General features: G+C 45.1%; 7 protein-coding genes across 9 annotated transcripts; 3 read left to right on the top strand and 4 right to left on the bottom strand.

Moving 5' to 3' along the window:
• Positions 1 to 16,125: 16,125 nt before the first annotated feature.
• Positions 16,126 to 19,459, top strand: LOC144099015 (transmembrane protein 14C). The gene is made up of 4 exons (XM_077632006.1): positions 16,126 to 16,341; positions 16,425 to 16,526; positions 18,713 to 18,800; positions 19,280 to 19,459. The coding sequence occupies exons 1-4, from the start codon at positions 16,266 to 16,268 to the stop codon at positions 19,362 to 19,364; spliced, it is 351 nt and encodes a 116-aa protein (XP_077488132.1). The 5' UTR covers positions 16,126 to 16,265; the 3' UTR covers positions 19,365 to 19,459.
• A 3,221-nt stretch (positions 19,460 to 22,680) lies between these two features.
• Positions 22,681 to 36,733, bottom strand: Papst2 (adenosine 3'-phospho 5'-phosphosulfate transporter 2). The gene is made up of 8 exons (XM_077632005.1): positions 36,407 to 36,733; positions 36,210 to 36,331; positions 35,960 to 36,114; positions 34,221 to 34,328; positions 31,170 to 31,267; positions 28,539 to 28,631; positions 26,966 to 27,147; positions 22,681 to 23,003 (listed from the first exon to the last, which is right to left on the bottom strand). The coding sequence occupies exons 1-8, from the start codon at positions 36,584 to 36,586 to the stop codon at positions 22,892 to 22,894; spliced, it is 1,050 nt and encodes a 349-aa protein (XP_077488131.1). The 5' UTR covers positions 36,587 to 36,733; the 3' UTR covers positions 22,681 to 22,891.
• A 4,158-nt stretch (positions 36,734 to 40,891) lies between these two features.
• Positions 40,892 to 54,968, bottom strand: LOC144099012 (protein arginine N-methyltransferase 6-like). The gene is made up of 13 exons (XM_077632004.1): positions 54,668 to 54,968; positions 54,532 to 54,579; positions 54,323 to 54,456; positions 54,210 to 54,251; positions 54,027 to 54,127; positions 53,866 to 53,913; positions 53,534 to 53,602; positions 52,739 to 52,812; positions 50,008 to 50,090; positions 49,774 to 49,883; positions 47,703 to 47,812; positions 45,924 to 46,031; positions 40,892 to 43,567 (listed from the first exon to the last, which is right to left on the bottom strand). Exons 1-13 carry the CDS (start codon positions 54,739 to 54,741, stop codon positions 43,483 to 43,485), a joined length of 1,086 nt encoding a protein of 361 aa, XP_077488130.1. The 5' UTR covers positions 54,742 to 54,968; the 3' UTR covers positions 40,892 to 43,482.
• Positions 54,969 to 55,160: 192 nt separating this feature from the next.
• LOC144099011 (pre-mRNA-splicing factor ISY1 homolog) lies at positions 55,161 to 72,439 on the top strand. The gene is made up of 9 exons (XM_077632003.1): positions 55,161 to 55,341; positions 55,477 to 55,499; positions 55,578 to 55,744; positions 56,250 to 56,362; positions 56,941 to 57,002; positions 57,632 to 57,687; positions 59,765 to 60,012; positions 61,910 to 62,002; positions 72,260 to 72,439. Exons 1-9 carry the CDS (start codon positions 55,339 to 55,341, stop codon positions 72,368 to 72,370), a joined length of 876 nt encoding a protein of 291 aa, XP_077488129.1. The 5' UTR covers positions 55,161 to 55,338; the 3' UTR covers positions 72,371 to 72,439.
• SerRS-m (Seryl-tRNA synthetase, mitochondrial) lies at positions 72,383 to 75,523 on the bottom strand. Its single transcript, XM_077632000.1, has 2 exons — positions 74,199 to 75,523; positions 72,383 to 73,908 (listed from the first exon to the last, which is right to left on the bottom strand). The coding sequence occupies exons 1-2, from the start codon at positions 74,979 to 74,981 to the stop codon at positions 73,387 to 73,389; spliced, it is 1,305 nt and encodes a 434-aa protein (XP_077488126.1). The 5' UTR covers positions 74,982 to 75,523; the 3' UTR covers positions 72,383 to 73,386.
• A 200-nt stretch (positions 75,524 to 75,723) lies between these two features.
• Positions 75,724 to 95,216, top strand: LOC144099010 (uncharacterized). Of its 2 annotated transcripts, none has more exons than XM_077632002.1 (6): positions 75,724 to 76,396; positions 77,854 to 77,978; positions 85,300 to 85,383; positions 90,139 to 90,483; positions 92,011 to 92,100; positions 93,346 to 95,216. In XM_077632002.1, the coding sequence occupies exons 1-6, from the start codon at positions 76,201 to 76,203 to the stop codon at positions 93,502 to 93,504; spliced, it is 999 nt and encodes a 332-aa protein (XP_077488128.1). In that variant the 5' UTR covers positions 75,724 to 76,200; the 3' UTR covers positions 93,505 to 95,216. The 2 variants fall into 2 exon arrangements, with proteins under 2 accessions (XP_077488128.1, XP_077488127.1); XM_077632001.1 differs by having other exon boundaries at positions 85,258 to 85,383.
• Positions 95,217 to 98,354: 3,138 nt separating this feature from the next.
• On the bottom strand, positions 98,355 to 109,441 carry LOC144099007 (uncharacterized). Of its 2 annotated transcripts, XM_077631998.1 has the most exons (5): positions 109,185 to 109,441; positions 107,338 to 107,485; positions 106,206 to 106,280; positions 104,622 to 104,755; positions 98,355 to 102,283 (listed from the first exon to the last, which is right to left on the bottom strand). In XM_077631998.1, exons 1-5 carry the CDS (start codon positions 109,243 to 109,245, stop codon positions 102,015 to 102,017), a joined length of 687 nt encoding a protein of 228 aa, XP_077488124.1. In that variant the 5' UTR covers positions 109,246 to 109,441; the 3' UTR covers positions 98,355 to 102,014. The 2 variants fall into 2 exon arrangements, with proteins under 2 accessions (XP_077488124.1, XP_077488125.1); XM_077631999.1 differs by lacking the exon at positions 106,206 to 106,280 and having other exon boundaries at positions 109,185 to 109,433.
• Between the last annotated feature and the right edge of the window lie 8,781 nt (positions 109,442 to 118,222).

Raw genomic sequence — 118,222 nt, 5'->3', positions numbered from 1 at the left:
CCCTTTTTTATCTCTTGGAATTCCTCAGAAAACAAATCGAAAACATAATCAAAGAAGCTATGAGTTCCAGCAAAGGCAATTTTCAGAACAATGATGAAACAAGAAAGCGTGAAAATCTGGGGCTGAAACTTTTTCTCACTCTTCATCGCTTCAAGGAACTTTCCCGTCAGTGGGATCCCCTCCTCAAACTGATCCGCAGCATCGGCAACCGAAGGACGGAAACTGAACGCGGATCATTCGTATGCTAGGCAGATCAGTCCTCATGTCCATACGACACCGTACGCTTTGGCCTCAAGAAAGGACAGCTCGCCCACTTGCACGTGCTCTACAGCAAGATTCTACGTGCCATTACACGCCTATCCAGACGCATGGTGCTCCACCACCTGGCATATCTTAACGAATGGAACGTCTGTTAGACGTCATCTTTCACACCATGGCCACATAGGAGAACGTCGCGAGTACACCATGCAAGGGCAACGTGCACAATTATGCAACACACAGCTGACCTTTTTCTAGACATTCCACCACCACCCTCTCTTTACCAGTCTCCATGCGATCCATTCTTAAGAAATCAGACAACAAACACCCATACGCTTGAAACACGATCCCGCTGAGCATCGTCTCGGCCGCTCCCGAAGAATATCAAATCTCAAAAATCAAACGTCACCAGACACCTGCGCTGTGGGTGTTCATGTATGGCGTATCTTCGAAAGAGCATACTAACTAGATCACGCCACCGGTACAGAAAGCACCACTGCCAGACTGCACGCTCTGGTGTGGGCAATGACAGATGCTCAGAAACTCAAAAATGGTGGCGAATTCGATCCTTCCCACCTTCCCCCTCCCCTCCCCCACAAAAAAAAACAAATGACAATATGCAATGACTCCACAGAAGCGCTCCGTCAACGCACCAGCCTGCAAAAGAATTACGGGCTTGCCCACGCTGGCCACCGTCTCCTAAAGTGCATACGAAATTCACTGTACACCCTGACGTGTACATATAGAATGTTGCACAGGACACGTGCACGGAGCCCATAGGAATCAGCTCGTTTACAAACCGTCGCGCGGTGCTGCATTAAAAATGAGGGGGGGGGGGGGGGGGCAAGAGGGGGGAAGCCTAGGGCTCCCAATAAATGATAGCAGGAAGTGCAGGGTATAAGGTAAAAGTGTAACGTTAAACTACCACCGGCTAAGCCGGCCGTGGATTAATCAAAGGAATAAAATAGAAGGAAAGGAGAGGGACAAGGGGATGGGAGTGTGTGTGTGTGTGGGGGGGGGGGGGGGGGGAGGACGGGTAGGGGCGGAAAGGTAGGGTGAAAGGAAACGATAACGCGCTGATACGAAGTACTGGGAGAACTGGGGTAACTTCTTTTTTCCTCTAACCATGTGTAAGCCCTTTTAAGTAATTACGTCAGTGTCGGAATATACCTGAGAACTTCCTTCGGAGATGTTGATCACTGCTGGTTGTATGGTTTTAAATTTATGGATTACGAATGCCTCTCTATTTTCTAACCCTTGCAGATTTGAAGCCTAACTGCCGCGGTGGTTCAGTGGTTAGGGCGCTCGGCTAGTGATCCGGAGTACCCGGTGTCGAACCCGACCGCGGCGGCAGCGTTTCGATGAAGGCGAAACGCAAAGGCGCACATGTGCTGTGCGATGTCAGTGCACGATAAAGCTCCCCAGGTTGTCGAAATTATTCCGTAGTCCTCCATAACGGCACCTCTTTCTTTCTTAGTCCCTCCTTTGTCCCTTCCCTTACGGCGCGGTTCAGGTGTCAGCCGAGATGTGAGACAGATACTGCGCCATTTCGTTTTCCCCAAACAACCAATTTTCCGGAGAATGAATAGTTTCAGTTTGTTTGTTTTTTCAAGCGATGTTTATTGCCTCAGGGCATAAAGGTTATGAAATGAGAGATGAGTAAGATGCTTAAATAAATGAAAAAAGGTGGGGCTGATCTAATGAAATCAAGAAGTGAACGATGATATGGACCCTGAGGCAATATAGGAATCCGGATTGTCCGGTGAGAGACCCACCGCCGCCAGGTGCCGAATTCCCGTCGGCTTCAGCGCCGGGCAGTCCCACAACAGGTGGTGGATATCTGCCTCACAGTCTCTGATCTTGCAGACTGGACACCCGGGGCGGGGATATAAATCTTTGAAATGCGGCCACATGCGTATCACAGCTGGAGTTAGGGCAACCCCGACCCGTATCCTCCGAAGCGCCACCTCCTCTGCACGGGTAAGACCACGGGGGAGGATTACCGCACACGGAGGGATTAGAGCACGTGTGTGGCGCCGGAGGTGTTCCTTTCTTGTTAAAAGGAGGGTGGTGTCATCCACAGTGAGGACTCGAGGCAAATACGAGGTTGGGGCCGAAAGGCGGGTCGCAGAATCTGCGCGGCTTTGTGCGCTCAGGAAGTCACGCGGGACCCACTCAATACGGATTTGCTGCGGGATGCGTGCCGCTAGACGATGGATGTATTGGCAGATTTCTGGGGTGCGACTGACTCGTAGTAGGCGTGCGACGTGAAGGGCGTCGGTGCGAATGACAATGCGGACCGTAGATAACATGGGAACGGCGGCCACAGAGCAAAGTGCATCTTGAACCGCAAGCATCTCCGCACAGAAGGAGGTTCTGAGAGGCGAAACCTTGACGTTTTGTTCAGAGCAGTCTTGCAAGAACAGTAAACTGCCGTTGTTTCGCAGGCCTGGATGCTTGCCTCAACGTAAATAAAGATGGAGCCATGCGGCAGATTGGCGTCTTGCTCTGTAATTCGGTCGCGAAACGACTATGCCGCGCGGGTAGATGATGGCCGACGTAGATCAGTTGGTTTGTTGTCGCTTAGCTGCACAAAACGCCAGGGAGGAAGAACTGGCGGGGGCAGCTGTAGAATGGAGTGTGATGAAGCATATGCCCTGAGTGCACACGTTGTGTGTGTAAGGTTTGACTTTAGGCGGCGAGCATCGCGTCGTTGCTGCACCAGCTCATCTAGTGTATTCAGCTGGGCATGTTCTTGGAGCGCCACGATCGGGGTAATGCGGGGAAGCCAAGTGATGACCCTCATTGCCTCTCGAATAACAGCTTTTAGGCGTTCCCATTGAGCCCTCGTCAAATGCTGGAAATTGGCTTGGTAAACGAGGCGCAGTTGCACAACCACCCGCACCAACTGTCGTGCAACATGAGAGCGGGCTCCGCCTGTTTTAGGAGCAATGCGTCTAATCAGACCCACCGCTTGAATTGCTTGCTTTTTAGCCCGAGAAAGGCAAGCAGTACCTGTTCCTGACTCGTGTATTGTCAAGCCCAAAATTTTTACCGTCGAACTTTCTTGAATTGGAGTTCCGGATAGATGGAGACGAATTGGTGTTGCAGCCAGTTTACGGCGCCTCCAGCGGTTGGCAACTGATACGAACGTGGTTTTTCTCACTGAAAGCTGAAGGCTAATTGAAGAAGCAAAAGTCGACGTAATATCTATGGCTGATTGTAGGGCTGCTGTTTGAGTCATCAGGTCGTTGTGAGTGCTCCACACCGTTATCTCATCAGCATACAATAAGAACTTAATCTCGGAGACATCATGTAAGCGCCAAGCAAGGGGGATAAAAGCAATATTAAATAATGTTGCCGATAACACCGATCCCTGGGGAACGCCACGAAGAGGCACAAATGATCCGACGACGTCACCACTGAGGCGTATGGCAAAGTGTCGGCGTTCAAGGAAGGATTTAACGAAATTGCTCACTCTAACGGGGAAATGCAGCATGTCAAGCGATTCCAGGATGACAGCATGACTGATATTATCGTACACCTTTTCAATGCCCATGGCCAGTACAGTACGTACATTGTGGCTGTGAGTTGAGGCCAGAACTGCTGACGCCAAGACAGCCAGTCCATCTTCTGTACCTATGGACGTACGAAAGCCAATTTGGGCGGGATGGTAGAAACCATGGCGCTCAAGCCACCCCCACCGTCTTGTGGCAAGCATTTTTTCGGTAAGCTTGCATAATGTTGGCGTAAGTGATATAGACAGGAAATTTCCGAGGTCTGTCGGCGGCTTCCCCGGCTTTGGTATGGGGATCACAATAGCCGATTTCCAGGTTTCTGGTACGACGCGTTCTATCCATACCTTGTTAATGGTGGCGAGGAGTTGAGGCAGTACAGCGGAACTTAAGTTCTTGTAAACCTCGTACGGAATGGAGTCCGGACCGGGCGCAACTCGGGCATTGAAAATGGGCTTGCAATTCCCTCCTTATCGACATATGCTGGAATGGCAGCCAAGGGGGCTCCTATGACCCTTGGAGGCAACACATCATACTTGGGGGAAAAACTTCCGCGCTGCTCTCTGGCGAAATCATCCGGAGCTAAGTTACCTGCGAAGCATGCCGTGGCTGCTGCGTCAGGACGACGGGAGAGAGAGATAAAACATTTATTATTTCATTGAAGTGTTCTACGAGTCAGGTAGGCGGACTCCTCAGTTCAGGACTCCGGTGGCTTGGGCGGATGCCTGGACCAGTCTGATGATGCGACACTGGTCCTCAAGACCATTGCTGGTCTGGGCTTCCTCCCACTGCTCGTATGATGTCTGTAATGTTTTTAGATGAGGCGGTTTTTGGGGACAATTCCAGGAAATGTGAAACAGCGTAGGCTTATCGCCGCACCATGGACAGAAGGGGCGGTATTTGGAAAGCTGTACAAGTACAGGTCAGGGAAGGTATTCGTTTGTATTCGCCTCCAAAATGTGGCTTCTTCTGTGGTGAGTTTAATATGGGGAGGGGGATATATTCGACGATCTAATCTAAGCATCTCTAGCCGTTCCCCATAGTTTTATGGTAGAGGGGTGAGGTACGGGAAAGGATCCGCTCGGTTTGTTAGCTCACGAGCTAGATCGTTTGCCGCCTCGTTGCCTTCAAGACCTGAATGGCCCGGGGTCCAAGTAATGTTATGGGGGCGTTGAAGTGTAGGTGAGAGGCCCGACGATATGAGTAGAGCCGCTGTCATTTTTGGGACTCTCCCTGTAATATAATATTGACAGGCTCGCTTCGAGTCAGTTATTATGTGAGCTGATTTGTCCGCCAGATCACAATGCCTTATGGCAAGGGCGATGGCGGAGGCTTCCGCCGCGGCAGGATCCTCAGCCCGGAGTGAAACACTCGTCAGTAGTTGAAAATTGTGGACAAGGGCGACTGCAACAAAGATGCTCGGTTCATGTACGCCGCCACGTCTACATAGACTGCTTTGTGATCTGACCCTAGACGCCGGCGTAGATGAGTGACCCTAGCCTCCCGTCTGCCTTTGTGGATTTCTGGATGCATATGTTTTGGGAGCGGAGCCATCGAGATCTGTCTTTTTATGTTTGCAGGTAGGGAAGTGTGTCGCCAGAGCTCTTGTACATCTCGTGGTGTACCAATGCGCTGAAAAATGGAACCATGTTCCATTGCACGAAACGTTCGCCAGACAGCAGCATTCGATGACTTTGTCGAGAACTGCGCACACCACACATGCCACTGCCGTCGCGAGAGATCGCGTTCACATCTGCAAGCCTTGGCAGTAAGGTAATTCAGCCATGTCCGTGCTTGCGCAGAAGTCGAGTCTCGGGAAGCTGTCATCTCCGCTTGTCGGCGAGCAGCCCACAGTTTAAGCAGACCCACATCCGGCGCCGGGCGATTCACGTCCGTCCAGGTGACAGCAGTAGCCTTATCAGCGTAGTTTGTATGCAGTCCACAAGTAGCGTCGATGATTGCAGAGAGAGATCTTCGACGGTGGTGCGAACCGTGTCCCTCTTGATCACAGAACACTTACGGCGTAATCGGCAGGCCCTTGATGGATGGAGGCCGATGATGATAGGATGGTGGTCACTACCCCAGCAGTCTGGCTCCAGGTGCCACGAGGGAGTGCCGGGTCCTGACCACCACGTAAGGTCCGGAGCACATGTTGGACTGCGAGCATGGCGCACAGTCCGTGTTGCTGAATCCGAATGGTTGAGTAAAACAAACAGCGCATCCGCTAATGCGTAACCGGATGAGGGGCGTTAAAGTCACCACCGACTAAAATAGGCCACCCTGCGTGTTGTCGTCGTAGGGTTAATAACCACCCCGGATTAATGCAGGAGGGAGCTCCACCGGCGCGTCTTACATAGTATGACGCGACCACAACAGTTGCTTTGGGAAGCTTCACAGCCACTGCGACTACCTCTTGATATGAGGTGCACCAGTTTTCTAGAGAGAGGCGAACTTGAGGAAAACGCGCATCAACGTACACCGCCGCCTTTCCCGGAGGGGCGGCAGTATGCACACGACGGTCGTTCATTGAAGGATACATGTATCCATTAAAGCCCGGAATGGATGGCAAGGCATTGGTCTCCTGCAGTAGCAGGGCCCACACCTGGAGCTTGTTTATGCGATGTCGAGATCTGAGCTCTCCCAGCTTTGTGGAGAAGCCTCTGCAGTTCCATTGGAGCACACCACGACAACGTGTACTCGCCATTTTCGATTAGGCTTCCAAGCGTTGTAATTCAACTGATGTCAGGTTAGATAACTGGTTTACCATAAATCGGAGGAGGGATGTTGTTGAGTTATCCTGCAGTGCCGCAGAAGAACTGGTAAAGTCTGCGAAAACTGCATGAGGGCTCGACGTAGTCGAAGGCGCTGAAGCGTTGATTGGCGTGGAGTGGGATTCCATTGGGTGTCTACGGCGAGCAAGCAGTTCAAGCTTAGAGACTTCGGCTAAAAGGCGTCCAATTGTGTCGTCAACATCTGCCATATCCTCACGCAGAGGTTCCAGTATGCTATGCTTTTGTGTACCTTGAAGGCGACAGCGATACTTGCGCACTTTATCACTGTACGACTGTTGGGCAGGGATTGCAGGTGGATTGGGCTCAGAAAGCTCCGGCCAGTCGTCTTCATCCCACTGGAGAGCCGCAAACCTGTTGGATGTCTGTATCGGGGCTCTGTCTTCATTCGGAGGCACTTGCTTACGGATTCCACGCCGAACCTTCTCAGTTGCTTTCTGTTTTGTTGGGCAAGTTGGAGAGGTGATCTCGTGGCCGTCAGTCTTGCAAAGACCGCACCTGTAAGACGGTATGCCTTGTGGCCGAGCTTCTTCTTTAATTGGAAAAGGGCATGATCGGCGCATGCGGCCAGGTCTGAAACAGCTGTAGCAATAAACAGCACTCGGTTTGTAAGGGCGAGGCCGCAGAATACAGCCATAGTAGTAAAGTCGTTCTGGAAGTGTTGGTGGGCCTTGCAGTGTGACGATGCACGAGCGCCCCTTTCCCATATACCGCGCTTGGATGACACGGTGAGTTGGACAGTACAACTCACGCTGGAGGGCCGTCTGGTCTTCGGCAACGTTGACGGTGTAAACAACACAACGTTGAAGGTCCTAACCTTCTACTAGGTACACTTGGACCGGCACCGAGATCTCGCTTGTAATCGATATGTACTTGAGCGTTTGCAGACGCTCGACAGCAGCAAAAGTCGGGAGCCACACAGCGATGGTATTAGATTTCGTTCTAGCCGTGAAGCCACGAAAACCTTTGGTCCCAAGACGCTCGTCCAGGTTCGCCTGAAGAATCCTGTTCGGAATGTCTGTCAGGCTTTTGGCTGCCAGAGCTTTAAGGGCCACTTTATACGATACCGATCCCGATGTCGGCACAGCAACCTGGTTGGCATACGCTGGGCAGGAACGCTTGCCTTGTGAGCTGCAGTTGGCAGAAGACGAATCCTGTGCAGTGTCCCCTGATGGCAGCTTTTGAGAACTGCGGGAAGCCGATGGCACGGATGGAGGTGCTGAAGACAGGTCCATTGGAGAGCTCTCCTCCACACGCTGCACGGTTGAAACACCACCCAGCAGTGGAGGCTGGGCAGCCATTGCCGAGTTCCGCCCAGAGGGCAGATCGCTCACGGGCTGAGGTGCATTTGGAGAAGGCGGGATGTGCGCTGCCGCTGATGGACCGGGAGCAGGAACCAGGAGCTGGGACCCAGGGTCAGCTGTCAAAAGAGGTGTTGCTGAAGCCGTCGTGAACGACGCCGGCGAAGCCACCTCTGCCAGCGCGTCACCGGTGGCCCTAGGCCTAGCCTCGGAGCCCAGTCCAGCTGCCGGGATGACTGAAGGACATTTGCTGACTGCCACCCAGTCAGACGGCGCATCAGCTTCGGGAGCTTCCTCGAATGGTGTGAAATCAATTCTCTTGATATTTCAATTTCAATTTATTTCCCATGTATACATGGTGAGGGTCGAGGGCAAAAAGCCAGAATTTGTGGCTTGACATGCCCCTCGGCCCCTACATTGCAGGGCAGCAGGCAACATACATACACAAAACTCACCAGAAAAGACAATGAGGAAATGAAGCGTACACAAAAAAATGATAACAAAAAAGCAACAGAAAAACATACTGCCCAGAAAAACACGTCATTGATTATTCAAATCAGGCCAACCCATTATGCAACGAAATAGATAAGATAAGAGATAAGAGGAACGTATTTACGCGGATGGCGAGATTTTTCACTGGAGCGATGTGCAGCCACCTTAGCAGGGACACTTCGTCTTCTTCGAATAGTTTCAGTTCATTGAAGTTACGACCATGGTTATTAAATTATAATAAATAAATAAATAATCGTTTTTGGGGAAAGGAAATGGCGCAGTATCTGTCTTATATATCGTTCGACACCTGAACCGCGCCGTAAAGGAGGGAGTGAAAGAAGAAATGAAGAAAGAGGTGCCTTAGTGTAGGGCTCCGGAATAATTCCGACCACCTGGTGACATTTAACGTGCACTGACATCGCACAGCACACGGGCGCCTTAGCGTTTTGCCTCCATAAAAACGCAGCCGCCGCGGTCGGGTTCGAACCCGGGAACTCAGGATCAGTAGCCGAGCGTTCTAACCACTGAGACACCGCGGCGGGTGTGATTAAATTGCTCCGTAATTCTTCTTTATTGCTCCGAAAATTTTTTGGACGTTCTTTCATGTGTAAGCACTGTGGCCATTTAGTCTCTCGCTCACTGACTGTAAGGATTCTCCGATATATTGCTTCTCACAGGAGGAGCATTTAAGCATGTAGATAACATTAGACCACGCGCAGCTACAGGTATTCTTTATATCGATGGTGAACATTATAGTGAGTAACAATATATCGGAGAAAGATAACAATCAGTGATCGCGAGGATAAATGGCCCCAACACTGACACAGGAAAGAACGTCCGAAAGGAAGTTTCCGAACTTCTTAATCAACGTGCTCATAATTTCGATAAACTTAAACAATCCATTCTCCAATCAAGCTTCAAATCTGCAAAAGATAGAAAATACAGAGAGGCACATGTCCAGCAATTTCGAGCAAAATTTTTGAAAATTGGAGAATTGTAAGATGCTTGTAATATTGAAGGTAATGGTCCATTCTTCTGATATGTAGCCAATTTTTTCTTTTAAAGTGTTTTTATCAGTCGCATCAAACATGTAAAACTCCCATAGAAAACTAATGGGGAACGTTTTTGACGGTAGCAAGAACGTTAATAGAAAATAAATTCAAGACTGCCGTAGGGTGATCTGCAGATATGTTGATTGTTATAGTGAAATCTTACATTATATGAAAAAAATTGCGTTCACAAACGCTTTTGTCCAGAATTGCTGAGTATGTTCCCAGTACACAAATTAAAAACAAACAATAAGCAGGGACCAACATATCGAAAGAAAATTTAGAATTTCTCAGCTGCATAAAAACATTCCCGAGATTGAAACAATGAGCCTATAGGCCTTTCTACGGCACCTTCCCAGGAAGACCATGCAAACAATAATAATTAAAACGACAGTCTGATGCTGCTTTTCGTGTCTGCAGCCACGAAGTAGGCGAGACGGACAACGTTACTTTTCTGGGCGTAATATATCCGCGCAGCGCCCGGGAGGTTGTAGCAGGCAACCATTTCTGAGACGTCCTCTACAACAGCTGACTGGCGCTCATTGCCGCGGTGATATACGCCGCCAGACTACCAGCTCGAATATTTGTATGGATGGTACCAAAGATGCTAGTACTGTGTGCAGTGAACGTGTAATTTCATGTATGCTCACGCAATCTTGTTTTGTTGGCGATGGCAATCAGTGCATTACTGTTCTGACATCGTTTGGCAAAGCTCTGCAATGCACATAGGTTCGGAGGCGACAAAAATGCAGTAAGATGAGATCAACTGAAACACAGGATATTAATTTAAAAAAGCTTGGGGGCCTTCTTAATCAAATCCTTAAAGAATAAAATGCGAGAGCAGTTAGTCGAATGTTCTTAATGCCTACTGAGTGTCTATTGTTCTTGCGATTCTCCCGCCAAAGCTCCGATTGGAACCGGTTCGATTGCCCCTATACGGCATGCTTGAGCCATCATCACTCGAGTACCTTCCATTGGGTTATACTGATCGGACCCGCTAATCCACCTTAGTCAATTTTGTCGGGCGGGCCGACTTGCAAAATTGTAGGGGTCCTCAGATTTTCAAACTTGGCGGTGCCCGTATGATTGATCTACTGGTGGTCACGCAGTGTTGATGACGTCACCAACCTCTCAATCGCATTCATTGGTCGCGGGGAGCCTTCATGCCCATACTGGCACAGTGGTGCAGCGGTTAAGCGATATGCCACTGTCCTGGCAGGTGGCAGTTTCAAACGCAGCCACCGCGCCGATGGGGCTTGCCGGACGCAGGTTGCTCTTCCTGAGCTCACGTAAGGCTCACGCGCAGTGCCACGGAGGGTAAAGGTCAACTGCACTGAATCTGGCCACGGTGGGCAGTTTTCCCACAATCCGGTGGGCTTGTTGTGACGGCGTCACAATGTCACGTGACCTCTCTCGACCAAACAGGGAATATCATGGGGAATTTAAAATATCGTGGTTCTCTCTGACTGACTGAGGACCCTGATGAGTGCATCAGGGAATTGGCTATTATGAGAATTTCTTTACAGAGAAACGATTTTTTTTTTTTTGTGAGACGGCAGCCTAAGTACTTCGCATTGATACATATATTCGTTCCACCCAATTGGATTTCAGTTGAATTTCAGGATCGGGACATGTGCTTGTTTTCTCAGGCAAGTTCGTAAATGGATAACTTTTGATGTTCCACAGTAGCACACAGGGCGAGATCCGACAAGTGCGCTCAAGAGCTTAGATGCAGGAAGACAGACAATTCTGGGTAACCAACTCGCTGCGGGGAAAACGAAATCATTTCAATGCATTACGACCAAAAACTTACAAATAATTCAACCGCTTTGAAGCGGTACGAAGCACAGCCAAGAGGTGAAAAGATTGACATGAAACTTCTGATCAAGTATAGCATGGGCATTCATTTTATTCTGCATGTTAAGCCTTAAATCGTACAACCAACGTTCCGCTAGCTTGATGATTTTAGAGGATGTTACACTGCAGGCCCATCTTCATGATTAGGTTTTCTGAAGAGTCCGAATACGAAACTATTCGGCAGTTGACATTTAAAAAAAATCAATCTGCATCCGGCGTGCACACCATGATCGAGATAAATCGCATGCATTAAAACTCAATTTCTTATACCACGCGCTAGCTAAGCTATGGCGCAAGAAATTAACGCTGTCGTTAGAGAATACTTAGAAACCTTATGTCGGACGGTTCACTATGTTGTTGCCATTCTTGTTGCTGGGCTGGACAAGCATCGATCATACTCGACAGCTCTTTCCTTCGGAGGCCTGCAGACCAAAATGAGCCCGTCCAAGCGATTGCTAAATTCGCTCTTGCTACGAAACACAAAATTTAAAATTCTGCTTGCATTGCGTATTTAGAAATGGCTTCAAACCTCAGAGGTCTTTATGAACTGCCACTCACGTAAAAAGGCAGGAAAGGCGAAGAAATCAGCATGAATGCTCAGCGCTCTTTCATCCCTGTTTGTAAATTCAGTTTTCTCCGACATTTAGTGAGAGGAGACAAAATGGCTGCGGTGCACGTCGAAAGAATCAACTGGAATGTTTTGATAACCGTTAGAATGCGATTTTTAGGGCACACTTTATTTTTCCTGGATTTCATGAGACAAGCGAAAAAGGCGGAACTCCCAGACTTCTCGCTCTTGCTTGTGGCATTAAAGTCACTGTGTGTGACTTTACCATCATCAGCGCCCCTACCGATGAAAGCACCTAGTTTAAATGTCATGTGGTCCATTTCCTCGAGAACCCCATGTCCGTCATAAAGTCGGTGGAAACGCCGTCCATAAATCACTAGTAAAAAAACAGTATTGACGATTTGACCCTCATTTGCAAATGCGTTATATGGGCCATAGCCATCTTCCGCCCCTGTGAAGCCCTGTCCGGTTATGGAGAACTCTGTTGAGAAGTTTTGGGGGACGTGTCACAATGGCATGTTGCAATATGCCTACAATGTCCGAAGACCACACATCTCCACCGTATTTTTCCATGTCCAACTGCGGCTGACAATGCTCAGGTCTAAACGGCACAAACACTGTTTTGTGATCGCTAAGGTTATTTGACAAACAGGAAACACCTTGGACTAAAGACGTTTTCTGAAAGGCTGCACTTAGTATACATGTTTTCCGATCAGTCGTAACCGTGCTTGGCGGGGTTGTTAAAGCGAAGCAACAGTTGTTTTCCGACCGTTATTTTCAGTGTTCCCTCCCGGCAGCATCACAGTCACCCGCTCTCCCTCGAAACTCCCGACCACGCCATCGCTCCCGTCTCCGCTTCCGCCACTTCATCGAGCTCTCTGGCCCCGCCCATTGCTACAACCAATGAACGATGAATGACCCTCTGTATCGCTCACGCTCCCGCCTTTCATCGGGCTCGTTCACTAGACGGGTGACCTAAAGAGAAGTTTATTAATCGGACTGACCGCAGAAACTGCTGTCCCTCAAAGAAGGGAGGAACACAGCAAACACATACATCGTCTCTCGTCGCCTGGGAGGCCTATGTAGCAACATTCATCACCGGCAGCGGCGCAGTGCAAGACGAAACAGAGCCGCTGCTCGCCGCCGTCTGCGTACGCTCGGAACGCGCGCCGTGACTACGGCTAAACGAGCAAGTTTTCGGTGTTCCCTCCTGGCAAAAATCGCAGTCAGTCGCTGTCCTGTTTTCGCCGTGCTCATGTCTGTTCACCTCGCACTGTTCCGATAATATAATTTCATGTTGCAGAACTGCGTTTTACTCGTATTTTTAATTGCATCACATAATCATGACCCCGGCTGCATCCACACATCTGTTTAACAGCGGCGCAAAGAGCACGTGAAGCCAGCGCAAAGCATGCGCGAAGCAAGCGCAGTAGCGCGCCACCATACATGCTGCGCCGCCGCGTCACGTGACCCTCTACGCCTCCACCAATCAGCGCAAGCGCGCACGCCTCTCCTCCCCGCTCCGCTCCTACTCTTTGTACCCCTCTCCCGCCCAAAATCTGCTGCTTATCAGGCTTCATCCCGACACGGATGCTTTTTTCGCTATCCACTTATATTTACTGCTATCGTACAAAAAAAAATGGCGGTGGTTTAGCTTTGATAAACCTGGAGTGACGCGATAGCTACAGCTGGCCGAGTGGAACTTGGTCACGTGACCAACCACGTGATAAACCATGTGATCAGCCACGGCGCCATGCCGTCGGCAGTTGACCATCCACGTGACAGCGTGGCGGCGCCGCCACGCTGAAGGCTCGAAACGCTACCGTAATGTAGCTATCGCCACAAAATTACGGACTCTTACCTCAATGCTACAGTGAGTGAATGACAACGCTACTTTTCTCGCGAAATGATTGACGAAAGACGACGCAATGCATAACGGGTTTGGGCCCCTCAGCGGCAGCTCAGTGGACATGACGTTCGGCTGCTGAGTGAAAGCCACGGGATCGAATCCCAACCGTGGCGAGAGCATTTCGCTGTCAAAAGACCCTCCGTGTTAACCATCTCCACTGTAATTAACTGCATATAACTTTCTGGCCTTAGCTTTGCAAAAGATGCAAACAAGGTTTAAATATATTTATCACATGTGAGTGCGTTTTGCCCAACTGCTAGCGTGAAAAAAATTGATTGGGGATTCTTTAGATGTTCATTATGAGGCGATAGGGACATCGGCTTGACATAGAAGGAGCAAAGTGTGGACATGCAGAGACATTCTCTGTACATTAAGTATTGCAAGAGGTACAGCATTTGTCAAAAATGTACACCTCAAGGAGTTTGCTTCTCTGTAACGCCCCTGAAAGTCATTAGCTTGGCATGGCTAAGTACATGAGCCTGTCTCACCTTCTAAAGATTTGCAACACCGGCTATCCACAAACAGCTACACAACACAGTTTAGAAGCAATACCTTTGGGCTATATATTTTTTGACAAAGACTGTATATTCTATGAATATCTCCTGGATGTAAAATTGTTGTCTGGGGGCTGTCCTGTGTGTTCGCGCTTCTTTTTTCAGGAAAAGGAAGGAGTAGGTGAGTATTACAATACTTAGAAATAAGCAAACCATAAAGCTTCGGGGTACTTATTTCGTCCGTGGTCACATATTTGCACGCGTTATAAAGCGTAAATAAGTAGCTGCAACGTGCCTGCTTCATTTCAAGGATGAGCACCCGCGTGTAAAGCATATTTGTGCAAACCCAGCCGCCACGGTGGGGTAGTGGCTCTGGCGTGCGGCAGCTGACCACGAAGTCACGGGTTGGAATCCCGGCCACAGTGGTCGCATTTCAGTGGAGGCTGAATGCAAAAGACACACCTGTGCTGATCGATGTCAGCGTACGTTAACGAACACAATAGTCGAAATGAAGGCTGGGGTAGCACGCGTGCGCGGCCACTGGTCATTTATCCCAATGTCTGCACGATCTCTGTGGCCCCTCCGCTTATGATAGAGAAAAAAGTTCTAGCTCCATCCTTAGCAAGAGAACTGCATTTAACCACTGGAGCCAAAAACCGCTCTGAAGCACCGAAATTACCGTTTCATTTAAACGCTGCAGGAGAGGCCCTTTTTGGTGCAGCAGTTTTGAATTTTTGATGCAAAACACTGCGCGCAAGCAGTCAAGTCGAATTGATAATTAGTAACTGGTTTTTGGGGAAAGGAAATGGCGCAGTATCTAGATGTCTTGTACATCGTTGGACACCTCACCTCACCTATAAGCAAACGTATAAGTGATAAATGTGCTTTATTTTTTATTAAGAGTGACGATTCTGCCGCTACTAAAGTTAAGAGGAGCGCCGGTTTTGTTGACAGTACTAGTTCCCGTCCTGACAAGAAGATGGCGCCACTAGGCTGGGCGTTTCGTTGTGAGTCTTGGGTTTTGGGGGAAAGGAAATGGCGCAGTATCTGTCTCATATGTCGTTGGACACCTGAACCGCGCCGTAAGGGAAGGGATAAAGGAGGGAGTGAAAGAAGAAAGGAAGAAAGAGGTGTCGTAGTAGAGGGCTCCGGAATAATTTCGACCACCTGGGGATCTTTAACGTGCACTGACATCGCACAGCACACGGGCGCCTTAGCATTTTTCCTCCATAAAAACGCAGCCGCCGCGGTCGGGATCAAACCCGGCAGTCAAGTCGAACAAATTCATATTTTATGCGCTCCGTTTCTTTGCTCATTCCATTCGTGCAATAATTATTGTGTGCAACAACGCGCGCCGTTAAAAACTAAATACATTTCTCTTTCTAAGGAGCTAAAACTTTTTTGTCTATCAAACCCAGAGTGGTCACGTGAACACTATAAATGGCCAATGACCGCGCAAGTGTAAGAGCACCGCCGTAATCCGGAGAACTCCACTACGAAGACTCTTTCTTCCTCCTTTGACCTCCTCATTCATTCTTTCTCTGTTTCTCGTTGTCCACCCAGTGGAAGACTGTCACTGTGACTTTCCTTTTTCTTTCCTCATAACTATTTATTATTTATTATACTAGCAGGCCACTTCGCTTGCGTGTACCGCGTGTAGCCTTGGCGTAGCAGACGACACGCTCGGTCGAAAACAAAACTCGACAAGGCACTGACCGAGTTCTCACAAGTATTCTGGCAGTGCTGCAAAGCTAAGCTATATCATTCAAAAATAAAACAATAATAATGTACTACTGTAATAGTTATATGCGTAAAAGTTTTGTAAAGTTGTAAACAAAAGAAATATATAGTTATGTTTTGGGTTTTGCGACCTGCATCCAAGACGAGGTCAATCCACTTACTGTTTTCGATAACAAGTGGGTACGGTGGCTTGAAGTGGGCGTGTGTCAAGTGCGGACGCGACGTGGGCCTTTCAAAATTTGCGCTTGTATTGCGTTTTGCGAGTCAAAAATCGCTCTACACGAGAAGCAGACATGCAGGCTGACGTGTGGGCATTTGGATACGGGTTCGTTGTGGCACTAGGAGGTGTCATAGGCTTCTTGAAAGCTGGTGAGCATGCCAACGAATGCATGCCAGCAAGGCGTCCTTCCTCCGTTTGGCTGACATTTTATGCACTGGTTTGTTCGCTGCAGGTAGCATCGTATCCTTGATGGCGGGCTTGGTCTTTGGCGGTCTGGCACTGATAGGAGCGTACCAGACGTCACAAGACCCCCACAACTACTACTTATCCCTCGGCAAGTACCATCGATCTTGATCGAGAAGTAACACTTCTGCGTGTTTACTTGACAGCGATCTTCTTATCAGTGTAAAATGCGACCAGTGTGGCTGAGTAATGACTAGTGATGGGACCAGTACATTGCAGCTGAAACGGAAAACGAAAACATTTGCCTAGTGCATTCAACCCTTTCCTTAAAGCCTGCATCCGCCGCGATAGATAAGCCGTTTGGCCACTTTGCTAGCTTCGCGGGTTCGATCCTGGCTATATTTCGATGGAGGTGAAAAGCAAAAATGCCCAAGCTTCTGAGCATCTCAAACAGGCGTAGGTGGCCGATTTTAATCTGGTGTCCACCGTAACTATACCGTAACTATACCGTAACTACGGCGCGCTCCACTGCTCACGTCACTGCCTTGGCGCGTAACAATCCATTAGCCAGATTTGTACCACAGCAACATCCAATGCTCTCACCCCAGGAGCGGACCTCAAATCTTCCGTGTTTTTCCTGGCTAGCTCGAGAGCAAGCTGTAGCATCAGAATTTACTGCGAGTTTCTTGCATGATATGGTGGCACTTACGGTTTTCGTACCAAAACGCCATACCAAAACATACCAGTACCAAAACGGCCACGTACCATTACTGCAGTGCTATTACTGCCACGGGCATGCAGGTGGCAGTAATGCGGTTTCTCGCTAGCCACCTCGTCCGAGCCGTGGAAAAATTAGTGAAGCGGTGCCCCGTCTTTATTAATTCGTGCCAGAAGTTGGCGACATACTGGGGCGTTGTGATCACCCGCCCAGCACAATACAATTCACAAAGCTGCTCGCCATGGCAGTTTTCGTTCCAAATGGCGCAGCCACATTGTGAAGGTGAAGTTTAGCTTGCTTAGTAGTGCGACTGCAATGTCGGGCAGCATGACCTGCTGTAGTTCCAAGTCTGAGCAGGAGATTTAAATTTCCAAAATTTTAATTATTCAGTGCCCTACAGTCTTGAACATTATTTGTCCATTCATATGCACTCCATGGAAACTTAGCATTTGTTTTAAAGGGGAAAAAAATGACCAAGGGTAAAAAAGTAACGCATTCATGACTGATGAATATTGAACATGTGACGAAACAAGTTCACTTGGCTTTAGAAATGTTTTTACCGCACCAAAAAGCTACTGTTGACAACAAAGCTTGCGTGTCAAGAGGAACAGAGCAGAATAAAATCAGTAAGCATTTAAGGCTCCCAGAATCATAGCCCCATTTATGACCATGCATTTCTCAAGCATGGCAGCACCATCAAATTCCAAACCGATTTATTCGAAGAAAGAAAACAGAGCATTGAAGGCATGAGATTTTTTTTTAATTAAGGGTGGAGATTTTGGTTTTATAATTTGCAATATAATTAGCTATGTACACATTCATTATTCAGTGTCTTGGTGCAGTCAAGAAGGCACCTAACTTGTGGTGGAAAGAAAGAACATGTGCCAGTAGGGAGTAATTTCTGAAATTCACAGCATTGGTAAACACAATTTCTTTGCACTACATTACCATGGTTGAATTTTAGGCCATGAAGATGACCCACTAGGGATGGGTCTTTGATTAGTTAGCAGAAGAATGCATTCCAAATGTTGTTTACAACATAGAATAGTCAATCTTTGCAACGGAATCCAACACATTATATTCTAATACACTGTCTCATAACTTGTTTGCAGTAGAATGGAAGCTACAAGTTTGATACGTTGACTTCCAGGCCTATGTGGTTAGCTTGAAAATACATAAGAACTGCGCACTCCCAGAAACTCTTGCCTCGTGCTCGTAGCCTTCACTGCACCATCAAGTTACATGATGAAGTATACTTCTGTGTATTCTTGTGTGGGCTGCTTGTAATCTTTGCAGTGCTGTGTGAATGGTACATTTTTGTACAAGCTTTCCCACAAGCTTGGCTAAATGATATGCAGTGTATATTTTTAGTCGGTTGAGGAAACACTTTTAAATATTCCTAGTAATACTGTGCACATAATCTAGAACAATGAAAAATATTCCACTCACTTGGATTTAGCTAAGTGGAAACTGGTGGTTCAGTTTTGGCTTTGTTTTTGTTTGAAAGAGTGGAATTTAGCACCGTCTTACATGTCTGCTTACACATGCAGTTGTTTACACTCAGCTGTGAACTTGTCGACTTCCTAGAGAGAAAGTATTTTCTTCCTCTCCGCTTGCAGCTGTGTCTGGACTGCTTGCTGGTTTGATGGGCTACAGATTTGCGAAGTCATCAAAGATAATGCCAGCAGGACTGGTTGCAATCTTGAGGTCAGTGTTTTTTCATCTGTTGGTGTCTCTACAGCCTCAAAGGCCTGCGTGACCTAACTTGTGCTTGGCACAAATTCTCCAATATGGGCTATGCGCAACAGTTACTTTGCGTCTTTATCAAATTTGTTGCTAAAGCTCGTAGACTGCTCGGGCTGAAAAGGGCAGACCAAAATGCTCATGGCATTTAAAGAGTCCAGCTTCTAGCACTATATGCTTTCTTTGGCCATCCTAAGGTAGACTTTTGAAAGTAGAAGTGCATGGTTTAATGTGTATTAAATTGTCTTAATATGTGCTGCATTAATTTGTCTCAGACTACGAGAAGGGCCAGGTTTAAGCTACAAGGAATGGCTGGAAAAAAATATCCGTACCAGTTTGTAGTAGAGGCTGACAAACTCTGCATAAAAGATTTCTTTCTTATTCTTCTTGTGGACTGCAGTGATCAGTGACACCACCTACAGCATATTTTTTTCTTATTCCAGCATTGCTATGTGCTGCAGAATACTCTGCAGAGCCTTTTTGACTACTTCACCTGCACCATCACCAGCAGCAGCAGGCAAGCAGTGATGCTGGTATTCATTCTTGATGAAGAGGGAACAATATCAGAAAGACTGAACAAAAGCAGTGTTTTGTACAAAATAAATCTGAAACAGCATGCCTCACTCGGCGAGTGCTTTGGTGTCTTATGGTTGGTGTGACACTTTTGCCCAACAGCGAAGTTTGACTTTTAACACCAAATTTTTCGTTGTGTGCTTTGTCGTTTGGAATGGTGCCAAAAAAATTAGTTTACATAAATTACTGTGCAAAGTTTGCATATGCCTGCTAAATAATTTGTAATTGAACTTCACGTTTTGGTTTCAACAGTCAAACAGTGATACTAATTACATCAAGATTAACATCAAAAGGTTTTAATTCGCTCCTAGTTTTACAACAGGCAGCCTCAAGAGCAAGAAGCACAATGAATGAATACGCAGTCATAATACTGCTGTTTTTGTGCGGCTCATAAGAGCCGAATTGTTTCGTCATAGCCACTGTGCAACTGTTGAAACCAAAATAACGCGAGAAGAAAATTGTAAATTACCGAGCATATGTGAATTTCATGTGACGACTTTGATGGAGGCAAAATGTAAAAACGTCTGTGCTGTGCAATGTCAGTACACATAACTGCATTACACGCAAGAAAAAGCTACCTGTGGTAGGTAAGTGTGGTCACCATTTCTTCAATGTGTGCTCAGAAGGAACTGAAAAGCAAATTCCACCAGTAATCTCTTCTTGTATTAAAACTTGCCCACTAGAGTAGACACTATGAACCAGAGCTTCAGCAGCAGAAAAATTTTGCCTGCTTCGAAGAAAGGCGTGTCCTTTACAGTGCGTCAAAAACAACCCAGGAAACCACGCCTTCTGTTGTAAATTAGATCGCATGGTGGAAACCATTAAAATAGTCGCTCTTGCTGTCGACACACGAGTAAACATTGCACTTCATGCAAGTGTATGTGGATTTCCGCGTGCACACGCTCATTTCGCAATGTTATGAAACATTTGTTTTTTGCAGTTAAAGTGACTGCATCATAACACATATATGTTGGTGCAGAGTCTGCCTTTCTCAACAGCTTTCGCTCTGCGAGCCCAACATCCATATGAAGGTCGATGGAAGGAGAGCGTTTCTACTTGGATGAGTCCCACTGACACTATAAAACTTGTTTGGCCGCATTGTGCAGCTCGATGAGGTGCCTGTTCAGGAGCCAGGAATTACAAGAACTGTTGGGTACAAAGTGACAGGCTTGCACCACTTCAGTGTCTTCAAATGCATCGTGTATAGCAAAGGGAGCATGTTGCACATGTACACACTGCCCATGTTAGTGTAGCTGGCAATGAGGGCTAGGCAATAAGACTTCAACATGACTTCTGTTTCTCCTGTCAAAACCTCTTTACCTTCACAAGACTGTTGGCATCGTGGGGGTTGGATCCCATTATAAGTAGTCTGTTGCCATGCCGTTTGCAGACCATGATGCCATGCCTGTTCACTTTATTTTACGTGATCCTGTGCTCTGATTTCAGCTCTTTTTCTGATTTGAGAGGGCATTTCCTAGTCCTACCTTTGCACAGCTTGCACGTTGCATGCAGTCCCTTCCTTTTGAGGTAAGCCAAAAGCTGCAGTGAAGCATGCGGTAAAGCAAAGTAACCGTCGAAAAAGTTGAGTGTGCCGTGAGGAACATCTCCGGCGAGATGCTTCACAACATTGCCAGATTTACCAGTTGTCAAGGTGCATCTGCTCATCACAAGCTTTTCTCACAGGATTCAAACAGGTGCATGCAGCTGCACTGGCCAGCTCTGACCAACACCTTGTAGCCCCGCTTGGTTGCCTTCTTAGCTGTGCAGACTTTCAAGGGGTGCCAAACCTTGAATAGAATGATCTGCTTGTTTACACTCTGACAAGTGCCTGGCTCTGCCAAGCTGCTGAAGTTGTCACCGAGCTTGTTTATGATGGGCTGTACTTTCTGCAGTCTAATGCCCTTCGTCACTGCTTTGCTTCTCCGTGGCAGTATCATTCAAGTGGGGAACAAACATCTCTTCCCATCTACTCAGAGCAGTAATGCCAGCCACTGTGTTTTGTCCGGCGACGGAAGACCAGTACCAGCACCCATATCACACATATTACAACTTGTAAAGAAGCGCAAAAAAGCCAACCATGGGCATCAGAGAGAGATTACAATCATTCTTGCCCTATTTTTTCTGTTATCCATAGTTGTCTTTTACATACTCTTCTACAAATGTTATTGTAGCAGGAGTCTCACGTTTGCTAAAACACTGCATCTGCACCTGTATTTCATGTGGCGAAAGCAGTTTGCTGACGAACTAGATACGCACCCTTTGTCAAAGCATGCCTATTCTAAATTGGATGGTAAGGTCAAAGGTAAATGTAATGGTAGCTTGAACAACGGTAAAGTGCAGCTCAAGTTAGATTTTGCATTAAAGGGGCTCTGAAAGGGGCTCTCAGCAAAGGTGCAGAATTCCTGGCATGCTAAAGAACACCGCTTCACGAATATCCTCCAGCAAGAATTTTTTTTTAATGCGTTTTGTAGAAGCTAAGTTATCTGTAGTTAAAATTTGAATTGCAGTGTCTTCATGCCTTTGCCTCTCCTCTGATCATTTTTTGCAGGCACAGAGGTCAGCACTATTCCACCAGACCCACTGCTGATGCACATGGGAATTCCCCAGGAGGCAAAGATTTCTGACCCACCGGAGTGACGCCGCTGATTGGCTGCGGCCATTGTAGCTGCGCGACGCTTCAGAAAATCTAAGCAATAGCCATCTCTGAACCGAACGACACAGGAGGGCACGAGCATGAAAAGTTGCCAGAAAGGGCTCGCCAACTTTCACGTGCGAATGTGGGTTCGCTGCTGCATGTAGAAGCGTATTATTTGGCTCAGGTGTTCACGACAAGAGAACATAGTGACTGAGTAAATTGATGTACTCTCGTAAAAAGATGTTTCAGAGCCCCTCTAAGATAAACTGCGAGGTGACAAGTCTGCAGAGAGGGTCCAGACTACCAATACTGCCTGCTTGCATGCAACTTTTCATTACATCAAGCTTTGAAACCTGCAGTGCACAGTGGCTTTTGCAACTGCTAAATGAATTCTGATGTGTTTAGGGGAATCCCAAAAGGATGAGACTTCAGTAAAGGGACTAATTGCGAACTAGCTGCATTCTTGCCACTGTAATTTGTTACTATCTGCACCGAGGTGGACGCTAATGAGTTATGACTGCCTTTACTGTCTCTATGAATTATCCTCTTGCACTGAATCACTGGCACTACTGCTTACTAGGTAAAGCATTAATTTGAAGTGAGCTGGAAACTGTTGCTTTTCTACAAGACTAGAAATACAAAAATCAACAGTTTATTTGTAAAGAAATACTATTCAGAAAATCAAATAGTTGTCTTATGCAGGCTAAAAACTTCAACTGTTCCACAAGTTTGCAGTTGTAAAAGTAGGCAAACATGAGTTCCTTATCAAACTCGCCATTCACCACAACTAGACAATTCACACTACTTTGACTAGATTCGCCATCTCCAAACTACCACAGGCCCGTGGTCATAACTGTGCCTCTCTGATTGTGAGTGGCAATCGCTGCTGCCTTGCAAGCTTCTTGCTGTAGGCATGAAGGAAGACCCCCAGAAGCACCATGGCACCTGACCAGATGTACCTGTTTCAAGAAAAGAGAAAGCGGAGAGGTTTCTAACAAATGCTCGGCTTCTGCGTTTATTTTAAACAGCCATTATCATGAACACCTGCAAGCTAAGAGTAAAATGGTCTGACGTGCATCAGACAGAGAAAAATGCTATACAAAAAACTCATTTGTTACACGAGTGCAACCACTTCAAAATGCATGACAGTTTATGTACTTCCCCAGTTCAATTCACTTTAGCCCTCACATGCACATCAACAGAACTGCCAAAATTACTCAATGGCTGAGGTGGTCTGCTGCTGAACACGATGTTGTGGAATTAAATCCCAGTTATGGTGGCTGCATTTCAGTAGGGACGAAATGCAAAGATGCCCATGCGCCATGCGATGCCAGTGCATGTTAATGAATTTCAGGTTCTTGAAATTAATTCAGTGCCATTCTACTATGGCACCTGTCATAATCCACACACCTCTTTTGAACATTAACCCTCACATAACATGCATATAATGAACAGTACAATATGCAGACCGCACCAGTTTCCCAAGCAACTATGATGCAGCCTTCTCAAAATTGGCCAAAGCTTTCCTTTACCTGGAAAAAAAAATTATCTGCCACAAGAACACGGCTCATCAGCACTCTCTCCCTAGTGAGTCATCTGCACTTAATAGTGCTCATAACGGCTTCACTATTTCTTCTTGACTAATGCCATTATGTGGGAAGGCAATAGAAGAGCTCAAATATGCACAACATAATGAGTATGCAAGCGGTGCAGTCTTGCTCTGCAATTCTGCAGGTGAAAACAAGGCTTGTGTTCAATTCATCAAGTGACTGGTCTACTGACCACACTTCATTCCATTTTTTTTTCTGCGGCCCATGTACTGTGGATATCAGTACACTTTAAAGAACCCCAGGTGCTCGAAATTTCCGGAGCCCTCCATTACGGCGTCCCACATAGCCTAAGACACTTTTGGACGTTAAACCCCCCATAAACCAAACTTCACTTCAACCAAGTGGCATTAGGTGTACACAGAAATACCACGTGGAACTGTATCAGAATTGAACTTTACAAATATTACCTGAGGGTTTAGCTCAAAGGCAAAAAACATTTGATACATTTATGTACTGCCCAGGTGACATAACTATCAACATGGCATTATCAGACCACTCATATCAGTTTGTACATATTAGACTGTTGCTGCCACGGTACCACCAACTAGAATTTAGCTTGGACCCTAAATCTCAAGCCCAGCAAGAGGAACAAGTGAAGAAATGAGTACAGTCACGGACAGAAGTTCTTTGGATGCAGATTCACGGGGAAAAAATTTTACTTGTGTTGTCTCGCTAGGCAGCTCACTCGTATTCGTTCCAGTGGATAGAGCACACATATCTCTTCATGCCTGTATGCTTTTAATTGACTGGCTTTGCCTGACCATGCAGAAATAAAAGCTTTTGCGTGAATCTGCATCCCGCAAAATTTTGTCCATTCAAGATCACATCCATAGCAAGAGAAAGGCCTCTCCCATTTACCTCCAACTAAAGGAGCAGACACGAAAATATCAGGTTTCGTGCTTTTTTGGTGATAACTGTGGGCAGGACAAAGCAATGCTAGAACTGCACGAGTTATAACGGCATGTTTTCTCGCCTTGACTTTTGATTTCGGTTTCATGGGCTGTGAAGTAGACATAGTGCCCATAAAGAACCATTGGGAAGGAAAGCACATGTGCTGAAGCGTGCTTGGCCAGAGCATGACCAAGAACGTGGCTTCGGCGCTATCATCCTCGCCTGCTCGCTCCCACTGTAGAGAACCAGCATTGGAGTTTTGGAGCATTGGAGCATTGGAGTCGCTGAGCCATGACACACAGCCTTGTGAACAGGGAAAAAGATACTTTGCAGTGCTTTTACGACATCAGTCTCTGAGCATTTCTGGAGGTATGAGTGCCTGTGTTTTGCCGAAGCTGCATACAGTGTGCGGCTACGTAATGGGGCCGACGCGGCCGAGTAGGAAGCACAAAAATAAGAAACACTGTAAGTCAGTTGCCTATCTCTCGGTGTTCAAAATGTGGTCATGCTTTTGGTGTAACCCAAGTGGTTGTTGGCAAGAGTTTTTGGTTGCACAGCAGAACTGCAGTGCTGCTTCAGCAGCAAACTCAAGCAAACTCACAAAACACATGCACAAATGCCCGAAGAGGCGCTTGCAGGGTCTCGGGGCTCTTTGAACATACTACTTCTGAAAATCACCTTGAGGCTCGTAATATATAGGTTAGTGGATTGAGACACCACTTGCGGAATTCAGACGTACTGCCTCAAGCTGTTCAAAGGAGTTGTATAGCTGAAAACAGCTTGTTCCTTTGCTCATAGGAGGTGCAGTCATATACTAGACTCCAAAAATTGGTCATTGGTTCTGGTCAGTTCAGAGCTTTATAACTAACTGATGGAGTCATTGTTCCTTGCCTTCCAGGAGCCTAATACTAAATCACACTGCCAGGGTCTATGTCACGCTGCTGTAGATAGCAAATTTCTCATGGTGGGTCTACTGATTTTTCAAACTTCAACAAAATATCCTTTACACCTGATTCATAACTAATGCGCAGTGGAAGTGATGTCTGCATACCCAGGAGCTGTGCTACAGGCCTAGCACGATGTCGAAATTTTGGTGTTCCTACTCCTGTAACCCTGGCCTACGTTAACTGCTGCTACCTTATCCCTGCAAACTTCCTAATTTCACCTCTCGACCCACCTTTTGCCACCCCTAGCCACATTTGCCTTCCTTTGGAATCCATTCCATTGTCCTTGAAGACCATCAGTTACCTGTCCGTCACATCACATGCCTTGTCCGTGCCTATTTTATGCGATAGCATAAGGCGCTCGTTGTGGTGAAAAGCCGCTATTACGGTGTCTCGTGTCGCACTCGGTCGGGGTGTGACATAAAAGAACAGAATTGGCCGCGAGCGGGATTCAAACCCACTATGGCGCGAACAGATAAGTTTCCCTGGCCGCTGCAATAGACCACTACGCCATCGCTGCAGTCTAACACCATGTGTGTTAAACTGCCAGTCTCTCACGCTGTGTTTTGGATGTCGTCTTTATCACCTTCCATCAATGCATATGTCAATCCAAAAAGATTATGGGGGTGCTTGCACATATGAGCCGAAATTTGATTGCGTGGCCGCTTCACTGACAACAAAAAAAAAAATGCACGCAATGAATCACATGGAATGGTGGGAGATTTGGAAAAAAAAATTAAATTATCATTGTTGTGCATTAACTCTATGCTATCAAACTGTCGCATGTAATCAGTAAAGTGTTTCCTAAATCTTTTTCTCTTGATTTCCAGCATGATGTCATAAACTGGAGTTTGTTGCACAAACTTTACAGATATGTTCTAGTATAAATTTATTTAAAAGGGCTCTAATAAGTTGCGGTATATCTGGGATGTTAAAGCACACCACTTCACGAATATTGTCCAGCAAGAATTGTTTTAATGCACTTTGTAGAAGATGAGTTATCTGTAGTCAAAATTTGAATTTCAGCGTCTTCGCGCCTTTCCATCTCCTCTCGTCACTTTTTGCATGCCGAAAGGTAGGCACTCCTCTGCCAGCCCCGCCGCCGTAAGAGGAGCTTCCTGACCCGCCGGAGCTATGCTGCTTATTGGCCGCAGCCATGCTAACTGCCTGGCGTCTGGAAGCATCTAACCAATAGCCATCCCTCAATGAAGGAGGGTGCAAGCATGAAAAAGTCGCCGGAAAGGGCTCGCCAATTTTCGCGCGCGATTGTGGGTCCTCTGCTACGTGTATAAGTGTGTTATTTGGCTCAGGTTTTCATGACAACACAATGCAGTGATTGAAGGAGTTTATATGCTCTACTCGGAAGGTGTTTCAGAGCCCCTTTAAGAGTGGACATTTAATCATGCAACAAGACCACAGAATATGCCGTGCCTTCAGATTCACGAGAAGAAAGCTTATGTGGGGGGCAAAACTTACTGAAATGAGAACGGTTTGGTGAACACCAGAAATGAGAGGATGATAGAGATGGCCTTTCGGCAGGTGGTCACGACCACAGCTATGAATGCGTCGGAGATGCCAATGAGTGTGAGGACCATCTGGACGCCCAGGTAGCCCAGGAATGAAAACACGGCGCCGTAGCCATAAGTCTTCTCTGGATTCTGTTGAGCAGGAAAATGAGCGTATAAATACAGGTAGAGTTGCAAAACTCAATAAAATGTAAAACTCAAAATACAGGTCAGCCTGTTGGCTTGAGCTAATAATGCCCAACAAAACTGAACTTAGCCATGACTAATAAACATTACAAAGAGCAACTTTGGAGTGCTTTGAATGAAAGAGTGTTCCAATAACTTCAAATATATATAAGGAGCACAGTTAACTGGTTCGCACTATACATCTTAAAGAAATGTGCCAACAAACCTAATACAAAGGTGAAGGACAATGTAGTTTGTGTTTATTTACTACAACCATTATTCTATCAACTGTACAAGCTTTCGCAGCTGTTCATTAAGTAGTGTAACTATACTACAGTGGTATTGTTATGTGCTCTAATGTCCTGATGTTCCACAGCCTAACTCTGGCTGACTTCATGTTTCAAACAATCCAGCAAATATTTTTATCGCAAAAAATTTTCAAGTTTTTGCAAATTATAATGTAATGAGCTTAACATCTTTCACTGCACTTCCAATCACTACCCCCCACAATAAGCCATTTTGCTGTAAAAGTTCATCAATGTAACCTGTGGAACTTTTAGAGATACATTATGCCTGCTCACTGTGTACTGCTTACCTGCAAGCAGAGTATTGTACTCCTATATACATACAGCAGAAGCTTGGTAATTCGAATTAGCTTAATTTAACTGCCGGTTTATTTGAACCTATGCTTTGGTCCTATTGACATCAATTGTATTAAAAATGCTACTCCTAATGTTGCAGCTCCACATATGAAAAAAATTTTCAGTTCCCTTTTAATTCAAATTATTGAGAGCCTACTACATTTCGTTCAGGCTATTAATATACTTTCATACGAGCACTTTCAGAACTTCAAAGACTAAAGCTTTTTATAATCATTTTGAACAATCACTGCCCTTCAACAAGTGTCAGCCTTGGCGAGGAAACACCAAGGCTGAAGGAAATGCCAACAGGTCATCCCTGCACCATGAAACAGTATGAAATTGCTCCATGCATGCCAGCCAGTCCGGCCATGTGTTCTGTGATTGGCGGATAACGGCCAAGAAACACCTGTCACCACATGACAGCCATATATATCGGTCTTCACTGTACATGGTGAGAGACGGTCAATAAGAATAAAATGGCCTGCAGGATTAAGATGCCGCCGTCCTGCACATCAGTCCCTGCCTCTTGCGAAGGACTTACTACATCGTCAGCCTTTCATTGTTTAAAGGAAAGAGGGTGCATCATGAAACAGGCTGTAATAGTACCACATGCACCAGCCAGTCTAGCTATGTGTTCTATGATTGCCAGAGCGTGGCCAATGAACACCAGTTGTTACATGACAGCCACGCGTGCCAGTCTCATCACTGTACACCCACCTTGGCGCAAAACTCCACAGCTGGAACCAGCTGCTGTGTCAGAGCCAAGATTAGCAATAGAAACACCGAACCGATAGAGTATGAGAACATCATCTGAAATAAAAATCAGCCATGCACACATTTAAAAACTGTTCTGCTACCTTGATGAATTTCTTGCCCAGAGCACTTAATATTTCCTTATTTTTGAATGAGACTATTCTAGGGAATGAAAGCAAATATCAAGGCTTAAAGAAACGATGGATGCATCAAAGGAAAGAAAACAGCACATTAGTTCATTATGGTGCACTAGATACACAACTGCCTTTTTTATCACTGTTTCAAATTGCTTCAACCATCACCACTGAAGTCAGCTCATTGTTTAAATCATGCTAAATACACTGAAAAGATCAGCAGTGAATCTTATGGTAGGCATGCCACTGAGGACTAAAAAAAACAAAGGAAACCAAAGGGGAGACTTAGCATGATGGTGTTCACGTCAGTTTTGCTCAACACATGATGTGCGTAGTCCTTGGAGCCTTAATCTTATGGTAGTATCAAGAACAGATGTAGATATCTCTATCTGAATCACGGTCATCAGAGGAAAAAAAAAAAGTTGATGTGCTTTCAAAATGAGTCCAATGATGTTTGGTGACGCCATTTTTACAATCAGATTGTTCACTCTAAACAGAGGTTACAGGCCATTCATGGAGTGAAAAGGTAAGTCTGCGCAGAAATTGGCAGAGAAAACTGTGATCTAAGCAGATGATGAACCTGTCTTGATGAAAACACCCAAGTGGCAAGTGGCCCAGAAAAGCTAGGCTCGACGGACGCTTTAGTGCTGGTACCATAGGAACAGTGCAGTTGTCCAAACCAATCATGAGGCTCAGTAAAGTTTACCAGATGCCCCACCAAACCCGTGTCGTCATTTCTGCAGATCAACTAGATGAATGGAGTATATAGACGCCCACAAGGAGGTGTATTTGCATATTTAATATATGCTGACACCTCTACAATGCTCAAGGACAATTATTATTTTAGCAACACAGTATTCACAGCAAATCAATATGAAATGAATAATTAAATTACAACCAACGTTTCAGTTTGTGAAGAATTTTGGAACATTTAAACAGCACGAGATATGTCCTGTTCTGGTCGGGTCAAATTAATAGCAGAGCTGAACCACCTGCACTACTTGACGCTGCATGCATATTCTCAGTCTCATAACCTGTTAGCGGCAGACTGGAAGTTAATAACATGAGACCACAGCTTTGAGCCCTGCGTGGTTAGCTTGCGATCACGCAAGAATAGCACATTTGTGGAAGCTGCGGCCTTGCACTTGTAGCTCCCACTCCACTGTGACCAAGTTGCGTGAAAGAGTAGACCTCTACCATCAAATGCGTACTCATCTGCCATATCCCTGCCGTGTGCATGCCATATTGCAGGCTGCCACTTTTATGCATAGACCAACATGCATCAACACAAAATCCAAATAAAAACTAGCCCAGCCAGCTACTATACTGGCACTTTCCGGCACCAATCTTTTGCTCCCAACCTTCTGCGAGTATGTGCATGTTAGCGTAACTTTTGTTTCCCATCATACATAAAGTGCCATTTTTGGCTGGTTAAGCTTACTTTAAATGAAATGAGAACATACCATATCAGCACATCATCCTAAAGACCATGAAGGAACTGCATGCTTCACATGCAGAATGTGACTACAGCAACTGTAGCAACTTGAAGTCTGTTCAAACACGCAAATACACATTCGGCACTCTTCGCAGTTATCAAATTTCTACTACGCTTATGCTGTTAACACTCAGTTTCCTTTTTTCTTCTCATTTGTCTCAGGTGTCAAAAAATCCACAGGCTATCATAAGATGCGATGCGACAAATCAGCGCTAGCGGTATTGGTTGTTCATTTTGCCTTTACAATGATCGCTTCCTCATTCATCTTTGAATTATATTTTGCCATCACGTATTCGTTCCACTGCTGCCTGGGCTTCTAGTGGGTGGAGGCATCTGAGGCGGGGGTGATGGAAGTGTGTGGATGGGTGGTGGGTAGGGAGGGCCTTTTAGAGGGTGGAGGTGGGTGACTGGTGGTGCGTAAAGCTTCTTTAGGATGAAAGTGGGTTGGTTGGTTGGTGGCGGGTGATAACTTGTAAACAATGAAGATGGGAGGAGGCCTTCTAAGTGGAGGTGGGTTGATGGCGAAGCTTTGGCAGGATGAAGGTGGGTTGCTTGGTGGTAGGGGGAGGAGGGTGGAGATGGACTAAGGGCAAATGGGGGCTGGTAGTGGGTGGAGGCCTCTTGGAGGATGGCAGCGGCATCCCACAACTGATGGACAAATTTTGTGAAAAATGAGGGTAGTAATGCTAACACATTAAAAATTGTAAAGCACAGTGTACAATTTAAGGAAATAAGTGTTAGGAGACTGGCATAGCCTGTTTCACAGAGAAACATTCGGAGTATAATAATAAAATATATGCATAGTACAGTTCACAATGCATGCATGAAATTAAAGCAAATATCTGTGCAGACCCTGAAAAAAGCAAGTCATTCTGGGCAAGAAAAGCATCCACACATTCGCTTCAGCTATCCCCAGTACACAGGCCAGGACCCCAAAAAAACTGGCAGACTCCTTCATAAACTTACAATTTCAGAGTTTGGAGTAGCATAGGTGGCCATTGCCTGCTCTTGCACATTGCCAACAATGGCATCAAAGAGTAGGGCTACTGAGATCAGTACAACACCTGCAACAAAATTAAGCAAAAAAGTCACATTAGCAACTCACCAGATTCAACTTCCACCTACAGCGGGCACTCTCCCCAAGTATTTTACTTACAATGCTGTCACATTTCAAAGCTAGGTGCTTTCATCAAAACAATACAGCTATTCCCAGAACTTAGAAAATTTGGTGATCTTATGAACTTTTTTACTGTGAAACGTGTATGAAGCTTCACTTAGAGTAAATTCCCAAAACCTTCCTTGTCTTTACAATAGGCTTATTTTCCAGGTTTCAAGAAGAAAGCATGATACCCTCATATTCTCAACTAAATCTCCCTATTTTGTGCACAAGGGCAATTGACCAATAGCCTGATGAAACGCTGTGAAATGACATGGGCTCTAAATGAGGCGTTGCATACATTGGATAAACATAGCACTTCGTGAGGTTGTTGCAGGCAAGATTTTTAACAAAGCATCTCTGCCTTGGCAAGGGAAATAATAAGGAATTTTATTACTCATGAATTTAACCAAACTTTCACTGTAGGTTCTGCTTTCTGTCCTGATCATCTCTGCCAAAATAAATACATAGAAAGGTTGAATTCTGTTCACAAACCAGTTTTGAGTTTGCCTGTTTTCATGACCTCAGTTCAGCAATGTGTGTGAGCAGCATTGCATTCACTAGATCACATATGCTGTCTGCTGTTATACTCGCTTCCCGTTTGCTATATAAAAATTGCTAAGCTTATACTTCGTCATTTAACACATTGCACGAATGAGATTGCTGCATGCCGTAGCTGATGTAAACATTCAGTACACATATGGGGAGTCTACTCGTAATGTCTGTGATATGTCATTGCTGCACCATGTGAAAGAGCACATTCAGTCATGCAGCTGAAGTTGAGTTTTGATTTGCTGTTTTTATGAATACATCAAAACAGAATAAAAAGACTCGAAGGGCTATGCAGCCATTATCAACTCAAAATGCTCAAGAAGCACCTGGAGTTGCCAAAACACCCCTCACAAGTAACAAAACTGATTAGCACAACTTGCACTGGGTGCATGCTAGGAAAAGAAATGTGACGGCCGTGGCCATGCAGTGTGGTAGACAGGAGTGCTGACTCTGCTGGTAAGGGAGAATCAATAGTGCTTCATTCGTGGAAGCTTGGTGGTGCATCCAATAGATGACGCTGCCTTGCCCTTGTGTTCATGAGGTTCCAAGCTGTTTCTCTCGCTTCTGCACGCGTGCACATGCATATTTTGCTGTCGCATCGTGCTGGCTCAGTGGGATCTGTACACTTTGCATTTCGCTCTGACTCACGCACTTTAGAGCAGTGAAGGCCGACCAAGACTCTTTCTGTGCTTTGTGTTAGACCAAAGCTCACACGGAGGAAGCTTCGCGCTTTCAGCATGGAGTAAAGTTCTCTCAGTAGGAGATTAAAGAATGACTTGCAAGCATCATACGCTGCCACAGCTTACAACAGTTTTCCGCAGTTGGAATCACCATGTGGTTAGGACGCTGAAGGAGTCAACCTCGTGCAGTATCACAATGGCAGATCAAGGCTTCACATTGCAAAGTCAATTTCACTTGTCTAAATGCACTCTGTTTTTGAGAGAGGGTTCAAAATCTCACTTGTACTGGGAAATACCATACTGTTCAGCCAGTGCAATGCAAGCACCGTTCCTAGGTCCTGAACCTAAGTGCTCGCCGCTGGTTTGTATATATGACCACTTTGAAATACTGGAAAAGTGCCTTCCCAAAGTGAGCATGTTTCTCAGCAACCAGCGATACATTTCCTTTGTAATTAAGTGCTCTATGAGCAGCCTCACACTCTATATGTTTTTGTTACTTCTCGCTCCTTCTTTGGAATGTTCTGGTTCCCCATTTCAAGAAGATTCGGGTCAGATAGCAGCCAAGGGCGGGGGACCTTTTCTTTCCCTCAGGATCTGCTGCCAGGAACAAAATAACTTGCTTCATCTCTACGCAGCCCCAGCACTGAAACATCAATGTGCAGAAAGTGCTTCTCGCTTTATGCCTTATCTGCATACCATCTGTCTCGTGTGGTGCGCCGTGTGTGCGCCCTCATTGTGTCATCTTCACGGAGATACACAGATGGCACACCAAATGACACAGGTGGTATGCAGACAACACGGCAAAAAGCAAGAAGCGCTTGCACAAAGCCAGCTGCAGGGTTTGTGCAGTAGTGCTTTCATCCAAGTGAAAGTCCTATCTTAAAGAGAAAAAAAAAGCTTGTGTATACATATTCATAACTACGAATCCGTTTATGCTAGCATACAATGCTCTTCACCGACTGGTGGCCCCAGGATTTCATTTCACGGCGCCATCGACAGGTAGTGCATCGACGAAGTCTTGCCAGCAAGGAGGATAGTGAAAGAGGGTAAGCGTGCACAAAGCTGTGTTGATGAGCGAAGTTGGAGAAGAAGAAGAGAGCACAACGCTGAGCGCAGAGCATTGGCGTTGCATTATCGCACCTGCAAATGCATTGCGGTGCGCCAAAGTTGGCGCTCCTGTGGGCACAGTATATAATCTGGAACCATATAAATGTGTACGTAAATGTTGCCACAATGCTTGGTGTATGTTGTGTTTTAATATTTGAGGAACTTTTCTTTTTTGCCCAATCCACGAAGAGAAGCCTTGAAAAGCTATAAAACATTGTAGCAACTCACTTGGATTGATAGCGTAGCTATATAAAACCACGGTGCAGCAGATTCACTTTAATACGCATTTTGACAAGCAGTAATAATAAAGACAGCAGCGACATGAGATTTCACAGCCCAGAGCAGTGACTACTGCCCACCATTAGCAGATAGCCAAAGAGTTTCCTGTATGCACACCAAAAAAATCTACAAGCGGTGCCGCAGAAGTTCAATGCGTGACTTTCACCTTTGTCATACTACACACACTCTGTGACATGCTGGCAGGTATTCTGGTGTGATGTACAAATGGAGCTGAACACTTGCCTGTAATGGAGAATGATGGTGAGATCTTAGTGTCAGTCAAGATGAATGCAGCCAGTCCAATGCTCATGAGCATAGCAGCAAGCAGGTCGAGACAAGTATATTTTTTCCCTAGAAAAAAAAAATTGAACATGTGACTTTATGTGAAACTGTTCTAAAGTTTTGAGAAAGTACATTGTAAAATTATAACTTTTCAGCATATGATTCAATACTCGAATTACACTTCCTTTCCTTGTGTTGATGCGTGGACCAGTATGGAAGACCATGTTAACTGCAGAATGTTAAGCAAGGGGGAAACAGCGCAATGCTAGGAATTAGCGTTAGCCTACCATGTGACTATACAGAGTTCAGAGCTCGAAATCTAGCTCGTTCAGATTAGCAACAAAAATGCACAAATATTGAGGCGCGAGCGCATGAGAGGCACAGATACACAATCGCAGACAAAGCACACCCCTTCTTGCCTGCTTGGACAACTTTATATCCCCTTCGCATGTGGTGTCCATATACAAGGACATGACCTGGCCCCTAACAAATCTCGCCTATACACAGTTAAGGGGTGCAATGCCCACATACGTGGATGCAAAAAATGTGCTCGGGTCTGAAAAATCTTGCGTAAAATGGTATCAGGTCAAGCGTGTGAAGTAAACCAAGAAATTCACTTCTTTTTAAGTGGATGGCTCCATGTTTCACAGTAGCTCTGGTACGGCTCTGATGAGCGCCAATTTTCATTTGCTTGCTTTGCAAGCATAAAATCTTTAACTAAAATGTGTTTATTTGTTTACATAACGACCCATTGTGACAAGAATGTGAAAAGAAGTACAACTGAGACCTTGAATATAATGTAGAGTGATGATGTGGATATATGAGGACCCATGAGGGACTGCATAATTAGTTATTGAGGAAGGCTGGAATTTTTCTGTGAAATATCTAGGCATGCTAGTTATTAAAATCTGAAATTGCGACAATTTTTCCCCCATTGGCTTATCATTCGTACATGTAGGTGGCATCAAACATTCTATAAAATAATAAAATACATTTTAAATCGAACTAAAAAAATTCTGAATATATATAGCACAAAATTCTGAATTAGATGTTCACAGCTCATCTAGCTCTGCACAAAGTAGAATGTGGGAATTTTTCCTCAGGAACGTATATATGATGGTGGAGAAATGCAGGAGTGCATACCGTATCATTCAATTCTCTAGCATTATTGTAGGAAGTGTCTGCTATTTAAACACTTTATGTCTTGAGTGAGTTATTTGCCTCTGATCAGTGTGCCAAGCACGCCTATGACACGTGAAATGTGAGCTGCAGAACACAGAAAGCGGTCTTGCATCTATATGAAACTTGCCCGAGCATGCACTTTCTGGTACTTCGGCACAACCAAAACCCTGCCACAGTAATGTAACTTCCTTTGTTCTTCCATGAGCTAAATGAAACGTGAAAGCGGCAATACAAAGCAAAGTTAGCAACAGTACCGATTTGCAACATGCGGCAATCACCAACGCCACCATTCCTTTATTTTTGCGTTTTATCTTTAATGTCCCTATGATATTTTTGGTAGAAATTCCATAGCAGACACGGAATCGACATAGCACGTATAAGGAGCAGAAGACGCGAGTTGGGGAAAGGGTTAGTAGTTTCGGTTTCGGTTGGATTCAAGTACACGCAATTAAGGCAAGCGTCGATTGTCTCTCGCGGCGCGCGAGGCGCACCCAACTGAGCGTAGGATCACGGATTACCTTGGATGAATATGCCACCCACCAGCACCGGGATTAGTTTGCAGCACTTAAATAGAACCTGGGTCGGGTAGTTTAGGTAACCCAGGGATGCGTTAGAGAGGCCGATGGTGCCCACAGTCAGCACCGACAGAAAGAGGTGGGTTCGCATCGGTGCTCTGAAAACGGTGAAGGCAGGCCTGTGAATGAAACGCGGCGCCCAAGCGAGATAAAGTGGCGCAACACACGCCAACTGGCGTTGTTCTATACTCACGTGCGGCCGCTCTCCATCCGCAGCTTTCGTTCCACGAAGGCGAACACGCTGCACAACACAAACTGGATGAACGTAAGGTAGAAGCCGTACGGCTTGAATCCTTGGACGTGAAATATGAGCTCCTGCGAAACAGAGAAACAGCACGCAGCGATTTGTCACCGTGGTGGTCCGAGGCTCACTCATCAGCATAACCATACCTGAGTGTAGCCGTACGGAAGGAACACCAACATTACTCCCACTGTACAAATCACAAACTGAATGAAAGTCGAGAAAGAGTCGAGGCTTATGCAGCATAGAATGATGCGGTTGCGGAGCAGCTTCCTATTGCCGCCTTCTCGCGATGCAAAGACGACCGGCGCCATTTTACGGTCCACCATCAACGCGGCGGAAATGTGCCGCGCTTCGGAGCAGGAACGGCCGCTTTACGCCAGCGCTGCTGTTTACCAGTGCGCGACTCAACAGCTATCAAATTATGCACACGCAGCAGCCGACACCGGCAGCTCCGGCAGCGTCGCGGGTGGCTTTGACTAGGCTTTGACTTCACGCAGGAATTCCAAGGTAACTTTCGTGACATGTGACCTGGAGGAATGCGCGCGTTATTTGAATGGAGCGGTGGTTCTGCAAATTAGCTTTGGGCAGTCATGAGCTAAGAACGGTGACGATCGATTCTCTACGGCGGCAGCGGAGGAGCGGCGAAAAGTTATCTGCTTCTGCGCAGCTTCTTCCGTTTTAACAATAGCTACACTCAAGTTCGGTACTTTATCAACACGGCCACTTTTTCTGCACCTTGCGAAACATTTGCGAAACAAAAAAAAATGGCTTCGGTTCAACCCGGCTGGGCCTAGTATGCAGAGCGGAAGCTCGATTAAGCATGGTCAGACACGGTTTGCTGAGGCTTAACGTTTCCGTCTACGGTACACAGCCGAAGCACTGGTTTCAGCGCGCGACTCCTCCATAGCCATCTGCGAACGTCAACAAACGCTTCGTGGTTTATATCTTAGATAAACAGCGAATCACGTGGTTCAGCGCTACTTCGATGAGAGTGTTGAATCGCCTTGTTCAACCCAGTTGCGAAGGCGAGCGAACGCCGCCGGCTCTGCGAGCCGCTGCTGCGCCAAGTCACATGGTATGACGTCACAGTCACACCCCCGCTCCGCCGCTTGAAGGTCATTCTTCGGAGCGACATGACCTTGAGGTTTTACATGGAAGTAGAACTTCCGCTCTAGAGAGCAGTAGTTGGAAACAATGGGTCACAGTCAGGAGCGTCCTGTAAAGAAACTCTGACTCCGCTAACCAGTCACAACAGTAAACGAAACTATAGCTTTTTAATGTTTGACTATATCAAACAAGCCAGAGGCATCAAAAGTTTTCAGCTTTTAATTTCGTCTCGTAGACAGCTTATTCTTTAGATACGACAAACTTTAACAGACTACGTCTTTGTGGTGAAAGAAGTCTGCGTGGTGGTCCTGAATGCGGGCACAGATAATTAGGCGTGCACCTCCGTTTGCCTGCGATTATACCGCTTACAATTTTTCACCCCTTCTTGGCCACTTCAGATGCAAAATAGGGAACTACATCTTGTGCATTTCAATAGTTTTTAAGCATCAAATGCTTTTAACCCACTTTGCCGGGGCTCCGCGGCTGGAACAGAAAGAGAACACGGAGGCGAACCTAAACGAACTTTGACAAAGTTCCCGTCACCCCATCGTGCCTGTTTACAACATTCACCCACGGGAGCTACGCACGCATAAATAGCGCCTCTAACTTGTTACGCCGGTCATTGCGAATGCACTAGTGGCGCAGCTGATCGCAGCGTCGGACTGAAAATGTAGATAAGAGCGCTGCGGCACGGTAGCCCAAGCGATTGCTGCCACTGAAGGGTATCTATAGTAGGATACAACTTAAAAAAAAACAGCAGTTGTTAACAATGGGCCACGGTGCACGGCGTACTGTATCACTCCGCTAGCCAGTCACAAAAGTAAACAAATTCAGCTGTTTAATGTTTGAGTTTATTAAACAAGCCAGGTATCAAATTCTAGAGCTTATAACCTTTTTTCTCGTGATTAGCTCCTTGTATAGGTGACGAGAGAAGTTTTAACAACGGACTACTTTTTTGTCAAGGAGGAATTCTGTGCGGCGGTCCTGATTGTGGGCGGAGCTTCACTGCAGACTTAAGTTGTACCCGACTATAGCTGTTGAAGACTGTGGGGGAAATAGACGCTTCACAGCAATTAAGCCTGGCCAAGCGATTGCTGCAGTATATAACACCCTGTATGAGAACAGGACATCTGAGCAATTCTTCACAAGCAAAACCTCAAATCTTAGCTGTTTTCCAGTAAAGCCCCCTCCGTGACGCTCACGCTCTTTGCACCAGAAACTCTTTTCAGATTACTAGACTATCTGAAGCCTTTTCTTGGGCCGCAAATTTATTTCCCCTGTACATCGTTTGACTTTGGGACCCTCGCCTCTATACTTTACATGTTATAATAATTCTGGAACCAATAAACCCCGACTGATTTGAAAAACCACCAGTACTCACCGACAGGGTAGAAACGTGGAGGCTAAAGAAAAGGGTTCAGCTCAAGTTAAGGACAATGCAGCGAGCTATGGGAAGAAAAATGATAGGTGTAACGTTAAAAGACCGGAAGCGGGCAGAGTTGGTGAGGGAACAAATGCGGGTTAACGACATCCTAGTCGAAATCAAGAGGAAGAAATGGGCTTGAGCGGGGCATGTAATTTCAAAGGCAAGATAACTGCTGGTCCCTAAGGGTAATGGAGTGGAGTCCAAGAGAGGGCAAGCGTAGCAGGGGGCGGCAGAAAGCTAGGTGGGGGAACGAGATTAAGAAGTTTGTGGGCATACGGTGGGTGTGTCTGGCAAAGGACAGGGTTAATTGGAGAGACATGGGAGAGGCCTTTGCCCTGCAGTGGGGCGGTCAGGCTGATGATGATGATTTGAAAAAAAAAAAAAATATATATAGACGGTGGTGATGCTTAGCATACACCGTAATCTTGAAATAAAATACTTGCAGAGCAAAGCTCAAGCCAACGTCCTTGCTGTCGCCTAGGGCTGCTTTAAACAAACCAGTGTTTCATTCATACCTGCTAACCCTCAGAGTTGTCTAAATTTTTTTCTTGTTAAGGAACTACCCAAACCTTAATTTCCCAGACAACACAAATGCCCCAAGGTCATTCTCAAATGGTACAAACATAAGCATTCTAAACAGAGCGTCCTCGGGACATTTTCAGTGCATCATGGCATAAAGTCCTCAATGGTTGTCCTGTCTGTATGCTGCTGGACAATGCAAGGATGAAAATTTCTCAGACGTCCTAAAAATGTCCTCTCGCAGGACAATATTGTGGCACTTCACTAAAATCAAGCCTGCTTTTTCTTGCACACTGGGCTCTATAACATAAAACTGCATGTTTGAGTAAAAGGAATTTGCATGCAATAACAATATAAAGGGAATAATTCGGACCCAAAAATTGATATGTCTTCAGGATACATCTTAAAATACACTTGATGTTTGACCAGGACTTATCCACTGTGGTTTCTGGTGGAGTTCGACTTGGATTTTTGGCCTACAGTTTCAGGTGAATTGCCATTGAGGTGGTAATATGAATACCCAGAGAGAGCAATAGCCATTGCTGAATGAAAAGACTCCACAAACAACAATCCATGGGAATTGACAAAGATGGTGATCAAACCAGTCAGTCTTGCCAAGCGTGGCCAAACTTTTGTGAAATTAGTTTTTGTCAGAATCCAACAAAAATTTAAAAAATGTTTAAAAAATTAAAGCTGTTTCACAATTTTTGTATATGCTGCCCACAACAGGCAAGCAAATAATGTATTTTCTGCATCAAATAGTCATGTCCTGAAAACAGACCAAGAAGGTCGTCTGGGGCAGGTGTGAAGATTTTCTGCGGATGTACTGCACAACAGAACCAGGACCGCCTGTACAACAGGAACATGTGACAACTTGCTGTGGATCAGCATAGGACATCTTCAGGACGTGTGTCCTCAGAAATAGATTCTAAGGATGTGCTGAGTATGTAGTTTGTGTTGTCTGGGTGGTGGTAAATGGCGCAAGCTTTTGGTTTCCAAGTGTCTGAGCATTGCGATAAATGTTGTTTTGGTTACGTGTATGTGCACCTTTCCAACGTTTAAATGGATAGTGCACAAAAAATTTGCCACAGATTTCTGTCCCAAATGATAGCTGTGGCACTGACAATGTCCAAAATAACACCCTTAACAAAAACATACCCAAATGAGCAGCAATTATTCCAAAGAATACTTCTCAAACCGCTGCCTGTGAAAGCTTCAACAATACAGAAAGTTGCAACATCAACCCTTAAAAAAATGCACTGAAAATATACCTGGGCAATGAAAATTTTGAAATTTGTTTCAATTATCGCGAGTCCACCGTAGTTCGTTTTTTTCAACAAAGCACAGCTTTTAATCCTTTACACAACTGGTAGCATGGCCATACAAGTCAAAAGAGCCCCTTGCCAAAAGAGCTTCAGTCATGTTCTGGTAAAAATCCTGCATATCTCGTCGGGCTTACATTCTAGAAATACTGAAGAAATAAGCAACTCTCTTTTCTTTTTCATTACTAAAAATATATTTTCTTTAACAGAACGATAACCTTTTTGAATATGACAGTGAACAAATGAGACTATGTATGCACAATAAACAGAAAATTCACATTTATTCCAAACTTGTTCATGCGCAATTGATAAAAATGCTTCCAACTACCCTGCTTTTGAGCAATGACATAAAAGTGTTCCAATCGTAATTCAAGTTCATTCTATTCCAAAAACACAAACTCACCACTTTGGTCACAATTTCTACTTAAATGCATGCAGGTGAGGTTCTGCTACTTTACGGTATCACAAAAGAACTTTTACACAGCAAGTGAGAGAGAGGAAGTGGAGAGCTTGTGGAAAGTTGTTGACAACACCTGTGCCACCTGCACAATAACAAACGACGATACCCACATTTTTCTAAACAATGGACAACCATTCAAACAGCACAGACAAGCTGGTGATATTGCTAGCACAGGACAAAATTTTCAAACTTTTCTCGTTTACTACCAATACACGGCCACTTACCCAGGTGCTAATAAAATATCTGCAATGGTTAGCAAGGCAGTAGCTGACACTATGAGCTCCTTTACCCTTCCATTCTCACTGGCAAATTATGAGCAAACACAGTAGGCTTTCACAAAACAAGGCAAACATAATCATCAAAACAAGGCAAACATAACCATAAAGGAATTCAATCTAAGCAACACTTATAAAAAAGCTGGGATGAAACTACATTATCTGAGAAATGCAAAGAACCTGCAATGAAGCACTCGAATCATTCAGTTCAAGCCATTACTTTATTTAGAGGAGTTGTCCATTTGAACGGTCACACAGCAAGATCTATGTACCATCAGCATGAAATGAAACGCAAACACGATAATCTGTACAAGAACACAAGACAAAAATGTTAGCTGATGGGGAAGAAATACAGGTAGGGTCCATGAACACTTCCATGCAGCAGTCCTTGCACCATCGAAGTGAAAACCAAGTGCACTATATAGTCGGATAGAACTCTAGAACGAAGCAGCTTTTCCTCGTTTAGGGGCCTCTTCCAGCCAATGGCGTTAGCCGATTCTCATGGCCCTGCTAGCGTGACAATGCAGGCAGCGGCACGAATATGCACAGAGGGGACTATCCCCAATCAAGGAGGGAGGGGAGTATCCCCTTTCATCTGCCACTCCTTGCCACGACACTAGCAGGGTCGTGAGAATCGGACGACACCATTGGCTAGACGGGGGTCCTTTGACGATGATAAGCTGCTTCGTTCTTGAGCTGTAACCCACTATAGTAATATTCAGTTTCCCTCAACTACTCTTTTCGTTTTGCTGTTCCCGTTTCAGTTGTCGTCTCCATTTCACTCAACACTGACGGTACACTCCAAGATTTTCAACAGATGGGTATTCCCAAAGAGAAGACAGCATGATAAACACAAGCAGAAAAAATATTCACAAGATTCACTGCTTCTGTGGCAGTGCTGATGAGACAAGGTGTCTGCCCTCAGCAACTATGGCACATTTTAAAAATTAAATAACATCTTGCACTTCTGAAAATACTGTTTCACTTGCAAAGATCTAATGGCGCAAGAGCGGCTGCAGCTGCATTTTGCATCAGCTGTTTCATTCAAGCTCTAGGTGCAAGCCAAACTGATAACTCAAGGTTGCCACAAGAATGAAGTACGCACTCTCTACATCCACGATAAGGTGGCTTTAGATGCTTTTATCTTCTCGCCACTGGACAAGTATGAATAAGGACTACCAGCTTCAACAATAATCACAACAACACATCTGTGCTCAAATCCACTAGTTAGCTAGAGTTATCCCAGTCTTCACTACCTGAGAATGTGTTCGACAATGTGGTTTCGTCGTCAATGCCTTATCACGGCGCCAAGAGAGAACTGGCGACAATAGGTGTGTGTGCGCATACTTGACACATGACATTGCTATCATATTCCCCGAAGAACGCAGTCACTGTTGCGACATTGTAACAATGAGCGGTTGCAAGTACCAAAAGTTCTGTTTTCTATGCTTGTGGTCAATGCATAACCATTTATAAAGCCGTTTATGTTGAGCAGACAGCAGGGACTATGACGTGAGTTCCAAAGTGCAAGCGTCATGTGCACAGGATACCTGCACTGAAACATGTCCAGCAAGAAAATGCATGCAGTTGCCAATTTCACCACTTTATGTGTTGATACAGCACTGGTTGACTGAATGAACACCATTCACATGAATCCGTTAAAGATTTGGGTGATAAAAAAAACACAAGATGTAACTGGATGAAAAAAACAAAAGCAATAAAGTCGCAGTGCACTGTCTGTTGCGCTTGATGATAATATCTGCAACAAGTATGCCTTTAACGGAGTTGTGTTTGAAACTGTGTCAGCATATCCATCCCCTGTCCCTTGAGTGTACGCACGTCAGACAAGAATCAGTGCACAGAATTTTGCTGACAAAAATTCACCCGTGAAATTTTGTGGACAAGAAACGTGCTGACACGGCCATTAAGGGCATACTTGCCTCCACAAATGCAATTTCAACAGCAAAAGGAAAAAAAAGTATTATGAGATGAGAGCTGAATGTTTATTTGTACAACCGGGAGGTCGACTTTTACCACTGTACATGCCATGTCAAATAAATAGGCACGGTGAAAGAGCTCTGGAAAAAGCTGATTGAATTAAAAATGCCGCCATTCATGGGCCACAGTCATTCATTCGATACACCTGCTTCCGGGGCTGTCTGCCGTCCACTGTGAAGGCCAGCTCCACATCTAACATTCTGCACAAGGAACAATGACATCAGTGAGTCTCAAACAATGCTTCAGCTCATCAAAATGGCATGCCAATGCAAGCAGAAAGGCAATGCCCTGCAACAGCTCTGACAACACTGTGCACAAATTCAATTAAAAGAGTAATTACTCATCATCATCCACCTGAGCACAGCCTTTCGGCTACAAAGGACAGCCACACAGCTTCCTCAAAAACTTTGCAGCCAAAAAAAAAAAAAAAATGTCCAGTGGTGCAGATTTTTCAGGGCAGTCACTCTATTTGCTTAGCTAACCAGGACACCTAGCAATTGGCAGGTCGAGGCCAAACTGATCAACAATTCAAAGTGAGAACAGTGTTAGTCCACTATGGAGTCACCTAAAATGGGGTAGACTTCTAATTAATATTTGCATTCTTTACTGAAGGCTACTCCACCTTGAGGGGTTCTTTTAAATACATTTGACTCTAAAGAAACTCACTGCTGAAATCACTCCTCAAGCACATCATAAAATTTCAACGATGTTCCTAGCATTCAACGATAAAATGTTTCAAGGCCTTGTTAAAGAAAGGAGACTGACGGCACTGCCCAATGTGTCTCTTCGAAGTTTTGTACTAGCAAGAGAATTATACGGCTTTATTTGAGAAAAGAAAAGAGACCATGTCCGAAGGTGTATCTAGCTGCTGTTCAGTACTTAAAACAAAAAAGCCCATACTTAGCACAGTGTTACGCCACAATGAAGAAAATAGCACAACACCCGTTGGCTGTACCAACACAGTATGTGCATATTAAATGAGGGTCTTAAAATTTTTTTTTCTTATTTGTTAACATATCTTGCTGAAACTTAGCATGCAGGTATATCATAGGATGCGGATTCTGAATATGCATCAAGATTTCAAATATCTCACCAGGAAGGAAATTTACGGCAAATCAACATATCCTAATTAGGTCATTTCTTACGGGCCTTAATACTAATTTATCAGTTAAAGAAAGCTTTTTAAGAATAAGTAGACATTTGTAAGGACCCACAGCACATCCTAAAGCTAATAAAATGGCTATAAATTCATTTTGTTGGTCATAAATGAATAACAAAGTTGGAAAGAAAAAGCGATGTGGCAGTAATTATCCCACACTTGGCCTAACTGCTAATCTATCAAGTTTAAAGGAAAAAGGGAAGCTTTAGGATATGCGGTGGACCTTTGGAAATGTCTACATATTCTTAAAAAAGCTTTTTTTAACTGAGAAGTTATCATAAAGGACCGTAAGAAATGACCTAAATGAGATGTTATTTTGCTATAAATTACTTTCCAGGTGAGATACTTGAAATATAAATGCGTATTTGAAATCAGCATTCTATGATACATGTGCGTGCCAAGTTTCAACAGGTTATGTTAACAAATAAAAAACAAGTTTTTAAGACCCTCATCTCCCCTTAGGCAAGTTTTTCTGATTGAATATTCCAACAGCTTAATGTTGATGTGTTATGAACTTTTCAATAGTACAACTACAATGCCCTAAGGTAGAGAAGTTGTTAGAGCTCAAATATAGAAATCCACAACGGCACTGACTACTTTTCGTGGTACAGTTACACCTGTCAGACATAGTGCCATCTGATGTAAAATCTGGTTCTCAAAAAAAAAAAAGAAAAACACAAACACACTAGATTTTGCTCGCCTTGTAGGCTAAGAAAATAACACTTTAGAACTGAATGTCAACAAAAAGATACACTAAGCCTTTTAAGAACCCTTTTAAGATGCAAAATGTAACTACCATAAAGTTTGTAAGTACAAATTCGAGTTTCCCAATCTTGCATGGCTCTTGGCAAGAGCTTAAAAAAATACCACTAGAAGACAATATCTTCCATAAAAGTACACGCAACAACCACAAGAAGAGTGAAAGAAAAGACATCTGTGCAACAAAGTGCCACCTCCCGTAATGTTGATTGGGATGGGACATGAAGATAGTTTACAGGACTTTAGGTCCAGCTTAATGTCAGGTATGCGAGCTTTGCTCCGAAACACAAGGGCACAGATAATGTTGTACATAAAAGCACAGAAGCTTGCTAGGGGCACCCACGCACTGGTGAAAGAGCACTGTGAACAGACACTTTTTGATAAAGCACATATAGAGCTGTTAACTGAGCGTGCTGTGCGGGCAAGTGGATTTTCAATGGCAGAGAAAAAAGCCAATTCCCTTTTTTTTTTTCCTTTCGGGAACAAAAGCAAGACACCATGCATTTTCCAGGATGTTTCACCTTATGGTGGGCATCTTTGCGTGGGTGTCAGTTTTGCACCATGAACGTAGCAGGTTTACTACTGCACTTAATACTCAGTGCCATGCTTATTCAGACAGACTACTGTACTTTGCTTACCGATGGTGGTCGGCACTTGGGTTGATTGTGATAGTTCCACGAATCTCCGAGTCCTGCTTGACATCCACAGGGTTTATGTACAGCACAGTCTGTTGCCAATGTGTCTCCCTAAAAGTCACAAAGGCAAAGTCATGAAGGGCACCCAACAACAGCTAGGACCTAATGTTCCCAATGGTTTGATGTTTTTTTTTTTACAAATTTCAATAAAAAAAACATATTCCAGAAAATATGACTGCTTTTGCAATGCAAAATTTAAAGCTTAATGTTGAAGTGTTATGAACTTTTCAATAGTACAACTAAGGCTTTTGTAATCATTAAGTCCATTAAAGTTTACATAAGCAACCACTCATACCTGTTGCCCTGAATGCCTGAATGCAAACTTTTTCCTTTTTTTAATGTGGGTTTAACATCCCGAAGCGACATGTGGGCTATGAGGAATGCTATAGTGGAGGGCACCGGATTAGTTTAGACCAGACATGCTTACATCACACAGCACACTGGCGTTTTTGCATTTCGCCTCGGCTGAAATGCGAGCACCGTGGCCGAGATTTTATTTCATGACCTTGAGGTCAACAGCCAAACGCCACAGCCAATGAACCAACATGACAGGTTGAGCACAAATTGCCAGCATGTGTGCTGCACTGTTTTCCCAACTGGTGAAGTGCATTAAGTTACCACAACCCTCTTACCCTATTTTCCAAGGCCCTCGTGCCTCCTCCTCTGATATTTGGCTCACTGATGACATATGACTAAATAACTGTAGAAGCACAAGAAAGAAAGAGTAACTGCAAATATTACAGAGAAACAAACCCCAAATTTGTACTGAGTAAGGTCTCAATCATGCAACCAGTTTGCGAGCTTTCACTCCACGTTCACCACCAGAAATGAGCGCTGGTGACAAGATAATTGTGCTAAGTTGGAACAAATGATCGTGGCAAGCAGACTCGTGTCTGCCACTGGCAGGGTGTCACTGACCTACTACAATAATCAGAACGCAGCTCAAACCGGCACAGTGTGGAATATACATTTTTATTCCCATCACAAAGTAACACAGTTTTTCAACAGCTTGCGAGCAAGCCTAATTTAAGGAAGTGAAAAAAGGAACAACTGTATGCAGAAATCATTCTGAATTTTCTGGAGTAATTCAGAGAAACCTTTTCGGTTCTGTAATTGGTCGCTTTGGGACGGAGCAAGGCTCCACAGCTGCACTCTGAGGAGGTAAAGCAGCCACCTCCTTCACCGAAAACAGTGCCACGGAACAGATCAGCGAGCAGCTGTATGAGTGAAGCCTCTGGTCTCACACAGTTATAAAGTGGCCGAAAACTAGTCTTTCACACTCAAGGCAGTGGGTGCTTAGACTCTGCCTTCACAACCTTCTGATGAAAGGCCTTGAGCTAACCCACAAAACTTAAAACTCCTAACATCTGGTCTGGGTGGCACTCTACGCACAAAAGTCAGATACAGTAGCATTACAATTTTCAGAATGTTGCATTGCTCATTTGGTCAAAGTACCTGTGCAAAATTACAAGGCGAAAAGCTCTACGGTAGAGAGAGAGGAGGGAAGATGGGTTTCTTTGAAAACACAATATGAATAAGGGACGGGAGGGAAGGAAGTGTCAGTATGCTAGCCAACGTTTCAACAAGAGGACTCGTAAAAATGTTGCCCAGACGAAGACAGGTCCCCTTGCTGGAACGTCGGCCAGAGGACTAAGGCGTGAAACACAAATATCGATGCTCTTAGCATCACCACTTCGTTAGCAGTAAACATAAAGCACTCACGAGTCATAAGGTGATGTGGAAAGAATTACGTCGAGAGGGAATTCCACAGAAAACCAAATGACGAAAGCATGGACCCTGCCATGGCCATAGCAGCAGCACATGAAGTTTTCCTAGATGGAAAACAAAACAAAAAGTGCAGGAATATTTAGCATGAGACAAGGCGATGAACGAAAGCTACGGCGGGCTTACCATTTCTGACAAAATTTAAACACATTTAGTGAGCATAACTAAATGAGCGAGCTGAAACTTTTTCAAGTTGAAACTATATAGCACCATTACTAAGTTACTACAGCATTAATTTATTAATTAACCACTCGGCCCATAAGCGAGAAATCCTCTATAGGAAAAGCATATTGGCCGCAATTTATTAAAGCAAAAGTTTTACTGACCTAGGGGCACCGATTTCGCTGTGAGCTGCAGTTTGACCTTCCTTTGACGCCAGCTGCCTGTAGCCTTGGCAATGCCACCACTGCCTGCATATCTCCTCTCATTCCCTCTTTTAGCCCTTCCCTTAAGGCATGGTTCAGGTGTCCACCAAGAGGTGAGACAGATACTGCCCTATTTCCTATTACTGCCCTATAGATACTATACAGATACTACAGATACTGCCCTATTGCCCTATTTCACCCTCTTTCTTCCTTTCATCTTTATCCCTTCCCTTATGGGTGGTTCGGGTGTATACCAAGATGTGACAGTGACTGCACCATTTCCTTTCCTCAAAAACCAAACGAAACAAGTGAGCCTGTTGACAATGTTGTAGGCCATTGATTTTCAGGAAAGGTGCACAACTGGCTCCCTGGGTCAGTGGACACCTCAATCTCACTTTCATGCAGGTGGGGTGGCATTGGTGTCCAACAGCAAAAACCTGCTTGCACCGCCCACCTTGGCAGGTGGCAGTTAATGGTTGATCAGAGAGGTTGGTCAACACTGCTGGGGCCTATTGCTGCAGTGCCCCACATCTGCCACAAGGTTGTTGGCGCTAATGCATGCAGCCCACATCTCTCCCACCTCCACCACATACTCGATTGAGGCATCCACCCACTGAGAAAGCCAGTTATGCGCCCCTTTCCACAAAATCATCAGTGCCTAGAACATTGTCAACCCCAATGAACACAATGTATGCCAACAGCCTTCACTCTGTATATCCGCTAATCCACATTCATTATTCTACAAAAGCCCTACTTCACGACTAAAACTGTAAAAGCCGGGCTACTGCTGAAGCCTTGAACTTGATTTTGAATAAATAAAATAAATATTGCCCCGACTGGGATATGAACTCGTGGCGGTGCGAACAGATCAGCTTTGCTGGCCCCTGCACGAGAGCACTATGCTATCGCCGCTGCCGATCACACCTCTTGTTAAACTGCAAAACACCCACTCGCTGCCCATTGCACATCGACATCTTCATCAACTTCCGTCCGCGGTGTGAATAGACCACTTCAGCTTAACCGCAATCAGAGCTTAACCCGGGTCTAATATTGTCGCAAGACGTGCCGACGACCCAGCAAAGCAAAACCATTAGCCAATCAGGCTAAACACACTCTTTCACATGTCCACTTGATTTAACTGCGTTAAAACCCAACTCTTTCTTTCTTTTAACATTTCAAGATATACATCATGCAAATAAGAGCCCATTCCAATTGTCCCCTCATAGATTTACTCACATACATCTACGCCTGGCTTCAACGAACCACGCATGCCTCCCGAGATCAGTCAAAGTAAGACAGAGTCTCAATCCATTAGCCAATCAGGCTAAACACACTCTTTCGCATGTCTACTTGATTTAACTGCGTTAAAACCCAACTGTTTCTTTCTTTTAACATTTCAAGGCATGCATCATGCAAATAGGAGCCCATTCCAATCGTCCCCTCATAGATTTACTCACATACATCTACGTCTGGCTTCAACGAACCATGCATGCCTCCTGAGATCAGTCGAAGTAAGACGGAGTCTCAATGCAGACTCTGCTTACCCCAGACCGTGTTTGTTTGCGTCTTTCACAGGCAAAATAAGAATTGGAATTCTTTTCATTTTCCAAAATGTTTACGTTTGCTGGTCCTGCTCAACTCACTTTAATGCACTGGAGATCTTCAGATTTGACAGTGTAGAGGTCAAGCTCGAGGAAGCAGGTACCTCTTGAGATCACGTTTTCTGCATCCACCGTTTTCACGGTTATGTGCTCTGATGAGGAAGGAGAAATACACCCTGAGAATCGCGTCTGAGAACCCTTTGCATGCACTGTTGCAAGTTCAAAAAATGCAGTAATTAAAAAAAAGTAACCCCAAAGCAAGGCCAGACCACTTACTGTACAATTCAGCCTTTGCAAATTCGGTCACGCAGGACATGTCCACATGAAAATTTTCCTTGACCATCTTCCAAAAATCAATTCTGCACAAGCAAACACCACAGTGACTCACCAAAGATGCTTTACACACTACAGTCATATTTACAAGCTTTTGGTTTTCATGTGCACAAGTACTGCTTGTGTTCTGAATTCTGCAGCTATCTGAAAATAACAAAAAAAAATAAATAAAGCCACTGGGACAATTGTGTCTATAAAAAAAAGGGAGACCACAGTATTCTGAAGGCTGACTTCTCCACATGAAAGTATTCCTGGATTGCTTGCAACATACACTAAACATGTTTTGTTTAACTGCACAAGAAGCAAAATAAGAACATGATCTGCGAATTAAGGCCACATTTAATCTCCTAAACAGTATCAAAATATGCACTAAAGAGCTTAGACATAAAGACAAAAAAACAGCATAAACACTCTATAAGCAACTTATCCCCTCGGAAAAAAATGCCACACTTAGGCGTTCCGCACGAACAATTTCCGATACTGGTAGCGGAAAATTGAAAGGAAACAAAGTGCAAATTCATAAACCAAGTTTATTTTTACTTTTGCTCGGTAAAGCACCACTAAAACTAAATTTGTATGTTGCAGTTTTACTTGTACTTGGTAAAAAGCACTCTGCTTCATACTTATACCTGGCATGTATAGGATGGTTGGTTTATTGGTTTTAATGTCCCAAAGCGACTCAGGCTATGAGGGACGCCGTAGTGAAGGGCTCCGGAAATTTCGAGCAACTGGGGTTCTTTAACGTGCACTGACACCGCACAGCACACGAGCCTCTAGAATTTCGCCTCCATCGAAATTCGACCGCCGCGGCCGGAATAGAACCCGCGTCTTTCGGGTCAGCAGCCGAGCGACATAACCACTGAGCCACCGCGGCGGCTTAACTAAGATGTATAGTAGAATCTCGATGATGGTCTTACATGGTCATGAAAGATATTCATATGCAGAATTTACACAAACCTGTTTTCGGCTGATGGGGTTTACATACGACCGCGCGCCCCCGCCACTGCTCGTGGTGCACACCACGCATCTGGAGATTGCGGTGTTGGCAATGTATGGGCCGCGTGGCACTGCTCATTGTCAACGTCGCTTAGGAGAGTGCAACATGTAGGCTCCCTAACGTCATTGCCCATGGCGTGCATCGCGCGACTGGCGATCACAACGTGGGCCATGCACGGACTGTACGTCAGCACTCACTACTTGCGGTGCGCACCGCACGACTTGTGGTCCCGGCGTCGGTGATGTACGGGCAGCAAGCCATTTATGCTCAAGGGTGTGGTTGGAGCTCGCACGTTCATACTGCCACGACCCAAGGAGAGCCGTGCAGGTAGGCGTAGGGGAGAACCCGAGAATGAGGTGTCCTGTTTAATCCCAGAAGCAGGTCTAGCCCGAGTGCGCCTCTCGAGCTAACCGCCGCTTCGTCATAGTTTCGACGAAGTGCAGAGGCCGCACGGTGCTAGGCACGTGGCAATATCATTTGCAGCGGGACGGGGGTTGTTTGCAACATCCGAATTTCTGCCCATTGCACACAATGCGCCCTGGACAGGGCATTCTACGAATTCATATTAGCCAGAAATTCGTATTAACTAGGGATTGTATCATCAAAGTTGTACTGCAACTGGTGGTTACAAAAAAAAATCGGATGCCTTTCTATATTGCCTCCACCTGTACATTGTTCGCATCAGAAGTAGCACAATGCAAATGTGCAAATTTCAGCTTCCGCTGAGTGTGTACAAAACGCAGTTCGGGCACTTGCGTGCGAAATGTGTTTCCCTGCGATAGCATTAGAAGCCCCATGGGGCCGAAATGCGCCTTCGGTCAGTCGTAAAATATGCCCGAGGGAAGTGATGTCATCAGACCAGAGCATTTCCATTGGCTAGAGGAAAGTGATGTCACCAGCTGACAGTGCTATTGCATTGCCAACACATCATAGAATTGGGTTTCGCATGATCTTTCTATTTTGGATTTTCAAAGTGGAACAACTTTCGGCTATATATCCCAATTTCAATACCTCTTTAGCACTCAAGTCTGGAAAGCATGAGGAATCCCTTTAACAGAAATAATTAGCAGCGAAAAACATTCGCAGTGCCCCTTTCAAAACACTTATTTAATATATCAGTAAATATTGTGAGCCTCATGGCACTTTTCAGGCCAGGAAAAAAGATCTGAAATGAAGACTGTTTAAAAATAAACACACAAAGCTGACATATTTCATTCACGACAACTGTAATGGCAATAACACCCATCACTGATACCCATAAACACCCTAAAGCCTTGGATATGTGCTTACGTTCAACACAGAATGTCATGGGTCTTCTGATGAATGCCTGCATAGCTGTAATATTTGGAAAAGAATACGTTTGGAGGTGTAAACAAAACTGAACTTATCCAAGGCCTCCTTGAATTTTGCTGGCCAGAAACAAAATTTTCCTGCAGAAAAATTCTTTCCAACTAAACATTTTGTAATGAGCTGAAATTGCTAAAGGCTTCACAATCAAAATGGCAATATAATCTTTGCATTGGTAGATAATGGACGTGCTCCTTCCGATGCTATTCATATATGCAAGGCTTTCATTATTCAAAACATAACAGGAGTGGCAAAAAATAAACAGCGGCAACAGAAACAGCCTAGGAGCAATTGCAGGTGAACACTACAAAAATAAAACAATACACTTGCCTCTCAAGGCCTTCATCAGGGTCTGTCAAAGGGGCAATGAACATGCGAGCTTTTTCAGGAAGCAGAATACCATCCTAAAAAAAAAAAAAGACAAAAGTAGCCTCTGGTCAATGCCTGCTAGAAACAGAAAAAACAGACACAATGAAAAAGGAAGGTTTAGTAGCGTGACAACTGCTATGATACATTCATTAGTACAAACATGTGATATGTACTGATGAAAAATGTAATAAGGCTTTTAATAACTTCAATAACAGACTTAAATAGTGCTGAGGAAAACTTTGATTCGATTGAGGGAGGGGAAAAACTGGCGAACATGCACTAAAATCTTATGTGAATGAATGAAAAACTTTTCCACAGGCAACTTTAGCTTACCATGTTACCGTCACTGCAGTACCAGGACCACATGCGCTGTCTGTGCGCATGCACAGATCACCTTGAAGGTGCCATATGGCGCCAGGTACCCTTTAGGTATGCACTCGCCTGCTGTGTAGGTGTGTAGGTACCAATCAGCGCGTGCGCATTGATAGTGGGGGAGCTCCCGGTACCCCGGTAACGGTAGCACGGCACACAGTACGCTAAAGGTGTCTACTTACATTAGCGGTTGGGATAGGAGAGAGGGGGATGCTGCACAGGTACGGCTTTTGTGCCTCAAGACAAGGTGAAAGGCGTACACGTTCGTTGCGGCTCACAGTTAATATATTTCTACTCACATGTGGTGGCATCCGTACCTTTGTCCCAGCAGTTACTTAAAACTGCACAGCATTCATTTGAAGTTGCAAGAGATGAAGCATCTACCTTTTTTAGCCACTTGTCTCTTGCAGATATCACTGATTGAAGCATCGATTCATAGAGGAGCATGTAGCCCTGAAAGAGGAAAATGGTGAAATTATGATCAAGCAGCGCAAGAAAAAAACACTTGTCTAGTGGCCAATCAAGAGGGCAGAAAAAAAGCCGCATGCACCAGCAAAACCGAGCCATCACGTGTCTCCTGAGCAAGAACTAAGCTAATGGCATGAACTCAATTATAACCAAGACGATGGTCATAAAGCAAAAGTAATGGTTCCTCTTCAGCCAGCAGAAATCACTTTTCCAGATGGCATGCAGGTAGACTGTGTGCGTTAGATTACCATCCACTCACTGACGATGGCATCCACCTTCTCTGGCAGTACTGCGTCCTAGAGAAAACGTACAAAAGGAGTTCAGCATACTGTCATGAGATTACTACATCAACTAATGCGTAGCCGAGAGAGAAAGAAAAAGTGAAACAGCTCACTTGGCTTTGCCTTACCTCCACTTTGCTTTGAATTACAATGACTTGGTCGTCAACTTTGTTGGATGATACGACTTTTTTCGCCACCTCGGCTACATCACTGGCTTCTACGGCATACACTGCAAGCAGGAGACATCGTTACAAAACAGAACGACGCCTGTGACGTAATTAGCATCTAATGAATGAAGAGATCAGCCTTGCCTGTTTTCGCCCCCGCTTGGGCACAAAACATGCTAAGGATGCCTGAAACAAAACAGAATGAGCGCGTATTCAAGTACACATACCGAGATGCACTGCGGCTTTTTGTTTCGAACCTGTGCCGGCCCCAAGGTCCAAGACAGCCTTTTGATAGAGGTTGCTGTAGTTGTTCAATATCGCTTTCCTGTACGTAAACGTCCTCGCATAATCACCAATCATCTCTCTGTGGATGTCGAGTCCTGCGTAGCACCTTCATCCAAAACAAGATACAACGCTTTCGTGAGCAGACCACAATACGTGTAAATGCCGAGTTCAATGCACTCACTTGAAGTATTCGTTGTCATGTCTCGTCCTCAGCTTCAGGGATTCTTCGCTGAAATTATCGAGCAACGAAAAACACGTCAGCGTGTGGGGAGTGGACACTGCGCCCAACCTGTGATGATGGTTTCAAATAAAGGCACCTTTTCTCTTCAGAGTCGTCGGAGCGTCTTCGCTTGATGTCCGGCTGCGAGGAAGCATTGTTGACAGCGTCCATTTTCTTGCGGAGACCTTGGAACGGGACCAGCGATCACAAAGCTAAAGTTCGACAATTATCACAATGCGGGGAACCCTTACACGTTTACATTTCCTTAACGAGACACAACTGTAAGCGTAATACTACTTTCTCAAGGCTCAGTACAGTCTGCAAAAAAAAAAAGGTGATACCATGCGGGATCGCGCCGACCGCGAAACGACGCGCATTTAGCAAGCAGTGAGTATCTCACCTTCTCTAGTTTCGTATAAGCAGCCAGTTAGATGTAAGCACTATTAGCAACAACACAATAACATTTACTAATTTGAATTTAAGTCTAAAATACACAACTTATAAAAAGTTTTATATCTTACAACTACATTGTAAAAATAGAGTTGTCGGCTGTCTCAGTCTAAATGTTGCATTTGAGCCACGGCCACGCCAAGTATGAAGCCAAAGTGTCATGGTGGCATTGGTGGCATGGTCACTTCACTCCACAGGTCGTAGTTTCTACGTTGTGTTTCGTACTCACTTAAACCGTTGAACACGGTAACAGCGTGGTAAGAATAAAACGTCATTATCCACATATCTGTTTGTAGGCTTCTGCAATACTTCACCAGAATGGTAAGCAGCATGCCTATGCGTCTAAACTTCACTTCAACAAAAACATGTTTGGGCTGTTTGTAATGCCCGCTTATGTTCGGACGTCTCTTGATTACTTATGTCTGGCATTTTCTTCTCTCTTGTGTTTCACCGTAGGCCCGGAACGCAGAAAAAGCGATGTAAGTACTCTTATTTGTGTCCTTCCTCCGGTAGTTCTCTTCTACCTGTGTCACTTCAAATGTCCGCTTCCTTCCAAGGACAACTCTGGCTCGTTGGAGAGCCGCGCAGTTGGCCGAGCAAGGCAAGGGAGTACAGGAGAGGAGACCTTTCCTCGCGTCCAACTGTCACAACCTGAGGAAATGCGAGAAGTGGAGGATGCAGGTTATACGGGAAATCGCCAAGAAGGTCGCCCAGATACAAAACGGTAAGTTGACTGCATTAAAAAAAAAAGCATGCACATAGGAAATGCACGTATTAAAAGTATAGAAATAATGATAAGAAGAAACGAATTAAGAGAAAAAAACCTCAAGGAGAGTGTGTGAGTCCAACTGTTTCCTAGAACGTCTGATTAGTAGCAAAAGCCCCCTGACATTTGTTCGACATACTTCGTAAGAATTTTTTTTCAGATTTCAGTGCGGCACCTCAGTATTTGAATTTAGATCCGCCCAACGTCTTGGAGAGGGGGTGGGTTTTCATGTCCCTGTTAACAGTCCCCACTGCTGGAATCGACAGCAGAGTGTGCATTTTGAAACAGATAAATGGGAGAGTGTTGTAATGTTGCTTATTGCATTCCAATGGGCAAGCGATGCATGCCGTTGTTGCCTATACTGTGGCCGCTTACTTTGAACTGTACTGCTGCAATTGTACTGGCTGGGCTTTCATTTTGCTTTGTGCTGTATATCAAATTGTTTGTTCTCCTTATTCAACAGCTGGTCTTGGAGAGTTTCGTATCAGAGATCTTAATGATGAAATTAATAAGCTGCTTCGAGAAAAAGGACATTGGGAAGACCGGATCAAAGAGCTTGGGGGCCCTGACTATGCCGTGAGTACAGGTTGCTGTTCATAGATGCGTTAGGCTGCGACTGCTTTAAAAAATTTCTCATGTTGTGGAGAGATCTTCCAAACGCTTCTTGACCATTAAAAAACGGGGATAATTTCTGGGTGAAACGCAAGCACACTAGTTTGTCACTGGAAGATAAAACCTTTCAAAGTTTGATAGATGACATTGTTAATGAAATGATGTCAGCGTGGGAATCTGATAGGAATATTTGAAGCAGCAAAATGCTGTATGTTCTTGATGATCCCCACCATGCTGCGAGCTGTGGCAGACTTGAGATTGCCTGCTCAACAAAGCTGCGGGAAGAAAGGTCTGGATGGGCATCATGAACTTCTTTTCAAAAGCAGTGAACAGAAGTACACAAGAACGCATCTTTTATACTTTGACACACTTGGTTTCTTGGTTTGTTTTGTTTTCGATCATATGAATATCCGTTTATGCAAGTAATTTATAGCTGTCCAGGGAATTTAGTACCACTGAGACCTCATTGCTGTGATCGCTCTGTTTCGTTTTGCGATTCTTAGGATGGCGATGACAGTTTACGGTTCTTATGCTCATTGCAGAAAGTGGGCCCCAAGATGCTTGACCAGGAAGGCCGGGAGGTGCCTGGAAATCGAGGCTATAAGTGAGTGCTGCTAGCATCTCAACCTGAAGACAGCCATACTGATTGGTGTTGACTGTTGTGTTGTGCTGTTTAATGACTTATGTCAGGAACCTTGAATTGGCATTACATTGTTCACCACTTCACTAGTTTGTTGCCTGTGCTGGAATGAAAAAAGCATTCAAATTTTGGTAGTCAAGACCCATTCCATGCAATGGAAACCTAACCTTCTGCCTCCCCTGTTGTATTATATCCAAACAAGATCCTCTGTAGCATTGCCTCTGTATTGGAGAATACAGAATCATTGCCTGCTTAGATATGCTGCTGAAAGCACCCTGTTTTTGTGCTTCTGTATAGATAAATAGAACACTTGACAGTAGTGGTTACGGATAAACTAGATTACACCAAATAACAGAAGTCAGTGCTGCACTTATTCAAGTGCATTGTAGCATAGCCTGCTCGCAGGTAAGCATATTCTGCTGCAGCTTTCCTTGAAAGGCACTGTATGTTATTGTGTTTTACCAGTATGGCTGGTGTGATTGTCAAAGCTCAGTCTAACAACGTTACACAGTGGTGTACATCAAGCATGAGGGAATTAGAGGGTAGTTGGGCACTAAACTAAGCAGCAATTCTGTTTCTTTTCTGTAAACCAGATACTTTGGTGCTGCAAAGGACCTTCCAGGTGTGCGGGAGCTCTTTGAGCAAGAACGTGAGTATATAATTGGTACCCAATAACTTTCAGCTGAAATAGTGCAATGAGCGGGCCATAAGTTGGGTACTGCAAACAGAGTGCCTTTCATTTTCCAATTTAACTGTTTTTCTTCAAAGTTCAGGAGGTAGGGGGCCAAATTTTAGTGCTGTTATTTAAACTGAAATTAGTGTAGAAACTAAGTTCTTTTACAATCCTGTTCAGGGTTTCTTTTGGTGTGAGAGGGGGTTATTATTCTTATCAGTGAAAACAACTAGCCATAACACATGCTTTTGTTGCAGGGCATGAAAAACCATTATTGTAATGAAAAAATTTCAAGAGGTAGACTAATCCAAGAAAATGTTCCTTGATTTACATTTTAGAGTGTTAGCTCTTATGTTAGCTCATTCCTCAGTTTTGTACCATAAGCTGCGTTGGCAGGCGGCAAAATGGAGAGAGAGAAATCCCCCTCTTCACCTTTAGTCGAGATGAGGGGGGAAAGGGAAGAGAGTGATATTAGGTGGGAGGCAATGGATGGCTTGGGCATCCACCTTGGCTGCAGGAAATGGTTTTGAAACCCACCAGTGAAACCCACTGCAGTCCTAGGCAAGTCCGGATTAACCTCCGGCTGTCTGACTTTGAGAGGGAAAAAAAACAGAACTTATCTGTGAAAAATTATTTGCTGTCACACCACAGCTAACACTCAAACATTCATGTTACTGCTCGCGACCATCCTGTGACTTTATTATTATTATTTTGTAGCATGTCCGTGTCCATGCTAGGACTTCCATTTCTTTGCATAGAGTCTCACCATCAAAATGTCCTTTCAAAGTTGCTACTGCGAAGCGAAACGCACAGCTGAGCAGTATTGACTAGCGTTGAATTACGCTTGATACAATGGCGTCATGAAGGCTGTACGTCAGTGCTTACATTTTACTGGCTCACTTGTTGCAGGTACAGTTCGAACTTGCCCTGAAATGGAACCACAATTCAGGCAGTGCGGATCTTATTTTAATTTTGATGACTGTACCAAATCTGTGCAATTGCAAGGAGTGAAGATGTGGGTTAGCTGTATGCATTAATTCCTTGGTTATTTGGCGTCACTTTCCCATGAGACGAGTGAAAAATGGACCATGTGCTCATTTCCAGTTTTCATGTATTCAGATGTCTCAGTTGCAATTAGTTGATAGCAAGTCGTCATTGACCACGCACCTATGTGTAGTTAACGAGCTAGTGTGGCCAAACACTTATATGCACCTTGTTGGCGACTCTACCTTGTTGCTGATCATAATAAGTGCAGCTGTGTGAGCTGTCATGGCACTATTCTGTGCTTTCAACCTTTTGTTTTTACTTCTTGAGGAAATGGTATCCTGAGGCACCCTTTAGCAAGTATAATTGTTTTTTGAGTAGGCTTCACGAACGCTGTTTACTAAGTATATTGGTATTCTTAGAGAAGGCTGCCTTATCTACATCCTCATGACCAGTAGGAGGGAATGCACTGAAATCAGCTTAAACTTGAACTGATGTAATTGCAAATTAAGAAATGACAAGATGTGACCAGAAGTGAAAAGGTAGCATGTGGAGTTCTGAAAGCCATAACCAACATGCACTTCCATGGCAGACTAATTGCAATAAAAGAAAGCACGGTTGTGCCTTGCAGCTTGTGTGAATCTCATAATTCCCAGTCATACAGTGAAAGATCAAACAAACGATTGGAAGCATTCTAAACTGTGTGAGTGAATGATATGACAGCCTTAATATTTACAACTTTTGTTAGCTTCTCAACCGTTGGAAACAATGCAGAAATGCTAGCACACATATCCATGAAAAGCCAAGAAAGAAAGAAATATTTCAGCTGGAGCTATGCCCAGAGAAGAATGCAGTTTCATTCAAAGCAGACCTGGTGCTGCCACCTAAGAGCTTTGGCACGCAGCTGCATGCATTACAAAATGTGAATGCTCCGCTGCAGATGGAGAGGTGAGATTAGTAGGTTAGCTGGGGTAGGGTGATGCCAGTTACCTAATGCTTTTATGTAAGGACATTTGGAGAGTGTTGTGTTTGTCCTGCTATCGATGTGATCTGGTCATGATGACTGCAGCACCTCCTCCACCAAGACGAACGAGAGCGGAGATCATGCGGGACATTGATGCGGACTACTATGGCTACCGGGACGATGATGATGGTGTCCTCATGCCCTTGGAGCAGGAGCAAGAGAAAGTGGCCATAGCCAAGGCTGTGCGCCAGTGGAAGGCACAGAAGAAAAGGGCCATGTCAGTAACCGAAGGGGACAAGACTGCAGCCAGCGGTGAAAAGGATGAGGAAAATATCTACGCTGTGGAACCAGAGGTACCTTTCTTGCTTCTTTCAGCAACTTTGGTTTTCTTGCTTTATTTAGAAGAACATAGGTACGATTGGCTTTCCGTAACTAAAACTGAAAGGCAACTGAAAATGTTTTCTAATTGTATAGGTATACAGGAGCGTAAAAGCACCAGTGGCACCACTGTGAGCGCTACTGACCATGTGGTGTCGTGAAAGAAAGGTTCATTCCGTGGCAGCTTCGTTAAAGATTTACAACTAAACAGAGTATGTGCTTGAAATTTGAGTTTGCAGGAAATTATAAAATTTTGCCTTTTGTTGTTAACATCAGGCGTAGTGCTTTTGTCAAAGTGAGAAATTCCAGTTTTGGATCAACAGACAAAGTTGCACAGAAAAAGAAATGATGCCTTGCGGTGCAACTTTGTATTTGAATGCTTAGGCAGGCCGTGCGACTAGACGTGCAATGATACTTTCAAATGTAGCATTTTGTGTTTTTGAATTTTTGTTCCGTTTATTTCAACAAAAATTTGTATTAAAAACTGCTTAAACACCAGTGCATTGAATGCTCAAATTTTGGTCCAACTCAGTGACAGTCTAGGTAAAATTACATATCACATGTTTTGTTTGTATGCGACTGAGTGTTTACATGTGCCCTGAAGTGTCATTTTAGCTGAGCAAGTAATGCAGCAATTTTTCATATGTTAAGTACATTTTCCAGAACAGTCGCTATGCTCAACTAAGAAAGTATAATTTCTTGCGGTGAGACTGCACTTGATTTTACTTTTCCAGTTCTCCCCATGTACACTCCTTATTACTTTGTTGCAACTGTTTAGGGCATGGTGCGCATATAGGTAAACAAGTGCCCTGTTTTAAAAAAGATACGCTTAAAATTTTCATGGTGTTTTTTTTTCTTTTTAATTCAGTTGCTGTGGAATTAGGTTTAGTGGTACTCTTTTCTGCCATGCTACAGAAAGTGGACTGAACAAAATTTGGCCTTTGATCCCTTCGAACTGTCAGTCCATCAGCTGGTCACTACTGCAGTAAGCAACTGAAAGCATCCTAATAATGGGCCCTTAAAGGGCGCTGCTCATGTCCTTTCAGAATGACCTCAGAATGACCTCAGCTCAGTAATTTCAAGAGTTTATTTTGACGGAATGTAGTACATGCTACTTAGGAGACAAGACTCAAGTGGATGAAATGACGCACACCAGAAGTGCAAACTTACAATTGTTTATTACTTTTGCTGAGACATATACAGATTATGAGGATTATAAGCTATATAAGCTATGTCGTAAATGCAATTGTGCAGTTTCATTTTGCCCGTTTTCTGTCCGCTCTAGTGCAATTATATAGATTTCACTTTTGGTGAGTACAATTGATAGGTCGCTTACACAAGTTCCTTCTTTTGCTGTTGCAGTCATATACGCATCCACATTTTCTCTCTCAACTCTCTTATGTCTTATGTTTCAAGGCCTAGTATATCTCTGTTTTTGTCACAATGGCTAGCATTTTCTTTTGCAATAGTTACAATGCGACACTGTTGGCAAAGAGTAATAAACAGTGGCAAGTTTGCACCTTTGATGTGCGTCATTTTGTCCACTTGTGTCTTGCCGCCCAAGTAGCATGTACATTCCATGATGATCAACCAACTGGCCTCTACTAGGCCTAATTAGCTCATTTTGAATTGACATTTTCTTGGCCCACAGTATATGCTCGCCAAGTCAGCCTACTGGAAGTTCGTTGAATGCTGGACTAAGAGAATGCTTTCATCAAAGGGGATTTTTAGCCAGTTATCTGCAGCTGAAAGGTGATAAAAATGCTCGACGAGTTGGTATTTCATGCTTTCATTCACACAGCGCGAAGATGCACTCACGCAGCTTGAAGTGATACTTGCCTTCCATAATTGAATTGCCTTTTGTCCATCCAGAGTGATGAAGAAATGGAAGATGAACCCGTCGTAGAGAGTGCGGAAGAGCAGGCAAGGTTTATCGCCCATGTTCCAGTGCCCACACAGAAGGAGGTAAGCTGCTGTAATGTCTGTGTTCCTCACACACATTTTGTACGCAAAATTTAAGTAACAGCAGCAGCACATCTCGGTGTGCTTAAATGCCATTGCATTGAAATCTAGTTCCTGCAATTCCGATTTGACCATGCTGTTTACATATAGTCGATCCCAGATATATTAAACCCAGATATATTGAATTATTTATTATATCGGAGAGTTGGAACATACCCTTGAAAATTCTATGCAAAAGTTTTGCACTGTTGTTTGCACAACTCGCATCCATCATTTGACATATTGAATAGCACGCCACGCCCCTGCACGTGGCACTTCTCTTAACTGAGCTCCCGCGATCAGTTTTCACGTACACAGCCAGGTTGGCTGCGCTTGGACACCTAATAGTAACACTAGCACTCTAAAACTGCATGCAAGGACTACGGAACTTTTTTTTGTGAGTGGAGGGGCAAGACTTCGAGCTTATTTTGTTATTTATTTATTTAATGCTCATTTACATACCAATAAATTTTATATTTTTATTATTTTATTATTTCTCAATGTTCAAAGGTTGACGCAAACTGTCGCATTGTGGTGACGACATTCCAGCAGTCAGGAAGACAACGAAAAGGCTTCCAAAAGAAACTAAGGGACTGACTCGTGCCCACTAAGAACTGAATGACTCGGCGGTAGCGATAGCCACAAGCGTGCTCGGCGGCCATCGAACTGAATGCCTGCAGTTCTTGGCAGCACTTAATTTAAAGCTGGCAAGGAACCTTCGAGATAAAGAACCAAGAGCAACTACAACAATCTGGAAAAATGTGGAAGCATTTGCACGCAGCCACGATCAATGAAGATAAGTCTGGTCGCATCTCGCATTACAAAACAAAATGATAAAGCCGCATGCCGGCGGTATTCAGTGCGAACGAACAAACGGTGCAAAGATTCACGGCAATATAAAACAAAGTGAAATGGGAAGCTTGATGCACGAGGAGTGATCAATTGCATTAAAAAAGTTTGTGCATAGTTTGTTTAAATTCTGCTAGTCATGATCATGTACAAAGGTCAGACAGTCGACTTCTGTTGGGGCATGACTGCTTTAGGGCCGTTGTACGATCGTTTCGGAGCGCCTTCCGCCTCGTCCGCTTCGGGAGCGGTCCGCCAGTTTTCGGCCGCCAGGCGGACGTGAGGCGGAAAGGTGTTGTACGATCACTTTGGCGCTTGCGAGCGAGGCGGATGGTCCCAGCATGCCGATTGGCGCCGGGCATATCCGTCTGTCCAATAGCCTTCTCCGGCTGGTGGCAACCTAGCCGGCGCGAGCGCACCGCCAGCATCGCTCCACGCGCCGAAACGGGCTCCCGCATCCCAAGGGGCAGATCGGTATGCGCCCGACTACCTTCTCCCTTGCCTCCTTTCCCGCCCCCCTCTCCAAACCCCGATATCCCTGCACACTGCGCTCCCCCCCCTTCCCTACCTACTTCCCGTACGAGCCCCCCCCCCCCCCCCCCCCCCCAAATAATAAAATAACCTCTTTTCGTGGTCACGTGGTACTTTTTTCCGTTCCTCGGCGACCTGCACCTAGGCCTAGTAGGCTGCGCTTCGGCATCGCCATGGTGTGCGTGTTGAAGTTCCTGCTTTTGTCGGCGGCTCTCGTCAGCGACCCTTGTGTAGAGATTTTGCGCACTACGAGACGAAAAATGCAATGCTCTGGTTTCAGGCATGCACGTTAGGCAGAAACAGAACTTTGTTCCAGTGCAAAGTGGAGAATCTGTGAATGCTAATGACCACAACCATTTCAGCCGATCCAAGCAAAAAAGAAATGGGTTCAATTTATATCTGGTGTCAGCCTCAACTGATCCAGAGTTGCGTCAATACTGCAGGGCTCGCAGGAATGAGTGCAGACTGGTATTGCAAAGCCAACCGCCACGCAACAGTGCATAGCACATTTCAAGGCATTAAAAAAGCCTTGTAACTGTTGTTTGATAACATGTGCAGGAATAGTGCTGTCATGACCATGAAACAGATGGGATCGGATAAGTGTTGCAGGCAACTTATATAAGTGAGGAAGGTTCAATTATGAATTTACTGATGAGCAAATAAATTTCTGCTCGTGGAAAATGCGAGGAGGGCTAAGAAAATCCCGGAACATACTACATTGCCGACACAAGTTCTTGCAGGCCAACCAGGGTTATCATCACCCTGCAGGCAAATAATCGTGTTCATAGGCAGTCACAAACAAATGAAGGCAGCATATGAACATGCAAATGTGCATGGATTACATCTCTTGAAGGCTTCGATAATGCCTCATCAAATAAACTAATGCAGCTGATAGCATTAAGCGCTGCTGCTCAACAACTGCTCGGCACTGACAAAATCATGTTGGCAAACAGGCCTCCAACAAAAGCATAGAGACAGCTTAATTCACTTTGGTACCTTTGTTTGACGTGTGGCACACACACACACACACATACAAAATGACGGTGCCCCCGAACTGACATTTGCACTGCGCACCGATTTTTTTCACACAGGCTACATAATGCCGCTGGCACACTGTCTCAACCTGCGCACCCATGATCATAAAACGTACCACTGTATCGTGCACCAAGACGCACAAGACTGGCGACGCTGCTGTTGTCGCAGCAGAAAACACTGCGACGGCCGTGCAGCCAAGATCGTGTCAAGTCGCACACGCAGCAGTTTGCTATGTAGCAGAAACAACGTCGTGGGCTCGCCTCGGTCACGATCACTGCAGCCATCGCAACGGAAGCGACCAGCTGCACAGCTCCAAGTTCATTTCAACATTCGGAAAACGGCGGGCGTCGCGAGTTTTTCGCAGATGAACATATCGCTGATTTGTCGGGAAAGCACTCGCACCGACCATAATCACTTTCACTACGCGGACACTTGTTGCTATGCTGTGAAACTTGCGCACGCACAGGAAAATAACTCGCAGCAGAAATTCAAAACGCTTGCCACAACCACAAACAGCTCGAAATAAACACTTCGTGACACCGACATTGCACAGGTCTTGCGTCGGTTTGCAGAGCCGCAGCAGGAATTACAAACGCATGCAAAAACCAAAAACAGCTCGAAATAAACACTTCGTGACACCGCCACTGCACAGGTTTGCATCGGTTTGAAGAGGCGCTCTGTCAACTCCGTCAACGTAGATGATTACAGAATTCAACTAGTGGAACTATCGCTCGCCACTGCTGAACGCGGCGAAGTTTGCAGTCGCTCTGAACACTGGTAATATCAAGATGTGTACAATATAATATGCTTCGCGACATCGCTGCCACTGCCCAGGCCGCGCTCCCCAGTTCAGTCGACGGATGGCCATCTTGCCCCGGCAGGCCGGGGCAGAGCAGACCGAGGCGGAGGGAGGAGGGGCTCGGACGTCACTGACGTCACGGGAAAAGCAGCCAATAGCTGCAATCCGGTCCCCGGCCGGATGCGCTCGTCCGCCAGAAAGTTGAAGTTCACCAACTTTCCATCCGTTCGCCGAACGAGGCGGATCCGCCAGCTCCGCTCCCGAAGCGGACGAGGCGGAAGGCGCTCCGAAACGATCGTACAATGGCCCTTAGGCTACTCATATACGAAGTGCTTTACAACTGGCTACGAAGCCAAGTAGCTCATAGCTCAGCCCCACTGATTTTCATTGAAAGAGTCTTAGAATTGAAGTGCTTCAATTGTCAGAAATTTGACCCAAGTGCAAGCAGTTGGAGATTGGGTGTGGGGGGGGCACTGCCGCCTCTGGAAAAATGTTGGGAGGGTGACCCCCCCCCCCCATTGTGCTGGTGCCCCTGACTGCATGGTGAGATGAACGTGAGATGTGCTTGAGTGTAGCCTTCGATTTCTCTTACTCATTTTCCACGCAACACCACTATCATGCAGAGAAGCCACAGTTGAATACATTGGTTGTCTTGCGGTGAAACCAACTTAGTTGACCGAAGGCTCATGGTGGCCCTCACCTGGCATGCTTTGCTCGCTTTGCTGCCAAAATTGGTGATGAAACCAACTCTACCTTAATTTTAATGAGAGGTAATTCTATCTATAGTGTACTCGTGATATGATTAGACCTCTTATTTTATGCGCAGTCTAGCTCCTAAGCACTGTCTGTTGCAGTTTTGATGTGAAGCAGGCAAGGTTTCTTGTAACGCATAGTGAGTGGTGTGCTGCCAGTACGCTGGCGGGCAGCACATCACTTGCGTTGGTGCAGTGTATTCTTGCATCCGGATTGCAGATAAGCTTACCTCTTGCCATGTCTCACACATTATCTATATAATCAATATACAGTTAAAACTCGATTTAACGAAGTTGAGGGGAGCCGTGAATTATTTCGTTAAATCGAGCTTCGTTAAATTGAATGAGGCATTTCTTGGGCACATAATTCAGTACATTCGATTACAGTAAAACCTCGTTAAAACGTACCCACTTAAACAGTACTTTCGTTTTAAAAGTAGTAAAGTCAAGTCCCCGACTGAGCACCCATTGAACATAATGCATTTTGCATCCGCATAAACCGTACCAGCTTATCGCGGTCGTATCGGTTAGCACGTACCATTTTCACTTTTCGTCACACTCGCGCGTGACGAATTCACGCCGGTAGCACCGACCCAAAGGACGGTTCGGCTAGCGGCGCAACAATCTTCCCTAAATACCGCCGACGGGACGGCAAGCCACACAGCTAATGACAAATTGGCGCCAAAGTTGGTAATCATACAACTAGCGCAATCTTTGGGGGTCCGTATGGTCATCGTCATGACCCCCGCGCTACTTTCGAGTGGGTAGCGCCAACACCACGACCGGCGCCGCTAGCGCGTATGAAAAGAAACAACAAAAATTCTTACTCGACAAGAAAGGCCCGAGGGGACTACAAATTTATTTTCCACCAAAGAAGTCGGTGATCTTTGCCTGCGTGCGCTTTGTGAGCAACAGCCGCACCGATTTCTCGTAGGTCTGAAGTGCGTCCAGCGCGTCTTCCGTCCCCTCGTGTGCGCCGGCAAAATGTCGCAGCAGATTGAGAGCATCCATCACCTGACCTGGTGTCGGCACGGGAGCTTCGGCACCTGCAGGGTCGTCGGCAGCGTCTTCAGCCGTCACTCCCTCCACGCTTCCTACAAGCCGCAACATATCGGCATCAGTCAAAACTTCCGTTGTGACTGCGTTTGCGTCGGCGTTTACGTAGTCTGAGAAACTTATGCCTGTGGGCACTTCATCCACTGAGCGAAGGTGTTCCCAGGCATCTTCATCCTCGTGCACGGCGCTCGCGCAGTCCGGACCAGCTTCGGCAGTTTCAGGGCCTAGTGTACCGAAACCGGCAGTCCTGAAGCAGTTGACAATTATCGACGGCCTCAATGCTCTCCAAGCCGCCGCCACCATCTCAACCGCCATAAAAATATCTATTTTCATCTCGCGCTTCAGCTCCAGGTTGAGGAGAACTCTGTCGACGACTCGACGCTTGTATGCGCACTTCACGCTATTAATTATCCTTTGATCAAGGGCTGAACCACGGACGTTGCGTTTGGGGGGAAGTAGCGGAGCTCCACGCTGGTCAGCTCGACCTCTGCAACGTAGTGGGCCGTGCAGTTATCCAGCAACAGGCACACTTTCCTTTTCTGGCGACACATGTCGCTGTCAAATTCCTTCAGCCATGTAGCGAAAATGGCACGCGACATCCACGCCTTTGAATTGGCAACGTACTTCACAGGAAGCTTTTTGGTGCCTTTAAAACAGCGCGGCCTCGCACTCTTTCCGATGACAAGTGGGTCTCGTTTGTCGGTGCCGTCCATGTTGACGCACAGCAAAAGAGTCAGCCTTTGTTTGCTGTGTTTGCCGCCGTGGCACGCCTGCCCCTTCAGGGCGAGTGTTTTTTTAGGCAGCATTTGGTAGAATAGACCGCTCTCGTCGGCGTTGTAGACGTTGCTGGGGGCATATTTTCCCAGAATGTCGGGCACGTTTTCAGACTGCCAGTCGCCGACTACAGCCATGCTTACGCTGCTCGCTTCACCGCTAAGCACTTTCCCGACGATGCCGTGTCGTTCTTTGAAGTGCGACAGCCAGCCGGGACTTGCCTTGAACTCGTTGTCGCCCAGCAAGCACGCGAAAGAGCGAGCTTTTTGTTGGAGCAGGTCTCCACTCACGGGAATACTATTCTTCGCCCGCAAATCCATAAACCAGGCGAAGAGAGCCTCTTCCATTTTGCTTTGAGGAGTGGTCTTCAGCGTTTTTTTGCGCGAGAGATTCCCCGACGAAGTGGCGCGGAGGATGTCATCTTTCCCTCTCAATATTGTGGAGAGAGTACTCGCTGGAATGCCATGTGATGCAGCCACGTCACATTTCTTCTGTCCACTTGTCACAGCACGAATTATGTCCGCTTTCTCGTCCAGGGTAAGCCTTTTTCGTTTCTTGCAGGGCTCCATCTGCTAGTCAGGAGGGTTAGCGGCGCGCTTGCTCGCACACACCACGTCCGCGTTCACGATAGCAAGGCTAGACTGATGGAGGCCTAACAAGCTGAGCTTGACAAAGACGTGCGTTCAAAGGCACGGGGAAATCCGCACAAGAGCGAACACACAGCACAACACACAAACACACACAAAAAAAAACACGCGAACTGCAACAGCGCCATGTATGAAATGTGGCACGAAACTTTTTTACTGCTGGCGCCATCTCGTGAGCTCGACTCAAAATTAAAACTCGTTTTGCGCCGCGCAGTTTGAAAAAAGCGACGGGATGAAGTTGCTCCGCGCTGTTACCGCTGACTCGCAATCAATAAATTTTGGGGTGCTGTCTACAAAATAGACCAAAAATTAACACTTTTTCACCTTTATTTCTCAAAAAAGGTTCGTTAAATCGGGACAGATCACGGAATCGGTTTCGTTATTTCGGGTTAGTCAAAGCATTGAACCCTATGGGCGTCTGAGGGGGAATTAGGATACCTTTGTTAAATCGAGATTTTCGTTAAATCGGGTTTCGTTAAATCGAGTTTTGACTGTAATCTGGGATATACTGTATTTCTTGCAGAACAGCACAGGACAAAGAAAATGCTGGGCTAAGCTGTCATCTTCCCTTTTGATTTTCTTGTCTCAGAGAAACAGACCTTTGCATTTTTCTCTGCAGTTGGGTGCATTTGTTGAACGGGTGATGCAGCTAACCCTGCATTGCAAATACCTACTCACTGATTTGTTGTCCGTTAGTTACTTTTGCCTGTTATAACGGTAAGCACAAATGATGTTGCTGAGTGAGAAGAAAGGCTGGTTATTGAAAAGCACACGTTAGGCGGCATGTTTTAAACCGCCAACATGCTACTGTGCCCAGGGGGAGGAGGCAGACTAGCACATTCCTTGGAAAAGATGAGAGTTGTGAATTCTGGAAGTACTATTGGGAACAAAAAGTCCATGAAAAACAATTTAAAATTGTAGGTGTCACAAATTACAACCATCACCTCATTTCACTGGTATCACATAAGCCCAAATTTCATATCTACGAGTGTAGTCCCTTGCCACCGACTAATAACGGAGGTAATACCGTATTTACTCGCGTAATCCTCGCACTTTTTTTCCCTGAAAATCAACGCGAAGTATGGGGGTGTGATAATTATGTGGGGAAAATTTTCAAGCAAATGTTTCGGAGTGTTAAAAGCAAAGATGAATGGGTGCAATATCAGGATTGTCAGGTCCGCAATTGTAAATATAACGAAAACATTACTTTCAAGCGTAACTTACCTTCGTTATGAAAGTACAGGGTGAACGTAAGCTCAAGCTGCTAAAGCACTTTATTTGCCGCGCGCAACCTCCCCGTCACTATTCGCGTTGCGTACGTCCTGCAGGCAATTTTACTCATCATCAGAGTCCGTGTCGACACTGGAATCGATGGTTTCTTCATCTTCTGATGCTTCTTCGTCGTCCCACACCAGGTGGTCCTCGGCCGCATCCAGGGCGTTTGAAATTCCTGTTTTCTTGAAGCTTCTGGCCACCATGTTTACATCAATCATCCCCCATGCCTCTGATACCCAGCTGCGCAGCAGCTCCACGGACGGTCTTTTGATCTTGCCGCCCGGCGTCAGAGCATGTTCACCTTCGGCCATCCATTCTGCGTACAGCCTCCGGACGTTATCTTTAAATGGCTTGTTCAAAGATACGTCAAGAGGCTGTAGCATTGATGTGAGGCCGCCGGGTATTACAGCCAGGTCCGTGCGCAGTTCCTTGAACTTCGCCCGAACCGACTCTTGAAGATGGCCCCGAAAGCTATCAAGCACGAGGAGCGACGGAAAAAGAAGCGCTCCCAGTCGCCACCCCCACACAGTCTTCAGCCAGTCCACCATAAGGTCCGCGGTCATCCACCCCTTTTCTTGGACGCGCACGTGTATACCAGGGGGGAGCTTTCCTTTCGGGAGGGTCTTCGGCTTGAAAATGACGTACGGTGGGAGCTTCCGCCCATGCGCCGTCATGCCTAGCATGACCGTGCACCTCTGTTTTTCGGCACCTGTAGTCCTGACGTGCACAGTCCGAGCGCCTGTCTGTTCGACTGTCCTGCTGCTGGGCATATCGAAATTCAGCGGAGTTTGGTCCGCGTTCCCTATCTGGGAGAGCAAGAAGTTTTTCTCCTGCCGGATCCTGATAACGAATCGATGGAAGTCCACTATTTTCTCTTCATAGGCTGCGGGCAGGCGCTGGCAAAGCGTCGTTCACCTCCTGAGCGAGAGTCCATTGCGCCGCATAAATCGTGTGGCCCACCCGTTACTAGCGCGGAAGTCTTGCACCGGGATGCCCTCCTTTCTTGCGATTACGAACGCCTGGTTCCGTATCAAATCTATCGACACAGCACACCCATCCGCTCGTCGAGCCTTGATATATTCCAGTAAATAGGATTCGATGGCAGGAAATTTCCCAGTCTTCGGTCCACGGAAGGCCCGGCGCGTCTTACCAGTCGTCTTGGGTTCTTCGTGCTGCCGTCTCCAATACCGGACGCAAAACTCGTTGATGCCGAAGTGTCTGCTGGCGGCGCGGCTGCCATGTTCCAACGCATACTCAATAGCTTTTAGCTTAAAAGCAGCTGTGTAGCTTGCGTAGCGTCCCATGGCGAAGCGGCACAAAGAGTACGGTGCAACACGCAAACAAGGCAAACGAGGCCTACGAGACACCGGAGAGCTGGACACACCTTTGCAAAATGGCGTAGCGGTGGTGAGTGGATGAGCGGTAGCGGCGGTGGCAGCGGATGATAGCAGAGTACCGCCGCCTAGTAGCACGCACGCCCAACCATGGCAGTTAGTTGTGGCCGCAGTCAATAGATGGCGATCGCTATGACAAGCAGACGGCTCGTGGCAGTAATTTTGGGGGTGCGATGATTATGCGGGGAAAAAAAAATTTTCCAATTTTTGATAGCTAATGTGGGGGGTGCGAGCATTATGCGAGTAAATACGGTAGCTTCTGTTGCCCCTTGAGCGCCCTGGAGACTTTTGTCCCCTATTTTACACTTCCGATTCTGATTTGGAGGCCACAGTTGCGAATTTATTCCTACTATATATTACGCAAAGTATAAAACTTCGAGTAAAAAAGCACAAAACAACCTCAAAGAGATGTGACTCAAAGTAAGAAACGCTCAACACTTGCTGCTTTCGCGAGGCATTAGAGGTCGACGTGGTAAACTGACTGCAGAAGTCAGAGCTACAGTCTGCATAAGGTGGTGCCAACCATGAACTGAGCCACGCCCAGCATTAAGTGCACAGGGTTGTGGCAAGCTAAAGACAAGCATGCCAGAGCACTTTCGTTAAAGTTAACAATTTGGTTTACTTAGTACTTCTATGCTGAAGAGCCCTGCACGTCTTTACTTCTGTCCCTTTCTGCTATGCATGCAAAAAAAAAAAGCGTGCAGATGCATGGCCCTTAAAAAAAATGGTCAGTCTCAAAGTAAACTGGTAAAGGAAGGATTGGGGTTGAAACATGCAAGGGTTTAGGTGCTTGGGGAACCTAGAGTAATCCAAGGAACCCAGTTTGAGAACCCCCTAGTGCAAGGCAAACAGCATAGGTTTATTGGTTTACAATCCTCTTGTGTGCCTTAAAATGTGCCCCAAGGAGTCCAAGCATCATAAGGTTTTGTTCAGTGCTTGCTCGTGCTGTGGAATAGGCATTGAAATTTTGTAGCTTTGGGAGAAATTTCAGTGCTGGCAATGACTACAATGATTTCTTTAATGCATTAATGTTTTGTCACTCAACCATGGTCAGAGGACGACGCCAAGGAGACCATTTGTGCTAACCCTGCATGAATTTTGGTTTCATGCAGATTGAAGAGGCTCTGGTGAGGAGAAAAAAGATGGAGCTGCTGGAAAAGTATGCGAGCGACGTTCTTCAGCAGGAATCCGAGGAAGTGAAACAGATGTTGGGGATACAGTAGCACACTACATGCTCAGGAAATGTACAGTTTTTATTTCACTTTTAAAATAAAACATGTTTCGCAGCTTTGCGCATATTTTCATTAACTGTACACTCTGGTCTGTAGGCAGCCCTTCAACCTATTCCTTTTAGAGCAGAGCGATATGCAAACCGCAGAAAAAAAAAAGAATTTGCAAGCTCCAGAAGTCCATTTGTTTCAGCATCAAAAATCTCCAAATAAATGCCAGACCCTTCATAGCAAAACATTTATTGCACTACTGGCTGTTTTTGTGGCTTAAACATACACAGCATCAATGACACCACATCCTCTTTTGCAATGCAGCCACTAGTGAGTGTACAAGAAGTGCCAAATGGCTTGCCAATGGCTAGCCACAGCACTGTTAATAAATCCCGACAATGGGGATATATTCACACTGAATACATTTGTGACAGAAGCCCTCGCTTCAAAATACGGACATTTTAAAGTGATTTAATTGAATGGATATTTCGAAATATTAATTTTGAAATACGAATATTTTAAAGAGCATTTGATTTTTGACATTTGAAGCGAAGACCAACTCTGTTCACCGGATGCAAAAGACTACTGAAATGGCCATGCCTCTGTTTCTACATGACTCTAATGCACTATCAACATATCACGAGTCTCCTGGCACAGCCTCCAAAACTCCAATGCAGTTTTACATCTGAGCCAAGTTTAGTAGAAAAGTTTCAGCATGGCATTTCAATGATCACGCATATGAGTAAAAAAAAACCATCAGCACCAGTTTAGCACAAACCTCGAATGCTCAGCTTTGAAAAAAGACTGAATATCCATTTATGTAGTACATTTCTCAATTAAATCCTATGGCCTGCAGAGCATGTAAAAAAGCATTTCTGCCTTAAAATGTAAAAAAAAAAATGCTTGTCATTACTGTGCCCAAATTTGTTTAACAATTCTTCATAGCGACTAACATCACCGCGCACCAGCTTTTTCATTTCTAGCGCCCATCAAAGGCAAAATTAAGATGTATGACAACGCTACCTATTCTCCATGAAGTAAAACGGCACCCATCGAGGCGTTCGCTCAGTGCCGAATGGTTCCATGAGAGTTTTGTTGTTCATGTACTTCCTCAGCACCTCGGGAATAACAACAGAATTGTCCTTTTGTTGGTAATTCTCGACAATGGCTGTGAGCATCCTGGGAACAGCGCAAGCCGTGCCATTAGTTGTGAACACATAAGATGGCGGTTCTCCCAACGTCTGTCGGCATGTGATGCCAAGCCGCCGACTCTGGTAGTCAGTGCAGTCGGAAGCACTGGTGATCTCGCCGTATTGTCTAGAACCCGGCATCCAGGCCTCCATGTCCAGCTTTCGATAGGCCGAAAGACCGAGGTCGATGGGGGGCATATCTAGGAGCTGCACGTGGAGGTTCAGGTCCCTGCAGATTTCCTTCTGGATTTCGACAAACTCCTTGCGCAGTGCAGCGCTTTGGCCCGGCGCAGCAAAGCCATACATTTCCACCTTGTTAAACATGTGCACGCGGTAGATGCCCTTTTCTGCCTGAGGAAGATAAAGACGAGGTTTTTCATTAGTCTCATGAAGGAACAAAAGGGTCAAGCGCTAATGGCTAAAGCAAGCCACACGGAACTCTGAGAAACTGGCAAGAGCATTGTACAGTACACTAGAGAGGGGAAGGTGAATTTGGAACGCAGATGAGTGATTTAGCTAACATAAACTGCGCTAACAACTCGAAAGAAGCTACCGAAATCTGTCACCAATTTAGCAGAAGTGGACCTTTCCAAAACCCATGCTTTTCCAACCATGCACACAAGCTTAAAATTCTACGTCACCTTCGTCGACGATATCTCGGCTCGGTAGCAGCGACTGACTGCCATGACTCGTTGCGGCAGATCAGACATATCCAAGCATTGGTCGCGGTACATGTTGGCCAAGGCCATTTCAGCTGTGCCCGAAAGGCACACTTCAGTTCCCCAGTTGGTCCTAAGCCGATACACCTGAGTCCGTAGACCGGTCGTGAGCATGCCACAGGCCTCTACATGCTCGGGGTGCAACAGGTCTGGAACATAGACTGGAGTGAAGCCTTTCTTCAGCAATTTGTCGACGGTGAAGGAAAGCAGCGCTTCCTCCAGCCGCGCTAGGTCGCCGCGAAAGAAATACGTGCGCTCGCCGCACATGACGTTGAAGTTGGGGTCCGCCTGAAGCAGACCCATCCGCCCCATGAGGTACTCGAAACGCCTCGGAACGAAGTCCAGCATCGGTTTCTCGCCAATGATGTCCACAACAACTGGTTCGTCGCTCTCTCTTCCCAACACGTCCGGGTGCGTCATGTTGGGCATTCTGGCGATGGCACGCTGCAAGTCGATTCGCATCTGCTCATTTTTGTGCTTCACTTTAAGCTCTTCCCATAGTTCTCTGATCTCGTCTAGGTCCGCTACGCATCCCCTCCTCGTGAGGTTCTTTACGATAAGGTCGTGGTTCGCAATGTCTGCGTAGAATTCGACGTCGAGGTCAAATAGGCGGTTGGTGCCCTTCCTGAAGAGTCTTACAGGAACTAGCAATCGGGCTCCACGCTTTGCAGCCGCAAGCAGCGGTCTGACGACACGCATGGTCATGTTGATGTCTAGGTGGGACAGGGACAAGCGCTTACAATACACGTGGCATACTCTCCTCTCGTCAGTAACACTTTATCACACAGCTGTAAACACCGTAGCTGCAAGCCAGTTACAATGCACGCTTGCAAACACGTCTGCTGTAAGCGGCCATATTGAGATATCATGGTACGCAGACTGGCAAATCGAAGTTCTTCCCACGCACAGACTGACAGTAGTGGTAACCGACCGGGTTCAGCGTTTTCTATGGGGACAAGCGGGGTAACGGTTAATTGCTTGCCATGCTCAAGCAAGCATGCAGATGCGAATGCGACGAATACATGGGCAGACGTGCATGACCTGTATGACGACAACCTGCACTCCTCCTACGATGAGTAAGGTGAAGATCCGCAGTGAGAACACTTAGTTTAAATCATATTTGCATGCATTTGTTGTTGTTTTTTGCTCACAAACAAGAGAGCTTGCGCACCGTGGCCTGGCAGGACACCCATCGTCGCCTCTAGTACCGATTTTTATACTCGATGCGCATCGGCAGCGTTATCACCCCGACTCTGCCTCTGCTTTGTGGAGTTTCGGTTTAGAAAATTCTGAATATTTTGAACCATTTTGAACATACATGATTTTGAAGGAGTGCATACTTCGGCGCGATATAAAAACGACGCAGAGTGACTGAACCGTTGAGCTCGCGAGCCCAGTTCGCGATTACGCGCTTTTTTTTAATGTCTCTCGGTGTTGTGATGGTCGTGTTTGCCAAAGACAACTACAGCTACTGCATCTTTGGTTGTCACTGCCGATAAACGGATCACAGGAATCCAAGTGTCTGGTAAGCTTACTTTAACTATTTCTAGGTTACTAAGAATGTCGCTGAATGTCATTAGCGAATTAATCATATTGTTTATGTGGGCGGAGAAGCTTTTCGCTGCTTTTCGACCGCCAGGGTTTTTCATTCGCACTCTGAAGGTGGTCATGTAACGGCTCGCGCTAAAGGTGAAGAGGAGCGTTCCCCGGCTCCAGTTTAAGTATTTAAAATACAAAATATATTACGAGTCACGGCAGGAGGTCAGCCTTTTCCAACGTTGTCTTATCCATCCATCCATTCATTCATCCGGATATAAGCGCCCGACCCTAAAGAACTTCCGGTGCTTACGGTCTGCTGTCGTGTTCGGCTGGTTACAACGCGTCGTCGATCTCATTACTTTAAACGTTGGTGTTACGTCCGGCGATGCATTCTCGACGGGGGCCATGCTGTATTGTGCCAGGGTGCAGCCTGCGCTCTGGAACGAATCTTCTTTCTCGAATCCGGTCATTTACATTCCCTGCTGACGAGCGGAGAAGGAACGCTTGGATCGCAGCAGTGAATCGTGACAACTGGTACCCAACAAAGAGCTCACGAATTTGCTCAGCTCACTTCATTCAAGGTAAATATTTTTGTCCATTCCTCTGTGCAATATCAGTAACACGATGCATATTGTACGAGCTTGGCCATCAGTATGGCTTGGCATTCCCAGGTTTAGCGTGCAATTGTACGTTTAGGTATAGGAGGAATTAACGTGATGTGATGGACACCATTTGGTTGTACAGCATGCAGCTTCAGTGGTACAGGCCAGAGCAGGTGTTGATAAGCAATAATGCACATGGCCTTTTGCTGTGCTCCATGTACAAAAAAGGCTAGGGCATCCACTGTGATGCTGGTACACATAAATGCCACAGCATGTGACATGTGCTGTTCTTGCCAGCAAATATGTTCTAAAGGGGCTCAAGCTTCACCATTTCATCTTGGCTGAGTGAAGAACATGCCTGCCAACTGGAGTTTATGGCTGAGACAGACAGTCGTGCATGACTTCGTTTGTATACAAATGACGAGAGCTGTTTGGATTGGTTTCGTTTATCGGGTTTAACTTCCCAAAGTGACCCAGTCTATGAGGGACACCATAGTGGAAGGCTCCGGGTAAATTTGGCCGCCTGGGGTTCTTAACGTGCACTGTCATTGCACAGTACATGAGCGTCTAGCATTTCGCCTCCATCTATATGTGACTACCATGGCGAGGATCGAACCTGCATATTTCGGGTAAGCAGCTGAGCACCATAACTACTGAGCCACCGCGGCGGCTATCTGTTAAATGTTGAATTGATTGAGCGGCATCAAGTTTTTAGCTTTCATTATTTCCTGACAGTAGTGAAAGGGGCTTTTGTGCTACAAGAGGGCTTTGCTGTATCGCATAGGCAAGGACTATACATATATAGATGTCCGAAGTAACTTGTCGAAGTTGACATTGCGTTCGTCTAAGCTGTGTCGAGGACCATTTTGGACATCTGTTTCGTGATAAAACATTGTTTATGGTAACACACATCATAAATTTGCAACCATATCATGAAAAGCATTTGCTTCATGGCTCTTCATGCCTGGGTTGGCACCACACAGAAGCTTTCAGTTAAAAATTTCTTGAGTTGTGTTTGTGTGTGCTTTAGAGTAATAAAAATAAAAGGAAATTGTCATAGGTTGTGCACAACTTTTGAATGGCACTACAACTCGTTAGCTTGCTTTGAATGCTGACATGTCTGCTCTTGCAGAAACAGAATTGTTTCTGGTAGTGACCATTCTTGAAGTTGCCCTGCTTCACAGATGAGAAAACATATAATGGCCGTTTTGAAATATATGTTTCGTTTTATTTTTCTGTCTTTTGGTTCACTTTTCATCGGTGTCATCCACAATTAATGGCCTATGGCACTCTAAAGCCATGACCAATGACAGAGGACCAGAATGAAGGAAAATGTCAAACAAAAGATTATAGAATGTATGGCCCTGTTAATCTAATTGTTTCTTGTGCTTATTACATTGTGCACAAATTTTCTTATATCTGTGTACATTCTGCAGGTCAACCCTCTTCTGATCCGAATCACCCAGACTATGTTCCATCGCTGTTTCTGTACCGATCTAATGGCACCCTGCTGCAAAATTCTGTGTACTTCCATTGTGCGAACAGAAAGTACACCTCTGAGGTGAGTGCCCATGGGCACTTGATTTCAACATCTCTCTGGTAGCAGCAGTGAAAATATGTGTAATGACATTGTGTTTGATGCTGCAACATAGCCAACAGTTTCTGTACAAGACATCCAGTAATTTTAAAAGTGAACTTACCAGTTAGTGCATCACATGGAGCAAGAGCCATTGCGGCTGCTCGTGAAAAAAAGTTTCTTAGCTATAAAGGCTTCGGACCTTTCTCATGCAGAATGGTGTGCGACACAACAAATGGCGATGAGGACCGGATCAAGAACGCTCCAAGAACGGCCTGAAGATCACCACATCAAGCGACAGTAACTGGCAGCCGCAAGAAGAGCATTGACAAACACTCAGTGTCAGGCCTAACTCTGCGAGCCCTACACTGGGCGGGAGAACAATGGCAGCTCAAGCAGCGCTAATCGGTAAGCTCGACAGTTTCGATGACACTGTTGAAGACTGGTCGTCGTATATAGAAAGGGCGGACGAATACTTCGCGCTCAACAGCTTACCAGAAGAGAAGAAGGTAGCGGCTATAATTACAAGCATGGGAGCGAAAACTTAAGGCTATCCTTCGCAAGCTGACCACGCCGAACAAACCCTCAGAGAAAACGTACGCAGACATTAAAAAGTACCTGGGAGACTACTTTTCACCTGTGCCTCTTGAAATGTCTGAGCGACATCGGTTCTGCAAGAGACTTCGGAGAGAAGGTGAGTCTGCTAACAAATATATGGCAGAACTGCGGCGGCTTTCACAGAACTGCAACTTTGGGTCATTTTTGGACCAGGCACTGTGGGATAAATTTGTGTGCGGTCTTCGCTGCGTGCAAGTCCAGCAGAGATTGTTAACTGCAAAAAAGGTTACGCTGGAGCACCCCCTTGACGAAGCAGTAGCACATGAACTTGCTGTGAAGGACATCGCCGAATTCAAAAGCAGGGAAGAAGTGCCGGCTTCCATGGCTCATGTCGAGAAGGAAGCACGACGATGTTACAGGTGTGACCGCAAGGGGCATCCACCGTCGAAATGCAAGTTTCTCACAAGTGTTTGCCACAAGTGCAATAAAGTTGGCCACATAAGTACCGCGTGTAAAAGCAAGTCAAGTGACGCCAATAGAGCACCACGCCGGTCAAGCCTTACTTACAAGAATAGGCAGGCTTCAAAAAGTCAAGTGCATGCCATTGAACAAGACAGTGATGCATTTGAACTTCTGGCACATGTCGACGATGGGAACAAAAGCAGTCCGATCTGGCTGAAGCCACAGATTGAAGGGCACACATTGGAAATGGAGATGGACACTGGATCCAAGTATTCTCTTGTGCCAAGAACCACGTACGAAGCGCATCTCTCTCATCTGCCTCTGGAGGGAACTTCAGTACGGTTCAAGACGCTGACTGGTCAAGCCTTCAGCCCTAACGGTGTGGCAACAGCCAATGTCACGTTTGGGAAGTCAACGCAACGCGTGCAGTTCTTTGTAGTCGACACTCCAGGACCTCCGCTCTTTGGAAGAGACTGGATTAATCGTTTCAACCTTCTCGAGCTGAGCAGTGTATTGAGGATCGATAACCAACTGGGGCCACGTGCAGATCAAGTGAACAAGATCCTCGCAGAACACAGGGCCGTCTTTGATGATAGCATTGGAAAACTCAAGCACATCAAACTGAAACTGCGTCTTCAAAGTGGTGTGCATCCGAAGTTCTGCAGGCCACGACAAGTGCCCTGTGCCTTGAAGGAGAAAGTGAACACTGAGCTTGAATGGTTGGAAGCAGTCAGCATCCTGACAAAAGTGAATCACAGTGATTGGGCCACGCCCATAGTGCCTGTAGTGAAGGCAAATGGAACTGTCCGCATATGTGGAGACTTCAAAACCACAATCAACCCTCACTTGGTGGTGGACCAGTATCCCTTACCCCGCATTGAGGACATCTTTGCAAAGTTAGCAGGAGGACAGAAGTTTTCAAAGATAGATCTGAGACAAGCCTACCTACAAATGGAAGTAGACGATGAGTCCAAGCCGCTCTTGACCATCAACACAGAAAAAGGGCTGTATCAGTACAACAGAATGATTTTTGGCATCTCTCCTGCGCCAGCTGTGTGGCAGAGAACAATAGATCAAATCCTGCAGGGAATCCCAATGTGCCATGCTACTCAAGATGACATTATTGTCACTGGTGAGTCAGAAGATTCTCATCTCAAGAACCTAGAGCTAGTGCTCAGAAGACTGCAAGAGTATGGGCTCAGAGCTAACCTCCAGAAATGTTCGTTCTTTGAAGACTGTAACATACTGTGGTTACAAGCTCGATGGAACCGGGTTACACAAGACAGAGGACAAGATCAAGGCAGTGATACGTGCCCCTACACTCAAGTCCACGCCTGAGTTGAGATCATTCCTTGGCCTTGTGAACTATTACGGGAAGTTTATTCCAGACAGTGCTAATCTTCTCAGACCACTGCATGCACTTCTGGAGAAATCATCACCATGGAAGTGGACAAAAGAATGTGAGGTGGCATTTCAGCGAGCAGAGAAGATTATAGCCTCAGAAACTGTCCTTGTGTACTACAACCCAAACCTTGAAGTACGTCTAGCATGTGATGCTGGCCCCCACTGACTCGGAGCAGTCTTTTCGCACAAAATGCCTGATGGGAGTGAAAGACCCATCGCATTTGCATCTCGAACCTTGAAGGCTTCGGAAAAGCAGTACTGTCAGATAGATAAAGAAGCACTAGCCATTGTCTGGGGTATACAAAAGTTCTATGCATACCTGTATGGAAGACACTTCAAGCTGATCACAGATCATCAGCCTCTGACACATATCTTTGGCCCAACCAGCAGTGTTCCTGCGATGCAAGCAGCACGCATTCAACGTTATGCCTTGTTTCTAGCTGGGCTCGACTACGGGATACAGTACCGCAAGTCATCGGATAATGCCAATGCAGATACATTGTCACGCCTTCCTCTTCCAGACAGTCCTGAAGACAAACCAGATGAAGCTGAACTTTTCTACCTGAACCAAATGGAGCAACTACCTGTAACAGCTCATAAGTCAGACAAGCCACAGAGCGTGACCGTCTGCTATCGAGAGTCCGCTACCATGTTGTGAACGGGTGGACTCGTGCAAACAAGACAACGAAATCCTTCCATTCTACAGGCATAGAGATGAACTCTCTTTACACCACGGCATCATTGTTTGGGGCATAAGAACTGTCATTCCAGCTGTATTGCGAGAAGCAGTCCTCAATGACTTGCACTCTGGACATCAAGGTACTGTGAAAATGAAAGCGCTTGCACGTTCGTTTGTATGGTGGCCATCTGTTGACACCTATATCGAAGCCATCACTAAGAAATGTGCAGGGTGCTCCAACGAGAGCAACATGCCACCAAAGGTCTCTCTGCACCCGTGGGAAGTGCCGAGTGGACCATGGCACCGAGTTCATTTAGACTTTGCAGGGCCATTCCTGGGCAAAATGTTTCTTATTGCTGTTGACTCATTCTCAAAATGGCCTGAAATACATGTGATGAGTTCAGCTATGGCAGAGCACACCGTGGATGCACTGCGCGTTATGTTTGCATCTCACGGCATTCCAGAACGCATTGTCACGGACAATGGTCCTCAATTCACATCGGAAGAGCTTCGGACCTTTCTCATGCAGAATGGTGTGCGACACACATTTAGCGCGCCATATCACCCGGCGACGAACGGTCTTGCAGAAAGGTTCGTGCAGTCCTTCAAGCACAGTATGAAGGCCATGAAAGGAGAGGGATCCATCATCAAGAAGTTGACAAACTTCCTTTTGGCATACCGTACGACACCCCACTGTGCTACTGGTGGGACACCAGCAAACCTTTATCTCGGGCGCGAGCTACGCACTCGACTGGCACTATTACGCCCACAACCCAGTGGACGTACGTATGAGAAACAAGGGTCATCTCAACCAAGTAAGCCTCAGCGCTCCTTTTCTGAGGGGGAAGAAGTTTCTGTGCGTTCCTATAGGGGTACGAGTAAATGGGTGCCCGGAACAATCACAACCAGAACAAGGCCTCTATCATATGAAGTGGAAGTTGGAGGAACAACCTGGAAACGTCACACTGATAACTGCGCAAGGGTTACACCGACGACAAACGCCATCTGGGTCCGGAACCTGAATTCCTACCCAGTATGCAAACCTCCCCGGACAACGAGACATCACCAGCTTGTGTTCCAGATGAAAACAAATCTGCATCACCTCAATGTGATACATGTGTGAGTGCACCAGAAGACAAACTTAATACTCCTCATGTAGCAGTTCCCGTGAGCCTCCCTGATCCTATCACAGGTCGCCCAGTGAGGGTGCGTCGACCACCATCGAAACTGGGCTTGTAAAAAAATTACAAGGGAGGAAGTGTTGTGTGCCAAAATCAGCAGCGTACCGTGCATGTGTTGGCAACTGTGGACACAAGCTGCATGCGTGCATATTGACGCTGTGTGTGTGTGTGTTATGCCGGCGGCATGGCTTCCATGTTGTGTGTCAGTATTGTACCATGTTCTTAGTTGTGCAATAAATGAAATGCAGACACAACACACCCGACTGTGTGAAAGTCACCAAAAGCATGGTCATATATGAACAGACAGTGGCAAAGAGTTCTACACAATTCCAGTATATGTTGATGTGTTAAGTTTGCCACTGTGTTTGCAGTTGTTGTTTCTTAACTCAGAGCAGATATTTTTCTCGCTGCTGATGAGGCTATTGGCTGTGCTTGCTAACTTGAGACATAATGTGATAACGTGTTAAGCTAGTGTATTGTCAGCTGTTGTAACCAGTTTTACTCACAGCTTGATGTCTTTGTTGAGAATTAACTTTATCATTTGGACAGCATCATGAATGTGCAGCTGCCTATCAGCAACATGAAGTCCAGGACGATTTTGTGACAGTCTTAGGGGCATGACAAACCTTTTTGAGATGTTGATCCCATGTCACTCTGCAATACTTATACTGTTTTTTTTTTTCTGTAGAAATGTTAATCTGATATGGTAAATAAAATTGTTTTCTGTTGTCACTAGCAGGAAGTTTCCCCAGCTACAAAAGAAGCTAAAACATACCACATCACTGCCAAACAATTTTGGCACTTCCTGGACTCCAATCAGAAACTTTCAACGACATCAGGTCCATGAATCGGTGCCAATTTTCTCTAACTAATTGCTTAGGATAGGTGCTGAAGCATAAACTATAACATTTGATCACAAAAGTTTTAGCAGACTGGAAAAGCGTGATTGTCAGACGGGAAACAACGATGAAATGTAACGTGCCTTCAGAAGAACCGACAACTGAGCTAGTTGGTGCATCTTTAAGCCGTGGTAAAAACAGCGCAGCGACGACAGACACAGAGAAGACAGAAGAAGACGGACAAAAAAAAAAAAACAGCGCTTGTCCGTCTTCTTCTGTCTTCTCTGTGTCTGTCGTCACTGCGCTGTTTTTACCACGGCGTAACGTGCCTTCAGACATATTGTTTGACCAGATATTCCTTGTGGTCACCAATCAAGTTCAAGTGCTGTCTATTTATGGTCACCAAAAAAAGAAGTATGCATCCTCAACATTGTTGAAGTCACAGACGCAGTGGCAAATATTTGTACTGACTGTATAAAAATTAATTGATATATTAAACCCATTGTCTCCTTTTTTTTATGCATTTACAGACTTATTTTTTGCACACCTTATAAACAGATGTCATGTAACTATCTCGCTCCTGCTCCCCAGTCTCCCTGTTGCATCATTGTTTGGCAGTCCTGAAGAGACTCTGAGGACCTCTTGACGTCGGCTTTTATCGGTATATATACTGTGTTCTAATGACAAACATGCTTTTTTAACTGAAAGTGGAGCCTTTCATTACCTAGAAAATGTCAAAAAGTGAAATACAGGTGTCGCCACTACTTGCTAGCAAACTGCAGTGTGTCGAGGCAGTTTTTTGTGTGCGGATCCTTGAGGCTAGGCTATACTGTTATTCACTTCCAAAGAGTGATCACATTGTCTTTTTCGGGCTTGATGTCACGAGTTCAGCATAGTGAGAAAGAGCCATGGAACCAATTCTTCTAGAAACAAAAATTGAATGCAGTTGTCCTCAGTATCAGAAAAGTGTACTTAAACTCGTGGTAAGAATTGGTTGTGCAGTGTAGCCATTGTTGCCCTCTACAGGTAGCTCAGGGAATGCTGCCATTGTTGGTAACAACACCAGCATATTGCTGCATGCTTCCTTCACTTCCACAGCTTCTTGTGGTTCATTCACTTGGTAGGATTGCTGCCTTTTGGCAGATATACCACTACATCTAGCAGATTTTGGTCTTCTTTAGTTGCTTAATGTAATTCCTGGTGGCTGGCAGGTTAGGATTCTTCACGGTTGGCGTAGCTTTTAGCATGATGTTAACATCTTTATCGAATTAGCATGAGTGAGTGAATAAACTTTATTGCTCTAATAAAGGACTCTTGCTGCTTGCCCGAAGATTGCCGATGTCTTCCAGGCTGAGCGTGGTTGGCGCCCCTAGTCCAAGGACCGGGAGGACCGGCTAACCAGCAGCCAGCTCAAGGTCCAAAGAGATCTAGTCAGCCACGCATGCCGAATGGCCAGAAAATTTGGACGGAGAGGCGTAAAAGTAAAAGGACATTAGGCACTATTTTAAGAGAGACTAAACTGCAGTACTGAGATAGCCTACCTTTCAAACATGCAGTTCTTAGCAAAAGCAGCTTTATTGGCTTTTTTCCTACCTAGAGAAATGAACCAACATTGTACCAAGACCACCAGAATCCTCCATTTTACGTACATGTATAGAATATTTGTCTGTATCGTAAAGAACAGCATTTCCTTAAGTTCGTGAACTTTCTTTATTGGTTAAAATTTCAAAATGTAATTGATAGTGGTTGGGTTTCTCCAGGCGGCATGACAGCTCATTGATGATAGTATCCAATGTTATCATCACAAGAAAATGCAAGCCACTCCACAGAGCCGTCGGCTTCAGCTTGTTTTTCCCATGCAAACCATGAAAACTGTGCAGGTTGGCTGTGCTTGTGGTAATCAGTCCACCAGTAGCCTAGTGTGCCTGTAAGACTATGAATTGTGAAATCTGGATGGTTTATAATGCGGTGCATGCTGTCATGGGCATTAGTAGACCCCTGCGGCATGTGGGAGCAGAGTGAAATAATTGCGCTGAAAGCTGTGGAATTGCAACTTAAACAGGGAGACAGGACAGTTATTGCTGCATCACTTCATGACTGATTTGCTGTTATGTGTCTATTTTGCACTATACACCTGCCAGGGTGCAGAGGAGCAACTCCAGGAGTCTACCACTTTTCCACAGCTGCAGGAAACGAGTACAGTAAGAGCCACATGTGGACCACTGCCAGAAGCAGGCGCTGAACACAGGGCTGCTGCTACCAGCAGGGTATGGCAGGAGCTGCTTTGTTTCTTTTAACTTAGTCGCCCTATTGTGCACACATTCTAACAACTTTTTGTGTTTGGATTTTTTCTGCACTTCATTCAGCTGTACACCTGAACATGTTTGTGGCGGGGTAGCATCCAAGGAAGAAAAATTATTTGTCATAATCAGTAATTGTTGATAAAATAATTGGCTCAGATATCCTAGAAGTCACTAGGAACTTGAAGTTACAAAGTCCTATGCTGCATCCTCGTAAGAGAATTTTGGTTTGATTTTATTTTTAATAAAATGTCCACTGTGCAGATCAGTTTAAAATAGCTGTTATTAATACAGTTAGAAAAGTAATGAAATTAGTCTTGGATTGCTGGCTCACAAAAATGTTTGCTTTATGCAAACAAGGTAAAGGTATGCTAGTGCTACTGGAGGACTTTTCTGACATCTCTAACTGAGCATTTGAATGTAACCAGGTTGTTTGTGCATTATTTCTGGACCCCAGCAAGGCATTTGACAGTGTGTGACAGTGTGCTGTTGGTTAAACAGTCCATGTTGAGCTTTCGTGGGCCGTTCCTTTTGCTATTAGAAAATTTTTTCCTGAAAAGAATGCAATACGTTGTGATCGGGCGAACCAGGTGCGATTTTTTGCTAATCAAAGCTGGTGTTCCTCAAGTCTGTATACTCAGTCGTTTGTTGTGTAAAGGGCCACTCTGAGAGTTTTGTGAACACTTTGATTTGATAGTCATACCACATTCCTTAGAGTCCCCCTCTGTCTGCCACAACAAACCGTTTTCCAGTATACCGAGTAGAACCACTTTAAAGCACTGTAACCTGCAAATCGAAATCAGAACTCAGTCTGTGGCTAGAGATGATGCTTTGTGTATTGCAGTGATGATGTCACAAACATTGCTAGATAAATATTCGTACACATATTGAATGGTTCAAGTAGTGACTGCAAATGATGAGTCCTTTCATAAAACGCCTGAGACGACCTGATACAGGCCTCAACTTTGGTGCTGAAGCGAAGAGCAGGCAATAACTTGCAGGGAATGTTTGTGATGTCAAAAATACAATGTTGCCTATAGAAATCATCTGAACTGAGGACACAGATATGGTGAATTTAGGATTGATTTGTGCCAGAATGAAATATCTTATTTCTGCCAAACTTGGCAGAAGTATCCAGTGACGAGAGAAAAACCTAAAGTATAAATTTTAGAGTATGGTAATTTCAGAAAGCCCTTGGAACTTCCCTTTAACATCTATATGAATATCTTTTCAAGTGCTGTGCCGGCAGGCTTGTATTAGCACGCTGACGATACCGTCCTTGTAGCCAAGTCATCAAACTACCCTTATGTGTTTTCTCTCCTTCAAGCAGCATCAGTGAGGGCCATGGACTGGTTCTTAGAGAATTTGATTCAAGTTAACACTTGTAAGGTTCAATTTATCTGCTTTCACAGCCTGCTGAAAAAGGTTGACCCTTAATTATCAGATTTTGTTGCATGGGTCTGATTGTTCCCACTGTCAATGTGAACCCCTGAATTATGCAACTAGTTTAAAAATATTGAGGAATATAATTTGACAGTGGCCCTTTGTAGAATGATCACCTCTTCTGTGTTTGTAAGAGGCTGCGAACCATCTCCTGTGTACTCTACAACATGCTGCTTTCAATACAAGTTGTTGTGAAAGCTCTTGGTTAAATTATACTGTGATATGGTATAACTGTTTATGGTTACGGCCACTGTGCAGTAAGTTGGAAGGATAGGATTAACTTTATGTTCGCTGTAAAGAATGTTGGCAATGATTTAGGCCTTGGTTCCAATTCGGATGTTTTTAAAATATCTTCATTGCCAGATTTTGCTCATCTTTCAATGGAAACTTGCCTTGAAACATTTTTGCTTTAGTAAGATCCTGTATGTTCCCACGGGGTTTCTTTGACTGAAGAAACCTTATTGCATATGCAAATGGTCCACATGACACAGAAAGAAATTATTACGTTTTTTTATACTTTAATAGGTCATCTCCAAGTGTTCTTCGTGCCAAAACTAAACATAAACTGAATAAGATGTCGAGATACACTGATAGATAATGGGTTGATCACTTTATACACATAAGGTTCTGCAGCTTGTCATGCAAAATTGTGCGATTTCAGGATTCTTTTGCAGGCTTTACAATTTCCTCAGAATTCAGGAGTGCAAAGCAATATGCGCTCAGACCGCAATGATGGTTTGCTGTTTTAGCGCAGTTGTTGGAAGAAACTTTTTTAATGTGTACCCAATTGCATTTATGTTGGGTATTGCTGCATTATTTTTTGTTCTTTTCTGTGCGACCTTTCAGAGGAGGAGTAGTCAGTACATAAAAGTTTTTTTTTTTTTCTCTGGTTTTTCGTTGCTTACAGAACTTATGGGGTGCTTTATAATGTTTAATATTTTCCATCATGCCTTGTATACATTTATGCGTTGTTCCCCTGGCTATAGGGCTCTGTCGCTCAAGCCTTATGAGGCTTCGACAGGCTGGATGTTTGTACACTATGTGTATATTTGGTGCAACGAAGTATTATCTTTATTACTATTACCAAAATTAAGTTGCACTAATTTGGGTAAAGTGTTCAAATACGTTGTGCTCTATAGGCTTCATACACTACAAATGCCTGAGGTATTTAAGTTAGTCTACTAATTACTGGTTTACAGAAGTATTTACTATGTACTAGGTTGTTTGCAGAAATGCATACATGACAAGCTTGAGTAGAACATTCAAACTTCATGCAGGTCTACTCTACAGGCATTGTACGTTTGCGCCAGCAAATGCTGGAAATTTATTAGCCTGTACCACTGTCTAAAACTTGTTTGCCTATCTTGAATAACATGAAGCCTAACAAAGCATCTTCTGATGAAAGCATGGAGCCAAAATGAATCTGCCACTTGTGTTGTGCTGTAATTTTTGGCGAATTTTTAAAACGTAGGAAGCATTGTTATAGTGTGACTATAATTTGTAAAGGAGGGAAGCTGCTAGGAAATGTATGTGTTGCAAAGTAAAAAATCCTATGAAATCACACATGTCACTCTGTGCTGTGTTTTTGTTTATTAAGCATATCAGTTGCCTAACTTGGTAGTCAGCCAACAGAATAACAGCAGTCAGCATACTGTTATCTACTTCTTCTGCTCGTTGAGTTGTCAGTGTTATTGCTGCTTTGTTTTGCGGTGCTCAGGCTGTTAATTAATTGCAGCTGTTGAGCATTGCAGAACTTTGAACTACTATAGTGAGACATGTTTGTGTGCTGAATGAAGTGATGCAATGACTTTATCCTCTTCAGGCACGAATTATAATCCAAAAGAGGCAAAATGTCACTTGTCACAGGATTGCACAAAACAAAAATTTACATCCTCCCAGATGCTTAATTGTGCAGTTTCTGTTGGGAGCCCATTTCTCCTTATCGTAACTTTACACTTGTTTGAGGACTTAATTTACACTGCTTTTGAATCATTTCTGTCATAAGAACTCATCACGTAAACAAATCAGCACATTTTGATCATTTTAAAGCACTCATCATAGCAAAACGAACAAAAGAAAATCTGCACTAACTGGAGCCCTATTAGAGCTACCGTAAAGCGTAGAAAGTATCAATGTTAAAAGTGGTTTCTGCATGCCTGGCTTGAAATGGTTCTGTGGATGAATTTACACATTTCAGCACTTTGCTGTAGTGCCCACATTTCTGCACATTGCATTTTCTTTACAGGGATTTGACAGTATGTAGGACACATGTACAAATGTACACGCTGTGTCTGAAGGGCTTATAACCACTGCTGGAGGTCAAAAAAAAGTCTGGAACTAGTGGTAGTAGGGCCTGTCTTGATAGGGCAGCCACTAAGGTAGCTGTGGTTCCTGTTGACTCTTCTTTGACTTTTGTGGGGGAAAGTTGGTCTCAGATTGTCTTCTCGGCCATATGGCAAGAGGCCTTTTACTGACTGTGTCTGCACTGGGTGTCGTTAGTAAATCACTAGGTAGCTCAAGTACTGTGTTTTTAAGCAGAGAGGCTGCCTCAAGAGAAAAAATGCGTGCTTCTTTATTTTATGAGAGAGGAAAACTATTTTCCCTTTCATCACATTGTAACTTCCCAGGTGCTTAATCTGCTGCTTAAAATACAGTCCATTCTCTCTCCTGCTACTTGCAATCAGATTGTTGTGTTCAGGGCATATCAGTGTTCATCTCAACGAGAATGGGTAACGGTGGCACATGTGCCTGGTCCAAGGAGTCACTTTGTGTGTGCCTGCCTGCCTTTGCAGGCGCAGCAGCAAAAGGCATGTGAATCCGTGAGCCACTGGCTGTGGTATACTGTGGCAGGCATGGAGGTTCGGGCACGTGCAGCCTCACAGATTTTTAACAATATCGTGTGGCATTTGAGTGCCTTATAATGGCGATAGATGGGGAAATCGGCGAATGTTCTCACATGCACACAAAGTCCTCTCCAGTGCAAGTCCTCTCCAGTGACAGTCACGCATTATTATTCAATGTTCGGGAGGCTCTACACTTGTCCTCATCTTCTCTCCTTACTCTCAGCCACCTGCTGCTATAGTTGCCTTCTTTGGGAATCTACTCGGTTGCCCTAAGAGACCACCAGTTATCTGCTTTCTGCTTTTCATGCCCTGCCGATGTCCATTATTTCCTTTTCTTAATTTATCTAGGATATCATTTTTCCCTTCTGCTGTCTTCGTGACGTAACAATACCAAACAGAAATGTCAAAATGTTATAGTTACTTCTTGCTACTCCAGGCATTGCCACAACCAAAACCAAAGCTTTGGAGAACTTCACCTGCTACAGGCGCCACTCAACAGACGAGCCGTTGTCCAGTTACTGGACACAACACAAGCAGCCAGATGCGGAACCATTTTCGACCTCTGTTGCCCAAAGATGGCATTTCGAGAACAATGTGGATTCAGTACGTTAAGCTTCCTGGGTCAGAAGAGCAAGAAGTCCCGAGCGTCTCTGGCCAGCAGCACAGTCCTGATGACCATGAGCTTAGTCAGAAAGTGCAGCTGATCTCTACAACCCAGATGGAAAGTTTGCACTTGGAGAAGACAAATGTGGCACCAATGGTTCTGCTCGTGGAAGCTCCTGTAAGTGCTGTATCTTCCTAGCCTCCATTCTGTTTTCTGTACAGAGGCTGCTGCATCATGTCTGTTATGTGATAGCATTGAAGCCTTGTTGGAGCAGAAACCCGGCGACCACCCTCGTCACACCTGAAGGTAACCACACCTGCCAGCCGTCCACCTCTCTTCTCCACCCTCTCCACTATTAGTGGAGAGTGGGGAGACGCCAAACTAAGAGTGACTCATCTCATATGAAAGTGACCCAAGACTGACGCAGCAAAATGAATGAAAGAAGCGATCAGAAGCAGAAGAGAATTAGAATTTTCATAGAATCATTGGAATTGAATCAAGAGTGGAGTATTTATTTATTTATATATTTACTTACTATTTATTCAGTATACCTACATTGCCAGGAGGCATTACTGTAGGAGGGTTAAGTACATGGGGGTGAAACAATGGTAAAAAGTTCGGCATAATGCACATGAATACATCGGTTAACAACGACCAACACTGAAATCAAAATTACTGGAAAACATACAGATAATCCGATAACACTGAGAACAATAAAAAGGAAATGCATATGAACACCACGTACAATAGTGTAGGCTAAAAAAATTTAAAAAAAACTCCGAAAAACTCAAATGAATAAGGATCTGAATAGAATTTTCAATATCAGGTGCGTCCATCACTTCATTCAGGAGCTGGTTCCAGTTATTAATCAAGTTGGGGAAAAAATGAATATTTAAACACACTGATGCGGCCCTGATAAGGTCTAATTTTGTTAGCACTGTCACTCCTAGAGGAGATTTAATGCGGCTCCTTTATGTACTGTATTTTGTCAGTACCAGTTTTGTTCATGTATATAATTTTAATCTTAGTATTTTTTCTGTGCGATGAGTGTTTTCTACCCAATCGTTCACATATTTCGGATGTAATATTATAATTTCCTTTTTCAAATTGTACTGCTTGTTTCTGGACACATTCTATTTTATCTATGAAGTTTTTTGTGTATTGATACCAGGTTACGCATGCATATTCTAAAATAGGCCTAATGCCAGTCAAATACAAGTTTGCTTTCGGTGATGATGGAGAATGCTTAAAATTTCACTGCAAAAAGTGTAGGAGACTAAGCTTTCGCAGTATATAGAATCACAATTTTAATGGATTGGTGAGGGAAAGAAAAATCATCACATTTCCTCCACTTCAATCGAATTGATCACTCATAAATTTTTTTTTTTTGTAAAAGTTGCTGTGGCATCTACAGTTTTTTGCTTTTCAAACTGCTGGTCACGTTGCGTAGTGTGCATTCAGGTTATGCCTTATGTGTGCACTGACATATTACTGCAGTATTTCTTAATATATTTTATATCATTGCAAAGATAAGAGCTTCCTCAACCAGTCTCCAATATTCAGGCCGGTATTAATAAAGCAGGCTGTGTCATCTTGAAATAATGCTTGAACTTGTGCATGTGTTGATGGTCGCAGCTAAGCTTTTCAGGTCTAAATGTTTTGCTTGTTAGCAGTGAAATGTGGCTCAGTGACTTGTTATTACAGCCCCTTCCACTCCCAGTGCTAGGATTAGAAGTGCACAAGACTGCAGCAGCGGCATGTGATGACGACAGCAATGCCATAATGTCACAGCGTGTGAGTTTCTAATCTTGTGTGTATACTGTGGTGCAGGATTTTAACTGTAGTTAGTTGTTCTTAAACATAGCAGTAGCTTTAGTGGGACGCACACGCAGTGGGAGGTCAGCAGAGCTGTGGCATGCGCTTGTTTGTGTTCTACTACAGCTGGTGCTAGTTTAAGGACAAATATGCTAACTTTCCAAACTATATGTTTCGTTACTTAAAGGAACATCAAGAACTATGTTCAATTTTTGTTCCTGGTAGTAATTGATTGTTGGGTCCTTTGTGGCTGTGTTAAACACTTTTGCTTTTGTCCATTCTCTCACAGTGTGGTCTGGGCGTACCCTAAGACAGTTATAGCACATTTCCTTTTATCATAAGTAATTTTTGCTCTGCCTTTCTAGAGGCTCTAGTAAGGTGAAGGATTGCAGGAGGTGAATAGAGGGGATGGTTTGGCATTGCCAAACAGTGTGTTTGGAAGTAGAAGTGCATTTATTCCTGAGAAAATTTGGATTTAAAAGTGGAGCTTTTTTTTTGCAATTAGGTTAATGACAGTGTGACCTGGCTTCAAGATATCCGCAACTGAAAAAAAGTTGTTTTTATTTTAAGAATGAGCCAAATCCAGGCATCAAGTTTAAGTGAAGTTCAGTTATAATCGTAATATGCTCATGGATTTTTCCTTTGAAAAACTATCAAAATTAAATGGGCCACATTACCAGCATTTTAAAGCCTATCACGTAACAACTTCCTGTGCATTACTGTAGATAAAAAACTTCTACGTTTTTCTCAGCTTTTGTCATGGTGAGTTTGGCTCATTTTGAAAAAAAAAAAAACTCCCCGGTTAAAGGCATCACAGTATGCTTGTAAAAACTACTGGCAATGCAAATACTTGTATGTATTTCATCTTTTGGACCTTTTCTAGCTTGAAAAAGCTTCATTTTCAGTGAAAATAGCCTATGTGGCATTGGGACACAGTAATCTATCAATAGAAGCCAAGTTGTGCTCGTCCTCAGTGTTCCTTTAAGTAGCGAGTCGTGTTTTTAATGTAAAGCAAACCAACAAATGAAAAACATTGCACACCTGAGTGAGTGTTTCAGTTAGCCATTTTTAAATGGAGTTTCCTTACAAGGTCCAACTCTCTCTCTCTGCATATGTTTCTCTGCAGTCAAATAAAAACATTGTGATGTTTAGCTAAAATACTGTGTGCAAGCATGCTCTGAAAGATTTTTCAAAGTTCACCGCAAGTACTAAACTTGATTGCAGCCCTGGATCTGTGAATGCAGTGGCCGTGCTGCGACATCTGCAGTGGCCACACAGACAGGAATACTCAAGTGCAGTGTGTCTACACAGACGGCGAAACTCAAGCACGGGATAACCACACAGGCTGGGACAATCATGTGTCAAGCGGCTACACAAACGTGATGGTGGGAGTGCTCGTCAACGACAATTCTTAATATGCGCCATACCCGCAGAACCTTTGTGATAATGTACAAGTAATTTTCAGCGGGCATGTTGTGTTGCGCTTCCGGGATTTTCTTGATGGCCACTCTTACTGTTCAGTGTACTATGAGATGAGAAAAAAGGCAGAGCTGATAGCCCTGCACTGAAAACAGGTGCAGAGGTGCCTGTGCATCATTCCGTGTGCTGCACGTGTAAAGGGCATTTTACAAAGACATGTTGTTTCTAGCTAGTATGTTCTTCAACACTTGTTAACATAACGCAGGGTAAGTAATGGATGTGCATAGTGTGTCAGGTGTTTGCCATCTTTTGAAGAAGGCTTTACGCAGACTATGTTGATCTCTTTCCTGTGCTGTGTGTGTCTGCTGTACATTAATAGTCTGAAATGAAGAGTCATGCCGAAGGAAAGGTGGCTTTTTCTTGATTTTATATGTGCATAAGCATTCAAGTAGGGTTCACCTCTAACAGTGGTCCCTAGTTAATCCTTTTAACAGATCTGAACAAAAAAATGTGCGAGGACTAAACATAACACATAACGGAATACAGCTATAACGCATAACACTGCAATTCACGCTGTAACATGTTGGTAACGTTAACAGGGAATGCTAGATAAGAAACCATAAAAAGCAGAGTGGACATCAGCAGACAATGAAAAAAAAGCCTTATACGCAGTCAGCAGTTGCAGACAGACAGGCAGTGGTAATCACATCGCATCAAGCCAGTATGTGACAGAAGTGGTAACAAATAATATGGTATCTTGATGCAAACAGCTATGAAACAAAGGATAACAATTCAGTACTGTCGAACATACAGTGCCTCTACTGTAATGTTGTTTTAGGGTGCTTGAATGGACTGAACGTAACATACTAGTTGGCAATTTTTAAAGATTACTCGTGAGCCATAGACCTCAATACCATCAAAAGACGAAAAAGCCTTTTGTCAAGGGGTGTTAAATCACACCCCATTTGCATCCTAAAACTGCTTCATTGTGGGCACTGCATTAGCTGGTGATAAACGCTCTCCTCTTTGTTGCTGTGTGTACATTACAGGCTGTCCACACTGCCAATTCCATGTTAAAAGTATGTATAGGCAGGTCTAAGTCGGAAACGGTGATTGAGTGTTTCAAGGCTTCTGTTTAGAGATTATGGAATGGTGAATTGAACTGAGGAATCAATGTAAAACAGGGCACAACTTCTATACTTTCACTCTACAGGCATTCTTTCAGTCTTAAGGATACACTCTTTTTTGCCATTTGCTGCATAGATTTTAGAGGATAGTACATTTCACTTCACAGGAATGGGAGACCAGACATGGTACTGCTGTTATGAGCTTGCCTAGCCGTTGCCTCAGTCTTGGAGTTTCTAGGACTGAGACAATGGCCGGGTATCCATTGGAAGACTATTGTATGCAATGCTTTGATAGCCTTTTTGAAAAACAAGGATTTCAAGATCAAACCTTAGCATGAAAGCGACAAAGAATAGAGCAAATCCTGAGACTAAGCTCATGCCTTTGGGAATTACTGAATGTCTTTAGTAAGGTTTCAGCTTTGCCGGACTGGAAATGCTTAGTTTGTTCCAGGACAGATTTTTCAATCAGATTAGAGTCTAGTCAGCGTGTAGCACTGATTTCAGTTTCAGAAAACGACGTGAATAAAGAGAAGTACGGAGTTCTGCAAATGTGTGTGGTGTGGTTTTCATATCAAGATGTGTTTTATATTAGTGTCCTGTTATTTTGCAGTACTGCCACCTGGATCAGTATGCTTGAACCTTGTGAACATCCCACTGCAGTATAGGAGCAATAGTTAATATTACAAAGTGCATGAATTTCCTAAGTCTTGAGAGGTAACAGTTCAAGGTTGGCGATGATCTTGCCTTTAGGCTCAATGCTTTCTTCTTTCCAGTCACCAGGTCGAACCACAAACACTATTGTTGACAAGGGCGGATAACCTACATAGCTCAGGCATAATGGCTTATTTGAAAAGAAGGAAATCTGATAATTACGGCACTGCATTATTCTTGCTTCAATTAGATACTTCCTTTGTGGAGAGATCTGTCTCTTTTGTTAGTGGTAGCATAGATGGCTGTGTCTTCTTGTGAAAAATGCAAGTTACACTTTATTTTAACCCTTTCTGTTGCTAGTCCCCACAAGGGGTTCTGACATGCACTTGCTATGTTCATTTGTCGATGCATGCACAGTGTGTCAGTATCAGCTTCATACTAAATATCTTGCTTCAGGCGAACATTTAAAAGCTGTGCATTAGCTTTGGGATACTCAGAAGCAGACATATAGCTAGGATTATCTTTCTTGTGGTGAGAGCAAGGTAGGTAATTTATTGAATTAAAGAACAGGTGTGCATTGTGTGTCACATGCTCCTTTTCTTGACGGCTGGGCGCAATTGATTAATGGGGAAAGAGCATGTGGCATGCTTGTCACCAAGTGACATGACACAGATGTGTGTGTGCTTCGGCCAGCCAGTTTTGTTTTTTGCTTCGTTCGGGAAGGCAGCACAAAAACACGAAGACAAATATAAAAGGTGGACAAAACTGGCACTGATCAGCACCAGTCCTGTCCACCTTTTATGTTTCTCTTCTATGTTTTCGCAGTGCTTTTCGTTATGATGCGAACAGCCCAGCAAGCCCAAAATTGAAACCCATTTTTTTGCACCACTAGAGTCAGAATGAATTGCTATACAGAGTCAACTAGAAGCATATTTTCAAAACACTGATATGGCTATGAATAATGGTAAGCTAAATCTCTACATTGTAATATTTCAGAAGTTAGCCAACTTGTCAGTTAACACGTCTTCGCAGTTTTCTAATGTCCATCATGAGTAACAGTACTAAGCTGAAGGAAAATGCCTTTTAACAATTTTTTAAGTCCTCCTTGAAATATGTTAATTATGAACTGTATTTTTTCAGCCAACAAAAGGGCAACTAGGTTTTCTTACCTATTAGGCCATAATTTTTCACTAACAAGGAATGAGGGAATGCTTGTACCTTGGCCTTTTACTTCAGAAATGTGTCTCAATTCAACACAGCCACTTAACAGATTGAATTATTGCTTAAAGGCTTGCAGCCAATCAAGTTAGAAATTTTATTTGATGTCCAGCGCAGCTGTGATTTTGTTTATCTTTGAGTATTTTCTTGCTGCAAATGACAGGTATGCCAGCCTCAACTCAGCTTACCAGAAAAGAAAGGGTGAGATGCTCTTGGAAACAGGTTGTAGTGCTTACTTATATTCTACCATACATTTGTAAGCCATCTACAATGCCTAGATGATAGCAGGTATTGCCAAGGAGTGTATATTACCTGTCTTTTGACTTCAAACAAGAAAGCTAAGGATATATTAATTTGTAATGTGGGCACGTGCATGTTCTTGCAAGCTGCTTACTTGCTGTTTAGGAAAACGCTGTGCGTCAGAATGCACTACTTTATTACCACTCATCAAAAAGTCCATTTCCCCATAAAGAACTCTGAGAAGGTTCACCTGTGTTGCAATCATAATTTGCTGGCCACTACACTGCACCCATTACCATAACAAATGTTGTCAAGTGTGTTGTTAGACAACCTGCACTACCCAGGCGGCGCTGCAGTTGTCCTACTCCGCGACTAATAACTGCTGCCATCAGCCACTTAGGCTGCGACGAACTTGAGACCACATTCAGAACAATTAGAAGCATCTACATGCTCTCAGCATAGCCAAGTTGGCTGACGCATGCTATCTGTGGCTTCAACACAACATGGAAGCTTATGCTTATAAGCATCAGCAGGTGGACTAGAGTTACAATGGGAGTGCCAAAATATGCTTGCTCCTCTTTCTAGGCTGTGTGTTACAGTGCTGTGATCGACACAGCATACTTCAGTGAAGGTAAGGGGGCAGAGAAAAATGAAAAAAACTTTTCTGGCCATCAGTGGGACATTTTTGGTACTTGAAGACAACTGTAAGGGCAAAGAATCTACATTCATTGCTTTTAGGTTCAGCTACTGTGTTTCATTATTACCATGTACATCCCATTAATAAAAATCACAATCTGAAGCAGATACTGCTTATGATAATGGTGCCTGCCATGTTGGCTCAGAGGTTATAGCATTCAGCTGCCGAGCGCAAGGGGTGAAATACCGACCGCAGTGGCTGCACTTCAAAAGGGATAAAATGCGAAAAACGTTTGTGCACTATGAAATATCTATGCACGTTGGAGAACCCTAGGTGGTAAAAATTTATCCACAGACTTCCACAACAATGCCTCTTGCGCTCTTCCTTTACAGTGTGGTTGAGATGCACACACAGTGCAAGTCACTGCACCTTTCCTTCTTTGCAATAATAGACTCACTTTAGAAATTGTGCAATCAGCACTATTTTGGCACTTGGGTCCAGAATTTATGAAGAGCTGTGGCATGGCATTGCTTTCTCTTGATGACTTCAGTTTTGTAAAGTGCAGCTGATTGACTATTTAAATGCAAAATGCAATCAATAAGTGCAGTTCTACTGCATAATTGTGGCCGTATACCTGCCTAATATTTAGCTACGTGTCTGTCAGCCCCGGGCTTATGTGCACTGAAGTGGAACAAGACCATGTACTTTGTTGGTTCATTGTGTAATGCAAGCACTGAAAAGTTTTCCCTTGAATATATTTTATAAGTATATGGTATGTGGCGTAAAGTAATAGAATAAACAAGCATTATTAAGTGCACACTATAACCAATGCACTGTGACTAGCAATTTTTTGCTTGGATTGTAACTATTGGACCAAAATCACTTTCAGAACTCTATTATATAGTAAGTGCTTAAACTAGTATAATGAGAGAATTCTAAAATTGTTGTATATGAATTTTATTGGAGCAAAGACCAACAGTGTGACATAAATTGGCATTTTGAACACAAACGTTTAGAAAGTGGAAGGTACAATGCAGTCACTGGTAACTGACAAAGGTAATGTGAATAAGGCTGATAAAAATTCTATGCCCCATCTACAGAGTGTATATTTAACTGGCACAATGGCACATAGTATGTTATTGTTCTTTGTTCTTGTTGCAGTACTTTTGACATCCCCCAGTTTCACATCCACAAATAGTTACCAGCTGACTAATACAGTTTACAAACCAATTCTAATAACTCATCAAATCAGTACCAATTTGCAGCCAAGAAAACTTACAAAAACAGAGAAGCAGTAAGAACTTGACTAGCAAAGGCTTTGAAGACCTTGTTATAATGTGACAGCAAAAACTAAATGGTAAGACCTAAGTTAAATATACACATATGGTGAGTAGAAAATAGGTTCTGTCAAACTGACCAGTCAGCTCAACAACTTATAGATAAGTGGCCAAACACAAATCGATCACTTAAATTCCGCAGGCAAAGCATCTAAAAACGGTAGCCAATCGCAAAACAAAAGTAAAGAGGGGAAAGCGCACTGCTCTTTACGCTGTAGACTGTCCCCTAATGAAAGCAACGTGTAAAACGAGGACAGTACAGCATCGTTGTACAGAGTGATGTACATGCTCGTTTGGTAATTCTGCCTCGCACAATACCACATACACACACACACACACACCTTATATACAAAACGGGAGCTCCACTTGATGTAAGAGCAAATAGAGCAACTGCAGACAAAACAATGAAAAATAACAAGTTCACTGCCAAGTCGGAACCATTCTGTATGTCTCTGTGGCAGAATTGGGCACAGAAATGAAACAGATCCCATTCTTACATTGTACTGCCACAAAGAGCGGCAGCGTAAGACTCAATCCAAAAGCCACTCAAAGACCAACACCGCTCAGCCATTCTTCTGTCTCTGTGCACTGATAATGCAAAACGTATGACACCACAACAAACAAACCAGGTGGAGCAACTAGCAGCCAATGTCGACGAAGCAAGTAGCCTCTCCCATCACCTTATACCTGCCACTTGGTCCGACGCACCAGTATCTACAGGTATGTGATCTGGTGTGTCCAACACAACATAAAACAGTCTGTGCTAAAAAAAAGTGAGAATTAAAATTTGGCTGCAAACATGCCAGGATTACACAATAAAATGTGCATAAGTCAAATGTAGGCCTTTTGTGTGTAGGCAAAGGCTCCAAACACTTTTCTCACAATTTTGTCATACAAGGTCGTTGCACGAAAACAAAGGTAGAGAAAGGTCAAAGTGCCTACCTATGCATGCACCATACACATGTTACACAGAAGTAGCAAGACAAAGAGAGAGCAACAAAAAAACTGGCACTGCTGAGGTAAAACATAACAGCAGGGTATGTTAGGTATTCAATAGCATATGGCAGAAATTTTCCACTCAATACAGTGCATTAGGCTGCAAGCATGCATAAACAACTGAATCAACACATGCAACTGAGCCTTTACTACTGCCGTAATCTATGCTATGCAAACTGCCAAACACATGTCAAAGGCACAGTTAGTCAGCGACAGCAAAGTGTGGCAACAAGCCTTTCTAAAGAGCATGTGCACACCTTGACAGTATATGCCGAACATTTGACAAAACTAAGAGCAGCAGCAATTAAACTTCGGCCAGGGGCTTCAAACTAAATATACGCTATGTAGGCTTCAAACTAAATGGCAGACAGGAACTCTCAGACAAGGCATCAGTAAGCAGGCACAAACCACCTGTTGAGTGCTGCACGTATCACATCACACACAGGTCTAGGAACATGCATTTATGGCTCGGCACGTGTAGTGTAACTGAAACAAACATAGTAGTAGTATTGTGAGCAACAAGCCTAGACACTTCCAAAAGAGTATTTTTCAGTTTTCTGGCACAGAAACGGAGTAGTAAGCAGCAGTTTTAATGGCCACTTGAAACCATAGCCTGACTTGCATGACACGGGATGCTTTCAGAGCAAGCAGAATAAGGTACATAAGTTTGGGAAGAAATCTGACTGTTAATCTGTGAACACAAGGAGACTGAAATAGTCAAGCTTTGCAGCTGCAACGAACAAAATTCCGAACAGATTCTGAACTAGAAGTGACAACAATAGACATAGGTAGATACACGACTTATGTTGAAACTGAGTGATCTGCATTAATATTACTTTTCATGGATGGCCTCGTTTCACATTAGGGCAGAACAGAATATCTAACTGTACTTATCTCATGTTGCACTGTGCCATGCCATAGCAGTACCAAACCAGCCAAAGAAGTAACAAACCTAAACCTGAAGATTGTGTTGTAGACACAAGATACATTTGGCAGACCTGCAGAACTTGCCAATTTTCATCATGCAACATGAGACTGATCCCACATTGCCAGATAATATGACACTTGCCATCAACAGTGAGGAGTTTGTGGCATCATCACTAAGACTTCCAATTTTAACCTTGTCTTCACTCCCACGTAAGTTTTTCTGTGCCTGCTCACCCACAAAAAAGTAACAGTCCTCACGAATTATGGAAGTTGTGTGGACGACAGTTTTCTTCTGGAATGATGAAGGTGTGCCTCAATGCTTGAACACAAAAGTTACCATGGATCATCCTGATTGCCGATTAACCCACTTTGTGAGATGGTGAGAAAACAGCTTGTAGATATGCTGTATGACTGTCCAACTTGACAGAACTACATCCTTCAGCTTTCCTGAAAAGGCAGCCTCAAGTTAAAGTCCACCAACACAGTGAAGATGCAAAGGAATCTCCTTGAAAATGTACAACCTGCACATAACAGTTATACCACACACTGCTCGTATCCATAAAATGTAAGCACATAATGCCATTGACGAACAAAGTGTTGAGTCGCACTTTCTAAAGCATTCATTAATGTCACAACTGACTAACTAAAACAGATGAGGTTCATACACTGAATTCTCAAGCAGGAATTTCTGACAAGTACCACACACTGCAAGTTCCAGTGCCAAGAAAAATAAATATGAAGACAGTGCTACTTCGAGTACAGCCTTCTGCAGCATTGCTACACCAGTGCAGCTAGCTGTGCATTTTAGAACTCCTAAAGTGTTCTCCGCAATCACAAGTCACCAGCATCAAGGCCTGGTTTGTAATGCCACAATTAAACGCTTGAGAAGAGTCTGTCTACCACCACTCTTTGCAAATGTTTATACCAGCAGAAAGTAGTCATGCTCTGAATGCGTCACGAATTCCAGGAAAAGATCCTCTCTGGGTATTAATTACACGATTCCAAGAAGACTTAAGAGCCATTTTGCACCAAGATTAAGTAAAACTTGGTGAAAATGTTTCTCGAACTGCACATATCCTTCTGCAATTTTTGTTTGTGGAACGTGGTTACAACTAAAACAATTGACTCTGTCCATCAGATAAGCACCTGACAAAAATAAAAGTAAGTGAAACAACACATCGCACCTCAAGTTTTCGAAGTCAGCAAGCCAAACCTAAGTGACATCACATGCAAACCAAACATTGTCGCTAATGCACAGCCCACCTGCCTGGGAACCATCCTTGACACCAGTCCGCGGTTCCAACGTCTTGCAGCACATGCACGCACAGTCAAGTTGGCCCTTCACTTGGCCTGGTAGCTAGGGTTGTATGGAGGTTGCTGCATTGGTGGTGGCTGCTGCACGGGCATCACGTTGTCCGTGTAAGGCGGTGGGTTTCCGTAGGGCGAGGCATAGTAGCCAAAGCCAGGAGCAGGCATGGCAGGTCCCATGGGTGCTGGCTGAACAGGGTAGCTGGCCGGCTGCTGCGGGTATGGCTGTTGAGGGTACGGAGTCACTGAAGGCTGCATCATGGGTTGTGCCGCCGGAGCTGCCGTGGCTGCTTGCCCACCGCCTGGTTTCGCAGAGAAAAAAAGGATCACCAGTAAGCACCAGATAGCAGGTTCACTAAGACGCCACGAACAGCCTGGGTGCAACCTTGTGCACAGAAACACCTGTTGCGTTCAGTGCAAACCGCAGGCTGCCGACTCACAGCCATTACTAAAACACTGGTGCTGTTGATACAGATGTCAGCATAGTGAAAGCAGTAGGAAGGGAGGGGGTAAGGGGGAAAAATGTCTCCATGACGCCCAAAAAGTAATCTAGGCACATAGGGGCCATGACCACCAATGACGACCCATTTGACTGCAACACTTTAATATAACAGAGCTAAGAAGCACTTGCGATTTCTTCAGTCAGTAGAATGCGCTTAACCGTTACTGTCTGTCTCCGTAACTCTAAGCAGCGCAGCTATTGAATTAATAGCAGCTATTACTTTTGGTTAGTGCTCATGCATACTGAAGACTTTTTTGTTTCCCCTTTGTTTCCCACACACTTCAAGCAAGTAGGGCCACGTCCTAAAAAGGGTGAACAACTTGAAAATCAAACAACCTAATTACAGTCACTGACCGATTTTTCGTACTCGAAGGGACCCGAAATATGGTCCGAATAATCGAACAGTCTGAAAAATCCGAGAAGTACAAAAAAATCACTTTATTGAGATGAAATCGGCTGATAAATGTCACCGATTTTACCTTGCGGAAAATTTTTCTTGCTGGCGACGAGTTGCGCCTGTATTTGCGCCAAAGTTGTGCTTTCACTGTACACGCTAGACAGCAAGGTCACCGCATTTAGTTGGAATACTTCCCACGCTTCTTTGACGGACCCGGCGGGGCCATGTTGTCCACAACACGAGTGTGCACCACACCGCTCGTCAAACACACGCAAAGATAAGGCACTTTTTGTTCAAAGCGGTGGGACCACCGGACGCAATAACAAAACGGCGAATGGATGTAACTTCGCGAAGACTGAGCGCCACTCGGTCGACGTGGTCAGAGAAACTGAAGCGACGAAATGGCGAATGACGAACGCATGAGACCCGCTGCGGTGGCTCAGCGGTTAGGGCGCTCAGCTACTGATCCGGAGTACCCGGGTTTGAAACCAGACCGCGGAGGCAACGTTTCCATGGAGGCGAAACGCAAAGGCGTCTGAGTGCTGTGCGATGTCAGTGCACGTTAAAGATCCCCAGGTGGGCGAAATTATTCCGGACCCCTACATTATGGCACCTCTTTCTTCATTTCTTCTCTCGGTTCCTCCTTTATCCCTTCCCGCCGAGATGTGAGATAGCTCCTGCACAATTTCCTTTCCCTAAAAGCCAATTTTCAACGTATGGGACAAGGGATAACTGCCCGCAACAACGTCGGCAACAAAAGCAAGTTGACGGCGATGACAATCCGGCTGCCACCTCAAAGTGTCAGAGATCGCAAGGACCTCTACTGGCAACAATGAGGTACCGAAAGTACGTCAAGGCAATCCAATTGCAGCGTAAATCCACCTCAATCCAAGATGGTTCCTTTTGCGCCGGCGAAAAGCCGATAAGATGGCCGATTTTGGCCCGCAAGCGACTGAAATAAGTCCGAAAAATCGAACTTTCAGACTTTTGAAGTTCGAAATATCCGTCGCGAATATGTATGCGCTTCTATGGGGCGACTGACGGTGCCTCATCGTGGTCCGAAATATCCTGCAATTCCGAATTATTGGAGTCAGAATTACCCGTCAGCTACTGTATACGAAATGTCATCTTGGCAACCACACTAGGAGAAGCAGCTTTGTGTCAATTTTCATGTTTTATGGCACATGACAGCCTGAGATGCTTATGAACCAGTAAACCCAACACGTTTTTCTTTATTTTCTGCAGTTTTCTATCCTGATCAAAAGAAAGACTGTTAAATGCACTCAACGCTACTGCATCAGTAATTGCAGAAGAAAATTTTTGTCGCCCCAATGTCGAGGTGCTTTGTGTTGTTAAAACGGGTTCTATCTGTCAGTCTGCCATAGCAACTGTGTGTGTGCAATAACATAGGTGGGTGCTATGGCTTTTTGTCACAATGTTGCAATACTGTGCACCAGTTTCTCGGCAACTTCATTGCGTTAAGAGCAGAGGTGCTAACAAACGCAATGTGCAGTAAGAACAAAAGGAAAACATGCGAAATGATGGCTAAGGATCAGATGTCGTGTGCATGCAGCAACACATCCATATCGAGAGGAAAGGGAAAGAAAGGTTGAGAGAGAAGTGACACATCTGTGACATGTTCAGCATGAGAACTTTACCAACAGCGATTTATTGACATGCCATCAGTTATGTGGCCATCAGTTTCACAGGTCAATGCCTCATGGCTGCCATCATTACTTACCAATAACTCGGCCCCTTTGCTGTCTCCGCCTGGCCAGCAGGCAACAGCTACAGCAGAAGCAGGACACAATCACCACCACCACCAGGGCAATGATGATCACTATGATGACACCTATGATCACTCCTACGGACTTGCTGCATGGGTCAGAAGGTGAAAGAAAAAAAGAAAAATTATTTTCTACTGTGAGCACAGCGAACTTCTGAAATGCCAGTGAGCCACTATTCAAGTATAAACCTACAATGAGGCAGGAGAAGGACAAACATTTTGCAGCCAAGAGTTCACTAACACAAAATAACAGTCACTAGATTGCACGAGTCTGGCCGCCACTGTGCGGAACAACGGAAGGAAATAAAACCTTTCCAGTCACTCATATGACATGAAAGCACCTGAGCAAGTACTACAGCATGCAACACCATTCTATGCAGTTTTACTAGTAGTAGCAATGGCAATCGACTAAAAGGCTGCACACAAAAGCCTGGCACGCATACTGTTTCAGACAATGCACCTCTAAGCGATATTTCGAATGAGGCTCGCATTGTGGTTGCTTCGGTTTGGGAAATTGACGCTCTATTGCAGTTTTTTTCTTCTAAACTCTGCTCGCTGATGCTAGGTTTTCAATTCTTCCCTGTATGGCCAGTCCCCTCCCATGCATATGCACCATTTTTGAAAGCAAAGCAACAATGGCAACAAGAGGCACAAAAACTAGTAGCAAGCGAACCAGAGAAGCAAACCTCAACAATCATCAAGATTTTTCTGCATGAGCGATCTGACCACTGCCACCACTGCAGCAGAAAATTCAGATAATTGCAGTTTATAGCAGACGCTGAACGGAACAGACTAGAAACAGACCTCAAGCATGCAATCTAGTCACTGAATAATGCTGATGAAAACTGAAATTTCAATCTAAGGCACTGCATCTGAGAGAATATTTATTGTCTTGTGGCCATAAAATGTTGTACCTATAGTTTGTTCCATTTATCACTGTGGCAACAGTTAGTGAGCATGGCAAGACTGACCTACTGGGAACTTGGCTTCCCAATTGATAGCAGTCAGCTCAAGAAGCAAGAAACCAATCAAGTTTCATGAAGCTGAACCTGATGGGATACTAGGGCAATTTCAGGCTGTCTATACTGCTTCCACAAAGTAGAGCGCAGACTGCCTAAGCCTTGCAAACTGCCTGTCAATGTCTTGGCGAGGCGAACACTGCCCGCATAGCGCTGAAATGAGAGAGGCATGGCAGAAGCTTGCGCTGAAAAGCAGCTTGGATGCAGGCATGCTTCAAGAGCTCCGACTTGGTAGAACCTGAAGGAGAGAAATTCTAGACCACGTAAAAAATCATATTCTCAATACCATTGCCTGTTCCCGCAGTTTTCAAAAGTTTAAATGCGCAGCAGTAATAAAGGCTAGTGACTCACAAAAAATAGTGTCATGAAATTTCAGATGAACGAACACATATAGAGCAACAAGCCAGGGCAGCAGAAACAAACTCGCTCAAAGGAGCACTGAATTCCAGCACGGCTGCAGTTATTGTCACACATAGGCCAAGCAGAGGAGGAGCACCAAAGACAACACTGTGATTATCACCTGATAATCCGTTTGGGGGAATGAATGGCTTTAAGCAACTTGTTTCGCTGTTTGTTTTTGTAGTCGTGGTTGTAGCTTGAGCCCCGGAAAGCACAACGAGAAGAGAAGGAAGAGGCAGGAAAAACAAGGAAAGGCCAAGTTCCAAAGGAAGATGGTACAACTTAGAACACAAAGGCAATCTATTTGTGCAAAGATTGTGAGATAACTTCAAAGATAAAGACATCACAGAGCTCAGTGTTCCAAAAAGGCTGTGCTGAGATGGGCTGAGTGGAAGTTTCACAAAAAGAAGTTCATTCGGAAAACAGCGTCAGGGTGTGGTTTGCTAAGGCCTTCAACTGATATAGAAGTTTCCAGACAAATCTGAGCAGCCTAAAGTTCTTTACTGCATGCAATATATATTTCCGCAGATACAGTCAGTGGCAAAAGTTTGTGGGGTGTGGGTGCACGAAAAAGAAATTATATCAGCAAAGCCACACAGGCTAATCACCTGATATGTGCAAATATGAGACATATGCATGCTCAATCAGCTGGTATTGATACCAGGCAACTGATTGTGTTGCGCGGCAGCACGGCAAATAAATTTGTTCCCAAGCACACGCATCCCGCAATCTTTCGCTGCCGACCGTACATTTACTACATAGCACCTCAGAAGCACATCTGCTCCAGCAAAAATCATACACGTCCCCTGAAGTCTAATCCCAGAATGAACTGGCTTCACGATTGTGATGGGCCACATGGTTATATTGCACAAGCACACTACCAGCACACTTTCATGTTAGTTTTGTCTTGCATGTTACCTCAGCAGCTGTTATGCATGACAGAAGGGTCAGTGAGAGGCGAGGTAACCAGGTGTATGTTTGCTGACCAAAGAAGCCTTGAAATAATGCCTAAAGGTCTAACTAACTGCAAACAAGACTTGTAAGCATGCCAGACCTACTAACTTGAACTAGTGCATTTCACAACTCCCTTTAATGGACTGAGCTAAAAACTGCCTTCTTCCTGTACTTCCACTGCAAATGTCAACACGTGACACTATAGTAACAGAACTCACTGCCGCTGGTTGCTTCAGATAAACACTTCCTAACCTACCCTACCTAAAATCAGGGGGCAGATTTTTTACAAGGACACTCACATGGCGTCTGAGTAGTTGTTCAGGTCACAGCAATAGCGGAACTTCTTGGTGCCACAGCAGTAGCGCTCTGTGGGCATGTCCAGGGGTCCAGGACAAGTGAAGTACTGCGTGATGTCGAACACCTCTCGTGTGCATGTTGTGGCAAGAGCTGAAAGCCAAAAGCGAAATGTATACATGCACGTCAGGTAAACAGTGTGCGTGGGACCAAGCCTGGGGAGTGTGCAAGAGGGCAAAGAGGATGGCTGTCGGGTAAAGTTAGCAGGTGGTGATTTTCAATTTTTGGCAATTTCATTCAGTCATTAATCTTCTGAGGTATCATCAACGTTCACAAAGTGCCCACTGTGTACACTTGCACAAGGCAGTCTGCTTCACTGATGCTACCACTTCCATACATACTACGACAACAGAAAAGGATTTGAAAATGTTGGCTGTACTATGGCTTGTACTTAAAACACCAGTCACCAGAGATTGTAACCTTGGTAAGCACTTTGTACCATGGTGCCATTATGCACTAGAAGGCTGTTTCTTCTGTTTGATAACAAATGATAACATCAAATCAGCATTGCTGTAAGAGTCTAAATTTGCGATACTCCAACACTTCTTCCCAAAGATAATGCGAAGCTTTTACAGTCACAAAAAGACAGCCCACAAACACGCTCTCCAACTCTTCCAGTCTTTACAGAGTAGGAACTATCAGGTAGTTTTGAGCTTTGCCTGCAAAGATGGGTAAATCAGCCAGCAGCACAATTCATGTGCTAATTAAGAGTACTTTATGCGGTGAATTTATACTTTATGTTCTTGTAAAGTGATTTTATAACTTCTAAAGGCAATGGTTTATGCGGGGGTTTAGCGCCACAAAGTGACTCAGGCTATGAGGGTCGCCGTGAGTAAAGGGCTCCGGAAATTTCTACCCCCTGGGGTGCTTTAAACGTGCACTGACATGGAATGGAAAGTGCCAGACTCCCCCTGCTTTGAAGTGTTAGTTTACAAGCAAAACGCTGATTAACTGTCTCCCGCGGAACTGCTATGGTGTCACAATTTTCTTCGGCATTTCTACTCCCTACACAGCACTTTTTCACTAGCGCTGCCAGGCACTGCCCTCCTAGGAACTTGATACTACAGGCTGCGCGCGCATTCTGGTACGTCCGCGTTCGAGCGCTGACTACCTGCCCATTCATCGTTTTTCCTGCCGGCAATGTATCATCGATAAAAATGCATTAGCAGACATCGTTTCACACTAAGAACAGTGTACGACGACATCGGTGCAAAAGTTCAGAGTGGCCGAGTTCGGTATCATGAACAGGGTCACAGCTTCGCCGACAACATAGTTTTGGAGGGCGGGCACAGACACGATCATGCAAGCAAACAGAATCACGGACAGCCCGAAAGGGCGCGAATTATTAGTTTCTGACCAGTTATAGCATACATACGGTCAATCCCATGTCGCCGGTCATGACCAAATGCTATTTCTTCAGTGTTTATGCCTTGAAACGTTTCAAGCAATGCGTTCGTCCGCAGCACTGAAAGGCTTAACGCCTGCTCTTAGCGTGTCCGGTCACAAGGAATGCTCCTCGAAAATCTATCTGATAACAAGCAGTTTTCCTGTGACATGAATTGGACTATCGGGTTCGGCCACAAACAGTTCACGCGGAAACGACACGGGTCGGTGGATCGCTCAGTGACCCTACTTTATGCAACAGTTAACGTTTAACCGTCAGTGCGAGTACGCTCGAACGCTTGAGTGGGCTTGAGTACTCCCCGAAATATAACTGGCCTCCAAATTAGCCATCCGTGGTCCCGCGACGTCGGAGACATGCTTTTGAAACAATAGGAAAATCTGTACGTACCATTCTCAACGACTGTTGTCAGAAAGACAATGGCCAGGCTCACGAGAACGTAGACGTTCATTGTTCTGCCCGCGTCCGCGTAAGAGGCGAAGCACTCCCCGGCGGTTGATTACGCGTTTGTCTCGCGAGGCAAAAGGAACCAGGCGCGTCAAAAAGCACGAGAACGGTCGAACGATCCAAAGCAGCAGCGGGCAACGCTGCCTACGAGCTTGTCAAACTCGCGATCGCGGATTCCTATTGCTCACGTTGACGACGTCATCAAAACATCCGTCCAAATGGAAGGTCATGTGGTCGTTGACGTCACGCGGAGATGCGGGCGACGCGGTGCCGGTAGTGCCGGCGGTGCCTGCTGCGCTGCTGCCCTGCCGTCGCTCCTTTGCCTCCGGAAGCGCAACTATCGCAAAGTCGCGGCGCGCATTCGACGAAACGACGTAAAATAACGGAAATATAGCAAGAACAATGTCCAAAGATGTCAATGACTCGCGCGTCCTTTCTCCACGAGCTTGCGCCATTTCCGCTGCGGTATGGACGATAGCAAGCTGCAAGTGCGCGTCCCGTATCACTATATGCTGCCCAGACCGTGCAACTTTATCAAGCTGGGTCTTTGTTCTGAGCAAAAGACGTTACCGGAGCTTTCGTATTTGCTCAGCTTGTGCCGATGCATGTAGAGACATTAAATCTCTCGCTTGTGCAGGCGGAGTATACATCTTGAATTTCGCGATATGAAAGAATTAGGGGTGTGCGACTGTTCGAAATTTCGAATACGAATCGAATATGCTTGTTATTTGATTCATATTCGAATCGAGAAGTGGATATTTGAAAATCTTCGAATAATCGGCAGCGACCCAATACTGCTTGCCGACCTTCATAGATCCGACCGTTGCAAAAATGACGGAGTGCACTTACGGCTACTTGAAGGCGAAAACATTAATTCTTTAATTTATAATTTTTTCCTTCCTTTCTAGTGACACACCTACTCATTAGCATACAGTCGCAAGGAAACACATACACTAAGTTCACCTTTATTCGCCAAGCAGTAACGCGGTTTTGTGGCGTATGGGTTGCGTGCTCGCCTACTCGCAATCTGAAGGTCCTTAGAAATAAATAACCCCAATATCTGAACAGACCTGGAGACCGATCTTAAAGTGTCAGGAAAACATGCAAAAGCATCTTCGCATTCTTCTCTGTCGTCAATCGCGTGGATCGCTCGCATTCGGACGCTGCTGTTATAGGCTTGGACCCCGTGCGAAAATCCGCAAGTGGGCTTTTCCACATAAACGCAAGATGACCTAATATCCGCTTCCTACAATCGCAACGCGAAAGCGCGCGGTTTTTGTCTGAAAATTCCATAATATGTTTCATACTTAACCTCAACATCCACAGCACTCGCCCCATCACCTTCACAAGTCTAATTTAGTGTGAACTCTGCCATCGCGTTTTGTTCAGCGGTGATATGCGGAAAAGCCAACTTGAAAAATTTCGCATGGGGCTCCCGTTTGGGGGGGTGAAGGCTACTTCGAGAACAAGCGATCGTGCAAAATCCCTCCTATTTCCACGTTGCGCTGTAGTCCGTGCATCTGTAGTATAAAAAAAAAAACATTTCTTCCGAAGGTGCGGCGAATTGAAACCAGGACTTTCAGATTCCGAGTGAGCACGCAACCCATTGGACGCAAAACCACGTTGCTTCTTGGCCAAAAAAGGTCAACGTATAGTATACGCGTTGCGTTACGACTGTATATGCTAACTGATGCGTCATTAGAAATGAAGAGAATTTTTTTTAAATAATCAAAAATAAAAGAACGATGCTGTCGCATTCAAAGCACGCAGTCTTAGGTGCCCTCCGTAATTTAAATTTATAGGTACTCTCGTCGATTCGGCGCCAATACGAGTTTTATCATGGGCTGTTCGCTGTTTGTGCAATGGACCGTCCTCATAAGGTTTCAGCGCATTTTCGCAGTTGCGGCGGTTTTTTTTTTTTTTTTTTAGGGAGGAATTTGATAACTGGACTTTATGATGATTCGATCAGGCCTTTCTTCCGTTACTCTACTACCTATCATATTATTTTTGGTTATCAGACATGTGTCAATCCATGGATTTAATTTCATTAACCATTTCGCATGACCACATTACAGGCTGTGTCCTCTTATCTGAGTCTTGTTGCCCTGCGCTCTGTTTGCCAAGATTCATGCACCAAATTGCCCGGCTACTTTCTGTAATTACAGGTTGCATACTATTATCATGTCTAATATCAACCATATTATACATTTTAGAGTATGTAACTTTTTGTTTCTTTGTTATGCTGAGTCAGTCTAATTTAGTTTAATTTTGGTTGCAAAGACCGCATACTATTTTGAAAACCAAAATGGCAACAGCATTAGATTATTTACCTTTTTCTAAGATTTTTTCCTTACTGAGCAGATATTTGATATTCGAAAGCATTTTTCTTCAAATTCGTATTCTATTTGTATTCGAAAATTTCAATATTTGCATGCCTGTAGAAAAAATATATGAGCATATTTTTAAACGTGTCGCTTGTGCAGCAATATAATAAGCTGGTTGCATCTTGAATTCTGCTATGTGAAAAAAAAAACGCAATTATAAAGAACACTGCCCACCATTTTCCATTTTCCCACGTGAGCTTGCCATTGCATTCGTCCTGTAATTGGTGCCCTGCAGATATTAAAATATACCTTTATTTGGGATTAGTTTCATGAAACAATAAACGTATATTAGAAGTCGCTAACTGCGAACATTTCAAACCAGTTATTTCAGTTCGGTCAGAACACAATTCTCTATTCCGCACACACACAAATAGCGATATCTAGGAAGAAGTTGATTTGCATTTTTTCATTAGCAATATACCGGCCAGAGGAACCATTACTTGGCCATCGGTCATTGTTTAAAAATGCAAATGCCAAAAAATCTGGATCTGCGCATATCTATTCTTGTGTACTACGGTGGACTATGCCCGCGGACAGGAAGAGGCTGCTTCTGTTGTACGTTAGCACATTTCAACTTTTTTCTGTAATTATGGAAAAGGCTCAAATCATCAACGGCGATTTCGGTGAGATAAAAATTGGCAGTGGCCTATATACGTAACGAGAAATTGATCTGTCGATACCGCCGCCGGACTCTCCTTCTCGTCACACTTGCGAAACGACTGTGATACGGCCACCATGTCATTTATACACGCAGCTGTGCATGCGCAGTTATGCGCATAGCTAGCACGTGGCATCCACGTGTGTCATGCGCGGCCCCAGCGGCGAAGGCCGGCCAGCTGCTCCTCTCTGGTTCCGCGCATGCGCACAACCGCTCTTCCACATGAGTCGGGTGCGGCGCCGAAGCTCTGACGTCACGCGCGGCGCACCTGCTGCTCCTCTCCGGCCGCTGCGCATGCGCACAACTTACCTCTCCGGACCACGGGCGAAATGCTCGATTGGTAGCCAAGTGTAGCTCTCGCTACTAAATGGTGTCTACGAAAAAACATCATTTTCGATGCGCAGCTCAGAGAGAGAGAGAGAGAAAAAGAGACGTTTATACACTGCTCCTAGGGTCTTGGGAGTCTTCATGAGTGGAATCCCTAGACCAGGACTCCTGCGGCAGCTACGGCAGCCTGGGCCCGTTGGACCAGTGAAAGCTGATCTCCGGGTTCCCAGCTGGACAGCGCAACCTCCCGCTGCTCCAGTGCGGCATTGTGTACGACTGGTGCGGTTGTGTTGGCATCCCTATGTGGTGTGGTACGTGTGGTTGTCTCTCCGCACCATGGGCATGTGTGTAGTGGGGTGTCTCTTATTTAGAATAAATAAGCACGGATATGTGTTTGGAGCTGTCTCCAACTTGCAGCCTGCTCTTTAGTGAGGACGTACCGGACGACATTAGATCGACGTACACTGTCCTATTGATCCCTAAGCACACGCACGCATAACTGCACCCAGGCAGGAGGGAAGCAAGGGCTCGGACAATAGAACAGCGCAGCGCTGGCAACAAAGAATCCGTCTTCGTAGATGCGGCCAGCTACCCAAGGCGCAGCTAACAAGAGATATTTTCACGGTGGTAGCGATATCTTGGTAGTTCTAGTGAAGACCTTGTACCCGAGGGGCACCCGTCGGGGATAAAACTTTGCCAGAGGCGAAAAGATAATCTTGGAGACAAAGGTTCTTTCTTAAAGACAATAGGCAAGTTTATGTACACTTATTTACACGGTAAACATAGCAGAGCATAAAAAGAGGAACAGAACTTTGGGAATGTCCAACATGGGAGAACCTGCACTATTGGCAGAGCCGAAGAAGCGGAGCACCTAACCTTAAAACAGAACAACTTACCAAGCTCCGGAGCTCAGATTTTAAAGCATCAGGGCTGGCCTACATTCCGACTGTGCCCAATCAAAGTCATCCGAAATCATGATTGGCCCAGCCACTGAGCCACCCGCCGCGGTGGCTCAGTGGTTCAGTGGTTAGGGCGCTCGGCTGCTGATCCGGAGTTTCCGGGTTCGGACCCGACCGCGGCGGCTGCGTTTTTGTGAAGGCAAAACGCTAAGGCGCCCGTGTGCTGTGCGATGTCAGTGCACGTTAAAGATCCCCAGATGGTCGAAATTATTCCGGAGCCCTCCACTACGGCACCTCCCCCTTTCTTCTTTCACTCCCTCATTTATCCTTTCCCTTACGGCGCGGTTCAGGTGTCCAACGTTATATGAGACATACTGCGTCATTTCCTTTCCCTAAAAACCAACTATTATTATTATTAGTTACCGGGTTCGAACCCGACCGCGGCGGCTACGTTTTTATGGAGGCAAAACGCCAAGGCGCCCGTGTGCTGTGCGATGTCAGTGCACGTTGAACATCCCCAGGTGGTTGAAATTATTCTGGAGCCCTCCACTACGGCACCTCTCTCTTCCTTTCTTCTTTCACTCCCTCATTTATCCCTTCCCTTACGGCGCGGTTCAGGTGTCCAACGACATATGAGGCAGATACTGCGCCATTTCCTTTCCCCCAAAACCAATTATTCTTATATTATTTATCAGCGGCACGAGTTACGCCCCTTGCACTTTTACAATGCGCTGAACTCTCTCTCCACATATATCGAAAGAGCGGGAGAGAAAAAAAAATAAAACCAGGGACTCGCTTTTCTATCGTGGCCTGCAGGTTTCTTCGCACGAAGTAAGCACTACGACAAGTGTAGATAATTTATGTCTGGTGACGGCCTGACTGTTCCCAAGTGTACGACACGCCGATTATGCATCAACGTGGTCCGCAACCGTCATGTTTGTTTCGTGAACTGCCCGTCTGGTTGCGCAATGTCCTCGCGACGCTGACGACCTAACGTCGTGGTGTGTTCCTCGCCTACCTCAAGGAGGTCGTTATCGCTCATTAAGGGAAACGGACTCAGATGTCCTTTGTTCCCGCGTCATCTCTGCCAAAACATGGAACCCCGATTCCCGAGAGCACAGTTCCTTTCTGTAGGGGCCTTGCCGCCTTGCAAGTCTTGCATCCTGTGCGTCATAATCGCGCATGTTTCGTCGAGTTGTCGTGATGACCACGACCTTGTGTAGTCTGCTTTCGCGAGCTTTCGTTTCACATGATCGCCACTGTAATGTGCTCCCTGACCTAACCCGTCTCCACTCTGTTCCTCTCCTGCCTCAAGTAGGAAGTCATTACCGCTTGTCAGAGGGACCTGACTCAGATGTCCTTAGTATTCCCACTTCCTTTCTTGCAAAACAGGGAAACCCGATGCTTGGAGGTCAGCACCCTCGCGTGAAAGCTTTCACTGGTAAGCACGTACTATGGGCGCAATCACACTCGTCCAAAAATCCGGCAACGAAGCGGATTCGCTCGCCGGGAGAACTAGGACCTGTTCTCATCTGTTGACGCCCGGTCGAGGCGGAAACGCCGCGCCGCTGCTGTTTCTCGTTTTTCCACACACTTCCCGGCCACCACGTCACCGCTCGCGGCGTACACAGATATGGTTAGAAAAGAGCATAAATCGATGCTGTCTGTGTACCATAACCGTATGCACGCTTACGTACGTAAACGCAGGCACATTCCCATTTTTAGTTCAGCGTATGCAAACAACCCGCCGTGGTGGCTCAGTGGTTAGGGCGCTCGACTACTGATCCGGAGTTCCCGGGTTCGAACCCGACCGCGTCGGCTGCGTTTTTATGGAGGAAAAACGCTAAGGCACCCGTGTGCTGTGCGATGTCAGTGCACGTTAAAGATCCCCAGGTGGTCGAAATTATTCCGGAGCCCTCCACTACTGCACCTCTCTCTTCCTTTCTTCTTTCGCTACCTCCTTTATCCCTTCCCTTACGGCGCGGTTCAGGTGTCCAACGATATGAGACAGATACTGCGCCATTTCCTTTCCCCCAAAACCCAAGACTCACAACGAAACGCCCAGCCTAGTGGCGCCATCTTCTTGTCAGGACGGGAACTAGTACTGTCAACAAAACCGGCGCTCCTCTTATCCCTAGTAGCGGCAGAATCGTCACTCTTAATAAAAAATAAAGCACATTTATCACTTATACGTTTGCTTATAGGTGAGGTAAGACGAAGCGATGTACCGGTGTCCGATTTATGGCCAGTGAACGCGCTGAAAAAGGCCGCAACAACGACGAATTCATTCCGAGGCGAGGGGTCCTGCGTTCAAGGGCGCCGCCATGTTTTTCGCCGCGGCGGCAGCGAACGCGAAAAATTTGAGTCCAGCCCACGGTGTAAGAATAACGAGTATTCTTGCACCGTGGTCCAGCCCGATCGCCCTCGCCTCGCCGCTTTCCGGAGTTCTAAGTAACGTCCCTAGGGACGGAGAGAACGTAATAATGGCACTGGATATCAAAGGAGCTTTTGACAACGTAAGCCACGAAGCCATCCTGACAGGCCTGGACGATCTGAACTGCGGCAGGAGGGTCTTCGGTTACGTCATAGCTTTCCTCTCAGATAGAACAGCGACGATAGGGCTGGGAGAACTCCGTTCGGAGAAGTTCCACACCCCTAACAATGGAACTCCCCAGGGCTCGGTCATCTCACCTACGCTTTTTAACGTTGCAATGATCAGCCTTGCAAAACAACTTAAGGAAGTCGAAGGAATACACCATGCCATGTATGCCGACGACACCACCATCTGGACAAATACGGGCTCACTAAAAGAAAAGGAAGAAAGACTACAGGAGGCCGCGACCTGCGTAGAGAACTACGTAAAAGCGAGAGGGCTAGCATGCTCCACCGAAAAATCATAACTGCTCAGAGTCTGGAGAGGGAAACAAAACCGCACAGTCCCGAACAGCGACGAGCTTAGGCTCAACGTCTACCTAGAGGGAAAACCCGTACCAGAGAAAACACTCATAAGAATCTTGGGCATGTGGATACAATCAAACCAACGGTGTACACATGCACTTGCTCTACTCAAAGCTTCCGCCCTACAAGTTGCCCGCATGATCACGCGCGTCTACCACAAACGCTTGGGCATGCGAGAAGACACGCTAAAGCTGGTCAGGAGCATGGTGATCAGCCGAGTCACCTACAGTCTTCCATACTACAACCCAGTCAAAAGCGAAGTCCAACAGATTGATGCGATTATACGCAAAGCATACAAAACAGCACTCCATCCACCGCAATGCACATCCACAGAGAAGCTTTTAGCACTAGGACTTCATAACAACTTTGAAGAACTGAGAGAGGCACAACACGTCGCCCAGTTGCAGAGACTACAGCAGACTCCGTCTGGCAGGGAGCTTCTGCAGAAGTTGGGATGCAACGAACAAATACAAGAAATCCAGCGAACCGCGACTATCCCGGACGGCATACGAGGCACAATTAGGGTGACCCCCATCCCCAAGAACATGGACCCCAACATAAACGAAGAACGCAGAAAGGCGAGAGCCGAGTACATCCAAAAATCACTAGCCCGCCAGACAACAACGGTGTATGTGGACGCAGCCACATACCCCAGAACGACGGGACAAAACAACCCCAACGCGGTAGCGGCTGTGATAAACTCGGACATGCGGGAAATCATCAGCGCGTCGCTACGGGACTGCACGGTAGTCGAGGCTGAAGAAGTGGACGTCGCTCTAGCGGCAGCAGAGGGCTACCGGACTAAGCGATCCTTAACAATACTAACCGACTCTCAAACAGCATGCCGAAACTTCATATTAGGCAGAATAGGTCACAAAGCGCTCCGCATACTCCGCTCTGGGGACCGACCCAAACAAAGCACAGAAGAACCAATAAAACATACGATGGTATGGACGCCCGGACACGCGGGAGTGGAAGGCAACCAAGCGGTCGACAGGGTAGCTCGAGGGTACACTTTCTACCGAGCTCCCTCCACAAGCGACCTCGAGGAAGCCGAACCTGTCCCTAGAGATTACTCGGCAATCTTAAACCACTACAAGGGCTGCAGGAAACGGTACCCCCCACCACATAAATCTCTCTCCAGGGAAGACGCCGTCGCCTGAAGGCTGCTACAGACGGGCTCATACCCGAATCTACATACACTCAACAAAATACAACCCACACAATACACAGACAAATGCCCATGGTGCCATGAAACACCCACGCTCTATCACATAACGTGGGCCTGCCAGAAAATAGAGGTGGCACCAAAAATACCAAACCCGAGTGCGGAGCAATGGGAAGGAATGCTCTCCAGCGACCGTCAGGACGTCCAACTTGGGCTAATCCGGCGAGCACAGCTGGCAGCGGCATCCAGCGGAGCCCTGGACTAGGGGCAGACGACCATTGCTAAGAAGACGGACGACACACCTGACTCCGCCAAATTGCTCACCTACTCTCTAGAGCTCAATAAACGTTTTCTTCCGGCGTCAAAAGAGGCCGAATCCGCTTCGCTCGCCGGATTTTTGGACAAGTGTGAACGGGCCGTACACACTAAACAAATTCTCACCCTTAAGGGTGAAGATCAGCTGTCCCTAGACGAACACCCTTTTGGGTGCTAAAAAGGGCGCAGAGATCAGCACCATTCAGGAAGGGTGCACAGCATGAAAGTTTAGAGGGCGCACATCAGGCCAAGGCTTTTGCTTCATGGGTGGG

The sequence above is a fragment of the Amblyomma americanum genome, chromosome 7, assembly GCF_052857255.1.
Source record: "Amblyomma americanum isolate KBUSLIRL-KWMA chromosome 7, ASM5285725v1, whole genome shotgun sequence".
NCBI classification, from domain to species: Eukaryota; Metazoa; Arthropoda; class Arachnida; order Ixodida; family Ixodidae; genus Amblyomma; species Amblyomma americanum.
This window is presented reverse-complemented; position numbering and strand designations above follow the sequence as displayed.

Excerpts from the sequence above, each read along its gene's own strand:
- Papst2 (XM_077632005.1), bottom strand. The coding sequence starts at position 36,586 with ATGGTGGACCGTAAAATGGCGCCGGTCGTCTTTGCATCGCGAGAAGGC. Across the intron at positions 34,329-35,959 it reads GGGTGGCATATTCATCCAAG|GGAAAAAATATACTTGTCTC; the intron begins GTAATCCGTGAT and ends TTTTTTTTCTAG. Across the intron at positions 28,632-31,169 it reads CTACTCCAAACTCTGAAATT|ATGATGTTCTCATACTCTAT; the intron begins GTAAGTTTATGA and ends TTTTTATTTCAG.
- LOC144099015 (XM_077632006.1), top strand. The coding sequence starts at position 16,266 with ATGCAGGCTGACGTGTGGGCATTTGGATACGGGTTCGTTGTGGCACTA. Across the intron at positions 16,342-16,424 it reads CATAGGCTTCTTGAAAGCTG|GTAGCATCGTATCCTTGATG; the intron begins GTGAGCATGCCA and ends TGTTCGCTGCAG. Across the intron at positions 16,527-18,712 it reads CAACTACTACTTATCCCTCG|CTGTGTCTGGACTGCTTGCT; the intron begins GCAAGTACCATC and ends CTCCGCTTGCAG.
- LOC144099010 (XM_077632001.1), top strand. The coding sequence starts at position 76,201 with ATGCATTCTCGACGGGGGCCATGCTGTATTGTGCCAGGGTGCAGCCTG. Across the intron at positions 77,979-85,257 it reads ACAGAAAGTACACCTCTGAG|GGTGCAGAGGAGCAACTCCA; the intron begins GTGAGTGCCCAT and ends TACACCTGCCAG. Across the intron at positions 92,101-93,345 it reads ATGCCATAATGTCACAGCGT|CCCTGGATCTGTGAATGCAG; the intron begins GTGAGTTTCTAA and ends ACTTGATTGCAG.
- SerRS-m (XM_077632000.1), bottom strand. The coding sequence starts at position 74,981 with ATGACCATGCGTGTCGTCAGACCGCTGCTTGCGGCTGCAAAGCGTGGA. Across the intron at positions 73,909-74,198 it reads CCGAGATATCGTCGACGAAG|GCAGAAAAGGGCATCTACCG; the intron begins GTGACGTAGAAT and ends TATCTTCCTCAG.
- LOC144099007 (XM_077631998.1), bottom strand. The coding sequence starts at position 109,245 with ATGAACGTCTACGTTCTCGTGAGCCTGGCCATTGTCTTTCTGACAACA. Across the intron at positions 107,486-109,184 it reads GACAACAGTCGTTGAGAATG|CTCTTGCCACAACATGCACA; the intron begins GTACGTACAGAT and ends TTTGGCTTTCAG. Across the intron at positions 102,284-104,621 it reads GCAAAGGGGCCGAGTTATTG|GCGGTGGGCAAGCAGCCACG; the intron begins GTAAGTAATGAT and ends CTGCGAAACCAG.
- LOC144099012 (XM_077632004.1), bottom strand. The coding sequence starts at position 54,741 with ATGGACGCTGTCAACAATGCTTCCTCGCAGCCGGACATCAAGCGAAGA. Across the intron at positions 54,128-54,209 it reads CCAAGCGGGGGCGAAAACAG|TGTATGCCGTAGAAGCCAGT; the intron begins GCAAGGCTGATC and ends TCCTGCTTGCAG. Across the intron at positions 49,884-50,007 it reads TGCAAAGGCTGAATTGTACA|AGCACATAACCGTGAAAACG; the intron begins GTAAGTGGTCTG and ends CTTCCTCATCAG.
- LOC144099011 (XM_077632003.1), top strand. Across the intron at positions 55,745-56,249 it reads GGTCGCCCAGATACAAAACG|CTGGTCTTGGAGAGTTTCGT; the intron begins GTAAGTTGACTG and ends CTTATTCAACAG. Across the intron at positions 56,363-56,940 it reads TTGGGGGCCCTGACTATGCC|AAAGTGGGCCCCAAGATGCT; the intron begins GTGAGTACAGGT and ends TGCTCATTGCAG.